General features: G+C 37.0%; 6 protein-coding genes across 6 annotated transcripts; 4 read left to right on the top strand and 2 right to left on the bottom strand.

Annotated features, from left to right (window-relative positions):
- The first annotated feature begins 28,020 nt into the window (after positions 1-28,020).
- Positions 28,021-30,063, top strand: LOC752537 (tyrosine-protein kinase receptor Tie-1-like). Its single transcript, XM_030988333.1, has 3 exons — positions 28,021-28,295; positions 28,924-29,058; positions 29,879-30,063. Exons 1-3 carry the CDS (start codon positions 28,082-28,084, stop codon positions 30,061-30,063), a joined length of 534 nt encoding a protein of 177 aa, XP_030844193.1. The 5' UTR covers positions 28,021-28,081.
- A 1,174-nt stretch (positions 30,064-31,237) lies between these two features.
- On the top strand, positions 31,238-55,892 carry LOC105440361 (angiopoietin-1 receptor-like). The gene is made up of 12 exons (XM_030988326.1): positions 31,238-31,244; positions 31,848-31,976; positions 38,097-38,390; positions 39,846-39,964; positions 40,368-40,746; positions 42,184-42,489; positions 42,994-43,064; positions 43,665-43,896; positions 44,627-44,865; positions 52,155-52,224; positions 53,780-53,885; positions 54,342-55,892. Exons 1-12 carry the CDS (start codon positions 31,238-31,240, stop codon positions 54,631-54,633), a joined length of 2,244 nt encoding a protein of 747 aa, XP_030844186.1. The 3' UTR covers positions 54,634-55,892.
- A 6,061-nt stretch (positions 55,893-61,953) lies between these two features.
- Positions 61,954-67,602, bottom strand: LOC586825 (thioredoxin domain-containing protein 12). The gene is made up of 5 exons (XM_030988890.1): positions 67,535-67,602; positions 67,059-67,111; positions 65,815-65,888; positions 64,631-64,784; positions 61,954-63,925 (listed from the first exon to the last, which is right to left on the bottom strand). Exons 2-5 carry the CDS (start codon positions 67,099-67,101, stop codon positions 63,864-63,866), a joined length of 333 nt encoding a protein of 110 aa, XP_030844750.1. The 5' UTR covers positions 67,102-67,111; positions 67,535-67,602; the 3' UTR covers positions 61,954-63,863.
- LOC115925250 lies at positions 65,898-74,982 on the top strand. Its single transcript, XM_030988883.1, has 2 exons — positions 65,898-66,100; positions 74,611-74,982. The coding sequence occupies exons 1-2, from the start codon at positions 66,073-66,075 to the stop codon at positions 74,967-74,969; spliced, it is 387 nt and encodes a 128-aa protein (XP_030844743.1). The 5' UTR covers positions 65,898-66,072; the 3' UTR covers positions 74,970-74,982.
- A 3,000-nt stretch (positions 74,983-77,982) lies between these two features.
- On the top strand, positions 77,983-97,990 carry LOC115925112 (angiopoietin-1 receptor-like). The gene is made up of 14 exons (XM_030988319.1): positions 77,983-78,254; positions 78,883-79,017; positions 79,824-79,988; positions 80,316-80,447; positions 81,061-81,219; positions 83,613-83,744; positions 89,524-89,811; positions 90,526-90,831; positions 91,330-91,400; positions 91,994-92,225; positions 92,768-93,009; positions 93,446-93,515; positions 95,089-95,194; positions 95,623-97,990. Exons 1-14 carry the CDS (start codon positions 78,041-78,043, stop codon positions 95,912-95,914), a joined length of 2,544 nt encoding a protein of 847 aa, XP_030844179.1. The 5' UTR covers positions 77,983-78,040; the 3' UTR covers positions 95,915-97,990.
- Positions 97,991-104,972: 6,982 nt separating this feature from the next.
- Positions 104,973-112,997, bottom strand: LOC581130 (thioredoxin domain-containing protein 12). The gene is made up of 6 exons (XM_030988873.1): positions 112,657-112,997; positions 111,492-111,552; positions 109,916-109,968; positions 108,684-108,757; positions 107,582-107,735; positions 104,973-107,031 (listed from the first exon to the last, which is right to left on the bottom strand). Exons 1-6 carry the CDS (start codon positions 112,736-112,738, stop codon positions 106,970-106,972), a joined length of 486 nt encoding a protein of 161 aa, XP_030844733.1. The 5' UTR covers positions 112,739-112,997; the 3' UTR covers positions 104,973-106,969.
- Positions 112,998-116,706: the final 3,709 nt, after the last annotated feature.

The raw sequence follows: 116,706 nt of genomic DNA, 5'->3' as shown, positions 1-116,706 counted from the left end.
CAAAAGATTAGAAATAAATAAATAAATAAATAAATAAATAAATAAATTGAACCTTTCAAAAATGTCTGAGTATTATAGCATAGAATAAGCAAAATAATGTATAATGAAATTGTGAAATATTACGAATGAAGAGCAAAAAAACTGAATACGCTTAGCGCTTCCTAAATACACTCCTCAAACAGATACCTGCCATTCTAATACACTAAAAGCCTATAGATTAAAGCTAGTTAACAATGATGAATATGACTTGGCTTGAACTTGCTTCAACCAGACTCTAATTTAAGTAGAACAGAAGAACATCTTCCATGGGTAGCCCTGTGGCTTTGAAGTCTGTCTCCCAAGTCCTTACCCTGCCAATTCAATCGAGTAAATTAACCCTCATAAGAATTTGGAACCTGAATTTGTATCAAACATTAGTTATGTACTTAATAATATAGTTCACCAATGGTAATTACATACATATCTCATTTGAATGTTTATCTGGTTTTATTTTATGAGCCCAGTAAACATATGGAAATTGTATATAAATATCGTGACAACTTCTATACGCACATGACATAATGCAACATATCAAAAATTAACAAACATGATCTTTCATCTCATACTAACTTGTGGACAGACAAAATATAGAATTACAAGGTTATAAAATGCGTTTTGACTTTACACTTTCGTTGGTGTTGGATTACCCAGCTACTTGTCTTCTATGGACCTGCGCCCGCAACACCTCCGAGTTATAAACTTCTGAGTTTTAATGTGCAAAGTACAAGTTCTGTAGTGTTGCCCCAGTGCACTCTACCACTGGTCAAATTAGTAGGCACTATGAACATGACGTACAATGAAAGCGGACGAAATATACAGTTCCTCAGGTAGACAAAGGAACATCCCTTCACTGCTTTTATGTAAAAATGTGTGGAACAGGTGTCACATGCATATTCACCTGTTCTACACATTTTTACATAATAGCAGTGAAGGATGTTCCTTTGTCTACCTGAGGAACTGTATATTCCGCTTTCTTTGTCCGCCATATTCATAGTGAGGGTGGACCAACGACCCTTTGTCGAGCCCTTTGAATCCTATGGTCTTGAATCGGGAAAATGGCTCGTCTGAATCTATTTTCCCCAAGTTTCCCATTTTTGTTCATCCTTATAACATGTTAGTCTATTAAGGACCAACGTGTTTTTAGTCTTAATGTAACACCTCTCCTGCAAAAAAAGTTGTTCTAATATTAAAGATTATCACCAACCGACGATATATCCAAATCGGAAGAAAAATGTCAAAATGCATAAAGGATCAGATTTTGACGCTTTAATAAATTGCTCTGTTCATTTTGCTGAAACTATGAACTTCGGCCTCGAAATGCATGTAATACCGTACACAAAATATTTTTAAACAAAATTTTTTTGTTAAAAATTATTTTAGTTAAGATAAAAAATCTCAGGTCCCGCTCCCCGAAGTCACGATTTTGGAAAAATTTCTTCTCGTTGCTCTATATCGAAATTTCTAAAAGGATTTCGCTCAAAATGAACCATTGCGAAAAGATATATGCAGGGTTGATAAAACTTAGTTCCGTATTATCTCATTTAAATTTGCGTGCGACTATTATCTATTGTTCACATTCTCAAACTCAAGTACTCGGGATACAATATGAGCTGAGAAGAAATCCTTCTGTTCAGAAATCGAAACGTACTATAGTGACTATATCATGTATATCATACTACATGTTAGTCTGGGAATAATTGTATTGATGATGATTGATAAGAACGCCGATATGTGCATATAATAAACCCGTTCTACCAATATGTACTGTGTACATATTCATGCACAATGACCATGGTTTCGTTGAATAGAATTGGAACCATAAATGCATTGAAAATACTTCTATTATGATATGAAAAATGTCGTCGTACTTTGCCCTCAGCGAGCGTGCTTCAAGGTTGTGATATACGTCAAGTGTGTTTAGGGGGGCGCTACAGTATGCTTATTATTGTCCTAGACAGACAGAAATGTGCAATGCTTGAAGGGACAAAATTTCAGTCCTTTTCAGTTTATGCGCATTTAAGTTCCTTTTCAAAAATATCTTGATGACGAGAGAAATGCTTGTTAAATAAATGTGAGGTGTCTTGTTTGCTTGCTTTCAGCGTAGTTGATTCGGGGTTGTCCCCATTCTTATATTTGTTATCAGGGTGTTCATTGAAATGTTTAGACCTCCCCTAGGTGATCGCATTCGATCTACCAACCAGACGCATGATAAAACTTTGCAAATCATGATATCCGCGGCTATTACAGACTTGGTTTTGACCGTTGTATTACAATGCAGTAGAGATGTCTTTTTAGTCTTACTACTGATGTAGGATGGGCGATCAGAAAGGGTAGGGGAAGCAAAACTTAAACAAAATATTGATAGACCGGTAGCCTCTACAAAATTGTCAGGAAATCGGCAAATATATAAGTCCAAATAACAATTCAACTTTCGTGTTGATACCGCATAAATGTGCTTTTTAAGGCAGTGCTATGGGAGTGGTTAACCCCAAAGTGCCCCATTTTACATAGGAACGATGCCCTTTGACTTCAAAAGAAGTGCCCGTTTTCAGATACGAAAAGTGCCCCTTTATAATATGAAAAGTGCCCCCTTCACCTCTGATAATTGCTCTATTCAAATCTGAGTGGTGTCTCTTTGACTCTGACAATTGCCCATTTTCCTTCTAAAGAAGTGTCCCTCCCATTTTAATAACTACCCCTTTTTAACTCAAATGAGCGCTTCTTTTATTTTCACAAGTGCCCCTTTTCTTAATGATAATAGCCCCCGTTTAAAAATAAGAGCTCCTTCCCCTTCTCATAACATGCCCCTTTTCATTTCCGGTAAAATGACCATTTTCAGATAGGTGCCCCTTCACCTCCGATAATTGCCCCTATTCAAATCTGAGAGATGCTAGTTTAACTTTGACAAGTGCCCCTTTTCCCCTCCTGATAAGTGCTCTCTTCATCTCTGATGAGCGCCCCTCTTCCTTTCTAATAAATGCTCTTTTTCTTTTTGATAAGAGCCACTTCCCTTTCACTTCCTATAAATGCCCCTTTTCTTTCAACAAATGAACAGTTTCGTTTATTACAAGTGCCTCTTTTGCATTGTCATAAGTGCCCCTTTTCATATTTGGTCGGTGCCCCTTTTCATGTGTGATAAGTGACCCCTTTCACCTCTGATAATTCCCCTGTTCCCCCTTGTTCCCTCTGATGTTTCCCGTGATATATGCCCATTTTCCTTTCTACTAAAGGACCTATCCCTATTTCATAAATGACTCTTGTTACCTCTTATAAATGCCCTGTTCAAAATTTGATGGGTGCCCTTTTACCATCGACAAGTGCCCATTTCCATTATCATAATTGCCTTTGTTCATCCTTGGTGAGTGTCTCTTTTCAGATGTGATAATTGCCAAATGTTTAGCTCTGATAATTACCCTTTGTACTTTGACACTTGCTACTTTTCTTTCCTAATAAGTGTTTTATCAATTTCGATAAGTGTCCCTTTTTCCTCTCATCATTAAACGTGCCCCTAATTACAAAATATTGAGAGCAATTTCCCCCAAAGCTCGCTTGCTACGCTCGCTCGCATTTATAGAAGATATAATCATGTTACGTATCAGGTCTTTTCAGTCTTCCGTTATGAGAATGTGCTTATAACCCCATCATGATTGCGTTTTTTCCCTCTTTATAAGATGTAATTTTTGCACTGCGACTTCACAATTCTTACAAAATTTCCTCGCTCGCTTCGCTCGCTTGCAAATGAATATTCAGATCACCACCCAATTGCAAAGTCTGTCGCCTAAAGGTAATGCAAAGTTTTGGGAAATTTTGAAATTAGATGGATAGTAATTTTTTTCAATTGTTGATGTATTTGGATGCCTCTGTGGATGTATTATTAGCACTAGGAAATCTGGCCCCCAAAACACTTCTGCTTTGGAAAAATTGAATAATCAACAATTTACCGATGCTCCCTTTCAAACATTTCAAATAGCGCCTAAGGCCATTCCATGGTAGCTGCGACCATGCAAATCTCAGAATATGCAGTTCTGATATTTAATTTCCAACTGGGAATAGCTAATCGGTAGATAGTAGTCAAGAAACATTGTTTTAAAGCTAAATTAAAATCAGCCTTGAGAGGGAGCTATACAATATAAAGAGTTTATTATTTACAATTTCATCACTTTAGACTCGATTTCCACCGCGGCAACAATCATTGAATATTGTAAAATCGAAATTGCTTCCAATATGTTCATTTAAACGAAATTCATCACACTATGCCAAAACGTTGTATTACCTTTAATGTATAAAGAGAAAAAAAATATTGAAATCATTCCTGATAATGTAAATCAAAATGTCGGTGTGTATGCAATGTCCTTTTTTGCCCCCCCCCCCCTCCCTCCCCAACTTTGGAAGTCGCTCCGCCACCCCTGTACAGGCATATGAACATATGCGTATAGGGCATTTTTTTCGCGGAGGGCTCAATGATGCTTGTACGAATGTTAAACTTGCATTGACAATAAATATAAAAGAAAAACTGAAAGCAGGCGCGTACGCAGGGGGTGTTTTGGGGGTTTACCCCCCCCCCCCCACTCAATTTGTTTAATGTGTGTGTTCTCGAGGGAACCCCCCCCCCCCCCCTCAAATAAATTTGTTTATTAAAAAAACTCAAACAATTAAAACATTGTTGGCGTGTGTGCTAAAGGGTGACCAAAAATAATCTGGATTTATATAGCGATCAATACTGAATACCGTCTCTCAGCGCTCTACATATATTATTAGAATATAGTATACCTGTGAATCATCAGCGAGCCATTTTTTAAGTTTTTACGTCTAACATCTCGTGATGTTTGTACAGATAACCAAAAAACAGAGGGAAATACATAAGGAACATAATCTAAACACGCTTGATAATTGTTCACGATTTGCAGTTGGAAAAAAGGATGAAATTACACAAGTTTGTTTGCGCTTGCTTTACTCATTAAACATTTAAAAAATGGATGAGATATCATTGATAGGGACAACGATCATTTACTGGGATACCATTTACTGATGGAGGAATTCTAAATCCTGATATTTCATGCGCTCTTTTATCTCACCACCTGGTCAACAGTTGCAGATTGGCGCATAACTTTTCGGCGGCTTGGAGCAAGGGGTCAAAGGAGAGCAGCTTAATTCCACTCCTTCTCTTTCACTAAACTATATTTTAGAAATTAAATTCATTTCATTGTTTCGCATGATTTATTAGTAATATAACCACACATCCCATTGTTACGCTTTAGAACTCAAGCATACGTTTGAATAAATTACAAGACTTTCCACTCCTTCTCTATCATCTCCCTGCTTTAAAAGTGGAAGCGCGATGGCTCAGTGGTAGAGTAGTGGTTTCGTGATCGGGAGGTCCCAGGTTCGAAACCGGGTCGAAGCGCTATAGTGCCCTTCGGTAAGATATTAATCCTCCTATACCAAGTCTCTCGGAGAGGACCTATACAACAGCCGATCCTTTGGTTGCTTATACTTACTAGCATTATTACAAATAATGTTTATTTAACAGGCAGTTTAAACATAGAAACAAAAAACACTTCCTGAAATATCATAGATTGAAACGATTTTTCTCGTTAGGTCTCTAACTCTCTCTCTCTCTCTCGTTCTCTCTCTCTCTCTCTCTCTCTCTCTCTCTCTTTCTTCGTCTTCACTTCCTTCTTTCGTCTGTCCTTTTCTTTTTCTCCTCAGGTTTTCTTTTCCTCTCTCTGTACACTCACATGTACACTCACATGTAGGACTTTTGCTTTCGATTTGCGAGGTGTATCATACCCCGAACTATTGAGGAAATCCGGTCCGAGTTTGGAGGTTTTACCTCTCTTCTTTCTATGTTGGTATACGTTGAATTCTCTCACCGCGACAATATTGTTGCATGAGATAATAAAAGCATTATACTTGACTCTCATAATTTGATTGATTGGAAGATAACATGTCTACAGCAGTCAGCAGACTTGATCATTATAGTCCGTTTTCGTGAAGCCACAATCGCGTCAACACTTTTTCGGGTTTTCTAAACTGTTGTGATATTATTTTGTTCTATATAAAGAGGTTTACACTTTGGGCAATGATGGTGCAAATTCTCTGTCACAGTCCACTGTGGTGAGCTGTGGCGCGGATATTAAATAACCCATACACACTGTACTTCATATTTTATTTTGGAATAGAAGTTTTTTTTTCTCCAAGTTTTCCACCAAAATTCAGCAAAAAGCATGCCTATATAGAACATTGTTCCTGCAAGTGTATGTCACTATATAGCGGAACGATACAGTTCCATTCAATACTTGTTGTCAGAACCAAAACTAACAGCATCGCTTTGCCTCGTTCCTCATGATCCGATATCATGTTGTTAGGCCTTTAGTTTGTTCAATAGTCATTCAATTAATGTTGTCATGTTCGGAAAACCCCCAATTTATGATCCAATACGAGAATATTATATAGGACCTGGTGTGCTTAACATTATAACGACTATTAGTGAATTACTCCATTGAGATAATAATCTCTGAATGTTTCATTGGGTCAGACTCGTCTCATATAGTAAGATTTATGTCCACGTAATACGTATATATGCCCTTATATTTATACCTAGATGACGAAATTAGCATTTCAACATGATTTTGTTTAAAGGGATCGTTAACAATGTCAAATCTGAGATACACGGTCCTACATGTTACCAGTGTCTGTGGTATGGTGTAATATTGAAGCCCTACAAAAATCGCGCTTCAAAATGATCAAGAAGTGCCTCAAAAAAGTAAAAATCTTTGAGTGACCGGTTTTACCATACTCGTTTTCCCCAATAGACTGTAGTGTTATGAAAACCGTTCGGCGAACGGTTTTCAAAATTTGTAATGCCAATCATTAATATCTTGATAATCAGACAGGCGATCGGCGCGTAAAAGTCATGGAGTTCCTGACTGACCTCAATGTTTATAGTTATCATTGCAGCATGAGCTAAATCAAGGATTATTTCTAAAGGATCTAAGACAAAGTTACCGGATCCCTTTAAAGTTATTTTTTGCTCGCTTTCAAATTTTGACTTTGGAAAGTTGGTACATGTAGCCTATTTAGGTTTAGGCTTTTCGGGCAATATTACAGGAAAGCGGGATATGAACTAACTGTGATGCCTTTCAGATCGATTTTCCTTTTCGATTGCGTCATTACTTGCGCTACTCAAGCTGGCAAAGGCAATCAGTTTATACGTCAATATGTCCAAAGAAAGGTTTGCATTGTCCGTTTTTCAATTACGTTTTGTGTATCACTCTCACATGGTGATGCATCACAAGCCACGCGTTTCCCTGACGGATGCAATACGTCAAGGTCCCTGACGCATTCCATGGTCAGTCAAATTGAGCTATCAAATCGTTTGTACAGCATGTTGTGATTAAAAGAACACACGATCGTCACTATTTTCAAAAAATCAAATCAAGGGAAAATTTAATAGACCTACCTATTGTACATCCCAAGGAAATCATGTTCGCACTATATACGTAGGCCTACACACTAAGGAGCAGATGTGCACCCTCATGTGGAGACTTCGAGTCAACCCGCTTGCGTCTTTTTAAAAAAACCTATTCAAGCTATTAATTCAAAGCATGGGTATGGGTTCGGAGGTCTCAGCCGCACACCCCCGTCCGACTATAATCTGAGTACCCCCCCCCCCCAAAGATTAGTCTTACTAGTCTTAGCTACAAGCGCATTGTCTGGAACGATCTTTAGATCTTCAGTAGATCAAGATGGATGCCAACGATACCTAATATACCCAGACCTACCATGTCTCACGCATATAGCTGGTACCTTATATTTTGTTTTGCATAGTAGAATAGCCTATAGGAACTGTTCATTGTAGGCCTATATTGCGTACTTTTTGTAAACACTACATGTACTTTATATAAACTAAATCAAATTTTAAAATGTAATTCATTTTGTCAAAGAAAGGACTTTTATGATGGATGTGCATTAAGCCTATTTGGTACTGTACAGGTTAATGTTATTGCTTGTCTATTGTTTACATTATGAATTAACATCAGAAGCGCAATTTGATTTATTTCACAGGTTTTAGTTATCTTTCTTTTATAACACACAATACAAATATGACATGAATATAACAAGTTAACATAATATGTCGTTACAATAGAAAGATGAGGTGACCTTGTTTGAAAGCAAGGCTTATGGATTTAAAAAGAAGGTTGAGTTCTGGGAAGAGATGAAAAAAAAATTGTGAGCGTTAATCATTCTTAATCTTATTATGCAGGTGTGGAAGAACATCAAATAAGACACGTTCCCTGGAAAACATGGCTCTTCAAATGCCTTCATATTCTAAATATGTCATGTAACATCTTAACAATCCAGGGTAGGATTTTTACGCCACGTGTTCATGTAGTCCCATATACATCTTTCTGTGTACAGTGTTTGTAACTTTACCAAGACTTGGCCAAATTTCTATCATTTCGATGATTTCAGAACCTTGCAATACACACAAATTCTTATATGCTAGATGATCAACCTTTTCTGGTCGATTCCACACCGTTTCTTTCACAATGGAATCGTATGACCAGAATTCAAATTCATCTTTAAGGTCCCGCATGAGTAGCTTATGAGTATGTTTTAAATGAACAAAATCGACAGATAAGAATAATGGATACAACATTTCGACAACTTAAAAAGGTACTCCTATCGCACTTCAAAATGCTCAAGGGGTTACAATATTTTACAATACTTGTTAAGTAATACACTTTTTTGAAATACCTGTTTAGGGTGTGACTTCTGGATATAAAAAAAACCGAAATCCTAATTTAGGGTGTAGTTTGGCTTCAGAAAAAATCTTCCTTTAGGGGGTTGTTTGGAAAACCTGTGGTGACGCATGTTTACAGTATTTCTACATGATTTAAACAAAGAATAACATAAGAGAAAGTGATAAAATTATAAAAACAAAGAATAGCATACAAGAAGGTGATAGAAAGAAGAAACAAAGAATAATATAAGGAAAGACAGAAAGAGAAAGAGATATAATGATTAAAACAAAGAATTACATACGAAAAGGTGATAGAAGAAAAAAACAAAAATAATATAAGAATAGAAGGAAGAAACAAAGAATAACATAAGAAAATGTGATAGAAGGAAAAAACAAAGAATAACATAAGAATAGAAGGAAGAAACAAAGAATAAAATAAGGAAAGACAGGAAGAGAAATAGGTAGAAGGAAAACAAGGAATAACATATTAAACGGAACAGGCCACGATAAAGAGCATGGTATAGTAAACGCAAATTGCACGAAAAGCAGGCGCGCGGTTTTTGCCCAAACCGGAACAGGCCACGAAAATGACGCCATAGAATCATGATTGAGAACTCCGTTCGTTCAATCGAATTTTAGCGACCGTGATTCTGCAGAATCATGATACAAAACGCATCTTTTTCAGCGTTTCATGTTTGTGTTTTTGAACACGTTTAATTTTACCACCGACAAAAAAAAAAAATCGCTTGAACGGAACGTGTTTTAAACTAAACGTCTTTAAGTATCGTGATTCTAGGGTGAAAAAGAGTCGATTAAACGCACCCTGAGACCCCCCCCCCCCCCGGGTGTTAAAAGTAGCCATGATTCTTTGTCTTATCAAATGCGCTGTATGGACACAATTTGAACCTGAACAAAGGTCTTAATGGCATGAGTCACTGTGATGATAACAAAGAAAGAATTGGAAGCAGATTTTATTTTGTTGACAAACCATAATAAATCGATTAGTTTTCAATGGCAAGCTTGAGTAATGCAATTGAATTGAACCCAACCTTCTACATGATGTAAATTGCATTTAAGAAAGAGGAACTACAATGAAAAAAAATCACATTCAGACTTAAATAATAATCACTTGAACTTAATATCAATAGGGAATCCATAAAAAGATTGTAATGATACCAAATAACGAAACCAAAGCAGCGAGTGAAAATCAGGGCCAGAGTTATCAGATTCCAATTGCAGAGCTTGAAAAGTCGCTATGTACAAGATGAGGAAATAAAAAATGAAGAGAATGGAGCAAGGCTCAAAACATATCTTCAAGTATCGTCCTCATACCCGCCTGGCAGCAATCTATCCAGGCAGCCCTAGGTTCAGCTGAACCGCCTATGATCAGGGGCAGGTCGCTTTCCAGCAAGCATGGATCTCTGGAGTCTCAAACACTCTGTCTGATTTGTGTCCATGTGGTCCAATTCAGAATACTTAGCATATTCTGAATGAGTGTCTTGGAGCAGGACCCTCATATTCCTTCACTGATATTGACATTCCACACGTAGTGTCATTTGAAAACAATCGTCAATTTGAAATAGCTGGTTGATGTACGAAATAATAATCATAATAATACCCCTAGGAACTTCCAGCTGCTGCTTTCCGGACGTGACACGATCTCAAAAATAAAATTCGAAGTCGTTAAATTTACTTTCCTCCCCCCCCCCTCTCTCTCTCTCTCTCTCTCTACCTTTCGCACACTCTCACTTTTTCCTGTTCATTTCCCCTCTATATCACCATCCTTCCCTCTCACTCATCCTTCTTTCCTCTCCAAACTGCGCCCCCCCCTCTCTCTCTCTCTCTCTCTCTCTCTCTCTCTCTCTCTCTCTCTCTCTCTCTCTCTCTCTCTCTCTCTCTCTCTTCTCTCTCTCTCTCTCTCTCTTTCTCTCTCTTTTCTCTCTTTCTCTTCTCTCTCTCTCTCTTTCTCTCTCGTTCTCTCTCTCTCTTTCTCTCTCTCTCTCTCTATCTCTCTCTTTCTCTCTCTCCCCCCATCTCACCCTCTTTATCTCTGTATCTCATGTCGGTCACTCCGTCTATGATCGATGTATAAGTATTTTAGGTGAACAAAGAGCTTGGAAAATTTCGTTTAAATATTGGATCCACAAAATTGGGGATTTGCCTCTTTGTTTGCATTTGAATTGCAAAAAAGAGCGATTTGTATCGTATTTGTTAAAAAACAGTTGCCGAACTTGTATGTTAACATGTTTTGTTCCTGGGCTGAATTAAAATATATTGATATGTTTAAAGTAACAGATATTGAAAATGAAATAATTTTGTATAATAGCAATAATAATGCAATTTTAAAATCGGGAATGAGTTATTGCATTTTCCAAACTGGATAAGAAATAATACTCTTAAAGTGAAACAAGTCTTAGTAAACAGTGATTGGAAAGAAGTTGATTCCATTTATATTATTTTCAAGAAAATAAAATTCCTTTCCGCCTTTTAATTGGCAAAGTTAAAAAGTGAAATTCCGATTTGTTGATCGCAGAAGTTACGTAATAGGATAAAATATGTAAATAGTTCACCGTCCTCATTGGAATCCAGTACAATAGATATGGTAACAGATGACTCCATTGATGTAGCGTTATGATTAGATGTTAGACAAAAATAAACAGGATCTGCTGTGCATTTTTTTTTTGGTACGCTTATTGTGATTTACCTAAAGAGTTACCTGGAAGACGTTGCTTTATTGTAAATTTTACTTTATAAATGACAACAGAATTAAGCAGTTCATTTTTAAATTCATTCATAGAATATTACCCATTGAAGACAAATTGTGTAAATGGAAGATTAAAAACAATAGTCTACGTGATATTTGTACGATAGATACAACAAACTACCTTTTTCTAATTTGTACGAAAGTTACACTTTTTTTGGAAGATTGTATCCAAATTATTCAATACTTTGTTTAATTTTAATATCTTTTTGAACAAAAAAAACCGTTTAATAGGTCATGTAATAGAGAGAATAGAAATGAATCTGGTAAATCTTGTTTTAAATTTGCTCAGTTTATTATTTATAGAAACTAAATTAGATAAATTTTTGGAAGTGAAAAGCGCAGGATACATGCTGTATTTGATAAAAGAATAGCCACTCCATAAACCTAAAGGTAGAAATTCGCACCTCTCTCAATATGAAATGTAATCAAAAGAAATTCGATTCAAACGAAGTAACTAAAACATTTCATTATTTCAGTTAGTGATTATGTCACATTAGTTTCATGTTTTTTACTATAAAATGTATAATATGTTAGGATTGCATGAATTATGTATATAAACACTGTTGCAAATAGATGTTACTTTATAATATGAACAAATAAAGTCCCTCGAAAGAGGATAGATAGAAAAAAATATCTCTATTTCTCTCTCTCTCTCTCTCTCTCTCCCTCTCCTTCTCTGTTTTTTTTTTCTCTCTCTCTCACTCTCTCTCTTCGTCTTCACTTCCATTTTTTGTCTGCCCTTTTCTTTTTCCCCTTAGGTTTTATTTTCCTCTCTCTGTTATGAATACTCAATTGCAGGATGTTTGCTTTCGATTTGCGAGATGTATTTACATAATGACTATTGAGGAAATCCGGTCCGAGTTTTGCGATTTTACCTCTCTTCTTTCCTATGTTAGTATACGTTGAATTCTCTTACCGCGACAATATTGTTGCATGAGATAATAAAAGCATTATACCTGAATCTCATAATTTGATTGATTGGAAGATAACGTGTTTACAGTAGTCAGCAGACTTAATCCTTATAGTCCGTTTTCGTGAAGCCACAATCACATCAACACTTCTTCGGGTTTTCTAAACTGTTGTGATATTATTTTGTTCTATATAAAGAGGTTTACACTTTGGGCAGTGGTGCAAATTCTGTGTCACAGTCCACTGTGGTGAGCTGTGGCGCAGATATTAAATAACCCATACACACTGTACTTCATATTTTATTTTGGAATAGAAGTGTTTTTTTCTCCAAGTTTTCCACCAAAATTCAGCAAAAAGCATGCCTATATATATAGAACATTGTTCCTGCAAGTGTATGTCACTATATAGCGGAACGATACAGTTCCATTCAATACTTGTTGTCAGAACCAAAACTAACAGCATCGCTTCGCCTCGTTCCTCATGATCCAATATCATGTTGTTAGGCCTTTAGTTTGTTCAATAGTCATTCAATGAATGTTGTCATGTTGGGAACCCCCCCCCCCCCCCCAATTTATGATCCAATACGAGAATATTATATAGGACCTGGTATGCTTAACATTATAACGTCTATTAGTGAATTACTCCATTGAGATGATAATCTCTGACCGTTTCATTGGGTCAGACTCGTCTCATATAGTAAGATTTATGTCCACGTAATACGTATATATGCCCTTATATTTATACCTAGATGATGAAATTAGCATTTCAACATAATTTTGTATAAAGTTATTTTTTTGCTCGCTTTCAAATTTTGACTTTGGAAAGTTGGTACATGTAGCCTATTTAGGTTTAGGCTTTTCGGGCAATATTACAGGAAAGCGGGATATGAACTAACTGTTATGCCTTTCAGATCGATTTTCCTTTTCGATTGCGTCATTACTTGCGCTACTCAAGCTGGCAAAGGCAATCACTGTATACGTCAATATGTCCAAAGAAAGGTTTGCATTGCCCATTTTTTATTAACGTTATGTGTATCACTCTCACATGGTGACGCATCCCAAGCCACGCGTTTCCCTGACGGAAGCAGTATGTCATGGCCCTTGACGCATTCGTACGTCAGTCAGTCAAATGAGCTATTAAATCGTATGTACATCATGATTTGATTAAAAGAACACGATCGCAAATATTTTCGAAAAATCTAACCAAGGAAAAATTTAATAGGCCTACCCTATTGTGCAACTTAAATAAATCATGCTCGCATTACGTAATAGCCTTATCTCATTGTCATGTTCGCATATTTCATGACACACAAGGTGACCGTCATAGGTTGAATGTTTTTAAGCAGTTTCATTATGTTAAAGGTAATCATGATTCTCTGTGTTATTAAATGCGCTGTAAAAGCACAATTACAAGTTGTAACCCAATCATATGCATAAGGGCATGATTGTAATGATAACAAAGAGAGATTTGGAAGCAATTTTTATTCTATTGACTATTCAAAGCATTATAAAGTGATTGATTTTCAACGGCATGCTTGGGTTATTTTCATTCAACGAAGAGAGAAAACATCACATGAATTGAATAACAGTAGGGAAGCAATGAAGCGATTGTATTAATACCACACTAAATACCACACTACAAAAACATGGCAGCGTGTGAAAATCAGGGCTAGAATAATCAGATTCTATTTGCATTGAAGGGGTTTGGAAAGTCGCTTGTTTACTATACGAGAAACTAAAAGATGAAGAGAATAAAGCAAGGCTAATAAAACCATATCTTCAAGCTTGGTCCTCCCACCCTTCCTCTTTCTCTGACCAAGCTTTAAAGATACTATGTCCCTTTTGCAACCAACATCAACTTCTGTAGAACTTTGCAAGAATTATGAATATGTCTTATATGTCCTATCTGTTAAATTTAAACGTTAGCAGTATCCTATAATATTCAAATTATGCAAGGAAACCCGTTTACTTGCTTGACTGCACTGTCAGACACTATTGAGTGACTGACTGGCTTTTTTTCTTCTTTGGTAACAACATACTTAACTTGAGCTTTAAAGGGTACATGATCATTTGTCTACATCAATAACCCACTTGTTGTTGGCCATAATTAAACTGATTGAATCTTTGTGCACCATAAAACGTACGACCATTCGGTACAATGGTCTGAAAAATCAGACTATTACTTACTGGCTTTATAGTTCCTAAGTCGCTACGACAATTAATAATAGTTATTTTCCCACATAAAGACATTTTCAAGCCCCCTTTTGTTTAGGGAAGTTCTAAATTAGTATTGTCTTTCAAATGCCGTTGGAATTTAACCTTTTTCATTATTTTTGGCCTGCAAATGGGACGTAGTACCTTTAAGAGGGATATCCAGCCTTGATAGCAAACTGTACTCTTAGACTAGAGACAAGCTAAACAAATCAGAAAAGTAAACTGGTAAAAATTTGAACGAAATAGGACAAAAATGAGAAAGTTATGAATTTTTGAAAGTTGTAATCACCTGTTATTAGGGGTAAGGGCTTTTCAAATTGGTTTAATCGGTCATGTTTCCGTGGTGTAGTAGCCGACAACATTTTTCATTTGTTCCAACACACAAGATGACTAAAATTCAAATTTACACAAAAAATTGTGACCCAGGAGGACCTCATTTCTTTAAAGGACATATTGATATCCATAATTTATTTTGAGTAGTGCCCGAAGGTAGAAGGCACTAACGAGAAAAGCAAACATTTATAATATCTTTTTGCACACGACTAACGAGAGAGTTATTTATACATAGACCTAGTGTACATTTATTTCAAACATTCATAACTTTCTTATTACTGGTCCGATTTACTTCAAACATTGGCACACATCTCAGGAGCGTTCGGAGCGCTCTTCAGGTACTATGCCGGGGCTGTATTTGTAATTGAAAATAGTCATTAATTCGAATGTTTCCAAGCATTGATTTTTGATAACCTTGTCTAATCAAAGTTTCACCTTTGCAATAATGACAATAAAGTTAGTTTTTTTTAAAGTAATGAACCTTCTCTTCAATGGTCAATGCAATTTCTTTGAAATTAATTATGATTTGATTACCCTGTCATCAGTTTTATCGTGAGTGACTTGATGACAGACTAACATAATCATGGATTTAGTTCCGGGTACAAGAGGTACAGACAGACGCCATCTGAATAGGAAGGTGTATGTGGATATTCACACTGAATGTCGGGTGAGAGTCTACCGTATACGGATTGCTAGCTGATTGAGAATACGTGTTGGAATTCGAGTGTGAGATGTGGATGTTGCGGAGAATACTGGAGAAAATGGCAACATTCAAAGTTCTGAAACTGTTTTTATCAACTCTGTTGCTTTTCGTCTGCTTTCCGATATTGATACAAGGTAGGTAGCTATCATCCATTCATATCCATATTGGTGTGTAATTGTTTGCGTATTGGGGTGATCACGACTGAGTCGATGGTTTATGAAATGTCATCATGGTCATGCGCGCATATATATATATATATATATGATTCCTTTTTAAGGGCGGTATTCCTGAGAATTTTCAAAAAAGTCAATCGTCCTTTTTTACGCCGGTCCTCGTGCCGTTTCTATATACAATCATGTGACTATAAAAGAATAGAAAAATAAGATTATGATTTTAGCTTATATGCATGCATGTACTTTGGGAATACGAACAGTGATTTACATATATACTTATTACACGCGACTTATTCTGGAAATAAGGGTTTTGACACTTGAAACCCTAGGCAGTTTATATAATATCGAACCTTAAAAAAACGTCAGGTATTATAGCATAGAATAAGCAAATGTACAATAAAATTGTGAAAATATTACGAATAAAGAGCAAACAAAACTGAATACGCTTAGCGCTTCCAAAATACACTCCTCAAACAGATACCTGCCATTATAATACAATAAAAGCCTATAGATTAAAGATAGTTAACAATGATGAGTATGACTTGGCTCTTAAGCTGCCACCCATACAATGCACCTAGTGCCACAGTGCTAATCTCTATTGTGCCAGCCAAAAATCTCCTGTTTGCCAAGTTAATTTTAGGGTTGGTTCAAGTGCGTGTTATTTAAATCTTTACAAAAAACAAATCGCTAAATTACTCGAGAAAATCCAATCTGACTGTTGTATACAAAGACGCGTAATTCAAAGCCGATAATCTGATGCACGCGATGGTACTTTCAATAGGGCTGTAAAAGCACTCAGCATGGTGCAATGGGCATGAACAATTACTGTTATTACATATGCTTGCTAGCGTGCACAAAGCAGAGTAGCGGTGGCTCGCTAGCATGAACGTAGCAATCAATCGATAGCGCGCTCGCGTGCACAGAGAACTATAACAATAGCGCGCTAGCAGTCTCATGGCAGGATATGAGTTGACTTGCTTGTTCATTTGATGAACTAGACTGCTCAACTAGACTCTCATGTACGTAGAACAGAAGAACATCTTCCATGGGTAGCCCTGTGGCTTTGAAGTCTGTCACCCCAGTTCTTACCCTGCTAATTCATTTGCGTAAACTAACCCTCATATTAAAGAATTTGGAACCTGAAATTGTATCAAACATTAGTTACATATATGTACTTAATATTAGGGACTTTTAGATTTGCGTGGACTGATACGTGTGACGTCCATTCAAGGCAGTGCATTCAAAGGACGTCGATCGTAGCAATCCTCGTTGTTGTTGTGCAAATCTAAAAGTCCCTAGTATGAGTTTTTCATCGATGGTAATAACATACATATCTCATTTGAATGTTTATCTGGCTTTATCTTATATACCCAGTAAACATATGGAAATTATATACAAAAGTATTTTTGTTCAATAGATATCGTGAAAACTTCAATTCACACATGACATAATGCAACATCTGAAACAGATAGTCTGTCATCCCATACTAACTTATGTATAGACCAAAAAAAGATTTACAAGGTTAGAAAATGCGTTTTGACTTCAAATTTCGTTGGTGCTGGATTACCCAGCTAGTTGTCTTCTATGGACCTGCGCCCATAACACCTCCGAGTTGTTAAAAATAAACTTCTGAGCTTTAATGTGCAAAGTAAGAATTCTGTAGTGCTACACATGCTGCACTATACCACTAGTTACATTATTAGGATTGACCAACGTATCGACCCTTCGCCATACCCCTTGAATCGTATGTGTCTTGAATCGGGAAAATGGCCTGTCTGAATTGATTTTCCACAAGACTCCCACTTTTGTTTATCCCTATAGCATGTAAATCTATTTTATATGCTTTTAGTCATAATAGTTCACCTCTCCTGCAAAAATAGTTATTCTAATATTACAGATTATCCCCAAGCGATGATATGTGCAAATGTAGTAACCCTTGTAACATCTCGATCAGATTTACAAGACTCACATTAGAACGGACCGAAACTATCTCTATCCCATCCATCTTATGTAGGGAATGTTTAAAATGCCCACATGCATAAAGGTTCAGATTTTGACGCTTTAAAAACTAGCGCTGTTCATTTTGCTGAAACTTTGAATTGTGGCCTCGAAATGTTGAATTAGAACTATCAAAAGCGCCCGATTTATATGCAATACCGTACCTTTTTTTTTTAAGCAGAATATTTTTTGTTTACAATTATTTTAGTTAAAGGTATAGACCAGTTTTGGATCCCCCCCCCCCCCCCACTCTCAAAAACTAAAATAGAAGCTCGTATCACCAATCATGTGAAAGAATATGTTTTGACTAATACGTGATGATACAAATGTTGCTGGGTACCGCCAACTAATTGATATATTTGGTAAATTATCATATCGATCCGGCCTGGATAGGTATCGCGAATGCACTTCAACATTGAACATTTGGGCATATTTTTCTATTTTTGCCAAATTAGGTTGAATTATCGCCATCTTAACCTCTGAAGGCAATATTTAAACATTATTGAATGGACATTTTGCACCAAAAACCCTTGAACCGCAATTGTACCACTACCGGTCTTTATCTTTAAGCTAAAGAATCTTAGGTCCCGCTCCCCGAAGTCATGGATTTGGAAACATTACTTCTCGTTGCTCTATATCGAAATTTCAAAGGATTTCGCTCAAAATGGCCATTGAGAAAAATATATGTAGGGTTGCTAAAACCTAGTTCCGTATTATCTCATTTAAATTTGCGTGCGACTATTATCTATCGTTCACATTCTCAAACTCAAGTACTTGGGATCAGGCGCGTACACAGTGGGGGGGGGGGTTAACCCCCCCCCCCTTTGGTATTTTCTTGTGTGTAACCCCCCCCCCCCCCCCATAACCCCCCTTAACCCCCCTTAGTTTTTTTGTGTTTAATTATTAAAAAAGAAATATATATATATATTCCCATGGCTGACCCAAAAAATGACCTTACCCCCCCCCCCCCACCGCTTATTCAGCGGTCGGCTGAGTCGTTGCGATTTTTTTTTTGGGACCAAAAAAAAAAGAAAAAAAGGGTCCTCTTACCCCCCCCCCCCCCCCCCCCCCCCCCCGCTTATTCAGCGGCTTGCTGAGTCGTTGCGAAATACCTGAAAAAGCTCTGTAGTATTCAAATATGCAAAATACAAAAGATCTTCATGATCAGTAGTTGCTAACCTCCTTAGAATTTTGATTGTTAGAATCATATTACTATATCGTTCTTTTCGGACAGTGAGAGAGAGATGATAGCCCTTGAATGCAAACCCCACTCATTTCTGGGTAATAAGTTAAACAATTAAAGGCTTGTACTATTGTGACCCTATACGATCAAAGTTTGCGTGGCCCACAAAACATTCAGACCTTTTTCTTTTTCTATTATTATAATAACAGTAGTTCGTCCTTATATAGCGCATTTCAGGACCGCAGGCCCTCTCAATGCGCTTTACAGATATGTATTATTACGCCGGTCATCGGATTTATACCTACCCGCACACAAGGTAAGCACATTCTCCACTCCCTGGGGAGCATTCCAGCCAGTCGCCATTTTACAAGCGCCATTGCTAATCGAACCACATTAGCTTTCGCATCCTACCGGGTACCCATTTAACACCGGGGTGGAGAGTGGTAAATATAAATCAATGTCTTGCCAAAGGACAGTAGTGCCGCGGTGGGACTTGAACCGCGGACCTTGTGATCCACAGTCCGTTGACATATCCACTCGACCACGACACCTCTATTTGATAAGAGCCACTTCCCTTTTCTCATAAAAGATCCCCTTAACCTCCTATAAATTCCGTTTTTTTTTTCAACAAATGCACATTTTCCTTTAATACAAGTGCCCCTTTTGCATTCTCATAAGTGCCCCTTTAAATATCTGGTCAGTGCCCCTTTTCACCTCTGATAATTTCTCTTTTAACAATGATATGTCCCTATTTTCCTTTCTAATAAGGGACCTATCCCCTTGTTAGAAATGCCCCCTTTTGCTTCTTATAAATGCACATATAAAAACCTGATGTGTGCACTTTTTTTCGTCGACAAATTCCCATTTCCCATTATCAGAGGTGCCTTTTTTTTTCATCCCTGGTGAGTGCCCCTTTCAGGTATTAGAAGTGCCTCATTGTCACCTCTGATAATTACCCTTTGTATTTTGACACATGCTCCTTTTCTTTTCTAAAAAGTGTATTATTCCTTTCGATAAGTGTCCCTCTTTCCTCTCATCATTAAACTTGCCCCTAATTTAAAGCGACTGAGAGCATTTTCCCCCAAAGCTCGCTCGCTAGCAATATACTGTTATAAATTAGATAATGATGTTACTTATCCAAGGTGTTTTGAGTCTTCGATTATGAAATGTGCTTATAACCCTATAATGATTTTTGTCCCCCTCTTTATAACATGAATTTTGTTTGCGCTGCGACCTCACAAATCTTACAAGAGTTCCCCACTCGCTTGTAAATGAATATGATCATCACACCAAATTGCAAAGTAAGATGCTTAAGTGATTTGTATGATGTGTAAAGAGAAACAAATATTGAATTCATTCCCGATAATGTAATGACAACATTGGGGTATTTTAGCTTTGAGATTTCCCTTTGTAGGTGCCCTTTTTGGTTGTACCCCCTCCCCTGTACAGGCCTATGAACATATGCGTATGAACAACTTTTTTCCGCGAGAGGGCTAAACGATGCCTGCACTAATATTTAATTTCCGTTGAAAATCAATAGATAGAATAACTGAAGAGTTGTAAAAAATAATCAAACTTTATATGATATAAATTTGTCACTCTTCTCCAAAGAGTTAAATGGGTACTAGTTAATAGGAATTTCTTGAATACTGTGAGCACCGAAATCGGTAGCCTAGCTGTGGTATTCACGAGCGCATGGAGCACTTACATTTGCGTGGTGGATATGTGCATGGGTTATAAAATTTGAAATATTGTTAATATAAAATTTCCAGTTCGTTATTGGAACATTAATTTTCCGAAAATGGGCTTAACCCCCCGGCCCATGCTATTCAATCGACCCATCGATTGATTTACATGTTGATCATTCTACAGTTGTGTTATAAATTGAGGGACATATTGTGGTGTAGTACATATATTAGTTATTATATGGTTTAAAGGTAATACAAAGTTTTGGTATGGGGTCATGAATTTGTTTAAAATTAACATACTGGAAGCATATGTGATCCTACAATATTCATTGCTCGTTATCGCGGTTGAAATCGAGTCTAAAGTTATTAAATTAATTAATTAAGTCTTTATGTTGTATAGCTCCCTCTCAAGGTCAAGATATTAATTGAGCTATAAAACAATGTTTCTTGACTATAATCGACCGATTAGCTATTCCCGTTTGGAAATTATATATCACAACTACATATTCTGAAATTTTCATGGTCGCAGCTACCATTGTACGGCCGTAGGCGCTGTTTGAAATTTATCAAAATTTACCGGGAGCACCGGTAAATTTTTATATTTAATTTGTCTCAAAAGCAAAAGTGTTTTAGGGACTAAATTTTCTTGTGCTTATTATACATCAACAGGGTCATCCAAATATATAAAAATTATAAAGAATCACTATCCACCCAATTTTCAAAATTTCCCAAAACTTTGTATTACATTTAAAGTCCAAAATGCATATGAGAAAAGAAAATTAGTATAGGCTTATACTGTTTATAAAAAAAAAAAATCACTCTTGGTATTCCAGGTGAGGTTGTTCATATCACAGTGCTGACCGTGGGATACACCAATGTAGGTTCATCGAGCGGTTTGCAGTACCAATGTTGGGGCAGTGACCCAGATACAGACGCTACACGATCATTTGGTCGATCAGCACCCATAACAACAGACAGATCACCACCAGAAGATGAGAGACACTCTAAACATTACTTCGTCAGAGTGGTCAAATTCCCTACAGGAGATGGATGGGATAGTGATGGTTACGGTCCTTTCTACTGTGAGGCTTCTAAACCTGATCGAGATGTTACAAGGGTTACTACATTTTTCCAACGAGTTGATGGTAAGTTTAATATTCCATTTATTATAATAAGCATAGGATTTCTTTATTTTTAAAGATTTTTTCTTCAATGTATACTATAGAAGCTTCCTGTACTGATGTAAAGTAGTCCAAGTGAAGTTCTGAGCATATTCCCGACAGATCAGTAAGAACATATATAACACTTTGTAAATAGGATGAAATAATCAAAATTAATCCCAATTAATTCCAATTTGTATACCAGATCTATACATATTGTCGAATAGAGAATCGAATATCATATTTTATTATGCGAGAAAAATTGAAATATTATTCGTTAATTATTAGTTTATTATTTCTAAGATCTTCGCAATGCGGCTTTGTTATAATGATGTTTGTTTATCAAATAACCATTATTTATCTTTAACAATATAGACTGAGCTTATATTGCATTTTGGAGATTCCTCAAATATTAGAGGAACCTCCTTAAAGGAATAGTTGAGTTCTGTTGCAAAGGGCGCTACACAAAATAATTTTTTTGTGAGATAATGAAAAACTGAGTGGCAGATTTGAAAGAACATAATATTTAAATGACAAAATCATCTTTGTTTGATCAAAATCGGTGTAGAGACGGCTGAAATATAACGATTTCTAATACTTGTGTACCACCACAAATATTAGGTATTTTGAAAAATTTGAAAAAAAACGTTGAAAAAACGAAATGACGCCTTTTACGTCGTATTTCAGCCAATGCCGATATTGGCTTTTGGTGGCATTTTCGTGTTGCTTATATTACGCACAACCAGCCGGTCCATGTATTGTTATTTTTTTATTTAAAAATTATTTAACGGTCACCATGTTTTTTTGAAAGTTGAGCTGAATTTGTATACTCGTATTGGCTAAATTTCACACATTTTGGGGTCTAAAATTACCTTCATAGCAATTTTAGGTTCTAAAAGGGCACTAGAAATGTCATAGATAAGAATAAGAGCAATAACAATGCACTTTGAAGGCATTTGCGGTCTGAAAACAGAACTCAACTATTCCTTTAATACAAAGATATATCAAGTTTTTTCAATCATGAACACCGTCATATTATTACTCATGGCAGTGGTCGGGGGGCACAAAATCGCATGGGGTGAAGTATATGAAAAACGATGGAGCGAGGCGTCAGCGGCGAGGGAGCGGAGCGACCAAGCGGGGGTGGGTCTGGGAGGGGGTCAGAACCCCTCCCTGAGTAGGAAGCATTTGCAATTTTATAACCACATTAGGTGCATTTTCAGGCACTTCCTGGAGTAATATGATGTAAAATTGCTTTTTCCTACCCCCTCAAAGAGTAGGGATCCAGGAGCGGATGATGGGATCTGGCTTTTTGCTAAGGGGGGGGGGGGGGGGGTTGACCCAATGACGCCACGGAGCATCGTCCACGAGCCGCGAAGCGACGACGCTATTTTGTTGTTGTTGCTATTTTGGAACCCCGTAAGTGATGTTTTCCTGACATCTTCTGACACAATGGCAATAAAAAGCAGTGCATGATAATTACGTCTTTTTAAATCAAGCAACAGTTTAAGAGGGGTCGACCCAAAGACGATGCAGAGCATTGTCCACGAGCCGTGTAGCGGCGAGGCGATTTTTGGGGGTGCTATTTTAAACCCCCGTCAGTGATGTTTTCCTGGCATCTATATACTGACACAATGGAGACCATAAAAAGCAGTGCATGATAACGCCTTTTTAAATCAAATAACAGTTTAACGGGGGTTCGACCCATGACGATGCGTCCACGAGCCGCCGATTTTTTTAATTTTTTTTTTTGGGGGGTGGGGCTATTTTGAAACCCCGTAAGTGATATTTTCCTGGCATCTACTAACACAATGGAGACCATAAATAGCAGTGCATGATAATGTATTTTTAATACGGAGCATCGTCCACGAGCCGCAAGGTCCGAGCCGCGTAGCGACGAGGTGATTTTTTTTTTTTTTTTTTTTTTTTTTTTTTTGGGGGGGGGGGGGGCTATTTTGAACCCCGTAAGTGATGTTTTCCTAGCATCTACAAACACAATGGAGACCATAAATAGCAGTGCATGATAATGTATTTTTAAATCAAGTTACAGTTAGAGGGGGTTCGACCCAATGACGATGCAGAGCATCGTCCACGCACCTCAAAGTCCGAGCCGCGTAGACCTTATGGATTTTTGGATTTTTGGGGGGCTATTTTGAACCCCCGTAAGTGATATTTTTCTGGCATCTACTAACACAATGGAGACCATAAAAAGCAGTGCACGATAACGTCTTTTTAAATCAAGTGACAGTTTAAGGGGGTTCGACCCGATGACGATACGGATACTGTGTGGGTCTGGACACATGCGTTTTTCTATTCACATCAAAAGCAGTGCACGATAACGTCTTTTTAAATCAAGTAACAGTTTAAGAGGGGTCGACCCAAAGACGATGCAGAGCATTGTCCACGAGCCGTGTAGCGGCGAGGCGATTTTGGGGGGTGCTATTTTAAACCCCCGTCAGTAATGTTTTCCTGGCATCTATATACTGACACAATGGAGACCATAAAAAGCAGTGCATGATAACGCCTTTTTAAATCAAATAACAGTTTAACGGGGGTTCGACCCATGACGATGCGTCCACGAGCCGCCGATTTTTGTTTTTGTTTTTGTTTTTTTTTTTTGGGGGGGGGGGCTATTTTGAAACCCCGTAAGTGATATTTTCCTGGCATCTACTAACACAATGGAGACCATAAACAGCAGTTCATGATAACGTCTTTTTCAATCAAGTAACAGTTTGAGAGACGATGCGGAGCATCGTCCACGAGCCGCAAGGTCCGAGCCGCGTAGCGGCGAGGCGATTTTTTTTTTTTTTTTTTTTTTTTTTTTTGGGGGGGGGGGGCTATTTTGAACCCCGTAAGTGATGTTTTCCTGGCATCTACAAACACAATGGAGACCATAAACAGCAGTGCATGATAATGTATTTTTAAATCAAGTTACAGTTAGAGGGGGTTCGACCCAATGACGATGCAGAGCATCGTCCACGCACCTCAAAGTCCGAGCCGCGTAGACCTTATGGATTTTTGGATTTTTGGGGGGCTATTTTGAACCCCCGTAAGTGATATTTTTCTGGCATCTACTAACACAATGGAGACCATAAAAAGCAGTGCACGATAACGTCTTTTTAAATCAAGTGACAGTTTAAGGGGGTTCGACCCGATGACGATACGGATACTGTGTGGGTCTGGACACATGCGTTTTTCTATTCACATCAAAAGCAGTGCACGATAACGTCTTTTTAAATCAAGTAACAGTTTAAGAGGGGTCGACCCAAAGACGATGCAGAACATTGTCCACGAGCCGTGTAGCGGCGAGGCGATTTTGGGGGTGCTATTTTAAACCCCCGTCAGTAATGTTTTCCTGGCATCTATATACTGACACAATGGAGACCATAAAAAGCAGTGCATGATAACGCCTTTTTAAATCAAATAACAGTTTAACGGGGGTTCGACCCATGACGATGCGTCCACGAGCCGCCGATTTTTGTTTTGTTTTGTTTTTGTTTTTTTTTGGGGGGGGGGCTATTTTGAAACCCCGTAAGTGATATTTTCCTGGCATCTACTAACACAATGGAGACCATAAACAGCAGTTCATGATAACGTCTTTTTCAATCAAGTAACAGTTTGAGAGACGATGCGGAGCATCGTCCACGAGCCGCAAGGTCCGAGCCGCGTAGCGGCGAGGCGATTTTTTTTTTTTTTTTTTTTTTTTTTTTTTTGGGGGGGGGGGGGCTATTTTGAACCCCGTAAGTGATGTTTTCCTGGCATCTACAAACACAATGGAGACCATAAACAGCAGTGCATGATAATGTATTTTTAAATCAAGTAACAGTTTGAGGGGGTTCGACCCAATGACGATGTAGAGCATTGTCCACGAGCCTCAAAGTCCGAGCCGCATAGCGGCGAGGCGATTTTTGGGGGGCTATTTTGAACCCCCGTAAGTGATATTTTCCTGGCATCTACTAACACAATAGAGACCATAAACAGCAGTTCATGATAACGTCTTTTTAAATCAAGTAACAGTTTAAGGGGGTTTCACCCGATGACGATACGGATACTGTGTGGGTCTGGACACATGCGTTTTTCTATTCACATCACATTTTCACTTGGCAGCCCAAGGGGGGGGGGGGGTTAAACCCCCAACCCCTCCCCCATCCCCTACAGATCCGCCACTGGGATCTTTTGCAAACTGGAAGCAATAAACATTACATGTAGGCGATGGAAAAAAAGTGCTTGCGAAACGGATAGAAATTTCGCGGCCACAGGGATGACAGAAAATAATATGACAATGAAACCAGCAACTGTGGCAGGATTAATGGCGGGGACAATCTGCATGCTGAAAGAACACTTAGAATAGGTATATCGGAAAATTAATTCAAGACTAAGTTATAAGCTATAAGTTATAAAGGAGATAAAATCTTTGGTATTAGTCATGTTCGACTTAAAATTGCATCCCCCCCCCCCCGCCCCTACCCCGGTAAAAAAAACCTTCTTATAATATCATCCCCCTTTCTTTCTTTTCCCTTCTCATTATTCTCCTTTTCCCCCTTTTCTCTCCTCCGTCTTTCCGCGTTTCTTCTTTTTCCGCCTTTTCTCTCCTCTCTGTCTTTCCCTTTCCCCTCCTTTTTTCCTCTCCCCTTTTCTTTCCCCCTCTTTTCTTCTTCTTTCTCTCTTCCCTTTTTTTTCTTTTTCCTCTCCCTTTTCTTTCCCCCTCCTTTTCTCCTTTTCTTTTTTTTTGGCCGGAGGGGGGGGGGGCACGTGCCCCCTGTGCCCCCCCTGGATCCGCCACTGCATGGAACATCACGTAGTGATCTTCATTTAAAAACAATGCACTACTATTGGCCCATTTAAACATGTTTCCCAAACACCAATTTGAAGAATCATCAATTTTTATGACTACTATTTACACTACTGGAAAAAAAAACCTAAAACAAAACCGTTGAATTTTGTCCATACCGATTTTGTTTGTGAGTAGTGCGCATGTGCCACTTGTCGGTGCTCTACTGCGTGTGTTACCATGGAAGCGAGGAGAGTCATGGGGGCGATAATGCGTATCTTACCGAAGATTGCATTTACACTGCAACAAATCTGTGGAATCTTGGCAGGCGTTTAAAAAAAACTACACTCTCGGGGAGTGTTTCACAAAGACTATGATCGATATAGATTGTACTTGAACTATGGCAGGCTGTTCATGTCACTATTTCCTCGAACCATTCCTGGCTTTGGTTTACCAGGGAACGTACAAATCATGGTCACACATCTACATAATTTACATTTTTGTTATTGTTAAGTATTGAAAGAAAAATCTAAAGATCATATCTAAGGTTTTTTCCCTCTACTTTTACATCTTGGTTCAGGACAGGTTAAGGACAGAAATCGCATTTGCAGTAGTAAAATTCCAAGTCTTGAATATAACTTAACAATACAATGTAAGAAACTCTTTTTCTACAACAATGAACGATCAAAAAATGTAAAAACAGGTACTGTGGATTTTTTTTGCAAAGAAGCGTCTATACCGCAAAACGTTTTACTGAGGATCAGGAGTGAGAGTGATTCAATAAAATAGTTCCGCTTATGATGCTTTTGAACATTGTTTGCTTGAGAATGGCTATAACAAAGGTTTGATGCTTTACATATATACTGAGAATGAATCTGAAAATACCAGAGTACGATTATTTTTAAGAGATTTTAGACTTTTGTGTAAATAGCACAAAAGTTTCAAAAATTTATCATAAGCAAAGCATGCACGGTATTGCGTTAAGCCTGAACATGCCCATTTGTGTTGATGTTGTTTACTAACATTAACATTGTCAAACAGAAGTCCAAAGATTTTGAAATACACCAGACTAGTTGCGGCAATGTTCGAATATTTAAAACGATCTAAACTTGTTATTGAAAAATATCAACAGGAACAAATTTATTCCAACATGCAAGTGAATATTTTGAAATATATATTTCAATATGCACGTATATGAATGCAAGCCTTATATAAATGTATGTTTCCTTTAGGGAGTAAATGGCTACAGTGCACATTACATGTACATGTAGGTGCTACATGTATTATTATTATTACATTTTTTATTTGGTTCATTTATTATTATCATCCCTTTTAACAGCTAAATTCATATCAAGGGATGGATTGTTTACAAAGACAGTCAATGTGAATGAAACTGGAGTGATGATCAGCATGACTAGTCGTAATAATCCTGATGCGAATGGCAACGTGATTACTTGGATGAAAGATGGAAGTGAGGTTCTTACATCATTTGGTGGGCAGACTCAGATCAGCTTCCCAAACCCAATCCAGACATCAGACCAAGGAATCTATGAGATCTACTATGATAACGAGAGGGATCAAAATAGAGGAGGATTATACAAACTCATCGTCAGAGGTATATTATGTACAAGTGTATTTCTGCTTAATTCAGACTGGGCATTTTGAGAGGGGTCATTTCTTATTTATATAATATTGTTTGTTATGATGCATGTAAAAGGCTCTGCTTCATATTTCGCCAATAAATCTTTATTTTAGAATCATTGGATTTTTATGCAAATTACATGTGGACAACTCATTATTAATTTTTTTTTTTAAATTTGAACACTTGACAAAACAATTAGTTTTAGAGCATTCTAGTAGATAATGTCCAAGCCTGATCTTTTCCGGATGTCGCGTTATCGTAACATGGACATCTCTTTCCCCATTGCAAATTTTGTTCCAAAATATTTATGAAAATTCAACGATAAAATTCAGGTGTCAGCATGTCATGATCTGTGTTGTGATTTTGACATATATGGGTAGTTTAAAATTACCCGTATGTAAATTCAGAATGTGACAGAGCCTATGGCATACGATATTCAATAGTTGTACGTTCGAGAACATTATTTTGTAACAAACTTTGCACTTGTCTACTTCCATTTTATATTACCCTGCTTATCTTCTATCTTTTGTCTTCCGTGTCATGATGTAATCTTTAGTGACATGTATACTTAATTATTTTTCTCCCTCCCTTTCTCAAATAGAATGCGCTGCTGGTAAGTGGGGTCCCCCTGAGTGTTATGGTATCTGTGATAAATGCTACAATGGTGGAGTCTGTGATGACAAGTCTGGTCTGTGTATCTGTCCTAACAACTTCAAGGGACCGAATTGTTTAGAAAGTAAGTAGGCCTGTAGAGCTTAATTTTAAATGATGTTTATCTCTTAATAAGCGCTAGTTACCTGGCAGCTCGGCTATAATCAGGGTAATATGTGTAAAGTACCACGAGCGTCAGAGCCTGGCGGATACCGGTATCGATTTATTTAATGAACTTAGGAAGATATTCTTTTCTTATTCCATAGAAAATGGTAATGTACATCTATTCTACATGTTCAATTTCAAATATGTCTTTCTTCTACCTGACGACATTCTTATATATGTACTTGTAAATCTTTATTTTACCAGAAATTATTTGCAAGAATAATGTTGATTTATCATTTATGATTCTGTTTATAACAAGTTGATTTCTGATTTGTTATAGTATATTATCTATGTTATGTCTTATTAGCAGTAAAATGAGTTTGTAAATACTTTGTAAAGTGTCCCTCTCTACCAGAGCTGAGGTTCTTTCTACATATACATGTAATGTTTATACACTGTACATCGAGTGAATCAATGCAAAAATGAATGAAAATAACAAACAGCAGGGGAAAAGATTTGCTTTAGTTGTTATTCCTTAATACCATATGAAATATATAAATAGTATCTAAATAAATGTCTCAATAACATTAATTTGTATGATCGACAAACTTTGCTATCCGTGATATGGGAGGGCTTTATTCAATGTAGTAAAAACTATTATTTTCAAAGAGAATAAGACACCATCGGCAATTTGCAAAGGAGAAGCAACCATATTTGAAATTTATCTCATGAAATCTTATTTCTTAGACAAGTCTACAAGGTTTTGATTCAACAATGCAACTATTTTTTTTCTTCTTCAGTTTGTAGAAATGATGGTGGAAATCGATTTGGATTGAACTGCGAGTTTCGATGTACTAGAAACAATGATCCTGCCACAAAATGTCATGGGTATCTTTTTTGCCTACCTGATCCTTATGGATGTTCATGTGACGTCGGTGCCCATGGTCTTGGATGTAACACACGTAAGTCCTCCGAAGTTATTTAATTGTGCTCAAATTCTAATAATTAAAATATATACATTTAGGCCTCATATAGCACATATCATAATGTGGCTAGATTCATGAGTGAGGTCAGGGGCAACTCATTGGACAAAAGAAGGAGAAGAAGAAGAAGAAGAAAATAAAAGTGGGGGGGGGGGGAAGAGAAGGAGAAGGAGGAGGAGGAGATGAAGATTAATTAAAAAGAAGCTATCGTAACATGCACAATATTTTCCTTTCTGCATCTGACGAATACATTGTAGCTGTCCATCTTTATTTTGCATTTTGAATTCTATTACAGGTTGTACTAGTGGTACATATGGTGCAGGATGTTCACAGACATGTCACTGTGCAGGCGGTGGTTCATCATGTAACATCTATAGTGGAATATGTACAGGGGGGTGTCAGACTGGCTGGTCTGGGGACAGTTGTCAAAGTAAGTCATGGTCAGCAATGATAACAAATGATATGACATAAATGCTCTCCCCAAATAAGAGAAATCAGAATGTTTACATGTACACTGCAGCTTTGTAATAAACTTCCTGTTATTTGTTGTTTACCTATGCCTATATGAACCGGATTGCTCCTGCAACCCTACTGCATAACTCAGTAGTTTTCATTTGAAGTTATTATATTTATTGTTGTAGACATATCCAGATCCTATGTTTTGCGGTCCAATATATTCCATTTTCCTTATGTTCATGGATGACATATTCAACAAATACATGAACTTATTTAGTGAAGGCACGGTTAAATTCAGTAATAATATGTGCCATAATTGAAGTTGGTATATAGTGCTCGGAAACAATTCAAACTAGTTACAAGGAAAAGAATTGTGTAAGGGAAACAACCATATCATTGTGGACTTCATCTAATATTATTTGCTGGTGCTTGCTAAATTATGATTTCTAAAATATTTTCTTGGCATCCTCAGTTCCAGATGAATGTGAAGCCGGTTACTATGGATCTCAATGCACTGATAAATGTCATTGCTTGAATGATGAATCATGTGAGAAACAGACTGGAGAGTGCCCTGAGCAGAAGTGTGCTCTAGGATACAAAGTACGCAGTAATGGCCAGGTCCAATGTCAAGGTAAAATACTATTTGACAATAAAGGGTGTTGAATTTTTCAAATCAATTTCTATTTATTTATCTTCAGTCTACATACAACATGTACATACATGAATGGTACAGTGTGCTAATTGACACACAGGTATTTTGTTTTTATGTACCATGTATGAACGCTCATAACTACATGTACATGTACAGTATGTACATTGGTCATATCAACCATATACTATGTACATAGTGCTGAGATAGTAAATACATTATTATAATGTATACTTTGGAGGGGCTTCTAGTAGACAAATATTGACTTCTTTGAAGGGCATGGTTACTATTGTGATTATTCGCCCAACGTGATGTTGTATTATATTATGCCCCAAGACAAGACGAGGGGCATAGTGCAATCTCAAGAACACCGAGGAGCTACATGTACATGTATTTTAATTTGAATAGTGAGGTAAAAAATAGCCGTAAATATTTGTTTAATATATCGTATTCATTGTTTGGATTCACCCAATCATGACAAAGTATTCCATTTAAAGTGTTTTCATTGATGGAGGGAAACTTTAACAATCTGAAAAAGGGTGTGTGCCAACTGCTTGTTCCATTGTTAACTTCATGCGTACAAGTAGACCCGAGCGAAAGTTATCTTCGCCTTTAGTATTCAATAATAATCATTGGTCAGATGTCTCCAATATAAACATGAATTGTGTTTTATTTTTTCAGAGTGTGAAGGGGGTACCTTTGGCATTGATTGTCTTCAGCAATGTCAATGTGCTGCAGAAGCTTGCGAGACGGAGAGGGGTCATTGTAATGGACAATGCCTTGATAGCTGGTTTGGACCGTATTGTCAAAGTAATTATACCCAGCATATATTGTATTCTGTTTTGTTCCCGTGTTCAGCCATTATTAATATGATTCTATTCTTGTTTGTTGCAGACATTTGAGCAAAGTTCAAAAATACGTTTTACTGTTTGTTATGTACACTGTTGGTCATAATGGTGGCCATGCCTTGAACCATAATGCATGGCCCTACAGAGAAGTTTTTTCCTGTTGGGGGCCGGGGGAAAATGCATTGAATTTTTGACAATTTATTGCATTTTCTTCGTTTTGGGGGATTTGTGGAAGGGGCCGCGTACCCTAGCAAACACTGCGTACAGTCATGATTCAGGGGCTAAGCAATGGCCTCGTTACTGTGAGGCCCCGGGATAAAAATCGAGTCGATCAGCTATATATAAGTGCCCTTTTGTGAGGCATTAATCCTCATTACTGTCAATTATGACTTAAGGACGTAGGTCCCTTAGCTGATTAGCATAGTAGCACAATTATGATTAAGCAGTCACGCAAAACAAACACTCTCAAATTAATATTCAATAAAATCTGAGAATGTATGCCATTATCTAGATCTATTAGAAATAAATAATTTTTTTAAATCCTTCCCTAAACTGGGGTAAAAATAAATATTCCACCATTATGACCAACAGTGTATAAAGTCCAATTTATATTTGAATGAAGTTTCTCCTTCACCTTACGCGCAGTAGGCGGAAGTTAAATGTAAAAAAACAACCCTTTTCCCCTCCAAATGATTATCAGTTATTGGTTAATCTTTGGACGGTCGACCCTGTCTATAGCGATTGCCCAAGCGAAACACAAAAAGTAGTTGTTCTAGACAAGCGGTCATTTTAGATAGGTCGGCGTAATTGATGGCCACCTTTTAAATGTAACAACCCAAGTTTCTTTTTTGGTGTTTAAAAATAGTCAAAATAAAAATACAAAACTGTTTACACTCTTTTTTTTCTTTTTTTCTTTTTTTTGGGGGGGCTTGGGATTGTCCAGGATCTTTTAATTTGAAGGCATATTAACAAAATATTTAAAAGAAATGAATGTACGCCTGCTCACCAGGCCTCTCGCAGGCCGGCCAGTGCGCGAACAAGCGAGTCATCGATCGCGAAGTTCATAACAATGACGCCGAATAGTCATGTTTTCAATAGGCCATTTCCAATAGACAAAATCCGAACTGCATACATTAGTTGTTGCCAGGTTGGGCAAACATTATGGCCCGAATTCACAAAGGAGGTTTGTCGACAAACCTTGGTTTTCGTACGTCATAGTATGACGCGTTTTTACGCGTTTTTTACAAACCAGGTTTGTAAAAACGCGTCAAAACGCGTCATATGACGCACGAAAACCAAGTTTTGTCGACAAACCTCCTTTGTGAATTCGGGCCTATGGCTTGACCTACCTAGCAACACTTAATATATGCAGTTGCATTTTGACTATTGAGATACTATTATTCCTAGCTAGCTATCAGGTGAATGAAATAATTTGTATTGAGGCACTTCACAATGACTTATGCATTAAATGTGGTTACATTACGAAAATGGCCTATATTGGCTCGTCCCTGTAATAAAATGTGCAAGAAACCATACCCTGTCGGTCATTAAATATTTTGATTGAAGTTTGAATACAAGCTTGGGGTTGAGTTGATTTTGGTGTGTAAACGACCGTTTATAAGCTGCCGCTGTGCGAGCCGTTTTCAGCAGAGCGAGTGAACGAAATTGCTCAAGCGCTGATGTTGCTGGTCGCTACATGAAATCTCACAAGTGGGATTTGAAGTGGACAGCTTTGACTGTAATACAAAAAATATTTTCTCAAGTGGAAAGACGTCATGATTGATAAAAGTCGTTTCACGAAGTATGTATGATTTGCATACCAGGAGTATTGCATTAATACATTTAGCAATTTTACTTCAAACAAAATAATCAGATTGATTTTTTTTTTTCTCTTATCCTCAAGCGAGGTTTTTATTTCCATAATAATAATACATTTGTACATTAATAACTCAATAATTGAGTGAAACATAACATAGGTTAAAGATTAAAGTACATTCAACAATTCTTCCAGCTTAGTATTATCTTCTTTGCTAACACATTCATATCTTAAAAATAATCTTAGCAACGACTTGAATTAAAAAAACAAAGTATGTGGGTAGTAAACAGAACCATTAACAATCTTCTTAACGTAACATTTATAAATTGCATATTGCGCATAATTTAAAATAATATTCAGAAGTGAATATTTCTTGTTTCCAATATCCTTTCCTACAACTATTATCTATTTGTATTTCTATTTGGAATATATTAAATATCAAATTACATATTATTTTCCAAAACATAGTCACATCCTTGCAATATAACATAAAATGAAACGTTGAGTCAACTTGTCCACAAGAGTTGCATAAATTATTATTAACAATTTACCATTTATATAAGTTTTCTTTTGAGGCAATAAACCTATGAATCATCTTGAAATTAAATTGTTTAACTTTATTATTACGAATTTGCTTTAATTTAAATAAAAATACATCCTTCCAAACAAAGTCATTATCCAAATCTAAAAAGAAATTCCAAAAATAAATGATATTTGGTTCTTTTGACTTATTACGTAATAACAAACGATAGTAATCTTTCACTTTCATAACAAAAACATTCACTTTATCCCCTGTTTCTATTTCTATCATATTCGAAATATCACATTCTTGTCAAGTTCATAGTAAGGATATATTGACTGCTTTGAGAGGCATAGTGGTTTCTATAGGGTCAAGGGAAACTCACAACCTGCTATGACCCCAAGGCGCTTGCGCCGCGGGGTCATAGCAGGTTGTGAGTTTCCCGAGACCCTATAGAAACAACTATGCCTCGAATATTAAAAGCAGTCAATATATATTTTATATACCGAAAAAAAGGAAAATGTTGACTCACCCAAAACCCCAGTATTTTGCGATCGAGACTAGTACACAAAATGGCGATCGGTCGTCTGCGCTGCGTGGATTGGTAGATTCGTCGCCTGAATGCAGCGACCAAAATCGAATTGCACTCAAACACCGTTAACGGTATTGCGCATCGGTCATCGCACAAAAGAAACTTATACGGTAACACGTAAACCAAAATGGGGATCGCAGCAAAATGACGTCACGTTTCACAGCCATGGAAAAAGTGCTATGAAAAATGGATATAAACCGGTAGAGCCGGGAAAAATGACTATGAATTTCAATTAGCGGGCATGGTTAAGAACATGACTGCATTTTCAACCAATCAGAAGACAGGATTAGTAAAGAATCTTAAAATGAGGTATATAACTAAATCTATCCAACCAACACTGTGGAAATGCTTTCTTTAATTTTGTATATTAAAAAAAAACAAGAGCTGTTGTGCTTTCACTTTTGTATTTAGTATTGTAGAATCATTCCAAATACCATTTGTAATCAAATTATGAATTTTCAATAAACCGGCCTCTTGCCATTCTCGATAAAACAGTATTTTGTTCTGAAAGGTAATGTTACTATTTTTCCAAATAATTTCATGTGGAATATTTCTTACTTTAAACATATCAATGAATTTTAGTTCTGACCAAGTACAAAAAAAATTTACATAAAATTCTGGCAAATTATGTTTAGAGCATAATAAATTCATATCCTTTATGTTACAATTGAAATGTAAACATAGTGGCAAACCCCCTATTTTGTCGGACCAGTATTTAAACATATTTTTTCCAATAAGAGCCATTATCATTAAAAAAAACGAGATATCCATGCCAAACGAAGTGGAGATATTTTACTAGCAATATCAATCATATTCAATCTACCATTTTCAATATCACTTATAATTACATTACGTTTAATTTTTTTTTTTTTGGCGTTCCATAAGAAACGAAATAATAGTCTGTTCAATATCTGTGAAACATGTTTTGGTACTGGTACAACAGTTGCATTATATACAATTTGTGACGCCGCTAACATTTTCAAAACAATTATTCTGCCATAAAAAGTAAGATCTCTCATTTTCCACATATTTAATACATTTCGAATTTTATCTATTTTTACATTCCAGTTTAAATCTTGTAACAATTTCTTACTTTCGCCTACATATACTCCTAGATATTATACAGGTTGATCAGTATATATAATGGCATTATCATGAACAAAATTATCTACAATATTCTGTGTGCCCATGCCTTGAGCCATAATGCATGGCCTTCCAGAGGATTTGTTTATGTTGGGGACCAGGGTAAAATGCAATAAATTATTGAAAATGTATTGCATTTTCTGTGTTTTTTTTTATTTATGGAAACTGCCCCCTACCCTAGCCCCCGCTGCGTACAGTCATGGTTCAGTGACAAAGCAATGGCCTCGTAACTGTGAGGCCCCAGGATCAAAACCGTGTCGATGTGCTATATTAGTGCCCTTTTGTGGGGCATTAATCCTCATTACTGTCATTTATGACTTAAGGGCATAGGTCCCTTAATTAATAAGCATAGTAGCATAAACATGCTTTAGCAGTCACGCAAAACACACATTGGCAAATTATTATTCAATAAAATCTGAGAATGTATACTATTATCTAGATCTATTATTTTTAAATTATTTTTAAAATAATTCCCTAAATTGGGCTAAAAAAAATATATTCCACCTTTATGAGCGAACGTGTACATTGTCGAATGCTTTTTTAAAATCCAAAAAGAATATAATTCCCGAACTATTGGATGTCTTTAAATAGTCGATTACATCTTGTACTAATCGTATGTTTTCTGCTGCGGATCTTTTCTTCATAAAACCTCTTTGATCAGTTGAAATGATACTTGATAAAACACGTTGAAGTCTTTTAGACAGTACTCTTGCCGCAATTTTATAATCATTGTTTAATAACGAAATTGGTCTCCAATTGTCTAAATAACCCCTACCCCCCTTCTTAAATAACAACGTAATAAGACCCTGCCTTTGAGAAGAAGATAATTTTTGTTTGTGATACCCCTCATTTAAGCTTGCAATAACCAAATCTTTAATTTCTAACCAAAAAACCTTGTAGAACTCAGCACTAAGACCATCACTTCCAGGGGCTTTGTTATTACCCATACATTGCAATGCGTCTTTACATTCCTTTTCACTTAGCAACCCTTCACACTTCGATGCCTCTTCATCGGTCAGAGTACTAATAATTAAATCTTTAAAATAATTATCAACATGAACATTCGTGCATTCCTTAACATACACTTTTTCAAAATATTTATGAATTTCCTGTAAAACCTTTTCATCATCCTTAATAGTTTTTCCATTCACATGTAAACTTTCTATTTTTTTTCTTCTGCCCATTGCGCTTTTCCAACTGTAAAAAATATTTGCTTGCCTTCTCACCCTTTTCAATCCATTTTGACCGCGATCTTACAAACGCCCCTTAACATTTATGTGTATAATATTTATCTATTTTCTTCTGTGCTTCCTTCATCTTACTAATAACATCTTCATTTGGATCCCTATCTAACTGTTTACTCAAGGTATCATATTCCTTTTTAAGTTTATTAAAAGCTTCTTTTTGAACATCATATTTTTGTTTACAGTATGACATCGTAAATTCTTTTATCTTAACTTTACATATTTCCCATTTGTCTCGTGGTGACAATTGTATGTATTCCAATTTAACTTGTTTAATCAAATTACGTACACCAGTCTGATACTTTGCATCAACTAAGATATTGTAATCAATAATCAGATTGATATCTTCTCTTGTTTAGGTAAATCTGCATGTACATGAACATGTGTATTTGTGGTAGTTTTTTTTAAGATCTTGCCTATATAGTTCTGGATCTAAATACTGATACAATGAAGTGACTGGTCGAGTTGCAATCTTCTATTGCTGCAGACATGTACATTTGTATTTAATGTTTTGTATTTTTGCTTTGTTTTGACAGGAATATCAATATTATAAGTAATTGTTCATTCTTTCTAATACAAACGAATCCATTCTTTATTGATGAATATCAGGATTGGTCAATGTCCTATAAAGTGCATGTAGGATTTGTTCCCCATACACTGTATGTATTGTTAGTTATTATTACATAAAGCAAACAGATTCTGTGTTTCAAATTGTGTGTATTATTTAAGTTTCTTCTTTCTTATTTTCTCATCTTGGTTCTTGACAGGAATATCCAGATTGGTTCCAGTGAGAGTGAACCCATACCAACCATCTAGCTTCACATGTTATGTTGAGGGTATCCCACTTCCCGATGCATCCTCAGTTGATCTGTACAGACGTACTGGAGACACCAATAACAGGACAGGAATCACCATGAGATCAAGCACTGTCTCAGGGTCAGAACGAGCTGTTGTCTTTGATGTTGATAGTGTGTATCCACTGGCAGATGGGGGATACCAGTGCATTCTTACTGTTGAAAATACAGGCTATCCCAGTACGCTCATTACCAACGCAACCTATGGTGAGCAAACTGCGCGACATTGCTTTACTCTAATGTACATCTGTGAGATACCTGTATGCATTCACTTTCTTTAGATGCAGAATTATTCTCAGTCGTTCTGTCTTCATCCAGTGTTACAGGGCCAAAACAGGGGATTGCATCAGTTATGTTGTTGGAGGCTCTGGTTTTGTAAAACTTTCATGGCAAAGGAATAGGCAGGCACGTGTGCCTTCCCTCGCCATGTAATAAAAAATAACAACAACAACAACAACTGTTACAACATGAATGACAACACGACTACACCACCAACTACCACAACAATAACAGCTGCAACAAAAGCAACCTCAAAAACAGCAACAACATCAACAGACATATATTGCAAAATGTGTGTGAAGCATTCAGTAATACAAACAAATGGCAGTGCCTAGGGGGCATACTGAATAAACTGCTATCTATTAATATTAAAAGTTACTAAATTAATTCATGTTGACTTTTGTTGATCATCACATATCTTTTTACTTTTTGATGTACATTTATGTCATATATATATCAATATATATATTTATATACCTCACTTAAGAAATCCAGCCATCTGATTGGTCGAAATTGCATTCATAAACTTTAACTGTTCCTGTAAAATTCCCGGTAACCATGCTTAAAACAGTTCTAAAATCCCAATAACCATGGTTACCGGGAAAATAGTTTAGTCTCCATGGTTACCCCATAGGTTTACATGTTAAAAAATGGTTTGAGCGATCCAGGATACCGTACGTGTGCGAAGAATTGGTCGCTATATTTTACCAATTTTGTAACTCACCCCACGGGACATCTCGCCCCAGCATCAAAGACTGGGTCGAAATGTCCCGACACGATTCATCGATCGAGAGATACCAATGTGTATATGTTTGTGCTCATTGTACATTTTAGACGATATGGCTGATATTTGTTCACATTCTTTCGTCCTGGCCGTTAATTAGCAGACTACTGGTATCTCTCGATCGATAAATCATGTCGGGATATCTCGCTGGGGCGAGATGTCCCGTGGGGCGAGTTAGCCCGACTCCCTAGTAGCTGCCAACGCAGACGACCGACTGTACTAGGCCAAAATGGCGGAATTAGAAACGCTCCCAAGATTTCAGCTTCTTGATGATGATCAAATGAGAGACTTGATTGATTCTGCTGACAGCAAGAACACGAAAAATTCCGTTAAATGCTCCATGAAAATATTCGAAGACTTCCTGCAAGTTATCAGCACAGACCTCGATAGCGTAAACAAGCTTTCAAATTCGGAGCTGGACAATGTACTGCAAAAGTTTTACGCTGGTGCCAGACGGAAGAACGGAAGTTATTACATGAAGAAGTCAATGTTAGCTATTAGATTCGGACTTCAGCGTTATTTCCTCAACTGTAATAAGATAGATATCATCAAGCATGAAGATTTTTCCAACTCGACGAGAGTTTTTAAGTGTTTTTCAGCAATGCTTAAACAGGAAGGAAAGGGAGTTGTAACTCACAAACCAGCTATCTCAGCAGAAGACATGGACAAAATCCAAGGTTCGCTTGATTTGGATGATCCTGTGGGTCTTCAGGACAAGGTATTTATGGACGTAATGTTGTACTTTTGCAATCGGGGTAGAGAGAATTTGCGTGAAATGACACTTGACAGCTTTGACATTTGTGATGAAGGGGGAAAATGCTCCATAACTCTGAAAGATACACTCACAAAAAACAACCGTGCAGATAAACTAGAGAAGAGCCAAGGTGGTGTCATGATTCCAACTAATGGTCCACGATGTCCTGTTGCCTCATTCTTACGCTACAAAGATAAATTGGATCCACGATGTAAGAGTTTTTGGCAGAGACCGGCAAATGCACAGGCCAAGCGTGAGTTCAAATCCAATCCATCTTCTTCTGATCAATGGTACTGTAATGCATCCCTTGGGAAACAACAGCATCGGAGACAAAATGAAAACAATATCATCTCGTGCAGGTACCAAGGCTTACACCCACCATTGCCTAAGGGCAACCAGCATCAGTACCCTACAAAATGCTGGGTTCAGAGAAAGAGAAATCATGAGTGTCTCCGGACACAAGGCGGAGACCAGTCTCAAACACTATGCTATGACCAGCAGTACAGCCAAAGAAAACATGAGTCATGCTATCGCGGCAGCCGTTGATCCGAAATCAGTACCATCGTCATCAAACATAGGTCATGGTATCGCGGCAGCTGTTGATCCGAAATCAGTACCATCGTCATCAACAACATCTACTGGTGGTCAGCGTAGTGAAAGCCAGGAACTGCGGGAACTAAATGACATTTTCAATGAGATCACAAATAACCCAGAGAACTTCCCACGCACATGCAACATCACTACAAGTAGCCATGCCCATGTTTCTCCTAGTCAGCAGGTGCAAGCCCCCACATATCATTTTCACAATTGTACTGTAAAAATTTTTAACAAATAGAGTTATTTTATACCAGTTGAGTTATTTTCTACAGAGTTCTACAAATAGAGTTATTTTCTACGGATTTCTACCAGTTGAGTTATTTTCTACAGAGTTCTACCAGTTGATTGGTTAGTTGACTCTTCGGTATATAAAAGTATTAATGACTGCTTTGATATTCGAGAAATAGTTGTTTTTATACGCTCTCGGGAAGGTTACAATTGTGCTATTGCCCTCGGCACGCCTCGGGCAATAGCACAATTGTAACCTTCCCTTGAGCGTATAACAAACAACTATTTCTCTCAAAGCAGTCATTAATACTATAATATATTTATATTACTTTTGTTCTACCTCAGTGCTAAGCTCCACCCCTAAAAAAACCTCCAAAAGTAGATGACTTTTGTGAGATCATTATGCCAGGCATTCATCAGTCAGCTAGATGAACAAAAGACATTGGTATGTCCCTTCCCATCAACTGACCACCTGTTCACAATAGACGGTGGTATTTCCTCACCCACTGTGAAACTTGTTACATTAGCATTGCATGTTTTCATATAATAGCCCATTTAAACCTTTCTTTTCATGGTGTTGCTTGGGTATTTCTGACATAGCAGCTGCCTAAAATGTAATTGAATTGTGTGAGTAAGCATTGTATAAAAAACATGCAATGCTTTTGTGAACAGGTGTTCAGTTGATGGGAAGGGACATACCAATGTCTTTTGTCCCTCTAGCTCACTGATGAATGACTGACATGATGATGTCACAAATGATTGTTTTTGGAGGGTTTCTTTTAGGGGTGGAGCTTAGCAGGTAGAACAAAAGTAATAGAAAAAATAATATAAAATATATGACATATAAACTTACATTAAAAAGACAAAATATATGTGATGTATACATTATATAATTACAGATCAACAAAAGTCAACATGAATTTGTAATTTAGTAACCTTTTAACATGGAATGTATGTTCCTATATTGATAAAGTTGTTTCTACATGCAAGTCGCCATCTGTACATTGACCCATACATAAGCCCTACATGTGAATTAATCAATGAACTTTATATTTTTAAAATTTGATATTCTGGGCTTATGTAGCACTTGATACACCTACGATGTCTGTAAGTGCTTTACAATGTTTTGTGAACCTTGTCATTCGATTCAGGCTCGCTCAAACAACGTATGCACATTCTCTGCATCATATGGTAGCAGCTCTGTAAGATGTCAGTATAGTACTCCTGTGTACTTTGGTGAAATTTATATACATATTGACTTGGTGGAAGAACTTCTATTATAGGCGTGTCATTGATTTTGATGGTATTTTAATAAATTATTATATTAAGTATTACTGTCTCTGTTTGTTTTTGTTCAGTTCTGCCAGTCATTGAGAAAGCACCAGTGATATTGAGCACCACGTCAACTACAGTTGGTCTTCGATGGAATGAATGGTCTGAAGAAGATGACGTAGGTGATCCTCCTCTGGTAGGATATGATGTCTTTGTAAAGAAGGATGGTGACTGGGTAACAGATCAGAGAGTAGATCAACTAACAACATCAGCCATCGTTAGTAACCTGACACCCGACACAGATTACAGGTTTTGTGTAGCAGCAGTGAGGGAAGGAACAGGTGGAACAGGACCCGAGTCTCCTAGGAGCGACACAATAACTCTCTGTAGAAGTAAGTTATGCTCAGAAGAAAATAATTGAGTGTATTGGAGTTATACATTTGGTTACAGGTACATTGTTTTTGCGTTTTAGTAATTGATTTGTACATTTTGATGTACATTAGGGATATTAATGCACTTTTCATTGATTGAATGCACTTTCCATTGAAATGTTTGATTTATTTAGTTTTTTTTTTAGTAAAGTCTGTACAAAGAAATGTTTGTATTTTAAAGGTTCCATACATTCTATCTTTAATTCTTTTTATCTTTCTAAATTGTGACACCAAAAATTTCTTCTACAAAGGCAAAACATACGTTTCCCTATAAAATTTGTTTATTATACCCTTCATTGTGTTTGGCGCAACGGTAGTTTCATGTTCGACTTTTAATCTAAAACTACATGAAGTGTACCTGTAGAAGCAGTGCATGATTTTACTATGACTTGCATGACCATGTGATGTATTCATCTACTATAGGTCCAAGCCATTTAGTATCTTGTGTATACTTTAAACCTTCAGAACCCAGTGCTTCTCCAACTGGACTACAAGTTTCAGCCATCAACCCTAAAGAGCTAGAGGTGACATGGGAGGTATGAACTGTTTTAAGAATAGCGGTTTGGTCGCTTCGTGAAATGTAGTTGGATGAAAAGACTCGTCCAGAGCACAAAATTTATAACTGTTACTAGTCATACTTTTATTACATTCAGGTAGAACCGCATCGTTATATGTGATATGAAGCTGGCAAAGACACTTACAACCTTATTAAGATTTAATTGTACCTATTTTTTCGTCAAGATATGTCAAATAAGAACTCCTCGCCGCCACTAACTATTTGTGAATGTTTCTTTACGTACCTCAACAGTTGACTAAATTAAATAGATCTTGTGTAAAAAAAAATATAAAACATCTAAATAGCACCAATTTGTTTTGTTTGCTAGTTGCAAGTAAGAGCTGTTGGGCTTATGAAATTGAGTTTTTATTTTATTTTACAGAAGGAAGCAAATATAAAAAAATGTTTTGTAATCAAGAGAATCTTGTTTAGCAGGACCATATAGCAGCTCCCTTTAATGCGAAAACTGTAGATTAAAAAAAAAAAGATAACGACTCATAGTTTTGTTTATTAGTGTGAAAGTAAATTCTTGTATGTGGTTGTGCTGCATGTAACATGAATTTGCTTTTTAATGTTTCAGCACCTCCCGTCGGAATCAGCAGAATGCAGGAGTGGAGTGACCCATTATATTATCTACTACGCTCCCCCTGGTTCAACTTCTTCAAACTCTATCCTAGTTTTTCGTGACACTAGCTCCTACACGATAAGAGGGTTAGACACCTATCTGGACTATACCATTCAATTGACTGCATTAAATAAAGACGAGGAGGGTGACAAAAGCAGTGAGACTATGAGCAAAACACTTGAAGAAGGTTGGTGTTAATCTTAGGATGTATTTTTTCGTGAGGGTAAGGGAGTTATTGCTTTGCTTTTTAAGTGAAACAGTTAATATTCTTGTAGATATTTTTGTTACAACCTTCGTCCAACATGGTTTTTTTTTTCGGTTAATACTCCTTTTGGTTCGTTACTACCAGTTTCATCTACAAATTTAATTGATCTTGATAGAGAGAGAATCATTCATTCTGCTAAATTGCAAACTGTATGGTTCGTATACTGCTAATTCATTAAACTTAACTCGAGGACTACAGTTTGTTAGAATCAGACCTCGGTATAACTTCTTTGTTAAACTCAATTTCTGAGTATGTTTAATTCCAGCGTCGGGTTAAATGTTAGTGGAGTACGGGCCAGCACGTGAGATATCAGAGGATATCGGGAGTAATGAAATCTGTAAATATATCTTTAGCAGTGTTTGTATACTAAATTACTTTGCCTGCACAATATAAATCATATACATGACTCTTTGATGCATTAGATTACTATTTCCTTTATGTCATTACATTTTCATTGTGATTCAAACCCCAATGTAATTTTATACACAGTCGCTTTAATTGCAATTGAAATATTTTTTTTTCTTCTGGAATTAGACATTGTACTTATCTATTAAAACGAGAGTAACAAAAGTAATTGATATTCCGGAATATCAATACATAAGTCTACCATATTTCAGCATGACATTGTTATAAACCATTTTCTTCTAATCAGTCGCGCCTGCTCCTATCAATGTGACTATACTGCAGAGTACTACAAGTTCCTTCACTCTATCCTGGTCTACCCCTCTACCATCTAACATCAATGGTAACATCCAGAAATATATCATCCGCTACAAGCGAACTGATCTAGCTGGTGATGGCAATTATAAGATGGAGGAAGTAATGACTGGTGCATTTGATGTGGAACATACTGTGATGGACCTGGCCAGTGAAATCAATTATACAGTTCAGGTATAGATGTCTCGACATCAATCCTTAGGACCCAACGTTTAAGGGAATATTCATTCTCTTCATATTTTAGTACAAGCTTTCCCTATTTAAGCTAAAGACCAGTTGTGGTCATGCAATTGCATAGTGAAAGAAACGTTGTGAAATCGATCAGAAAAGGTTGATCATCTAGCATAGATGTTCTGCAAGGTTCTGGAATCATCAAAATTATAAGAAATTTGGCCAAGTCTTCATAAAGTTAGAAGCACTGTACACAGAAAGATGTATATGGGACTACACACACGTGCGCGACACGTGCATTTGTATCTCTCAACAGGCAAGAGATATACTAATTTACCAAATATATCAATTAGTAGGCGTTTTCCCGTCAAAATTTGTATCGTCATGTAATATTCAAAACATATTCTTTCACATGATTGGTAATAAGAGCTTCCATTTCATTTTTTGAAATTGGGGCGTTTCCAATACTGGTCTTTACCTTTAAGAACATTTTAGTTTGAGCTGTTATCATAAGCGCTTTTAGAGAAACTATATACTTTGGGATGAAATTACAAAGTGATTCTCTTTTTTTAATTGTGCCATTTATGTAGCAAGCAATCACCGATTACATGCATGATACTGCATTAAAATGAATTACATTTGAATGCTTTAAAGGCATCTAAAAATTAACTTTCGTATGAGAACGCTTATGATGATTGTAGATTGTATTTTCTCGCGGACTAGAATATCTCATGATTAAGTGCAGCCATGACTTAGGGGAGCCTTCCAAAGTTGCGACTGTGCCGCGACGCGTCGGGGCGCAGAGCAGGATATGAGAACAAAGGAGGCGCCTTTATGCGCCCATTAGCGCCTTTTTGCGTCGGATAGGAGAGGACTTCAGTTGGTTGCCAGCTCATTAAAATCTGGCTATTGTTTGGAGTCTCATTGTTACGAAATTACCCCGCCGGGGCGCGCCCCGGTGAAGCACTTGACATTTGTGAATGGGAGCTTAAACTTTGAATAGCTTTCGCGCCCTTTCGCGCCCGGTCCGGCGCATTAGTTATTCATGTAGTGCCCGCTTGTTTGTCGCTCTCGTCTTGCGAGATTTGACTCTGAAAAGCATTACTTTGGCTACTGATTTGTTTTAATATTATTTTACATACATGACATTGGTTACAATGTTTGTTCTGATTGTTTATTTTCCTCTCAAAATCGGAGTTCTGTAGGCGTTAACGTTGGCATGATTGTTCATTGTTTTCATCTCCTCCTTTTCTGTTCATGATTGTGTTCAATATACTGTATCAATTTTAATACAAATTGATTTGTTCACGAAAAAAACAAATTTATTTTATACTTACCCCACTCTCTCTGACATTGTTTTCCTCGTGCATGTTTTGACACTTTAATTGTAATTTTATATTTCCTTATAGCGATGTTATCGCATGTTTCGATTTTCTTGTTTTTTTTAAAACAATTTTTGTTGCATCTTGTAAACAGTTCTGTCGTATGATCATTATAAATCATATAATTATATCATCAGTCTGTTATTTCATAGATCCTTTGAATCTTCTTAAAATTAGAGAACGTATTTTTAAATCCGTGATGTTGAAAATGATACTTAATCCAGAATGTCGTAGTTTCTCCATGAATTGGATTTAAAAAGCGTTTTATCTGTATTACGATGTTTTTTTAATGCAAATGATATCCGTATTGTCGGGAACATCATCAATATGTTTCGTTAGAAGGAAGACGCTCATTTTCAGAATGTTCTTTCTTTGCAAAACACTAATGTTACGAACAAATTTAAATACACTGTGCCCGTATCAAAGAATTTTATCGAATATTTCTTTGCGACGAAGGGGGGGGGGGGGGGTTACATCCGCGGCCAGTTTTAGATCTAGGTCATTGTTAAGAATAACTAAAATACATATATATTGTGCTGAATAGGGGCCACGTGTTATCGAAAGAGCGTAGTGCGTTCTAGAACAAATACAAGCCATGGCAATTCGTTGAATTGCTTCTCGTAACAGAACTGTCTCACCGTCTAAATAAGGATCCATCCGGGGGATCCATCATGCACGTGTTGGTATCAAGTAGTAAACGGAATTAATAATGATTGCGTTGTTTTGGGACATTTTTTTTCGGGGGGGGGGGGGGGGGGCAGGGAGCCCTTATTCTTCTTCTACTGGGTCATCAAGAAACACAAATAGTGTTGAAATTTTCCGCAATCCCTTTAGCGCCGAGGGTAGAAAAGCCTTTAGAAAAGTCAGCTGGACAATAGCAATTTAATGTTGGTCAAACAATCAGCGAGAAATACTGGGCAAACAGATATTAGCCCACGTCTTCAATATAACAAGGGAATCCCGATATAACTAAGCACATGCTCACAATATGAATATCAAATCTGGCTATTGTTTGGAGACTCATTGTTACTGTCTGGTAAAGGGGTACTTTTCACGCACCAAAAGTCCGGCTCGTCTAGTACACACAAATCCGGCCCGTATTGACTTTACACACCGGACTTAGGGGACTGTTTTCAAAAGGAGGGAAAATGCATATGCGTACCCTACATAACACTCATTCGGGGGTGGGGGGGGGGGGGGTGCGCTTAAAGGCGAAGCGCTTTTTGTGAATTGTGAATTTGTGAATTTGAAAAGCTTTCGCGCCCATTCCTACGCATTAGTTATTCATGTAATCCTCGCGTGTGTGTCCGCTCTCGTCTTGAAAGATTTGACTCTAAAATTTTCACGTTGGCTACTGATATGTTTTATTATTATTTTACGTACAAGACATTGATTTAGATTGTTGTTCTGATTGTTATATTCCTCCCAAACATCGAAGTTGTGTAGGCGTTGACGTTGTTATGATTGTTCATTTCTGTTCATTAATGTGTTCAATACTTGTATTACATTAATTTCTTCACGAACAAAACAAAAACGATATGTATAATTGTATTCCTTCTGTATGTTTTGACACATTATTTGGTTCATATTACATTTATTTTGTTCTGTCATCCGATCAAAATAGGTCATATATCTATATCATCACTCTGTTCTTTCTCATGCAAGATCGATTTAAAGAATAGAAACGGAGGTTCTCTAAATCTTCGCAAAATCAGCTATTGTATTTAAATACCCGTGATTTAAAAAATGATACTTATAATCAAAGAGATTGAAAGATTCTGCTTGAAATAAGATTATAGGGCGTTTATAAATATGTCATACAAAACAAACAAACATCTGCAAATTAAAGATATTACAAAAATGATAGTCGTATTGTCGGGAGCCTGCATCATCAAAACGTTTCGGTAGATGGAACAATTCGAAATCGCCTATCTGTTCCAAACATGAAATTCGATCGAATATTTCTTCGCGAAGAAACTTTATTGGTGGTGTCATTTGTCTTAAAGTAGATATTCATTGATTTTAAATCTAGCTTTATTTTCTTTATTGCAAAGTTGAAACTTTGATTCGACAAGGTTATCAAAATTCAATGCTTGGAAACATTCGAAGTAATGATTATTATAAATTACAAAACGCTTAAATACAGCCCCGGCATAGCACCTGAATAGCTCTCCGAAGGCTGCTGAGATGTGTGAGATCACAGCAGGGACATGTTTTTGCACAAGCAGACGATGTCCCATGACATCTCACACATTTTCAGTGCCTGTGTTTTCATCTTCTCTTGAGTTCTTTCTCTTACTTCACTACCGTCAGGCTAAATGTGTAATCTATTGCCTCACTCTAAACCCCGCGCATGGTTTTATTTTGATGACAAATGCAGCGATACAAAAATAAAGGAATCTGTCGCTTGTAAACAAAATAAGACGCCATTGTATATTCAGCTGCAGACACCGCGGTATGTTCGGCGTTTTAAGAGGGAACAAATGCCGCCCTTAATATCAATCCGGGGGCTTTTCAATTTGAAAGTCTGGTTTCTTTGATTGTTAATTAACCCCTATCCTGTGTATTTACAAGCAAAAGATTTTAGTTATCAGAATCGGGTCATGTCCCCTTTTGATCCGTTTGACGTGCCAGTACATTTATATACACTAAACTCATTATAATTTGACAAATAATAGCTTTGCAATTATGTTCATTCCCTATGGGATGTCGTCTGCTTGGGCAGTATTGGTCCCTGTTGTGACGTCATTAAAACATCGTTATTTTTCTGGCGAATCTCTCGTATATCCCAGCTGCTATGGAGGTGGTTGTATTTTTATTTTTATAAATCACCCGATATGTAGCTGACCTCAAACTTGTACGATGGCCATCTGTTAGCTTACCAGTTTCTAGTGATACATTAGTTGACATATTTGTGATTTTCTTTGAATTTCACCTTTAACAATTTGTTATCTTCAATGTTCGTGAACGTTTTGACGTTGCATATTTGTTAGCTAGCGCTAGTAAAGTCTTTTGTTTTAACGTGCACTGTATATAGTTATAAGGCCTGAACACGTCATGTTCACATTGGGTGTTATATAACATACGGATATTATAGTACATGTAACTTTTAAAAGCACTTTATTTTTGCAACGCAATGACAAAAGACAGCTCTTTGAGCAGCTAATAGTTGTTGCGCTCATAGGCGGCTATTCCCAATTACCATTAGTTAAGTTTATTAATCTATTCATGTTTTCTATTTATTTATTTAGTTTTGGGGAGGGGGATGTCGTATTACGAATTCATGACCCTTATACATAATGACCATGTTCTCAAATTACGAATAGCGGTCTTCATGAATAGTTGTCCAATGAATAGCGGTCCTTATAACTAGCGAGCAACCTTACTGTGTAGCTAAACAAGAATCTATAGCAAGTCGGACAATTATAGCGATCAAACAATAGTCTTGCTCGGCCGCGTGAAATCCTGCCACGGCATTCTATGTTTTTACCTTTAGAGCGAACTTTTCTTTTGTATTCGCTCCATAGAACTCTACTTTATCTTACAGCGAGGTGAAATGAAAAGAGCGTCATCATGAGTAGATCTATTGTTTGATGTTATCCTTCTTCTCCCTAGTTAAGCCAAACCTTCAATTTAGGCCTATCCATAAAAGGTAGCTTCCTGTACCGTTCGCTTTTTTTTCCTGACTGCTATATGAAGCATGTGTATGCTCTGAATTAGGCAAACAGGGGACCGGCGGGTTTAAGATCCTCTCCGAACGTAATGTAATGTTGAGATATGCCTTACAATAGCATATCGATTTGGTTTCTAACCAGGGAGCTCCCGGTTACGAGCTGCTCTGCTCTACCACTGGGCTATAGCGCCTCCCTCCTTTTAAAAAGATCTTTTAAAATTTGCCGTTTTTTTTTTTTTAGAATAAGAATCAAAACATATTTGGTATGTTTTTTGTATCTGTGCATTAAGATTTCAAAATTTCACTTTCGCCACTTAATTATACAAATCTACGAATAAATGATTCGAATGTTAGAGCAGAAATCAATGTTTGCATTTGTGTCGAATGATTAATTATCATCATGAACTGATTAATGTTTTGTATTGCATTTCCAATTGCTGCTCAACTTTATCACCACCAGGCTACGCTTTTTTGTTTACATCTTCATGACACACGTGTTTTATAATCTCGATATAGTTCCCGGACTCTTTTTTCTATTTATTGCACTTTTAAAAAGAGCTATGGAATTATTATGATTTAAAACGCCTTTTGGACGGGCAATTTTCGAAGGCAAATCTCGGGCGTGAAATCCTGCCATGGCATTTTATGTTTTTTTTTCCCTGAGGCCACTTAACAAAATATACATGTTTAGCGTCCCCGCCTGCTTCCTTTTTGGGGGCCGCCTCCTATTTTTTTTATTTTTGGGGAAATTTGTTTTAATTTTTTTTTTTTATTTAATTTAAAAAAAAATTAAAAAAATTGAAAAAAAAACACATGAAAAACAATACTAAAATGGATCTATTACTGATTTTTTTTAAAAGTTAAAAGATTTCGGCGGCCATCTTGAAAAATAGCCCGACTGTCAGGGAAAATGTACCGAGCGGCCATTTTGAGCGGCCATTTTGAAAGAAAAAAAAAAAGAAAAGAGAGGGCCTCCTCCTTCCTAGTTTTCGAAAAAACAGGACACTAATAAATCATTTTTTTATTTGGCCTTAGAGCGAACTTTTCTTTTGTATTCGCTCCGTAAAACTCTACTTTATCAAACAGCGAGGTGAAATGAAAAGAGCGTCATCTTGAGTAAATCGTTTGTTTGATGTTATCCTTCTTATCCCTAATAAGCAAACCTTTAATTTATTAGAACCAAGTCATGGGAGGAGAAAAAAAAAGGATTTGACTGACAAAATATAAATTCTTCCAAGCTCAGGCTGTGGCGATGTGCAACGCGTATTGACGGGAGAGAAAGATAATTCCTTTGTCCATTATACGACGCTAGAATCATATCGCGATGTGGGAATTATACAAATATGTTGATAATCATTCAAATTACAAACATACACAAGCGACCCAAACAGTAATCAATTTGCCGACTATAACCGCATACATGTGGTCATTCACATCATTCGTCTTTTATTTTTTGTTGTTGGGGACAATTAAGCTCGCAATTAAACAACCATTAATCGTACATAGTCATCTTTATTTCACATTTCATACAGTCGTCACAAAAATTAAAAGGAGGCGTATTAAACCCAACAAAAATAAATCATAAAGTATTCTGATCAAGATGAACGAGTGTGTTGATTGCCCCCCCCCCCCAAAATAAAAAAAAGACGATCCCACCAGAGAAGTTCATGCTGTGCTGTAGTAATGTACATCGCAAAGCTTCGCCACAATGATTGGAAAGGTAATACCCCGCCCGTTACGACGCAAAACGGCGCGAGAAGAATAGATCGCGACGCGAGAAGAATACATCATTTTTGTACAAACAATGGAAAGTTTATCAGAACGAAAACCGGAGGAGGGGAAGTCAGGCTTTGGCCGACAAATACTTTCTGTATATCAAGTTTAAGCTGTACCGCGCATCACGAGCGAGAACAATGACGGGAGAGATAATCTTCCATTGCCTGGTGGGGCGCAAAAGGGCGCAAGAAGAATAGAGCGGGTTTATACTAACAATAGACGGTTTCTTTTCATATGCAAGAATCAGGTGAGGGTGACTATTGCGCCCCTTCGCGCCCCTTTGCGCCTCAATGCGTCTCTTGGGACGCGACTGTTCTATTCATCGCGCCCCGACGCGTCCGGGCACAGTCGCAACTTTGGAAGGCTCCCCTTACTAGCTTTAAACAATTCTTTTGTGTGTGGACGATGTTTGTATTGTCAATATTACTACAACTCCATATTCTTATTTCCATGTTTGTCAGGTCCAAACTCTCAATGGAGCTGGTTTTAGTAATTGGTCCGTATCAGTGAATGCAAAGACCATCCTCTCAGGTAAGAGCATGCAACAAATGAAACTTTTACTACCCTGAATGTTATACTTGAAAACATCGTAGGTAATGTGAGATTTTAAAGGATGTAGAAGTAAAATGCTTTCAGCATTTAATTAATTGTTCCTTTATTTTCGTATTTTTTATATTACTCCTGTTCTTTTGTTCCAAATACGTTTGCTTTTTGCGCGATTTATTTTTCCTTTTTCATACAAGTGTGCCTTCAGCATTTGATTTCAAGAGAATAACGCGCCTTAAAAATCTCATGTATTATTTTTATTATCAAATATATACTAGCTACATGTCAAACTAAAGTCAGTTTGTGACCTTCATAAATATGTTTATAAGTTTGTAGCTTATCAGCGTTGTTTACATATTCATCCTAATATTACGCCTTATTTCTGTTTGATTGGCTGAGAAAGTTAAATAGTCTGCATTAATTTGGTATAGTTTAGTATAAGGAGAAATGGAATGTATACATTTTTCTAAAACATTTCTTTGTTTACAAGTTTTTGTGAAACTTTATGAAACGACAAGAAAAGTTGTCATTTATGGAAGTAAATATAATCTACACTGTTGCTCATAAAGTTGGAATATTTTTTTTTTACCCCATTTAATGGAATTATTTTGACAATGACTTTTTCCTAATAGATCTAGAAAATGCCCTTAAGTAAAAAAAATGACAGTAATGAGGATTAATGCCCACAAAAGGGCACTTATATAGTCGACACGGTTTTGATCATGGGGGCCTCACTGTTACGAGGCCATTGCTTTGCCACTGTACCATGAATGTACGCAGTGCGGGGAAGGGTAGGGGGCAGTTCCCACAAAAAAGTGCAATAAATTATCAATAATTCATTGAATTCCCCCCCGGTCCCCAACAGAAAAAATCTTTTGTGTGCCCATGCTTTGAGCCATAATGCATGGCCGTACAGAGGATTTTGTTATGTTGGGGACCGGGGTAAAATGCAATAAATTATTGTGTTGTCGTTAAAGGCTGCAATATCGAATATTTACATGTTCAAACTTGGGTACCGCATAAATCATTCCTCGCCCCTCTCATTGTTTGCTTATTTATTTAATGATGCGTGTAATTTGAATCTGCATTCACACTCAAAAAGATATGTTTATGCAGATGATACATTTATATTTAATAATGATGTTAATTTTACTCAAGTTAAGATTAATTTACAAGATGATTATGATCTTATTGTTAAATGGTTTGAAATTAATGGCATGCATATACACCCGGATAAACAGAGGTCAGTGCTTTTGGCTATAAAAGTTAGACTTCTTTTTTTTTTTTTTTTTTTTTTTTTGTTTGTTTTTGTTTTTTTTTTTTTTTGGGGGGGGGGGGGGGGGGGTTGTGTATTTGTATGTTGCAGCAGGGCGTCATTGTAAAGTATTTTTTTAACTGAATGGTCTATACTGCTCGCTAAAATAGACATGAATAAATAAATGAATAAATAAAATCAACAAAAACTTTGTAAAACGGACCAACAAAATGTATAGCTCATTACAGCATAATTACATGTATGTGATTTTTGTTTGTGCTAAAGGTGATGATAATGGTTCCAGGAAACCGCTAAGTGCTGTGATAGGGGGTGTGATAGTACCCATCGTTCTCATCGCAATACTACTAATTACTTTGGTGATGTATAGAAGGTAAGTTAACTCAACTACAGTAGAACAATTAAAAGTGAAGTCCATGCCACTATATGGTAACATTTTTACAAATATAGATATGAATTTATTTATCTAAAGGGAGCCAAAACGATAATTGATAAAGCGATTGCAGGATTATCCTATTCTAAAGGCCCTTAAAATACAGTATATTCATACAATGAATGGTTTATAATGATTTTGTTTCAAATGTTATAAGGGACATCCGCAATCATACGCAGTGAGCTGTTATGCTCATCAGGGACCATTCCCACCTCACTTCTATCTAAACTTTGTGTGCGTGTGGGTGTGTGTGTGTGTGCGCGCGCGTATGTCTGTGCGCGCGTGTGTGTGTGTGAGTGTGCGTGCGCGTGCGCGTGTGCGTGTGTACCTGAATCTCAATGGTATTACAAAGAAGGAGGAACTTAATGCGTTTTTATTATTGAATTTCACTTCCAGGATCAAGCAAAGACGTTTAGAGACTGAACCAGCCGCGTCCCCACCAAACAATGCACGTGAGACCTCATCAAAGTATAAGAACCCTGTATTTGATGACTCAAAGCAAGACCGCAATACCTACGAAGACCCGAATGCTGATACCCATGTCTACCAAGATCTTAATACAGATACCCCAAACTACCAGAATCTTACCGACCCCCATACGTATCAAGATCTAAAGAAACCCAACACCGACGATACCTATCTAGAACCCATAACATCAGATCCGAGAGACACTTACGAAGAAATATAGAGACAGCCCTAGCGAGGCAGAGGCTTGTGTATGGTGCCAGCATTGATACATGCTGGATCAACAATAATGAACATGTTATGCAATACACAGAGTTGGTAATATTTATCAAGGTGCTCATACTTCCTTACTATGTGCTCATACTACGGTAGTACACTATTTCAATTGTTGCAAGAATTATAACGAAACTTAAACAGCTACTTTCAAAATGTTATAGAAACAGTAAATATCTTATGTGGTTTTTAAATCCTGGTACTTGGTTAGGTAATCCCTTTGGCAGCTCACTCAGGAAGCTATACTGGGATGGTAGGTGATCATGAGGCGAGTAACTACAATATCACTTCTAGTTTGTAAATTAAGGGATGAAAGGGTAAATTTACGTCTAATTTCGTCAAAGTGAATGTCATTTACGATGCAAAAATGCCACTTTTCACTGATTCAATATTTGTGTACAATAATCTTTTTTATCTGTTTTTCACTTCAAGCTGTGTAACATTTCTTATCGTCAGGTTATAAATATGTTTTGTACAGATTGGTTAAACGTGTAGATTATATAGATTTATTCAAAATCTTGTGCCGAAGGCAGGACAAATATTTTGTTGTAAGCTTGTGTAAGAATATATATTATTCAGTGTTAAGGTCTATTACCCGCCAGCACCATTGTCGAAAAATTCAGTATGATTTCTTTAAAACACGTCGGTCACCCTTTTGCCCAAGTAACGCATGGAAAAATGCATGATAGATAGTTCAGCCTTTGCTTGCTTTCTTCACCTTTATGCCATTCACCCGTTTGTCACACGTGCAATTTTGCACAAACCAATTATTGACGGAAGCATTGCTTTGTGCAACACAATCCGGCGCTTTGTAAAATTACTAATTTCTGGTCTTGATTAGCTCCGTGACAACCATTTTAATACTGGTACAGATTAATGTTGCACTGGAACTGTTAAATATTCATGAAGCCTTTGATTTATCTATTTCATGATGAATAATACGTGAAGCAGGGGATTAATTGTGTGGCATTTAAAGAGTTAAGTCGTGTAATAAGCTGTGATGAATAAATAAATGCAAGGAGACGCCCAGACTTTTCAGGGTTTTTTTTTCCAAGATGGGGTGCCGAATCTGTTATTATCCCTCCCAACCTCGGAATATTCAGACCAGCCTGAAATAGTAATTTGATGCATGTAGTTCATTTGTTCTGAAGATCGAGATATCTCTCTCTCTCTCTCTCTCCCTCTCTCTCACTCTCTTTCCTTCTCTCACTCTCTCTCTCTCTCTTTCCCAAGGCTTCTCTCTCTCTTCTCTCTTTCCTTATCTTTCTCTCTCTCTCTCTCTTTCCTTCTCTCTCACTCTTCTCTCTTTCCTTCTCTCTCTCTCGCTCTCTCTCTCTCTCTTTATCTCTGTTTATCATGTCGTTTACTCCGTCTATCATGGATGTTTAAGTATTTAAGAGGTGAACAAAGTGCTTGGAAAATTTTGTTTAAATATTGGATCAAGAAAATTGAGTGTTTGCCTCTTTGTTCACATTTGAATTACAAAAAGAGCGTATTGTTTTGTTGTGACAGTGGCATTTGAAATTACTTTATCACCTAAGTCTTTTGTTTCTTGTACTATTGATGCATGACATGAATACATATGTATTTGTAATAGCACTTCCTCAGGCAAGGTGCCTAGTATAGCGCCATCTATTGATATTCACTTGATATTAAACACTCAGAAGGCTACATGCATGAACATGGTTTTGCTGAGGTTCAAGAATCCCCTTTTTGCCAGTGCATCAAGGAGATTTAAGTCATAATGTTGTCATTAAGTCGGGCAAAGAGGTTAGTTTTGTTATATATTTAATGTATTTCTATGAATTTTCAAAAAACATAAAGTGGAATTTAGTGTGTATGTTTTGAACTTCATACTGAGAGATGTTGATGTTTGCAGTATGTAATGTAATGTAAGAAATACAAGCCTATGCTGGTTTAATATGATGTATGTACATTTTACCTTGTATCAAGAACAAAGATAACAGTAAAGATACAGCTAAATACTTTGAAGATATATTATGAGAGTGCTGAAGCACTAAGTAGAGATTTGGAATTTATTATTGTCTAGTTAATTGTTCAACCAAGCTATTATAATGAAGTCTAGTTGAGACACTAGTAATGCGAGTTTGTATTTATGTAAAGCCATAATGCAGATGGACTAGAATAGTGACTGGGAAATTTGAATAGGTTATAAAGATCATGACACAATTTACATTATTTCATGAGTTTCTCAAAGAGACTGTGTTATTGCTGTATTGATGATGCTATGATGTACTTGTATTTACGATTCTTTATCTGTGATTTATCCACAGTTTTCACGGAATGAAACGGATGAAATGGTTACTCAAATCATTAAAGGCTACAAATTCCCGTAGAAGCCTTTGTTCAGACTTGTTTATTTGATATCGACCTCGCTGCAGCCACAGTATCGTATTTGTAGGAAAAAAAGTGGCCTAATTTTTATGTTGACATGTTTTGTTTCTGAGGTAAATTGAAATACATTTATATGTTTAAAGTAAAGATATCGAAATTGAAATGATTTGGTATAATAGCGATATTAAAAATATTGCATTTCCAAACTGGATAAGAAATAATATACTAAGAGTGTTACAAGTCTTAGTAAACAGTATTTGGAAAGAAGGTTATTCCATTTATATTATTTTCAAGAAAATGAATTACTTTCTGCCTTCGAATTGGCAAAGCTAAATAGTGTATTTCCGATTTTTGGTTGCAGAAGTTACGTAATAGGATACAATATGTAAATAGTTCACAGATACACAGATCCCACATAAAATTGACCACCTTTTCCTGGTTTGTCACAAGGTTTCGCTTTTTTGGAAGCTTGTATTCAAATTAATGGATACTTCGTTTAATTTTAAAATCTTTATAAACGAAAAAATTCATTTAATAGGTCATGAAATAGAGAAAAGTGAAATAAATCTTGTAAATCTTATATTAAACCTCGCTCAATTTGTTATCTATAGAAACTATATTAGAGAATTTTTGGAAGTGAAAAGCACAGGATACATGATGTATTTGATAATACAATTAAAGGTAGAAATTCGCACCTATCTCAATATGGAATGAAATCATAACAAATTCGATACAAAGGAAGTAACTAAAATATTTCATTATTTTAGTTATTGATTATGTCACATTAGTTTCATTTTTGTACTACAAAGTGAGTCAAATAAAAAAAAGTATACACCTAGCAAAATTCCTAATTATTTTAAAAATCATTTATAAACAGTATTATACATCTTATGAAAAAGAGTTTTATCCCAAATCTTTTGGTATTATTTTGTGTGGCATGTGCTCACGCTTGGATGAACAGGAGACATTGTTTAAGAGAGTGCAAAAATCGACTTGCGCCAAAGTGATGCCGATATGTTTTATCAAAACAATTGGGATTGGGTATTAATTCGCTCTTTACAGATCCTAAAAACATCCCTAAGAAAACTAATCGAGCCATACATATAAAAAAACCACACACAGAGTCAAACCCAGTCAGTCACGCACATACACACAAACACACAAACACACACAAACACACTTCCGCGCACTCGCACACTCAGATAAATGAAAAATACACGCAGCCAAGTCATTATTACGTAATGAACATTTCTGTAAAATCGCAAATTTTCCGTTTAATATCAAAACGGAATATAAATTCAATCATAATGCCATAATATCTGGTGCATCACAATGAATTGTTTCTCCCAAAAGGCTCTGTCAGTCTGCATCTAAATGTGCTTTGTGTGTGTGTTCCTTGTGTGTGTTTGTGTGTGTGTGTGACTTTGCTTCTGAAAAAAGCATATTGCAATGCATCTCATAATGATACATTCAATTCATTCTCTTCCTTTGATACTTTTGCGCAAGTCGATTCTTTCACTCTCGCAAACAATGTCTCCTGTTCATCCAAACGTGAACACACCACACAAAAATGATACCAAACGATTCGGGACATAACACTCGTTCAAAACATGTATGATAATCTTTCATTCATAGCTGACTTTTAAAATAAATTACAATTTTCTGAGTGTAAACTTTATTTTGACTCACCCGGTATATATGATATGAATTCTGTATATAAACACTGTTGTAAATAGTTGTTATTTTACAATATGAGTGAATAAATTCCCTCGAAAGAGGATAGATAGAAGAAAAAAATATCTGTATCTCACTCCCTTCCTCCTCTCTCCTTTATCCCCAATCACCTAGCTCTCTTCTCTCTCTCTCTTATCTCTCTCTCTCTCCCTCATCTCATTCTCTCCCACTCATTATCCCACTCTCTCTCTCTCTTCTCTCTCTCTTATCTCTTTCTCTCTCCCTCATCTCATTCTCTCCCACTCATTATCCCACTCTCTCTCTCTCTTCTCTCTCTCTTATCTCTTTCTCTCTCCCTCATCTCATTCTCTCCCACTCATTATCCCACTCTCTCTCTCTCTTCTCTCTCTCTTATCTCTTTCTCTCTCCCTCATCTCATTCTCTCTCACTCATTATCCCACTCTCTCTCTCTCTTCTCTCTCCCTCATCTCTTTCTCTCTCCCTCATCTCATGCTCTCTCACTCATTATCCCACTCTCTCTCTCTCTCTCTCTTCTCTCTCCCTCATCTCTTTCTCTCTCCCTCATCTCATTCTCTCCCACTCATTATCCCACTCTCTCTCTCTCTCTCTTCTCTCTCCCTCATCTCTTTCTCTCTCCCTCATCTCATTCTCTCCCACTCATTATCCCACTCTCTCTCTCTCTCTCTCTTCTCTCTCCCTCATCTCTCTCTCTCTCCCTCATCTTATTCTCTCCCACTCATTATCCCACTCTCTCTCTCTCTCTTCTCTCTCCCTCATCTCTTTCTCTCTCCCTCATCTCATTCTCTCTCACTCATTATCCCACTCTCTCTCTCTCTTCTCTCTCCCTCATCTCTTTCTCTCTCCCTCATCTCATTCTCTCCCACTCATTATCCCACTCTCTCTCTCTCTCTTCTCTCTCCCTCATCTCTTTCTCTCTCCCTCATCTCATTCTCTCCCACTCATTATCCCACTCTCTCTCTCTCTTCTCTCTCTCTTATCTCTCTCTCTCTCCCTCATCTCATTCTCTCCCACTCATTATCCCACTCTCTCTCTCTCTCTCTTCTCTCTCCCTCATCTCTTTCTCTCTCCCTCATCTCATTCTCTCCCACTCATTATCCCACTCTCTCTCTCTCTTCTCTCTCCCTCATCTCTTTCTCTCTCCCTCATCTTATTCTCTCCCACTCATTATCCCACTCTCTCTCTCTCTCTCTTCTCTCTCCCTCATCTCTTTCTCTCTCCCTCATCTCATTCTCTCTCACTCATTATCCCACTCTCTCTCTCTCTTCTCTCTCCCTCATCTCTTTCTCTCTCCCTCATCTCATTCTCTCCCACTCATTATCCCACTCTCTCTCTCTCTCTCTTCTCTCTCCCTCATCTCTTTCTCTCTCCCTCATCTCATTCTCTCCCACTCATTATCCCACTCTCTCTCTCTCTTCTCTCTCTCTTATCTCTTTCTCTCTCCCTCATCTCTTTCTCTCTCCCTCATCTCATTCTCTCCCACTCATTATCCCACTCTCTCTCTCTCTCTCTTCTCTCTCCCTCATCTCTTTCTCTCTCCCTCATCTCATTCTCTCCCACTCATTATCCCACTCTCTCTCTCTCTCTTCTCTCTCTCTCATCTCTTTCTCTCTCCCTCATCTCTTTCTCTCTCCCTCATCTCATTCTCTCCCACTCATTATCCCACTCTCTCTCTCTCTCTCTTCTCTCTCCCTCATCTCTTTCTCTCTCCCTCATCTCATTCTCTCCCACTCATTATCCCACTCTCTCTCTCTCTCTTCTCTCTCTCTCATCTCTTTCTCTCTCCCTCATCTCATTCTCTCCCACTCATTATCCCACTCTCTCTCTCTCTCTTCTCTCTCCCTCATCTCTTTCTCTCTCCCTCATCTCATTCTCTCCCACTCATTATCCCACTCTCTCTCTCTCTCTCTTCTCTCTCTCTTATCTCTTTCTCTCTCCCTCATCTCATTCTCTCCCACTCATTATCCCACTCTCTCTCTCTCTCTTCTCTCTCCCTCATCTCTTTCTCTCTCCCTCATCTCATTCTCTCCCACTCATTATCCCACTCTCTCTCTCTCTCTCTTCTCTCTCTCTTATCTCTCTCTCTCTCTCTCCCTCATCTCATTCTCTCCCACTCATTATCCCACTCTCTCTCTCTCTCTTCTCTCTCCCTCATCTCTTTCTCTCTCCCTCATCTCATTCTCTCCCACTCATTATCCCACTCTCTCTTCTCTCTCTCTTATCTCTCTCTCTCTCCCTCATCTCTTTCTCTCTCCCTCATCTCATGCTCTCTCACTCATTATCCCACTCTCTCTCTCTCTTCTCTCTCCCTCATCTCTTTCTCTCTCCCTCATCTCATTCTCTCCCACTCATTATCCCACTCTCTCTCTCTCTCTTCTCTCTCCCTCATCTCTTTCTCTCTCCCTCATCTCATGCTCTCTCACTCATTATCCCACTCTCTCTCTCTCTTCTCTCTCCCTCATCTCTTTCTCTCTCCCTCATCTCATTCTCTCCCACTCATTATCCCACTCTCTCTCTTCTCTCTCCCTCATCTCTTTCTCTCTCCCTCATCTCATGCTCTCTCACTCATTATCACACTCTCTCTCTCTCTCTCTCTTCTCTCTCCCTCATCTCATTCTCTCCCACTCATTATCCCACTCTCTCTCTCTCTCATCTCTCTCCCTCATCTCTTTCTCTCTCCCTCATCTCATTCTCTCCCACTCATTATCCCACTCTCTCTCTCTCTCTCTCTCTTTCTCTACTTGTCTCCCTCCTACTAGCTCTCACTCCTTATGTCCCCTTCACTCAATTCTCCTCTATATCCCTACTTCTTACTTCAATTACTTATATTTTACTGTAATTGTATAATGTACCGAGCGACACAACAGACAAGTGTGTTTATCTCTCCCACCCCCCCCCCCCCCCCCCCTCTTCTCTCTCTTTCTCTCTCTCTCTCTCTCTTTATCTCTCATATTATGAAGAAAGGGAGAGAGCAACTGTGTTATAGGACACAAAGATCAGATGACATGTGCTCCATGGTCTATCTTCTATCTCCTGCACGAGTCTATTCTACATTCATGTTTAACCCTAGTCCCAACTCTGTACATTAACCTAAACCTCTACCTAACGGTAACCCAATCACAATGCTAGCCCTAACCATAAATGTCACCTAAACAAATATCAGGTTACCACGAAAGAATATGAAATGTTATCATGGACAGAATTACTATTGATATTTATCTTTTTCCTTTTTTATTCATGCAGTGTAATAACATTCTATAAATGTCTAGATAACATACACAGCCTAATAAATTCAAACTAGGATCTTTTGTTACTCAATGTATATGTCACCTCTAGAATGTATTTTGCTTAGTCCATCTACCAATTAGGAAAGTAATCATCTGTGACAATTTGACAAGAACCAATTGCCTGTCCATGATTTTGTAGAAAAAAAAGAATGTTATTCCAACTATGAGCTTGGATAAATATGAATCACCTTAAATTAATATTAAAACATTTTATCCAGACACCAGGGCCCTGTTTCACAAAACTTGTCATCCGTAACAAGGTACCATAACTTTTATAAGCTACTCAAATCGTGGCATTGATTGGCTGAGAGCAAATTTGTAAATTTGTCATAGCAATTTAGCATTTGTTATTCATAAACAGTTTTATGAAACAGGGCCCAGAATCATGAGTCTAATATAGGTATTTTGTGTAATACTCAGTCCATGCATTTCATACAAAAATGTATAAAAATCATTTTCCACCTCTATAAGTATAATGAAGTTTTGCATGGTATGGGTCAAGGACTGTCAGATTAATCCACAAAGTACCTCAAAATACCTCAAAATATGAGTATTCCAAGGCACTTGTCTGTAAAAGTATACAACTATAAAGGCCCATACTAACAGAGTATACAACTATAAAGGCCTATAGACTAAGCAATCATTTTCATGCACCTAACAAATCTTATCACTCCTAAAATCCTTTCTTAAGTATCCTATTCTAACTAAGTATCCACTTTGTGATGTTGAATACTAAAGTGTGTATGTATATGATGTTGGTCTCAAAGAAACTATTATTTTTGACCAAGTATACCACGAACTATCTTCAAAGGCATGAATCACTGTTACAGATGAAGACCTGGCCCTTGTTAATGAAACGGCCATTGCAGCAATCGGGCGATGGAAGAACTTAATTTAATTTAATTTAATTAAGGAACTTTACATAACTATCCTGATCTAAGGAGACATGAACGAACGAACCATTACAATATAAATATATCTGTTTTGACCACAGTACAATATTAACTTCAAACAAAGTTTACACTCGAAAGCCAGTGGGGCATTAACATTTTGGGTGCTTTCTTCAACTCTCTGCAAGGTCACTTGTTTACCACACGTGCACAAAACGACAGGCACTACTAAATGACACGATTTATTGTACATCATAGTTTTGCAAAATTACCCATTACTAGGGTCTTGATTATTTCCATGACAACCCTTTTAATATCAGTATAGATTTATCTTGCGCTGGACATAGTTAAATAATCTTGAAAGCCTTTGGTAGGCCTATATCTATCCCATAAAAAAACAATATTGGCTAACATGTGGCAAAGGGACGATATCTGCATCACATATAAATAGTATACATTATATGAGGTAATGTTATTCTGACCATCAGAGAATGGTGAACTTGTGCTTTACTTGTATCGTATTGTGACAAAAGTGATGTTTAAATGTCTTATTATTTTCAAGATAAGTAGTATTAGTAAGGGACATCAAAAGGCCTGTCATACACTTTTAGAAAGAGTTAGCACCTTTCTGTCTCTGAATAGACAAATCATAAAGGCCCAAATTCACAAAGGAGGTTTAAATTCAACCCATGGTTTAAATCTTTATTTACATAACCCATCAGCGCGACACAGTCAGAGGTCCAATATTAGACGCGCGCAAGGCAAGCAACACCTATTTTGCACTAATTTTTAAACCATGGGTTATGTAAATGAGGGTTTAAAGTAACCATGGGTTAAGTTAAACCTCCTTTGTGAGTTTGGGCCCTAGTGTTTACATCACAAGAGTGGGCACCTGCCATTATTGCTTGATAAATAGTTTAAACTAGAGATCCATGTCACAACTCATCATTTCTGCTTCCTCCTAGTGCTTTGACTGCAGATTTCATTGCTTCAGTCACTGTAGGGGATGAATGAGAGACCACAAAAAAGATATCAAAATAGAGAAACCGTGATTTAAAAATGTCATTTAAAGCTAATTATATGACAAAGATTTGAAAAGTGGCAATAGGAGGAAAATAAGATTTGAAAAGAACTTGTTACACACTTTAATAATTGGAAGAGAAGTGGGAACCCAAAATATCACAATTGATCTATTTCATAAAAAGCTAATTATTATATGACAAAGATTTGAAACGTGGCAATAAGAGGTAAAATAAGATTTGGAAAGAAGTTGTTACACAATTTAATAATTGGTAAAGAAGTAAGGGAACCAAACAAAAACTAAGATCGTTTAGATCTTACATTATCACTAGCAGCCTTAGCAGGGGATCTTTATTATTTGTACCTTATTTTGTAGAATTCTCAACTTACTTTTTTGCAGATTTGAATTTGAAGTACATGTACATGTATGTATATTGTTCAGGAGATGCAAAACATGTTGAAAGGAACAATTGGCTGAGCATGCAACCAAGCATATTATTTGTTTTGCAATGTCACAGTATTGTTTGTACCTGTCTATTCGAAACGTTGGGTGGAGGTGGGGGAAGGGGCTACATATTACAACCCCCAGCCTCTAATCCGGCAGATCAATATCTATAGGAAGTGTTTATATAACCTACTAAACATATACATGACTGTATCACTCACAACAAGCTGTACATACCCATTAGAGCATTTGAATAGAAGAACTTGTATTGGGGATTTCCTAACGTGTTGATTAGGTCAGGTTGAACTACGCCATCTGAGTTTAGAAAGAGTATACGAGGAATGTATCCACCGTCGGGCTGAAATTGAGACCCTTCAGGTTCCTCGTCATCCTGGGGAAGATAAACATCACAAAACATCACAATGAAAGTTTGATATCTTAACCCTTTCAGTACCATCATATATACTTCTATCAACATCAGTTCCTACTTTCTCAACTCCCAAAGTAAATCTTTTGATTCACTGGCCCACAAGTTTAGAAACTAATTCCCTGCATGTTTTAATGATATTAATTCCCTTCACTTCTTCAAAAAAGAAAATAAACACATACCAATTCAACTTCATGTACTTAAAGTGAACCGATAACCAAAAAATATCTTACTCGTGATGTAACGGGTTCCAAGTCGCTCTATTGAATTCAAAATATAAGCTTCAAATATTATTTCTACAAAGACATATTATAGTTTAAATACTTTCTCAGTAAAAAGCCAACACATAATTATGCACTCGCATACTAGGGTGTGCACGAAACCCAAGTGTGACTTAAATTCTGTGTGAGCCTTTTATGCAGGATTTTATGTTATCCTTTATTTGTTTAATTTTTTTTTTTTTTTTTTTTTTTTTTTTTTTGGGGGGGGGGGTGGTATTATACATTTTAGGTACATGTATACACACATTTATATTTCCTTTGATTGGTGCACTTTAACCTGTTTATACACTTGAGGATAGTGCCTTGTATCATTTGAAATTACTATTGTCAATAATCCTGGCATAAAATGTTCAAAATAAGGGGCTGAAGGCAAATCTGGAATACACATTCACATTCTAGTTTTAGATTGGCCAAAAATATCATCCATGATACGTGAACATGTTTTGAAGAACCCGGGCTAACTGGGCTCAAAGACAAGTCGACCCAGCTGCAAAAAACGGTCAGTTTTTGTCATTTTACCCTAACCCTAACTCTAACCCTAACCATAACCCTAACCCTTAACCTAACCCTAAACCTGCAAAAACTGACCGTTTTTGCAGTTGGGCCAAGTTGTCTTTTAGCCAAAAGTAAACCCGACTCTGTTTTGAACTACTGAGATATAATATTATATTATATAATATATACATGTATAGCATTTTAAAATGACTACTCACCTCTACGTTGACCATCACAAAGTCACTGCTTAATTTAAGTATTTCTTCACTGGCAGCAAACTTGGGTTTTAATGCTACATGGTAAAAACAGGAAAGGAAAACAGAGAGGTATCAACGTGTGGAACACAATGGCAGGTGTCACAATGAGATAACATTCATCAGGAAAAGAAGCAATCGTCACTTTACAACAGGGCTCTGCACTATTTTTTTTTTCTATGCAGGGTCTGAATTGAAACTTGTTGGGCCTGTATAACATGTATGAGGCTAAGACTTCATGACTTAGATTGTGAGTAGCCAAATATATTAGTCTAGCCACTGTCAGTATTTAGCTATATTTGACAAATATGATGATTATCAAGGTAAGGGTATGAATAATTTAGTTGTTAAATGCAGGTCTTAGATAATTTTTAACTAAGAAAATGTAGAGCTGAGACATACTTCCTTGTTACAACCTGATTTTGCACTAAAACTAAAACTAAGACCAGCACGGGGATCAAAGTTTTGCAGAATACAGACCAAAATGTTTATTGCAGAAATTATGGATACTTTTTTATAAAATAATGAGGGCCTATTAGGGTAGTCTCGGGGGGCAATGGTCCCAGAATTCACAGGTTAGAAATCTTAATTTAACAAATACTTCCACCAGGCCAGGGTGCTCCAAAACAAAAGTCCAAGCATGTAACAATGCAACTTGGAGGGAGAATGGCCTCAAAGCGTAAAGTCCTTTGAAGCAGGGTTCAGGGCTCTCTTAGAGGCTGTTGTCTATTTGGTTAAGATACTCTTGATCTGGTTCACTCTAAGCCATATTTTGAAACATTTTCAAACAAATTCCATGACTAATATTTCATGAGTAATGTTGATTGAGAAGGAAAAGGAACCTGTCATTGGGTATGTGTGTGTGTGGGTGAGAATTGGTTCTTACAGACATGATATGATTATCTACTATAAGTCTGGGGACCGACCTGTTGCCAAGGTACGCTTGAGCCAGTTAGTAGGAAAGACAGAAAGCTTGCCAAGTGAATGTACCACTAGATCAACTCACATCTCATAAAACATGTCCATTTAAAATTCAAACCTGTTGCTGTTCCACATTAGAACCCCACCTGTTTCCACTGTTCCAGCATGCATTATTCACTTCAGAATTGTCAAAAAGTTTTCTCATACAGTATACATCTAGAACTTTCCTGCTTCCTTCACTATATGTCTGTCATTCGATCTCAAATGAAGAATGTGAGATTATTCACCTTTACATGCTCCACACCAAGTCTTGTGATTGACCAGCATCATAGGTTTGTCGCTGAAAGAAAAATATTATTAGAGATCACATGGTAATAGGCCTGTACATAATAGTATGATGACTCTGTATGAAAACTATATGCCTGCCAAGAAGGCCCTCTAGAATAATTAGTCTGCTAGGGAGGCTTATCCATCACATGTAGATCACAACAGCTAGGCTCTAGATATGTTTTAAGTTGGCAACATACTGTATATACATGTTTAAGTTTAAAATCTTTACTCCACACAAATTGGCATAATTTTAACTATAAGATATATATTATGTCTATGAGTTTTTATTTCAGAAAATCATTTATTTCCTATTGGAAAAATACACCGATCAGCATCACCCATTTGAAAAAGAACAACAAATAATGTATTTTTTTAATAAGTGAAGTATGGGTTTAAACCAAATTGAGTAAGCTACTTATCATCATAAACTTACTTCTCTTTGTCTAGCTTCAATCCATCTTCAAAGGTAGCCCAATCATATTGTTCTCCTAAACCTGTTAAAGGAAAAGGGTTTTTTTTCAGATATAAAACTTGATTTCGAAATTGGACAACAATAACGATTACTGTATAGGCGTGCGCGGGAGTCAAGCTAAATTCAGCACACTCCCTGCACACGCTTAAATACCCGACACTAATTGCTATGGTCGTAAAGTGAGCATCAAATTAGAGCTGCAAAATCAGCCATAGTCACATACACTGCATGTATTTGTGTTTCCGGCAAAACCAACGTTGCAAACTCTTGTGAGAACTTAGGGAGTAGTTTTTCGAAACCAACTCCATGACAGTCATATCTTGTTTCACAACACCATGATAACCGACAAATTCATACTTTTGATACTATCGGCTAAATATTTAATCTTTGTCACTATCCATCAGATTTTATCCTAAATTAACAAAAGAGATTAGAAAAATGAGAATTAATTCGATACTACAAAAAGGTGTATTCTTTGCAATTTTTATGACAAGTATTATGTTCAGTTGGCCCATAATTTGCCCCTAGAATACCTATCCCTATGCCAGAAATTGACCCATATAATTATTCTGCTCACTTTGTTTTACCAAATTAAAAGGAAAACTGAAATGCCAAATACCTCCCGAAATGCAAATGTTACTCAAGCAGTGAAGCGTAAAAATAAAAGACGAACAATACACAATACATCCCATAGAATGAACATAATTGCAATGCTATTATTTCTCAAATTATAATGAGGTTAGTGTATATAAATGTTATGGCATTTTACACCATTAGGGAAATGAAACCGATTCTGATGATTAAATATCGTTTGTTTGTAAATACACAGGATATGATAGAGGTTATTGAACAGTGAACGAAACCACACAATCAAATTGCCAACCCCCGGAATGACAGCATGGGCGGCATTTGTTCCCTCTTTAACAAATCGCGGTGTATGCAGTTGAAAATACAATGGCGTCTAAGTTTGTTTGCATGCGACGGATTCCTTTATTTTTTATCGCCGCATTTTTCATCAAATAATACCATGCGCGGGGTTTAGAATGAGGCAAGTGAATAAACATTTATCCTGACGGTAAGTGAAGTAAAAGAAATAACTGAAGAGAAGATGACAAAACAGGCATTGTAAATGTGTGAGATGTTATGGGACATCGTCTGCTTGTGCAAATCATGTAACATGATTGTGACGTCACACATCTCAGTAGCGTTCGGAGAGCTCTTCAGGTGATAAGCCAGTGCTGTATGTAAGCGTGTTGTAATTGATAATAATCATTATTTCGAATGTTTCTAAGCATTGAATTTTGATAACCCTGTCTAATCAAAGTTTCACCTTTGCAATTATGACAATAAAGTTAGTTTTTTTTTGTAAATCAATGAACCTTCTCTTCAATGGTCAATGCAATTTCTTTGAAATTAATTTCAATTGATTACCCTGCCATCAGTTTTATCATGAGAGACTTGATGACAGACTAATATCATGGATTTAGTTCCTGGTACAAGAGTGTACAGACGCCATCTGACTAGGAAGGTGTATGTGGATATTCACACTGAATGTCGGGTGAGAGTTCACCGTAAACAGATTGCTAGCTGATTGAGAATACGTGTTGGAATTCGAGTGTGAGATGTGGATGTTGCGGAGACTACTGGAGAAAATGGCAACATTCAAAGTTCTGAAACTGTTTTTATCAACTCTGTCGCTTTTCGTCTGTTTTCCGATATTGATACAAGGTAGGTTGCTATCATCCATTCAATCCATATTGGTGTGTGATCGTTTGCGTATTGGGGTGATCACGACTGAGTCGATGGTTTATGAAATGTCATTATGGTCATACGAGCATTTATTTATATCATTCCCTTTTTAAGGGCGGTATTCCTGAGAGTTGTCAACAAAGTCAATGTTTACGTTTTACGCCGATCCTCGTGCCGTTTCTATATACAATCATGTGACTATAAAAGAATAGAAAAATAATATTATGATTTTAAGCTCTTGGAAATAGGAACAATGTTTGAGATATATACATGTTGCCCCCGACTTATTCTGGAAATAAGGGTTTTGACACTTTAAAACGTATGCAGCTTATATATATTTATTAAACCTTTCAAAAACGTCTGAGTATTATAGCATAGAATACGCAAATGTACAATGAAATTTTGAAAATAGTACGAATGAAGAGCAAAAAAACTGAAAACGCTTAGCGCTTCCTAAATACACTCCTCAAACAGGTCCCTGCCATTCTAATACAATAAAAGCCTATAGATTAAAGATATTTAACAATGATGAATATGACTTGGCTTGAACTTGCTTGTCCATTTGATTAACTAGACTGCTCAACCAGACTCTAATATAAGTAGAACAGAAGAACATCTTCCATGGGTAGCCCTGTGACTTTGAAGTCTGTCTCCCCAGTCCTTACCCTGCCAATTCAATCGAGTAAATTAACCCTCATAAGAATTTGGAACCTGAATTTGTATCAAACATTAGTTATGTACTTAATAATAAAGTTCACCAATGGTAATTACATACATATCTCATTTGAATGTTTATCTGGTTTTATTTTATGAGCCCAGTAAACATATGGAAATTGTATATAAATATCGTGACAACTTCTATACGCACATGACATAATGCAACATATCAAAAATTAACAAACATGATCTTTCATCTCATACTAACTTGTGGATAGACAAAATATAGAATTACAAGGTTATAAAATGCGTTTTGACTTTACACTTTCGTTGGTGTTGGATTACCCAGCTAGTTGTCTTCTATGGACCTGCGCCCGCAACACCTCCGAGTTGTAAACTTCTGAGTTTTAATGTGCAAAGTACAAGTTATGTAGTGTTGCCCCAGTGCACTCTACCACTGGTCAAATTAGTAGGGTGGACTAACGACCCTTTGTCGAGCCCTTTGAATCCTATGGTCTTGAATCGGGAAAATGGCTGGTCTGAATCTATTTTCCCCAAGTTTCCCATTTTTGTTCATCCTTATAACATGTTAGTCTATCAAGGACCAACGTGTTTTTAGTCATAATGTAACACCTCTCCTGCAAAAAAAGTTGTTCTAATATTAAAGATTATCACCAACCGATGATATATCCAAATCGGAAGAAAAATGTCAAAATGCATAAAGGATCAGATTTTGACGCTTTAATAAATTGCTCTGTTCATTTTGCTGAAACTATGAACTTCGGCCTCGAAATGCTATAAGTAAAAGCGCCTGGTTTAAATGTTATACCGTACACAAAATATTTTTAAACATAATTTTTTTGTTAAAAATTATTTTAGTTAAGATAAAGAATCTCAGGTCCCGCTCCCCGAAGTCACGATTTTGGAAAAATTACTTCTCGTTGCTCTATATCGAAATTTCTAAAAGGATTTCGCTCAAAATGAACCATTGCGAAAAGATATATGCAGGGTTGATAAAACTTAGTTCCGTATTATCACATTTAAATTCGCGTGCAAATATTATCTATCGTTAATATTCTCAAACTCAAGTACTCGGGATACATATTATGAGCTGAGAAGAAATCCTTCTGTTCAGAAATCGAAACGTACTATAGTGACTATATCATGTATATTATACTACATGTTAGTCTGGGAATAATTGTATTGATGATGATTGATAAGAACGCCGATATGTGCATATAATAAACCCGTTCTACCAATATGTACTGTGTACATATTCATGCATAATGACCATGGTTTCATTGAATAGAATTGGAACCATGGTCATTGAAAATACTTCTATTATGATATGAAAAATTTCGTTGTACTTTGCCCTCAGCGAGCGTGGTTCAAGGTTGTGATATACGTCAATTGTGTTTAGGGGGGCTTACAGTATGTTTACTTTTTTCATTGAAAGAAAAAAAAATGTGTAATGCTTGAAGGGACAAAATTTCAGTCCTTTTCAGTTTATGCGCAGTTAATTTCCTTTTCAGAAATATCTTGATGACGAGAGAAATGCTTGTTGAATGTGAGGTGTCTGTTTGCTTGCTTCCAGCGTAGTTGATTCGGGCTGTCCCCATTCTTATAATATCAGGGTGCTCATAGAAATGTTTAGACCTCCCCTAGCTGCTCGCATTTGATCTACCAACCAGACGCATGATAACACTTTGCAAATCCTCGACTTTCCCAGACTTGGTTTGACCGCTGTAGAGTAGAGATTTTTTTAAATATCCCATAAGACTTATTACTGATGTAGGATGGGCGACCAGTAAGGGTAGGGGAAGCAAAACTTAAACAAAAAAATTATAGACCGGTAGCCTCTACAAAAATGTCAGGAAATCGGCAAATATATAAGTCCAAATAACAATTCAACTTTCGTTGTTGATACCTGAAAAATCACTGTCGTAATAAAAAATGCAAAATACAAATGTATGTGGGGTTTTGAAAGATTTTCATGATGAGTAGTCGCCAACCTCTTTCGCACGTTCTCTGTCTGATAAGATATAGTTAGAATCATATAAATATATCGTCTTTGCCGGACAGTAAGAATGATGACAGTGTTTGAATGCAAACCCCACTCCTCTCTTAGTAATAATGATAAACAGTTAAGGCTTATACTGTCGTGACCATATAAGCCCAAAGTTTGCGTGGATCACAAACCATACAGGCCCAGAGGCGGCGCTCCGGGAGGAAGAAATACCAAAGGAGTAGATTGGTAAAACTTGGAACAAACTTGGACAAATGGGAAAGTTATGAATATTTGAAAATTGTATTTACTATCCATATGGGAATTTCAGAATTGCCAAATTGATTATGATACCTGTGTGAAATAGTGCCTAAAAACTCTCCCATTTGCTTCAACAAACATGATGATTGAAATAGATTATTCCTTAAAAAGTTCAAGTTTTTGAAAATACTGAAAAACAGCACATAATCTTTTTTTTCTTTAACTTTTTTTCAACTCTGAATATATTTTTCATTTATCTTCTGTTCCAAATCCTTATAGGTTAAGACCAGTTATGGTCATGCGATTGCATCGTGGAATCGATCAGAAAAGGTTGATCATCTAGCATATAAGTATTGGTGTGTACTGCAAGGTTCTGGAATCATCAAAATGATAAGAAATTTGGCCCAGTCTTCGTAATTTTACAAGCACTGTACACAGAAAGATGTATATGGGACTATACGCACACGTGCGCGACACGTGCGTTTATCTCTCACAAACCATGTAGATAAACTATTTACCAAATATATCAATTAGTAGGCGGTTTCCCGGCAAAATTTTGATTATCATGTATTAGTCAAAACATATTCTTTCATATGACTGGTAATAAGAGCTTCCATTTCATTTTTTGAAATTGGGGTGTTTTAAATACTGGTCTTTACCTCTAACCTGAATTGTATTTCGTAATTATAAAATATATTCATATGAAGCGTATTTTCCCTTTTTTTCTCATGAAAAAAAAAGAAAAATACTCTTCTGGTAAATACAATCAGAATGTAATGAAAATAGCAACAAGAATAAAATTCTTTATGTTTGCATGTGGGAAACGACCAGGGACTTCTCTTTCATCCCAGTTCATCTTGTTCTTCCCTTCCGTTTGCTCACAGGATAGGGAGAAAGGGTTAAACAAAGAAAGATAATTCCACGGAAGAAGAGAAAAAGAGAAGAAATGAATGCAATGAAGGAGACTATAAGAGGGGGAGGGGGAGGCGTGAACCAATAGAAAGAGGGAATGAGAGAAAGCGGGACAAACGGGTTGAGAGGAACTTAGCAGGAATTTTACTCTACACATGTCATGCAAATAATGTCCCTGTGTCACTTTGAATTCAGCAATTTTCAACACTGAGTTCCAGAGCAAGATTAATTTTATACCGGTGTTAAAAGGGTTTTCATGGAGCTAATCAACACCAGAAATATGTATTTTGCATAGACTTTGTGTTGCTCAAAGCAATCTTTCCGTCAATTGGTGCCTATTGTTTTGTGCAAAACTGCACATGTGGCAAACGATTGGACATGCAGAGAGGTGAAGAGGGCAACCAAAGAGTTAAAGATTAGAGAGGCATGTATTCACAGAAATAAAGGGGGTGGGGAGAATGAGAAAATACTGTAACAATTGTAAAACAAGAAGGCCTGGAATTCATTAAAACTGATTTGCTCATTCATCTTGCTGTCTTGTCAGAGATGGTAACAATCATATTTTATCACAGTGATAAATCCTCATAGATGTGGGTAAAGTCTTGAATATATGATCTTTGTCCTTTTTCCCGTTTAGTAAAATCTCTGTGATGTATTATACATTGTAAAGGCTACTCACTCTAAGCAAACAATTTTGTGTATTTGATCTGTGACTGATCTGTATTTGTGGAAGAAAAGAATATGAAGTTTGAAATTCAAGGGAAACACCAATTTCATGCACGAATTTACACGTCTTTGAAGGGATTTACTGATATTTATCTGTCAAAAGTTTTGCCATATTATATCAAGTCTTGCTAATTTTGCAGGTGAAGGTCGCTTTTTTTTTGCTTGATAGTTGTCTAACTGAAGGTATAACGTGAAGTACTGCTTTAGAATGAAGATTTCTTTTCATTGGACTATTTCTGTAATAAATTTATCTTTACCTTCTTCACCAATGTATTTATGAACTACATGTCTGGGGGTTATAGTTCTGATTTTAATATTTTGCTTCTCAAAACATACTACACTGACATTTAAATGCATTAAGTTGCTGATCAACACATGTTTAGGTATTGAATAAACGTGTATTTTCCCAGTGTACATACCCATACATTTATGAGACGAAACTTGGTGTATTAACAAGTGTAATATCTTGATGGCTGTTATGTTATTTTCCAGCTCCAAGTACTAATGACATGGTTCTACAAATCTGCAATAATATTACGATTTTAAATAATTAATTATATTTGAATTCTGGATGCATCTTAATCCAGTACACTTATTTTATTATAACTGAGTCCTCCAAAAGCAGTGTCTGAATGCGTGAAGGGGGAAGACGAACACGTACTGTACTCTAAAGTTGAATGTATCCAGTAAAGCAACAATGAATTTCTGTTCATCTTTTATGTTGTAGGTGAGTTTGTTCATATCACAGTGCTGACCTTAGGATACACTAATGTAGGTTCATCCAACAGATGGGAGTATCAATGTTACCGCAGTGAACCAGATACAGACGCTACACTATCATTTGGTCGATCGGCACCCATCACAACAAACAGATCACCACCAGTAGATACGCTACACAGCAGATATTCATTGGTCAGACAGGTCACATTCCCTACAGGAGATGGATGGGATAGAGATGGTTTCGGTCCTTTCTACTGTGAGGCTTCTAAATCCGCTCGAGATGTTACAAGAGTTACTACATTATTCCAACGAAGTGATGGTAAGTTTAATATTCCATTCTTTATATCAAGTACAGGATTTCCTTAGTTTTAAAGATTTATTCTTTAATGTATACTATAGAAACTTCCTGTAGTGAAGTAGTCAAAGTGAAGTTCTGACGTTATGAGCATATTCCATGTGAGGTCATTATGAAGTCAATTTAAGTAAAACATTTTAGTATTGCTATTGACGATTTTGAAATTCATGAATTGTCTCTTAGATATCCTGTTTACTTTAAACCTGGACATAAAAATCTGACAAATTTATAAATATTTATAACTGAAATATCGAAATTAATTGCATTTCCTTTGCTTCATAGCCTGTATAGTGTTATCTTTTATAGATTTAAGATTTGTACACGTATAATCCATATACATGTACGTCATATATGAATAATCGAAATTAATCTCAGTTCAAATCCTGAATTGCCAATGAATGTAATCAATTAATATCCCAAGCACCTGAAATCAAAAGAAATGTGTTTTTTTCCTGACAGATCAGTAAGAACATATACATGTAGTATCACACTTTGTAAATAGGACGAAATAATCAAAATTAATCCCAATTCCAATTTGTATAACAGATCTATACATATTGTCGAATAGAGAATCGAATATCATATTTTCGTTCGTTCGTTCGTTCGTGCAAAGAATATCAGGGAGTACATCATCTAGATAGGAAGATCCTTATTGAGCCAACAGATCGTCTCATCATCGAGCTCACGAAGTCCGGAAGCGCCGTGGGGGGATTTGTAGATCGGACAATCATCAATGACATGATCCATAGTTTGGATCTCTCCACAGGCGCAGTTTGGTGATGATTCAGCTCCAATTTTATGTAGGAAATATTGTGTGCGGCCAACTCCAGTTCTGACACGGTTTAGGTTGACCCAGGCTTTTCTTGGGAGGTCGCTGCCACTTGGTTTTGCACAGGGCTTTGGGATGAACTCCTTCAGGTTGGTAGTGGACGAATTCCACTGGTCTGACCAGCGTTTTGTTATCCAAGTGGCTAAGGTGGAGGGGGGTTCTCAGGCCGCAGCTCAGCAGCCTGTGTTGCAAAGTGTCTTCTAGGGAGACGCTGTCCTTCAAAGGCAGAGGGGGCAGGAACAAGGCATTTATCTCTGTCATGCTTTTGGGCAAGCTTAGCATACTGCGCATCTCGTCTGAGCTGAGCTGGTGGTATGCCAGATAATATTGGCAGGTTGCTGACTGGTGTTGCAGTGAGTGTTCCGCTGATTAGTCTCATGGCGTCATTGAGGACAGCATCAACCTTGTGTACATGGGTGCTGTGGCTCCATGCAGGTGCAGCATACTCGGCAGTGGAGAAGGCAAGAGCTAGAGTGGAGGTGCGAAGGGTGGTGAAATTAGCTCCCCATCCGGTCCCTGCAAGCTTCTTTAGGAGAGACACTCTGGCTTGGGTCTTTTGGGCTGTGGCTTTGGCATGCTCGTGGAAGGTGAGGCTTCGGTCAAGAGTGACACCTAGGTACTTTGGTGTTGAGACGAAGTTATGCGAGAAAAATTGAAATATTATTCGTTAATTATTAGTTTATTATTTCTAAGATCTTCGCAATGCGGCTTTTTTGTAATGATGTTTGTTTATCAAATAACCATTATTTATCTTTAACAATATAGACTGAGCTTATATTGCATTTTGGAGATTCCTCGAATATTAGAGGAACCTCCTTAATACAAAGATATATCAAGGTTTTTCAATCATGAACACCGTCATATTATTACTCATGGAACATCACGTAATGATCCTCATTAAAAAAACAACTATTGGCCCATTTAAACATGTTTCCAAACACCAATTTGAAGAATCATCAATGTTTGTGACTACTATTTACACTACTGGAAAAAAAAAAACCTGTAACAAAAACCCGTTGAAGTTTAACCATACCGATTTTGTTTGTGAGTAGTGCGCATGTGTGACTTGTCGGTGCTCTACTGCATGCGTTACCATGGAAGCGAGGAGAGTCTGTGAGCGATAATGGGTATCTTATCGAAGATTGCATTTACACTGCAATAAATTTGTGAAATCTTGGCAGGCGTTTAAAAAAAACTACACTCTCGGGGAGTGTTTCACAAAGACTATGATCGATATAAATTGGACTTGAACTATGGCAGGCTGTTCATGCCACTATTTCCTCGAACCATTCCTGGCTTTGGTTTACCAGGGAACGTACAAATCATGGTCACACATCTACAGAATTTACATTTTTGTTATTGTTATTAGTATTGAAAGAAAAATCTAAATATCATATTTAAGGTTTTTTCCCTCTACTTTTACATCTTGGTTCAGGACTTGTTAAGGGCAGAAATCGCATTTGCAATAGTATAAATCCAAGTCTTGAATATAACTTAAAAATACAATGTAAGAAACTCTTTTTCTTCAATGAACTATCAAACAATGTAAAAACAGGTACTGTGGATTTTTTTGGCAAAGAAGCGTTTATACCGCAAAATGGTTTACTGAGGATCAGGAGTGAGAGTGATTCAATAAAATAGTTCCGCTTATGATGCTTTTGAACATTGTTTGCTTGAGAATGGCTATAACAAAGGTTTGATGCTTTACATATATACTGAGAATGAATCTGAAAATACCAGAGTACGATTATTTTTAAGAGATTTTAGACTTTTGTGTAAATAGCACAAAAGTTTCAAAAATTTATCATAAGCAAAGCATGCACGGTATTGCGTTAAGCCTGAACATGCCCATTTGTGTTGATGTTGTTTACTAACATTAACATTGTCAAACAGAAGTCCAAAGATTTTGAAATACACCAGACTAGTTGCGGCAATGTTCGAATATTTAAAACGATCTAAACTTGTTATTGAAAAATATCAACAGGAACAAATTTATTCCAACATGCAAGTGAATATTTTGAAATATATATTTCAATATGCACGTATATGAATGCAAGCCTTATATAAATGTATGTTTCCTTTAGGGAGTAAATGGCTACAGTGCACATTACATGTACATGTAGGTGCTACATGTATTATTATTATTACATTTTTTATTTGGTTCATTTATTTTTATCATCCCTTTTAACAGCTAAATTCATATCAAGGGATGGATTGTTTACAAAGACAGTCAATGTGAATGAAACTGGAGTGATGATCAGCATGACTAGTCGTAATAATCCTGATGCGAATGGCAACGTGATTACTTGGATGAAAGATGGAAGTGAGGTTCTTACATCATTTGGTGGGCAGACTCAGATCAGCTTCCCAAACCCAATCCAGACATCAGACCAAGGAATCTATGAGATCTACTATGATAACGAGAGGGATCAAAATAGAGGAGGATTATACAAACTCATCGTCAGAGGTATATTATGTACAAGTGTATTTCTGCTTAATTCAGACTGGGCATTTTGAGAGGGGTCATTTCTTATTTATATAATATTGTTTGTTATGATGCATGTAAAAGGCTCTGCTTCATATTTCGCCAATAAATCTTTATTTTAGAATCATTGGATTTTTATGCAAATTACATGTGGACAACTCATTATTAATTTTTTTTTTTTAATTTGAACACTTGACAAAACAATTAGTTTTAGAGCATTCTAGTAGATAATGTCCAAGCCTGATCTTTTCCGGATGTCGCGTTATCGTAACATGGACATCTCTTTCCCCATTGCAAATTTTGTTCCAAAATATTTATGAAAATTCAACGATAAAATTCAGGTGTCAGCATGTCATGATCTGTGCTGTGATTTTGACATATATGGGTAGTTTAAAATTACCCGTATGTAAATTCAGAATGTGACAGAGCCTATGGCATACGATATTCAATAGTTGTACGTTCGAGAACATTATTTTGTAACAAACTTTGCACTTGTCTACTTCCATTTTATATTACCCTGCTTATCTTCTATCTTTTGTCTTCCGTGTCATGATGTAATCTTTAGTGACATGTATACTTAATTATTTTTCTCCCTCCCTTTCTCCGATAGAATGCGCTGCTGGTAAGTGGGGTCCCCCTGAGTGTTATGGTATCTGTGATAAATGCTACAATGGTGGAGTCTGTGATGACAAGTCTGGTCTATGTATCTGTCCTAACAACTTCAAGGGACCGAATTGTTTAGAAAGTAAGTAGGCCTGTAGAGCTTAATTTTAAATGATGTTTATCTCTTAATAAGCGCTAGTTACCTGGCAGCTCGGCTATAATCAGGGTAATATGTGTAAAGTACCACGAGCGTCAGAGCCTGGCGGATACCGGTATCGATTTATTTAATGAACTTAGGAAGATATTCTTTTCTTATTCCATAGAAAATGGTAATGTACATCTATTCTACATGTTCAATTTCAAATATGTCTTTCTTCTACCTGACGACATTCTTATTTGTAAATCTTTATTTTACCAGAAATTATTTGCAAGAATAATGTTGATTTATCATTTATGATTCTGTTTATAACAAGTTGATTTCTGATTTGTTATAGTATATTATCTATGTTATGTCTTATTAGCAGTAAAATGAGTTTGTAAATACTTTGTAAAGTGTCCCTCTCTACCAGAGCTGAGGTTCTTTCTACATATACATGTAATGTTTATACACTGTACATCGAGTGAATCATTGCAAAAATGAATGAACAATAATAAACAGCAGGGGAAAAGATTTGCTTTGGTTGTTATTCCTTAATACCATATAAAATATCTAAATAGTATCTAAATAAAGGCAATAACATTAATGTTTATGATCGACACATTTGCTATCCATGATATGGGATGGCTTTATTCAATGTAGTAAAAAATATTATTTTTAAAGAGCATTAGACACCATCTGTAATTCGCAAAAGAGAAGCAACCATATTGGAAATTTATCTCATGAAATCTTATTTCTTATGCAAGTCTCTAAGGTTTCGTTACAACATTGCAACTATTTGTGTTCTTTAGTTTGTAGAAATGATGGTGGAAATCGATATGGATTGAACTGCGAGTTTCGATGTTCATTAAGATACAGTGATCCTGCCACACACTGTCATAGGCTTCTTTTTTGCCTACCTGATCCTTATGGATGTTCATGTGACGTCGGTGCCCATGGTCTTGCATGTAACACACGTGAGTCCTCGATATTCTATTAATTTTGCTCAAATTATAATAGTGAAAATACGTGTATCTAGAAGGTTAAAAGTTATCATACATGTAAATCTACAATTCTCAGAAAATATATTTTTTCTTGGAATATCAAAAGCACATACTGTGGCTGGATTTATGAGTGAGGTCAGATGCAAATCAGTGCAGAAGAAGAAGAAGAAGAAGAAGATGATAATGAAGGAGAAGAAGAAGGAGAAGGAGAAATTTATAAATGTGACATGCACAATATTTCTTTCCGACGAATGTATTGTATCTGTCCATCTTGATTTTGTATTTTGAATTCTATTACAGTATGTACTACTGGTACATATGGTCCAGGGTGTTCACAGACATGCCACTGTGCAGGTGGTTCATCATGTGACATTTATAGTGGAATATGTACAGGTGGATGTCTGACTGGCTGGTCTGGGGACAACTGTCAAAGTAAGTCATAGTCAGCAATGATAAAAGATAATATTACGTAAATGCTTTCTTACTAAAAGGTAAGATAAATCAGAATTGTACTTGTACACTGCATGTAGCTTTGTAATTGTTGTTGTTTTGTTAAGTGTTAACCCCATTGCCTACAGGACCTGGGGCGCCTGTATTGTACCCATTTGGAAAAAGATAATTCACAATTATATTATCACTTGAGGTTATTATATTTTCTATTTTCTCATGTATTATTGTTATTATTATTATATTCGTAGACATACCCGCATCAAGTAGTGGTTTGTGGACAACTCCTTTTGTATACTATTTTCATGTTTATTGATAGAGGAGGTGAATGTTTTCCATAAATACATGAATTCATCTAGTGAAGGCACTGTTAAATTCAAGAATATGTGTAATAATTGAAAACAATATTGCAAAGAATTAAAAAAAACATGCAATCACTGGTTAAGATGAAGATAAATTTGAAATTAATAGTTAGCAAAGAATAAAATTTTTGTAATGGAAGCAATCTGATTTTTGTGAAGTACATATAATATTATTTACTAGTACATGCAGTACTTGCTAAATTGAGATTTGTAAAATATTTTCTTATAATCCGCAGTTCCAGATGAATGTGAAGACGGTTACTATGGATCTCAATGCACTGATAAATGTCATTGCTTGAATGATAAACCGTGTGGTGAAGATACTGGAGAGTGCCCTGAGCAGAAGTGCGCTCTAGGATACAAAGTACGCAGTACTGGCCAGGTCAAATGTCAAGGTAAGATTCTATTTTTCAATAAAGGGTTTTGAATTTTTCATGTCAATTTCTATTCCTTTATCTCCAGACTACATGCAACATGTACATCAAGTATGGTGCACTGTGCACGATACACCACGATTGTTTTATGTATACATATATGAACACTCATAAATCCATGTTCATGTATGTTCATTGGTCATATCAACCAGATATATGTAAATAGTGCTGCGATATAGTAATACATCATTATAATGTACGTATACTCTGGAGGGGGATTCTAGTATAGACATATTTACTGCTTTGAGGGGATTGAAACTGTTGCCCAATATAATCTTGAAACTGTACTCTGCCTCAAGAGTTTATTAAACTATGACCTCCAAAATCAACAGTCATTTTTTGGTGTACGATACTTGTTTCCTGTCATTCTACACAAACCAAGTTCTTAGTTTCGACTCTTGAACAAACAGTGACCTAATCCTAAACCCTAAACCTTAAAGGGGTAGTTGAGTTCTGTTGCAGAGGGCGCTACACAAAATAATTTTTGTGAGATAATGAAAAACCGAGTGTCAAATTTGAAAGAACATAATATTTAAATGACAAAATCATCTTTGTTTGATCAAAATCAGTTCAGAGACGGCTGAAATACAGTGCGTCCCCCCCCCCCCAAACGAAACCGAGAACTATCGATGTTTTATCATAACTTAATCACAGTTATGATTAATAAATGACACATGTTTGGAAAGCTTAGATCCTCCTCTTTCATTTGATGCAACTCATATGATGCATATTTCACATTTCTAGAAAGTTCAATTTCTGCCCTTTCATATGACACCTCAATCAGGAAAAATAAGTCAGGAATAACAAAGTTCTGTCTGTTTAAAGTAATGCTTGCATTTTCATAATTTGAGCAAACAAGTTAGTTTTCACTGGCTGCCTGTCGTAGCAATGAACAGAGTTGACAAAAGACTTAACTCCGTTTCGTTGAAGATCAGCCATGCATCAGGTCTTTTGTCTTCTTTGTGAATGAAACGGAGTTAAGTCTTTTGTCAACTCTGTTCATTGCTACGGCAGGCAGCCAGTGAAAACTAACTTGTTTGATCAAATTATGGAAATGCAAGTATTACTTTAAAAAACAGAACTTTTTTATTCCTGGCTCATTTTTCCTAATTGAGGTCTCTATGTATCTCATTCTAATTCTATCCCTCTGCGCCTCAGAATAGTTTACTAGATCGATGGCGCATAATAAATGCTGCATTATATATATATATATTATGAAAGGGCAGAAATTGAACTTTCTAGAAATGTGATTTTCTCTTTAAAATTCAGATACCGCCCGCCAAATGACTTTTTGGTGTCCTCTCTTCAAATTGCTTTTAATCACTCATGCGGGAAATATGCATCATATAAGTTGCATCAAATGAAAGAGAAGAATCTAAGCTTTCCAAATATGTGTCATTTATTAAACATAATTGTGATTAAGTTATGATAAAACATCGACAATTCTCGGTTTCGTTTTTTCTGGGACGCACTGTATAACGATTTCTTATACTTGTGTACCACCACAAATATTAACGAAAAAAACACACACGAAATAACGCCTTTTACGTCGTATTTCAGCCAATGCCGATGTTGGCTTTTTTGTTGGTATTTTCGTGTTGCTTATTTTACCAATAATAAGCCGGCTCATGTATATTGTTATTTTTAATTAAATAATTAATTAACGGTCATCGAGTTTTGTTTTTTTAAGTGGAGCTGAATTGGTATGATCGTATTGGCTAAATTTCACACATGTTAGGGTCTAAAATTACCTTCATAGCAATTTTAAGTTATAAAAGGGCACTATAAATGTCATAGATAAGAATAAGAGCAATAACCATGCACTTTGAATGCATTTGCGGTCTGAAAACAGAACTCAACTATCCCTTTAACTAAAACCCAATTGCAACCCGAACCCTAACCAATACCTTTGATGAAATACAGCTCGGAACAACTGTCCCAGGAGCAAACGTCTAATCTCCATAGAAAACTTCTAATGTATCATATCACAATCCTCAGTGGTATTTTGTAGCAATGAGAGAGAGAGAGCTCTATCTTAGTTGTGACTAGAAGTTATTGACTTAAAATGAAGAGTTGCAGCCAGCATGGTGGGCTTTCCACCTGAAAGTGATAATTCAGAGAACAGCAGATCTAGAGGTGGTCCCTGAACTGCTAGCTGCAACAGATTTTTAGTAGTAATGGACTAACTCACAGTGACATGGGTCAGAAGAAAATCTACTCGTTTCACCTGATCGAAATAATTTGATTTTTGTGTTTACAACCCTGTTTCCAGTAGACCCCGGCCAAAGTTATCTTTGCCTTTATTAATCAATGATAATCATTGACCAGATGTTTCCTTTGTTTTATTTGTTCAGAGTGTGAAGGGGGTACCTTTGGTTTGGATTGTATTCAGCTATGTCATTGTGCTCCAGAGGCTTGCGAGACGGAGAGGGGTCTTTGCCAGGGACAATGCCTAGATAGCTGGATTGAACCTTACTGCAGTCAAAGTAATTATACCCAGAGTTTTTCGGAACTAGAGATAGATGCCATGTGTTGCGTCTGGCCAGATGAAAGGGGCTACCTGTAGATTTATACATGTTGTGGTGCATCCGGGGGGGGTGGAAGCATGATGGGTATAGACATGTGCAAATCCTATTATGCATGGATATCCCAACAATAATGAAAATTCTAAATAACTTCGTAGGGCGCTTCGGTGTTTTTTTTACGTGTTGGAATTGTGCTTATTTGATGTGCGATAATGTGGTGGAGAAACGTTTACAGTGCACTCTCGTTATAAAGAACACCGATATAACAAAATTTCATTATAAAGAAGTAAAATCTCTGGTCCCATATGTGGGATTCCCTTTGTATTCTATTGTTTTTGCAACCCTGATACATGTATAAAGAAATTTGATTATAAAGAAATTTCATGGGTCCCGAGGACTTCTTTATAATGAGAGTGCACTGTACATGGTGTTCTAGAGGTGAAGGATATGCAGGATGTTAAGAATGTGGATAAGATATCCCTCCCCGCACGTGGCAGTGACCAATAAAAGACAATGACACCATGGACCGTGTGTTGAGTGGTCTGACATAAGTGTAACGTTTATATTTAGGAAAAGTCTGTTGACCTCCAAAGTATATACAGTATTTAAGATAATTACTATTTTTTTTTATCAATGATGGTCCAAACGTGAAGCATTGGTGGAGGAGTACATGTATGGGCCAGGAGGAAGTACACTCCCTTCACAATGGCGATTCCCTCATTCACATATGATGTATGTCATCACTCTCAAGTGAAGCAAGTATTGGAACAAGGGACCAACCTCTCGAGAGGAGTATAGGGGGAAGTGTCGTGGCAGTATTGGAATGCCCTTACAGGTACACTCCCCTCAAGAAGTTGTTCCCTCATTCACTTACAGTGCACTCTCGTTATAAAGAACACTGATATAACAACATTTCATTTTAAAGAAGTAAAATCTCTGGTCCCATATCTTGGATTTCCTTTGTATTCTATTGTTTTGGCAGCCCTGATTATAAAGAAATTTCGTTATAAAGAAACAATTTCATGGGTCCCAAGGACTTCTTTATAACGAGACGACCAAGATGTGACTTTTGCTTTGGACTACCATCCCCCTGTTCATGAGGAAAATGATGAACAACCGAAGATTTGGGGGTATGAGTTACAGGTTAATGCTAGTGTTGGACAATAATTAAAAGATTAAGGTGTTAGCAAAATCAACAGGTACAATTACTTTGGCTACATGCAGTGTTTGTTGAAGGCATGCTGAAGGGATTTTAATGTAGGCCTACTGGTACATGTCTTGAACTGTTTTGATGTTGCACATAATTTTGTGTAATGTTCCTGTGCTTGGAGAATGACTGTTGTTGATGAAGGATTCTGGTGGTGAGAGGATGCATTACCCATACGGGGAATACATCCTCTCACCTACTGATTTTGATGTTGGAAGTGAATGTTGGGATAGTGTCTGTACTCACATTGGCTGGAGTTGTGCATGGGTGAAATTGTCCGAAGTCCTCCCAAATTAGATTTGGGTAGCGTTGACGCATGCGGTTGAAGACGCATGCGGTTGAATACTATCACATGAACATAACAAATGATCTTCCATGGAAAACATTTACCAAAAGTTTATATTTAATTGTAAAGTGTCAGTACAAGGTGGCAGATTTACAATGTATTCCACACACAAAAAAGACAATCGGCATGGTCCTTGTCACATACTCTGAGAAACTATAGCGACATATTGCTGAAAGTGGAAAGGATAGGGAAGATGACTATGAGTGTACCAGTGGTAGTCATGATGAGAGCAATTTATACTAAGAATCACTGATTTCTATGTGCACTCAAGTAGCCAGCAGTAACTTTTGAGATGTTGGTATTACACAATGTGTGTTATGGGTAGTTGGATTTTTTTCTTTTAAAGTCTATATACAAAATTATGAGAACCTTAAATAATTTTTAATTGGTAAAATGACCTTTTAAAGGAAAATGCAAGATTTTGCAACCAATGACAACAAAGCATGCCAAGTGAGTGTGTTGTTTGTAACATATTTTTTCATATGCTCTGGCCTACAACAAATTTGTCAGAGGTGCAGATGTAAATTTATGGTGAAATACATAGTCTTACATGTATAATAGCCCCAAAGGTGAAAGTGATTTCACACGCCCTAATATTTGTTAATACACATCCATTTTTCACAAAATTATACCTATTAGGTGACAAAAAAAAAATGGCGGTCAAACCTTCCAGAGAGGGTCGGTCAGTCAGCATTTTTTATTGTGTTTTTGACATTAAATTTTTCGATTAAAAAACATGGAAATTATTTGTTCTCAGCTTCTCGCTCACTCACTGCACTCGCAACTTTTCATCCAATTTTTTTGTCAAAATGGCTGATTTTCCTTGTTTCCAACAAAATTTATAATGATAAAATATAGACCTAAACACCTCAAAATAACAGTAAAATACAAAGACTGACAAATGGAGGAATGAGCCGGAGAGCCAGTAAGGCCCGAAAGTAGCCCACACCTTTACAAAAATATGTATACAATGCATGATATACACAGAAAAAAGAAACAATTAACAAAAGTTGAACGCGTAAAAAAGACTCTGACAAAAACCATTACGACAAGACAAATGTGGACATGCTCTAAAGAAATTACTCATAATTACTAATCAGCTAACGTTTAAGAAGGTTTCGAAAGTGTTTTGTATTTTTTGATTCTTTGATTAGTTTAGGGAGTGAATTCGAAAGGATTAGGCCGGCTGCTTGTATACCATGATCAGAGAAAGCTTTCTTATTGAGTGTATGAGAAAGATCATTAATTTGTGTTGTTTAGTAATGGTAAGTATCAGAGCGCCTTTTGAAGTAGTCTTTGAAAGACACTGGTAAATTATTAATTTAGAATGTATGCATAAATACGCCAAGTTCAAGAGTATACATGTCTATTACAGTATCGTGCATGCGCATTCAGTTTCAGCAGTTCCCTACGAAGAAGAAGTGTTCAAGCGATGCCCGTTATGCACAGAAATTGCTTGAAAACACTGACATCGTAAGTAAAAAAATGGTTGTATATGTGATGTAAATGTTCATTAATATCGTGTTAAGATCTCGGTGAGCACAAACATGGAGAGCTCCTAGTCAGGAATCCGCCTGACAAGCAATAGTTCATATCCTGCCCGGTTGACGTGAATTCACGCGCATGAAAATATGCTGGTAATGATGTCTGTCCTTTGTATGAGGGGACAACACCTCAAGGAAATTTTGGACGGTAATAGGTAGGGTGGGGACTTGAGTAACCGGACACTTAATTTTGTGCGTTTTTTCAGAATATGTTGCCAAAAAACATAATTGAGTAACCGGACACTTAATTTTGTGCGTTTTTTCAGAATATGTTGCCAAAAAACGTAATTTCCAAATAATCAGCATTAGAATTTCCATGCAAAATCAGGATTATGCGAAGAAAAATAACAGCTGCGTCACCGGGTGTCTGTTTGCAACTGCGCGCGATGTTTCCCCGACGCGTATTGCGCCGTTCTAATGCGCGGTGTCCGGGTACTCAACCCGTCCGGAAATACAACCTCTCATGATACCGATTTTGTGAGCACGAAAAAGAAGACTACGACAAGGTTAGGGTCATTGTGAACAGCGATATAAACAAACTGGTAGGTTGATACGGAGTGCCATTCCAGGGAATAAAAATACAGAAGTTTCTTTTTTATCATAAACCTACTCGTAGATTTCATGTTTTGATCGACAAATTGAGGACCTGAAATAATTGTGGACGGTAATGGTAATAGGGCCCCCGTCATACGAGATGAACACGTATGCCCACGCATGGTATTACCGGACACTATTGAATTACCGGACGCGCGTTCTACGCGCGGGACTATACGTATCGAATGCGCAAGTCGAGTGGGGTGATCAAGAAATGTATGACGCATCGTAAGAACACAACAAAAAAATTAGAAAATCTAACTTAGCCTAACGTATGAGTGACAAATACATGCCTTTTTCATGAAATAATCCAATTTTCCTTATGCCCGTGCAAAGTGAATGGCTGTCAAGTTTGTTTTGAGAATGTCATTTTGCTATTTGTTTTCCGTGCATTTTCTACTCGCGCGACTCGCGACTTTGCGTTTCGCCATAGACATAACACGGTGTCCGGCAATACAGGTCGATTTTCAGCGCCGCGAAATAAGAATCATAACATGTGCAGGGACTAGATCTACGTGGGTACACTTTCCCATGACCATGTGCGTGGCATTTTAATTTTAAGCGCCAACATGCTAAATAATCTGGTCAAGTTCACGCGATTTCTACATTTACACTTTTGCGTAGCGAATAATGATTCGAGTAGTGTAAAATCTAAACAGTTAAAAAGTTACTCGCTCAAAATCGCTCAAATTTTGTATCAATTTGAAGAAAAAAAAATCACATTTTCACTTACCCATCATTGATGCCATTTGCCTCATGATCATCTTGAACTTTCAACTTTGTTTGGGTGACATTTCCGAGCATCCGAATGCTTCCGAAGACGTTGCTTCCAAGACCTATGATGCCGAAGATGACGTTCTGTGTGACGTCACAGGTCTACTAAATAAAATAATAAAATTCACTTTTTGGCTCAGATATATACTGTTTCGTATGTTTTTCAGCGTTTTAACCCTCTTGAAACCATTCTAAGGCGTTCCATGCGATACAATGTCAAAATGTTGGCTACAACATACATATCTGGGGCATTTTAGGTCATTACCTGGTATTTTACTACGAAAGTAATTGAGAGTGTTCCGTTAAAGCCCTAGTCGTGTGGTGCGCCACCTACCGGTGGTTCCGGGAACATTGCGTCCAGCATATTGTGATCAGGTTTGTCTTCTTCTTCTGCTGAAAAACGTTCAGTTTAAGAAAACACCGCGGAGTGCATACGAAACTATGTGTGCATGTATTTCATTACGTTTAGCTGTAATTCACAATTTTGTTCAATAGGCTTGTGGAGCAAGTACTTTTACCTTACTTTAATTTAAGCAAATTTACCTGAGAGCTCAATGAGTGTCAGTACTTGGCAGATAACAGCGCATTATAAATGACCATTATTATTATTATTATTATTATTTTGTAGACACTTAAACATGTACACATAATTGTACAAACTGTTTTATGTTGTTTCTCTTTATAAAGTCCATTTCATATTTCAAGGAAGTTTCTCCTACCCTATACAAGCAGCGAATCGGTCCAAAAAATTTCTTAAAATTATTATCGGTTTTTGGGAGGTGTTTATAGAACAAACAGTAGTTTCATAAAGCATGTAGGATTTGCATACCGGGACTACTGCATTGATAAATATTACGCAATTGAATTTGAAACACAATAATCAGATCAATATCTCCCCTTGTTTAGGTAATACATGTACAAGTTTATTTGTGTTAGTTTGTTATGATCTTGATTAATTCGTGATAGAAATACTAATCCAATGAAGTGACTGGGTTGCATTCTTCTAATGCTGTAGACTTGCACATTTGTATTTAATGTTTTGTAATTTTGCTTGGTTTGTGACAAAATTATAAATAATTGGTCATTCTTTATAAGAGAAATAAATACATTATTTTATTTTTGAATATCATGATTGGCCAATGTTCTAAAAATTGCATGTAGGATTTGTTTGCCATATGTAAGTTAAATTCATAAGGCTAACAGATTTTATGTTTCAAATTGTGTGTTTTATTTAATGTTCTTCTTTCTTCTTTTTTTCGTCTTGGTTCTTGACAGGAATATCCAGATTGGTTCCAGTGAGAGTAAACCCATACCAACCATCTAGCTTCATATGTTATGTTGAGGGCATCCCACTTCCCGATGAATCCTCAGTTGATCTGTACAGACGTACTGAAGACACCAATAACAGGACAGGAATCACCATGAGATCTAGCTATGTCTCAGGGTCAGAACGAGCTGTTGTCTTTGATGTTGATAGTGTGTACCCACATGGGGAATACGAATGCATTCTATATGTTGGAAACACAGGCTATCCCAGTACGCCAATAATCAACGTAACTTTTGGTGAGCAAATTGCGTGGTATCAGTTTACTCTTGTGTATTACTGTATTAAAGATACCAGTTTAATAGAAAGTATAAATTCACTTTATTTAAATCAGTTGATGGGAAGGGACTTACCAATGTATTTTGTTCATCTAGCTTACTGATGAATTACTGGCATCATAATGTCACAAATAATTTGCTTTTGGAGGGTTTCTTTTAGGTGGAGCTTAGCAGGTAGAACAAAAGTAATAGAACAAAATATGTATGACATAAATTTACATAAAAAGTCAAAAGATATGTGATATATACATTATATAATTACAGATCAACAAAAGTCAACATGAATTTGTAATTTAGAATTACCCTTTAACATGGGAGTCTGTTCTTATATTGATACACTGTTTTTTGTACATACAAGTCGCATCATGTACATTGACCTGTACATAAGCCATACATGTGAATTAATTAATATACTTTATATTTCAATATGTAATATTTTAGTTTATATAACACCTGATACATCTATAATGTCTCCAAGTGCTTTAAAATGTATTATTATCCCTGTCACCGGATTCGGGCTAGCTCACACACAACGTATGCACATTCTCCGCATCATACATTTGCAGTTCTGTAAGATGTCAGAATAGTATTCCTGTGTAATTTTAACTTTATGGAAGAGTATAGGTGTGTCATTGATTTTGATTGGTATTTCCATAAATTATCTTAATTCTTCAGTTCTGCCAGTCATTGAGAAAGCACCAGTGATAGTGAGCACCACGTCAACTACAGTAGGTCTTCAATGGAACGCATGGTCTGAAGAAGATGGCATAGGTAATCCTCCTCTGGTAGGATATGATGTCTTTGTAATGAAAGATGGTGACTGGGTAGCGGATCAGAGAGTAGAGCAACCCACAACATCAGCCTTTGTTATCAACCTGACACCCGACACAGATTACATGTTTCGTGTAGCAGCAGTGAGGGAAGGAACAGGTGGAACAGGACCTGTGTCTCCTAGCAACAGCATAATAACCCGCTGTAGAAGTAAGGTTTAAGTCTTGAGAAAAAACAAGACGTTAAGTGCTATTATTTGTTCACATTTGTTCAGCTTGATTCCGAATATTTATCTATACAGATAGGTACGTGTATTACGTTATTAGTAAATGATTTGTACATATATTCGGTATATTTACGACTTTCCAATGATTGAAGGCTCTTTAACAAATCAAATTTTACGAGTCAAATATGTCACATGGAAATGTTCGTATTTGCCATTCCGTACTTTCTCCTTTTGAACTATTCTGTCTTTCTAAAATTTGAAACAGAAAATTTCTTCTACAAAACATGAATTTCCCCAAAATGTTTATAGTGCCCTCAACTGTGTTTTGCCCTTTGGTAGTTACATGTTTGACTTGTAAACGTTTAATTTAAAACCACATAAAGAGTACTTGTTTTTACCATAACCTTTGCGTTTACATACAATGAATTTTTCTACTATAGGTTCAAGCAATTTAGTTTCTTCTATATAATTTTAAACTTTAGAACCCAGTGCTTCTCCAACTGGACTACAAGTTTCAGCCATCAACCTTAAAGAGCTAGAGGTGATATGGGAGGTATGAACTGTTTTAAGAATAGCTGTTTGGTCACTTTAATAGTGAAATGCAGTTGGATGAAAAGCCTCGTCCAGAGCACAAAATGCATAGCTGTTACTATTCATTTTTGTATTACATACAGGTAGAACCGCACCGTTTATGTGATATGAAGCTGATAAAACACTTACAACCTTGATAAGATTTAATTTTACCTATTTTTTCGTCGAGATATGTCAAATAAAAACTCCTCCACACCACCAACTATTTGTGAATAATTCTTTACATACCTTAACAATTGACTAAATAAAATAGATCTAAGTAAAAAAAAAAATATATAAAAAGTGTACCAATTTGTTTTCTTTGCTTAGTTGAAAGTAAGAGCTGTTGGGTTTATGAAATGGAGTTTTTATTTTATTTTACAGAAGGAAGCAAATATAGAAATTGTTGTTAATCAAGAGATTCTTGTTTAGCAGGATGATACAGGAGCATCCTTCAATGCGAAAAACTGTAGGCAAGATATAATAACATATTATAGTTTGTTTTACTAGTGTGAAAGTAACTTCTTTCATGTGGTTGTGCTGTATGCAACATATATTTGTATCTTTATGTTTCAGCACCTCCCCTCGGAATCAGCAGAATGCAGGAGTGGAGTGACCAATTATATGATCTACTATGCTCCCTCTGGATCAACTTCTTCAAGCTCTATCCTGGTTTTTCGTGACACTAGCTCCTACACGATAAGAGGGTTAGATACCTATCTGGACTATACCATTCAATTGACTGCATCAAATAAAGACGAGGAAAGTGATAGGAGCCATGAGACTATCGGCAAAACACTTGAAGAAGGTTAGTGTTAATCTTGGGATGTATTTTTCCATGAGGGTGAGGGTGTTGCTTTTTGCTTGTTAAGTGACACTGTTAATATTCTTGTTAGAATCAGACCTCGGTATGACTTCTTTGTTAAACTCAATTTCTGACTATGCTTAATTCCAGCGTCGGGTTAAATGTTAGTGGAGTACGGGCCAGCACGTTAGAAATCGGAGGAGATCGAGAGCAATGAAATCTGTAAATATATTTTTTAATAGCAGTGTTTGTATACTAAATTACTTTGTCTGCACAATATAAATCATATACATGACTCTTTGAGGCATTAGATTACTATTTTGTTATGTCATTACATTTTCAAACCCCAATTTGTTTTATTTTTATTTTTTATACAATAGTCGCTTTTATTGCAATCTAAATAGATTTGTTTTCTGGAATTAGACATTGTACTATTGAACCTGTTAAGACGAGAGTAACAAAAGTAATTGATATTCCGAAATATCAATACATCAGTCTACCACATTTCAGCGTGACATTGTTATAAACCATTTTCTTCTCATCAGTCGCGCCTGCTCCTATCAATGTGGCTATACCACAGAGTACTACAAGCTCCTTCACTGTATCCTGGTCTACCCCTCTACCATCTAACATCAATGGTAACATCCAGAAGTATATCATCCGCTACCAGCAGACTGATCCCGTACTTGTTGATGGTGACTATAAGTCAGAGGAAGTATTGAACGGTGCGTTTAAAGAAGAGCATACTGTGGTAGACCTACCCCGTGAAATCAACTATACAGTTCAGGTAAGATATCTTGATATCAATCCTTAGGACCCAACGTTTAAGGGAATATTCAATCTCTTCATATTTTAGTACAAGCTTTTCCTATTTAGAACATTTTAGTTTGAGCTGTTATCCTAAGCGTTTTTGGAGAAACTATATACTTTGGGATGAAATTACTAAGTTATTATTTTTTTTAATTGTGCCATTTATGTAGCAAGCATTCCCAAATTACATGCATGATACTGCATTAAACGAAATTACATTTGAATGCTTTAATAGCATCTAAATACATGTATTTAACTGTTGTTATGCGGTCGCTTATGATAGTTGTATTTTCTCCAGGACATGAATATATATAATTAAGATTGAAACAATTCGTTTGTGTGTCTTGTGTGTGGACGATGTTTGTATCGCCATTATTGCTACAACACCATATTCTTATTTCCATGTTTGTCAGGTCCAAACTGTCAATGGAGCTGGTTCTAGCAATTGGTCCGAGCCCGTGAATGCAAAGACCATCCTCTCAGGTAAGAGCATGAAACAAATTAAACTTGTTCTACCCTGAATGTCATACTTAAAAACATTGTGTAGGTAATGTGGTTTTCCAAAGGATGTAAAAGTAAAGTGCATTCGGCATTTTAATTAAGTGTTCCTTTATATTCGTGTGTTCTATATTAGTCCTGTTCTTGAGTGTGCCTTGAGCATTTGATTTCAAGAGAATAACCCGCCTTACAAATCTCATGTATTATTATTATTATTATTATTAAATACTAGCTACATGTCAAACTAAAGTCAGTTTGTAACCTTAATAAGTATGTATATAAGTTCGTAGCTTATCAGCGTTGTTTACATATTCATCCTGATATTACTCCTTATTCTCTGTTTGATTGGGTGAGAAAGTTGATTAGTCTGCATTAATCATGTATAGTTTAATATAAGGAGAAATGGAATGTATACATTTTTCTAAAACATTTCTTTGTTACAAGTTTTTGTGAAACTTTATGAAACGATAAGAAAAGTTGTCATTTATCGAAGTAAACATAATCTACACTGTTGCTGATAAAGATGGAATATTATTTTTTTTACCCCATTTTATGGAATTATTTTGACACTGATTTATTCCTAATAGATCTAGAAAATAGTATACATTCTCAGGTTTTATTGAATAATAATTTGCCAGTGTTTGTTTTGCGTGACTGCTAAAGCATGTGTATGCTACTATGCTTATCAACTAGGGGACCTATGCCCTTAAGTAAAAAATGACAGTAATGAGGATTAATGCCCCAAAAAAGGGCACTTATATAGTCGACACGGTTTCGATCCTGGGGCCTCACAGTTACGAGGCTATTGCTTTGCCACTGAACCATGAATGTACGCAGTTGGGGGGGGGGTAGGGTAGGGGGCAGTTTTCACAAAAAAGTGCAATAAATTATCAATAATTCATTGAATTTCCCCCCGGTCCCCAACAGAAAAAAATCTTTTGTGTGCCCATGCTTTGAGCCATAAAGCATGGCTGTACAGAAGATTTGTTTATGTTGGGGACCGGGGTAAAACGCAATAAATTGTTGTGTTGTCGTTAAAGGCTGCAATAGCGAATATTTACATGTTCAAACTTGGGTACCGCATAAATCATTCCTCGACCCTCTCATTGTTTGCTTATTTTTTTAATGATGCGTGTAATTTGAATCTGCATTCACACTCAAAAAGATATGTTTATGCAGATGATACATTTATATTTAATAATGATGTTAATTTTACTCAAGTTAAGATTAACTTACAAGATGATTATGATCTTATTGTTAAATGGTTTGAAATTAATGGAATGCATAATTATACACCCGGATAAAACAGAGGTCAGAGCTTTTGGCTCTAAAAGTTAGACTTCTTTTTTTTGGGGGGGGGGGTTCGTGTATTTGTATGTTGCAGCAGGGCGTCATTGTAAAGTATTTTTTTAACTGAATGACCTACACTGCTCTATAAAATGGACACGAATAAATAAATGAATAAACAAAATCAAGAAAAACTTTGTAAAACGGACCAACAAAATGTATACCTCATTACAGCATAATTACATGTATGTGATTTTTGTTTGTGCTAAAGGTGATGATAGTGGTACCAGGAAACCACTAAGTGCTGTGATAGGGGGTGTGATAGTACCCATCGCTCTCATCGCAATACTACTAATTACTTTGGTGATGTATAGAAGGTAAGTTAACTCAACTACAGTAGAACAATTAAAAGTGAAGTCCATGCCACTATATGGTAACATTTTTACAAATATAGATATGAATTTATTTATCTAAAGGGAGCCAAAACGATAATTGATAAAGCGATTGCAGGATTATCCTATTCTAAAGGCCCTTAAAATACAGTATATTCATACAATGAATGGTTTATAATGATTTTGTTTTAAATGTTATAAGGGACATCCACAATCATACGCAGTGATCTGTTATGCTCATCAGGGACCATTCCCACCTCACTTTTATCTGAACTTTGTGTGCGTGTGGGTGTGTGTGTGCGTGTGTGTGTGTGTGTGAGTGTGCGTGCGCGTGTGCTTGTGTACCTGAATCTCAATGGTATTATAAAGAAGGAGGAACTTAATGCGTTTTTATTATTGAATTTCACTTCCAGGATCAAACAAAGACGTTTAGAGACTGAACCAGCCGCGTCCCCACCAAACAATGCACGTGAGACCTCATCAAAGTATGAGAACCCTGGATTTGATGACTCAAAGCAAGACCCCAATACCTACGAAGACCCGAATGCTGATACCCATGTCTACCAAGATCTTAATACAGATACCCCAAACTACCAGAATCTTACCGACCCCCATACGTATCAAGATCTAAAGAAACCCAACACCGACGTTACCTATCTAGAACCCATAACATCAGATCCGGGAGACACTTACGAAGAAATATAGAGGCAGCCCTAGCGAGGCAGAGGCTTGGGTATGGTGCCAGCATTGATACATGCTAGATCAACAATAATGAACATGTTATGCAATACACAGAGTTGGTTATATTTATCATGGTGCTCATACTTCCTTACTATGTGCTCATACTACTGTAGTACACTATTTCAATTGTTGCAAGAATTATAACGAAACTTAAACAGCTACTTTCAAAATGTTATAGAAACAGTAAATATCTTATGTGGTTTTTAAATCCTGGTACTTGGTTAGGTAATCCCTTTAGCAACTCACTCAGGAAGCTATACTGGGATGGTAGGTGATCATGAGGCGAGTAACTACAATATCACTTCTAGTTTGTAAATTAAGGGATGAAAAGGTAAATTTATGTCTGATTTCGTCAAAGTGATTGTCATTTACAATGCAAAAATGCCACTTTTCACTGATTCAATATTTGTGTACAATAATCTTTTTTATCTGTTTTTCACTTCAAGCTGTGTAACATTTCTTATCGTCAGGTTATAGATATGTTTTGTACAGATTGGTTAAACGTGTACATTATATAGATTTATTCAGAATCTTGAGCCGAAGGCAGGATAAATATCCTGTTGTAAACTTGTGTAAGAATATATATTATTCAGTGTTAAGGTCTATTACCCGCCAGCACCAAAAAATAAGTATGATTTCTTTAAAACACGTCGGTCAACATTTTGCCCAGGTAACGCATTGATAAATGCATGATAGACAGTTCAGCCTTCGCTTGCTTTCTTCACCTTTCTGCCAGTCACCCGTTTGCCACACGTGCAATTTTGCACAAATCAATAGGCACTAATTTGCGGAATCATTACTTTGTGCAACACAATCCGGCGTTTTGTAAAATAAACTAATTTCTGGTAATGATTAGCTCCGTGACAACCATTTTAATACTGGTACAGAATGATGTTGCACTCCCACCTTCAGAATATTCAGACCAGCCTGAAATAGTAATTGAAAGCAGGTAGTTCATTTGTTCTGAAGATCAAAATATCTTTCTCTCTCTCTCTCTCTCTTTCCTTCTGTCTCTCTCTCTCTCTCTCTCTCTCTCTTTATCTCTGTTTATCATGTCAGTCACTCCGTCTTTCATGGATGTTTAAGTATTTAAGAGGTTTTCATAGTGCTTAGAATTTTTTGTTTAAATATTGGATCCAGAAAATTGAGGATTTGCCTCTTTGTTCGCATTTTATTTGCGAAAAGAGCGATATGTATTGTTGTGACAGTGGCACTTGAAATTACTTTATCACCTAAGTCATTTGTTTCTTGTACTATAATTAATGCATGACATGAATACATATATATTTGTAATAGCACTTCCTCAGGCAAGGTTCCTAGTAAAGCGCCATCTGTTGATATTCACTTGATATTAAACACTCAGAAGGCTACATGAACATGGTTTTGCTGAGGTTCAAAAATCCCCTTTTTGCCAGCGCATCAAGGAGATTTAAGTCATAATGTTGTCATTAAGTCAGGCAAAGAGGTTATATATTTAATGTATTTCTATGAATTTTCGAAACATAAAGTGGAATTTAGTGTGTATGTTTTGAACTTCATACTGAGAGAAGTGTATGTTTGCAGTATGTAATGTAATGTAAGAAATACAAGCCCATGTTGGTTTAATATGATGAATGTACATTTTACCTTGTATCAAGAACAAAGATAACAGTAAAGATACAGCTAAATACTTTGAAGATATATTATGAGAGTGCTGAAGCACTAAGTAGAGATTTGGAATTTATTATTGTCTAGTTAATTGTTCAACCAAGCTATTATAATGAAGTCTAGTTGAGACACTAGTAATGCGAGTTTGTATTTATGTAAAGCCATAATGCAGATGGACTAGAATAGTGACTGGGAAATTTGAATAGGTTATAAAGATCATGACACAATTTACATTATTTCATGAGTTTCTCAAAGAGACTGTGTTATTGCTGTATTGATGATGCTATGATGTACTTGTATTTACGATTCTTTATCTGTGATTTATCCACAGTTTTCACGGAATGAAACGGATGAAATGGTTACTCAAATCATTAAAGGCTACAAATTCCCGTAGAAGCCTTTGTTCAGACTTGTTTATTTGATATCGACCTCGCTGCAGCCACAGTATCGTATTTGTAGAAAAAAAAGTGGCCTAATTTTTATGTTGACATGTTTTGTTTCTGAGGTAAATTGAAATACATTTATATGTTTAAAGTAAAGATATCGAAATTGAAATGATTTGGTATAATAGCGATATTAAAAATATTGCATTTCCAAACTGGATAAGAAATAATATACTAAGAGTGTTACAAGTCTTAGTAAACAGTATTTGGAAAGAAGGTTATTCCATTTATATTATTTTCAAGAAAATGAATTACTTTCTGCCTTCGAATTGGCAAAGCTAAATAGTGTATTTCCGATTTTTGGTTGCAGAAGTTACGTAATAGGATACAATATGTAAATAGTTCACAGATACACAGATCCCAGATACAACTGACCACCTTTTCCTGGTTTGTCACAAGGTTTCGCTTTTTTGGAAGCTTGTATTCAAATTAATGGATACTTCGTTTAATTTTAAAATCTTTATAAACGAAAAAATTCATTTAATAGGTCATGAAATAGAGAAAAGTGAAATAAATCTTGTAAATCTTATATTAAACCTCGCTCAATTTGTTATCTATAGAAACTATATTAGAGAATTTTTGGAAGTGAAAAGCACAGGATACATGATGTATTTGATAATACAATTAAAGGTAGAAATTCGCACCTATCTCAATATGGAATGAAATCATAACAAATTCGATACAAAGGAAGTAACTAAAATATTTCATTATTTTAGTTATTGATTATGTTACATTAGTTTCATTTTTGTACTACAGAGTGAGTCAAATAAAAAAAAGTATACACCTAGCAAAATTCCTAATTATTTTAAAAATCATTTATAAACAGTAAACTATTATACATCTTATGAAAAAGAGTTTTATCCCAAATCTTTTGGTATCATTTTGTGTGGCATGTGGTCACGCTTGGATGAACAGGAGACATTGTTTAAGAGAGTGCAAAAATCGACTTGCGCCAAAGTGATGCCGATATGTTTTATCAAAACAATTGGGATTGGGTATTAATTCGCTCTTTACAGATCCTAAAAACATCCCTAAGAAAACTAATCGAGCCATACATATAAAAAAAACCACACACAGAGTCAAACCCAGTCAGTCACGCACACACACACACACAAACACACACACACACACAAACACACTTCCGCGCACTCGCACACTCAGATAAATGAAAAATACACGCAGCCAAGTCATTATTACGTAATGAACATTTCTGTAAAATCGCAAATTTTCCGTTTAATATCAAAACGGAATATAAATTCAATTTTATTGAAATATATTTAATCAGGATATCAAGAATCAGATATACATTGTAGATACAAAATCTGTTTTACATCATGGTCCTGAACAGGATAAAAACACGGAAATATAAATAACGAATATCACCAAAGCTCACAGGCAAAGGTAAGAACAGTATAAAACTAACATATAAGCATAATACGTATTAAAAATAGTAAAAAGCACCAAAAAAAAAAAAAAAAAAAAAAAAAAATTCCCGTGTGTGTGTGACTTTGCTTCTGAAAAAAGCATATTGCAATGCATCTCATAATGATACATTCAATTCATTCTCTTCCTTTGATACTTTTGCGCAAGTCGATTCTTTCACTCTCGCAAACAATGTCTCCTGTTCATCCAAACGTGAACACACCACACAAAAATGATACCAAACGATTCGGGACATAACACTCGTTCAAAACATGTATGATAATCTTTCATTCATAGCTGACTTTTAAAATAAATTACAATTTTCTGAGTGTAAACTTTATTTTGACTCACCCGGTATATATGATATGAATTCTGTATATAAACACTGTTGTAAATAGTTGTTATTTTACAATATGAGTGAATAAATTCCCTCGAAAGAGGATAGATAGAAGAAAAAAATATCTGTATCTCACTCCCTTCCTCCTCTCTCCTTTATCCCCAATCACCTAGCTCTCTTCTCTCTCTCTCTTATCTCTCTCTCTCTCCCTCATCTCATTCTCTCCCACTCATTATCCCACTCTCTCTCTCTCTCTTCTCTCTCCCTCATCTCTTTCTCTCTCACTCATCTCATTCTCTCTCACTCATTATCCCACTCTCTCTCTCTCTTCTCTCTCCCTCATCTCTTTCTCTCTCCCTCATCTCATTCTCTCCCACTCATTATCCCACTCTCTCTCTCTCTTCTCTCTCTCTTATCTCTTTCTCTCTCCCTCATCTCATTCTCTCCCACTCATTATCCCACTCTCTCTCTCTCTCTTCTCTCTCCCTCATCTCTTTCTCTCTCCCTCATCTCATTCTCTCCCACTCATTATCCCACTCTCTCTCTCTCTTCTCTCTCCCTCATCTCTTTCTCTCTCACTCATCTCATTCTCTCTCACTCATTATCCCACTCTCTCTCTCTCTTCTCTCTCTCTTATCTCTTTCTCTCTCCCTCATCTCATTCTCTCCCACTCATTATCCCACTCTCTCTCTCTCTCTCTTCTCTCTCCCTCATCTCTTTCTCTCTCCCTCATCTCATTCTCTCCCACTCATTATCCCACTCTCTCTCTCTCTTCTCTCTCCCTCATCTCTTTCTCTCTCACTCATCTCATTCTCTCTCACTCATTATCCCACTCTCTCTCTCTCTTCTCTCTCTCTTATCTCTTTCTCTCTCCCTCATCTCATTCTCTCCCACTCATTATCCCACTCTCTCTCTCTCTCTTCTCTCTCCCTCATCTCTTTCTCTCTCCCTCATCTCATTCTCTCCCACTCATTATCCCACTCTCTCTCTCTCTCTCTCTTCTCTCTCCCTCATCTCTTTCTCTCTCTCTCCCTCATCTCATTCTCTCTCACTCATTATCCCACTCTCTCTCTCTCTTCTCTCTCCCTCATCTCTTTCTCTCTCCCTCATCTCATTCTCTCCCACTCATTATCCCACTCTCTCTCTCTCTCTCTTCTCTCTCCCTCATCTCTTTCTCTCTCTCTCCCTCATCTCATTCTCTCTCACTCATTATCCCAGTCTCTCTCACTCTCTTCTCTCTCTCTTATCTCTCTCTCTCTCCCTCATCTCATTCTCTCCCACTCATTATCCCACTCTCTCTCTCTCTTCTCTCTCCCTCATCTCTTTCTCTCTCCCTCATCTCATTCTCTCCCACTCATTATCCCACTCTCTCTCTCTCTCTCTTCTCTCTCCCTCATCTCTTTCTCTCTCTCTCCCTCATCTCATTCTCTCTCACTCATTATCCCACTCTCTCTCTCTCTCTTCTCTCTCTCTTATCTCTCTCTCTCTCCCTCATCTCATTCTCTCCCACTCATTATCCCACTCTCTCTCTCTCTTCTCTCTCCCTCATCTCTTTCTCTCTCCCTCATCTCATTCTCTCCCACTCATTATCCCACTCTCTCTCTCTCTCTTCTCTCTCCCTCATCTCTTTCTCTCTCCCTCATCTCTTTCTCTCTCCCTCATTATCCCACTCTCTCTCTCTCTCTTCTCTCTCTCTTATCTCTCTCTCTCTCCCTCATCTCATTCTCTCCCACTCATTATCCCACTCTCTCTCTCTCTTCTCTCTCCCTCATCTCTTTCTCTCTCACTCATCTCATTCTCTCTCACTCATTATCCCACTCTCTCTCTCTCTCTCTTCTCTCTCTCTTATCTCTTTCTCTCTCCCTCATCTCATTCTCTCCCACTCATTATCCCACTCTCTCTCTCTCTCTTCTCTCTCCCTCATCTCTTTCTCTCTCCCTCATCTCATTCTCTCCCACTCATTATCCCACTCTCTCTCTCTCTCTCTTCTCTCTCCCTCATCTCTTTCTCTCTCTCTCCCTCATCTCATTCTCTCTCACTCATTATCCCACTCTCTCTCTCTCTTCTCTCTCCCTCATCTCTTTCTCTCTCCCTCATCTCATTCTCTCCCACTCATTATCCCACTCTCTCTCTCTCTCTCTCTCTTCTCTCTCCCTCATCTCTTTCTCTCTCCCTCATCTCATTCTCTCTCACTCATTATCCCACTCTCTCTCTCTCTTCTCTCTCATCTCTTTCTCTCTCTCTCCCTCATCTCATTCTCTCCCACTCATTATCCCACTCTCTCTCTCTCTCTCTTCTCTCTCCCTCATCTCATTCTCTCCCACTCATTATCCCACTCTCTCTCTCTCTTCTCTCTCTCTCTTATCTCTTTCTCTCTCCCTCATCTCATTCTCTCCCACTCATTATCCCACTCTCTCTCTCTCTTCTCTCTCCCTCATCTCTTTCTCTCTCTCTCCCTCATCTCATTCTCTCCCACTCATTATCCCACTCTCTCTCTCTCTCTTCTCTCTCCCTCATCTCATTCTCTCCCACTCATTATCCCACTCTCTCTCTCTCTCTTCTCTCTCTCTTATCTCTTTCTCTCTCCCTCATATCATTCTCTCCCACTCATTATCCCACTCTCTCTCTCTCTCTTCTCTCTCCCTCATCTCTTTCTCTCTCCCTCATCTCATTCTCTCCCACTCATTATCCCACTCTCTCTCTCTCTTCTCTCTCCCTCATCTCTTTCTCTCTCACTCATCTCATTCTCTCTCACTCATTATCCCACTCTCTCTCTCTCTTCTCTCTCTCTTATCTCTTTCTCTCTCCCTCATCTCATTCTCTCCCACTCATTATCCCACTCTCTCTCTCTCTCTTCTCTCTCCCTCATCTCTTTCTCTCTCCCTCATCTCATTCTCTCCCACTCATTATCCCACTCTCTCTCTCTCTTCTCTCTCCCTCATCTCTTTCTCTCTCTCTCCCCAATCTCATTCTCTCTCACTCATTATCCCACTCTCTCTCTCTCTTCTCTCTCCCTCATCTCTTTCTCTCTCCCTCATCTCATTCTCTCTCACTCATTATCCCACTCTCTCTCTCTCTTCTCTCTCCCTCATCTCTTTCTCTCTCCCTCATCTCATTCTCTCCCACTCATTATCCCACTCTCTCTCTCTCTTCTCTCTCTCTTATCTCTTTCTCTCTCCCTCATCTCATTCTCTCCCACTCATTATCCCACTCTCTCTCTCTCTCTTCTCTCTCCCTCATCTCTTTCTCTCTCCCTCATCTCATTCTCTCCCACTCATTATCCCACTCTCTCTCTCTCTCTCTTCTCTCTCCCTCATCTCTTTCTCTCTCTCTCCCTCATCTCATTCTCTCTCACTCATTATCCCACTCTCTCTCTCTCTTCTCTCTCCCTCATCTCTTTCTCTCTCCCTCATCTCATTCTCTCCCACTCATTATCCCACTCTCTCTCTCTCTCTTCTCTCTCCCTCATCTCTTCTCTCTCCCTCATCTTATTCTCTCCCACTCATTATCCCACTCTCTCTCTCTCTCTTCTCTCTCCCTCATCTCTTTCTCTCTCCCTCATCTCATTCTCTCCCACTCATTATCCCACTCTCTCTCTCTCTCTTCTCTCTCCCTCATCTCTTTCTCTCTCCCTCATCTCATTCTCTCCCACTCATTATCCCACTCTCTCTCTCTCTCTCTTCTCTCTCCCTCATCTCTTTCTCTCTCCCTCATCTCATTCTCTCTCCCTCATCTCATTCTCTCTCCCTCATCTCATTCTCTCCCACTCATTATCCCACTCTCTCTCTCTCTCTTCTCTCTCCCTCATCTCTTTCTCTCTCCCATCTCATTCTCTCCCACTTATTATCCCTCTCTCTCTCTCTCTTCTCTCTCCCGCATCTCTTTCTCTCTCCCTCATCTCATTCTCTCTCCCTCATCTCATTCTCTCCCACTCATTATCCCACTCTCTCTCTCTCTCTTCTCTCTCCCTCATCTCTTTCTCTCTCCCTCATCTCATTCTCTCTCCCTCATCTCATTCTCTCCCACTCATTATCCCACTCTCTCTCTCTCTCTTCTCTCTCCCTCATCTCTTTCTCTCTCCCTCATCTCATTCTCTCCCACTCATTATCCCACTCTCTCTCTCTCTCTCTTCTCTCTCCCTCATCTCTTTCTCTCTCCCTCATCTCATTCTCTCTCCCTCATCTCATTCTCTCTCCCTCATCTCATTCTCTTCCACTCATTATCCCACTCTCTCTCTCTCTCTCTTCTCTCTCCCTCATCTCTTTCTCTCTCCCTCATCTCATTCTCTCCCACTCATTATCCCACTCTCTCTCTCTCTTCTCTCTCCCGCATCTCTTTCTCTCTCCCTCATCTCATTCTCTCTCCCTCATCTCATTCTCTCCCACTCATTATCCCACTCTCTCTCTCTCTCTCTTCTCTCTCCCTCATCTCTTCTCTCTCCCTCATCTTATTCTCTCCCACTCATTATCCCACTCTCTCTCTCTTCTCTCTCTCTTATCTCTTTCTCTCTCCCTCATCTCATTCTCTCCCACTCATTATCCCACTCTCTCTCTCTCTCTCTTCTCTCTCCCTCATCTCTTTCTCTCTCCCTCATCTCATTCTCTCCCACTCATTATCCCACTCTCTCTCTCTCTTCTCTCTCCCGCATCTCTTTCTCTCTCCCTCATCTCATTCTCTCTCACTCATTACCCCACTCTCTCTCTCTCTCTCTTTCTCTACTTGTCTCCCTCCTACTAGCTATCACTCCTTATGTCCCCTTCACTCAATTCTCCTCTATATCCCTACTTCTTACTTCAATTACTTATATTTTACTGTAATTGTATAATGTACCGAGCGACACAACAGACAAGTGTGTTTATCTCTCCCACCCCCCCCCCCCTCTTCTCTCTCTTTCTCTCTCTCTCTCTCTCTCTATCTCTCATATTATGAAGAAAGGGAGAGAGCAACTGTGTTATAGGACACAAAGATCAGATGACATGTGCTCCATGGTCTATCTTCTATCTCCTGCACGAGTCTATTCTACATTCATATTTAACCCTAGTCCGAACTCTGTACATTAACCTAAACCTCTACCTAACGGTAACCCAATCACAATGCTAGCCCTAACCATAAATGTCACCTAAACAAATATCAGGTTACCACGAAAGAATATGAAATGTTATCATGGACAGAATTACTATTGATATTTATCTTTTTCCTTTTTTATTCATGCAGTGTAATAACATTCTATAAATGTCTAGATAACATACACAGCCTAATAAATTCAAACTAAGATCTTTTGTTACTCAATGAATATGTCACCTATAGAATGTAGACAAAAGCATGAAATTAGTCAAGCTTGTTTGGCTTGTGAGAATGTATTTTGCTTAGTCCATCTACCAATTAGAAAAGTAATCATCTGTAACAATTTGACAAGAACCAATTGCATGTCCATGGTTTTGTAGCAAAAAAGAATGCGATTTCAACCATGAGCTTGGATAAATGTGAATCTCTTTAAATTGATATTAAAACATTTTATCCAGACACCAGGGCCCTGTTTCACAAAACTTTTCATCCGTAACAAGGTACCATAACTTTTATAAGCTACTGAACTCCTGGCATTGATTGGCTGAGAGCAAATTTGTAAATTTGTCATAGCAATTTAGCATTTGTTATGGAGGAAAAGTTTTATAACACAGGGCCCAGAATCATGAGTCTAATATAGGTATTTTGTGTAATTACTCAGTCCATGCATTTCTTACAAAAATGTATAACAATCATGATACCACCTCTATGTATAATGAAGTGAAGAGACTAGTTTTGTATGGTATGGGTCAATAGTGTCATGTACGAATGCCGATCTGTGAGACATTGAATAACGACTGACAGATTAATCCACAAAGTACCTCAAAATATGAGTATTCCAAGGCACTTGTCTGTAAAAGTATACAATTATAAAGGCCTATAGACAGTCTAAAGTAATCATTATTTTTTTTATAAAGTCATGAAAAACTAATAAAAATTCAGCTACAGAATATTTCTAACATTTACATGCAAATCCTATCACTCCTAAAAGCCTTTTCTAAGTATCCTATTCTAACTAAGTATCCACTTTGCGATGTTGAATACTAGAGTGTGTATGTATATGATGTTGGTCTCAAAGAAACGATTTTTGACCAAGCATACCATGAACCATCTTCAAAGGCATGAATCACTATTACAGATGAAGACCTGACCCTTGTTAATGAAACGGCCATTGCAGCAATCGGGCCATGGAAGAACTTAATTTAAAATTTAATTTAATTTAATAAGGAACTTTACATAACTATCCTGATCTAAGGAGACATGAACGAACGAACCATTACAATATATATCTGTTTTGACCACAATACAATATAAACTTTAAACAAAGTTTACACTCGAAAGCCAGTGGGACATTAACATTTTGGGTGCTTTCTTCAACTCTCTGCAAGGTCACTTGTTTACCACACGTGCACAAAACGATAGACACTACTAAACAAAACGATTCATTGTGCATCATGGTTTTGCAAAATTACCCATTACTAGGGTCTTGATTATTTCCATGACAACCCTTTTAATATCAGTATAGATTAATCTTGCACTGGGCATAGTTAAATAATCTTGAAAGCCTTTGGTAGGCCTATATCTATCCCATAAAAAAATAACATTGGCTAACATGTGGCAAAGGGACGATATCTGCATCACATATAAATAGTATACATTATATGAGGTAATGTTATTCTGACCATCAGATAATGGTGAACTTGTCCTTTACTTGTATCATATTGTGAAAAAGAATTATGTTTAAATGTCTTATTATTGTCAAGATAAGTAGCATTAGTAAGGGACATCAAAAGCCCTGTCATACACTTTTAGAAAGAGTTAGCACCTTTCTGTCTCTGAATAGACAAATCATAAAGGCCCAAATTCACAAAGAGGTTTAAATTCAACCCATGGTTTAAATCTTTATTTACATAATCCATAAGCGCGACACAGACAGAGGTCCAATATTTTGCACTAATTTTTAAACCATGGGTTATGTTAATGAGGGTTTAAAGTAACCATGGGTTAAGTTAAACCTCCTTTGTGAGTTCGGGCCATAGTGTTTACATCACAAGAGTGGGCACCTGCCATTATTGCTTGATAAATAGTTTAAACTAGAGATCCATGTCACAACTCATCATTTCTGCTTCCTCCCAGTGCTTTGACTGCAGATTTCATTGCTTCAGTCACTGTAAGGGATGAATAAGAGACAAAAAAATATATAAAAAAAGAGAAACCATAATTGAAAAATTTCATTCAAAGCTGAATATATGACAAAGATTTGACAAGTGGCGATAAGAGGGAAATAAGATTTAGAAAGAAGTTGTTACACAATTTAATAATTGGTTAAGAAGTGAGGGAACCAAACAAAAACAAAGAGTGTTTAGATCCTACATGATCACTAGCAGGGGATCTTAATTATTTGTACCTTACTTGTAGAATTCTCAACTGCATATTTGGCAGATTTGAATTTGAAGTACATGTATATTGTTCAGGAGATGTAAATCATTTTGAAAGGAAGATTTGACTGAGCATGCAACCAAGCATATTTTTTTTTTTGTTGCAATGCCACGGTATTGTTTGTACCTGTCTATTCGAAACGTTGGGTGGGGCTGGAGGAAGGGGCTACATATTACACCCCCCCCCCCCCCTCTAATCCAGCAGATCAATATCTATAGGAAGTGTGTTATATAACCTACTAAACATATACATGCATCACTCACGACTAGCTGTACATACCCATTAGAGCATTTGAATAGAAGTACTTGTATTGGGGATTTCCTAACGTGTTGATTAGGTCACTTTGAACTACGCCGTCTGAGTTTAGAAAGAGTATACGAGGAATGTATCCACCGTCGGGTTGAAATTGAGACCCTTCAGGTTCCTCGTCATCCTGGGGAAGATAAACATCACAAAACATCACAATGAAAGTTTGATCTCTTAACTCTTTCAGTACCATCATATATACTTCTATCAACATCAGTTCCTACTTTTTCAACTCCCAAAGTAAATCTTTTGATCCACTGGCCCACAATTTTAGAAACAAATTCCCTGCATTTTTTAACAATATTAATTCCCTTCACTTCTTCAAAAAAGAAAATAAACACATACCAATTCAACTACATGTACTTAAAGTGTACCGTTAACCAAAACATATCTTACTCGTGATGTAACGGGTTCCAAGTCGCTATACTTTATTTAAAATATAAGCTTCAAATATTACTTCGACATAGAGATATTATATTTTAAATACTTTCTCAGTAAAAAAAAAGCCAACACACAATTATGCACTTGCATAGAATAGAGTGCGCACGAAAAGTGTGACTTCTTTTTTTTTTGGGGGGGGGGGGGTGGTATTATACATTTTAGGTACATGTATACACAAATATATATTTCCATTGACTGATGCACTTTAACCTGTTTATACACTAGAGGATAGTGCCTTGTATCATTTGAAATCACTATTGTCATTATTCCTGCCATAAAATGTTCAAAATAAGGGGCTGAAGGCAAATCTGGAATACACATTCACATTCTAGTTTCAGATTGGCCAAAAATTTCATCCATGATACGTGAACATGTTTTGAAGAACCCGGGCTGATTCAGCTCAAAGACAAGTCGGCCCAGCTGCAAAAAACGGTCAGTTTTTGTCATTTTACCCTAACCCTAACTCTAACTCTAACCCTAACCCTTAACCTAACCCTAAACCTGCAAAAACTGACCGTTTTTGCAGCTGGGCCGAGTTGTCTTTGAGCCAAGTAAGCCCGACTCCGTTTTGAACTACTGAGATATCATATTATATATATATATATATATATAGCATTTTAAAATGACAACTCACCTCTACGTTGACCATCACAAAGTCACTGCTTAATTTAAGTATTTCTTCACTGGCAGCAAACTTGGGTTTTAATGCTACATGGTGAAGACAGGAAAGGAAAACAGAGAGATATCAACGTGTGGAACACAATGCCATGTCTCACGATAGGATAACATTCATCAGGATAAGAAGCAATCGTCACCTCACAACAGGGCTCTGCACCATTATGCATGGTCTGAAATTGAAACCTGTATATATGTACGAGGCTAGGATCCCATGACTTAGATTGTAAGTAGCCAAATATATCAGTCTAGCCACTGTCAGTATTTAGCTATATTTGGCAAGTTTGATGATTATCACGCACCAACACCAAGGCAGCTCATTCTCTTATGCTGGACCATCCACCTGGAACACTCTACCACAACACCTCCGCCTATGTAGTACAGAAGACACTTTCAAAAAGAAACTTAAAACCCAACTCTTTCCATATTGAATCAATAATGTACATGTTGAGTAGCTAAATTTTCTTTTCGTTCATAATATCTTAATTACTGTTCCTTGTTTAATTGTTATGATTTGTATGTTTCTTTTCTGTTGTATAGCGCTCTGATCAGTTTGTCTGTAGTAGCGCTCAATAAGAATCAATTATTATTATTATTATTATTATTAAGGGTATGAATAATTTAGTTGTTAAATTAAGGTCTCAGAGTAACAATAAAACTTGGAAGGAGAATGGCCTCAAAGCATAAAGTCCTTTGGTCCAGGTCCAGAGGCTTCTGTTTATTTTGTTAAGATAATCTTGATCTGGTTCAATCTGAGCCATATTTGGAAACATTTCCAAACAAATTCCATGACTAATATTTCATGAGTAATGTTTGTTGAGAAGGATTTGGACCTCTGTGTGTGTGTGTGTGTGTGTGTGTGTGTGTGTGTGTGTGGGTGTAAATTGATTCTTACCGACGTGATATGATTATGGGACCAAACTTTAACGTCACCATCTGAAAGACATTGCTTATTTTCATACCAAGGTATGCTTGACCCAGTTTGTAGGCAAAGAAAGCATAAATCATAAAACATGTCCATTTAAAATTCAAACCTGTTGCTGTTACAAATTAAAAGCCAACCTGTTTCCACAGTTCCATTTTGCATTAGTCACTTCAGATTTGTCAAAAAGTTTTCTAATACACATCTAAAGCTTTTCTGCTTCCTCTGTCATTTGATCTCAAATGAAGAATACAAGATTATAAATTCACCTTTACATGCTCCACACCAAGTCTTGTGAATGACCAACATCATAGGTTTGTTGCTGAAAGAACAATATTATTAGAGATCACATGGTAATATACACACATACATACCTACAGATCCGGGCTAACTCAGACCCGGGGACAACACCGCCCCGCTGCAAAAACTGTCATTTTTTTGTCATTTTACCCAAACCCTAACTCTAACCCTAACCCAAACCCTAAACCCAACCCTAAACCTGCAAATACTACTGTAATCGTTTTTGCAACGGGCCCAAGTTGTCCCGTGTCCGAGTTAGCCCGTCCCCATACATACATGTACATACATAGTTTTGTGCTTTGGCTCAAAAACTTTAATATTCCTGGGTCCATATTAAATTCAGTAAACGTCAGTATTATACTTAGTATTTTACTTCGCTAAGAAATTCTGATTGCATCTGAGCATTTACTTTTAAAGCAAGCCAACTGCAAGGTAAAATAATTACTGACAAGCATTGTGATGTCACACGGTCACTCCAAATTTATGAGCAACAAACCAATCGCATCATATGCACCCTTATAATAATTGTGCACAGCATTTGATGACCTTGTATGAAAACTACATGTATATGCCTGCCAATCAGGCCCTCTTGTCGATGCCCTCGCGCTGTTGGAGTCTCTAAATTCTGACGAGCGAAGCGAGTCAGAGAAACCGAGGCGCTTGCGCGGAGGGCCTCTTGACAAGTGATCTGAATTATATATTCATGAGACCCGATTTCCTACTGAATTATGCATGTCTAGACCGCAGCGATTGTGTGTGTGTACGTGTGTGTTTGGGATTGCCCAACTAGGCTAGTCTGCAAGCACAGACCCTAATTTGATACTTTATCAAAAAATCATTTTGCCTTGAGAGAAACCTAGCCCAGCTATCTACTGGTACCTACTGGTTGTACCAATATAGGTCAGGAGCAGCTATAGTACGTGGCATATGGTAGTCTTATAGTGCACACTCTCTTTTACGACTGACCAGGGTTTGTGCTTGCAGACTACAACTAGGCGGCCAGTCTCGCTCTCACGGAGGGAATTCGCACAGAGCGGTAGATATTACGTCATAGTAGCTCTCTCTGATTGGATGACTTTCACCGAACTCTGCTGGGTCGGAATATTCGCCAAACAAAGTAAAACATAAGAAATTCAGATCACTTGTCAAGAGGCCCTCAGCCCAAGCGCCTCGGTTTCTCTGACTCGCTTCGCTCGTCAGAATTTAGAGACTCCAACAGCGCGAGGGCATCGACAAGAGGCTACTGCTAGGGAGGCTTATAAATCCAACACATGTAGATCACAACACCTAGGCTCTAGAAAAGTTTTAAGTTGGCAAAACATGTATGTTTGAGTTTAAAATCAATACTCCACACAAATTGGCATAATTTTAACTATAGAATATTATGTCCATGAGTTTTCATTTCAGAAAATCATTTATTTCCTACAGGAAAAGTACACCGATCAGCATCACCCATGAAAAAGAACAAAAAATAATGTATTTTTTAAAAAAGTGAAGTATGGGTTTTAACCAAATTGATTAAGCAACTTATCATCATAAACTTACTTCTCTTTGGCTAGCTTCAATCCATCTTCAAAGGTAACCCAATCATATTGCTCTCCTAAACCTGTTAAAGGAAAAGAAAACATTTATTTCAAAAGTGCAGGTTTTCTTTCTTCTTTTTTTTCAGATATAAAACGTGATTTTGAAATTGAACAACAATAACGATTACTGTATCGGCAAGCGCGGGAATGAAGCTAAATTCAGCACACTCCCTGCACAAGCCTTAGTACACTAAACTAATCAATGTCAATTGGTGACGTCATCATCCTTTATGCGCATAACAGTTAAAACTACGGCTGCAAGAATTTCAACACAGGGTGCAACTTCGACCAACAAAATGCTGAAAAAAGACATCTAAATGTATCATACATTCAAGCCTAGGCTTAGTTTTCAAGTATACATGTGTAGTGATTCGGCCCGAGCCCCTATGGCTTTTTGAACAAGTGGGCGAGTCGTTGTGGCCTGGTTTAGAATAGAATAACGTTAGATTTGAACCAATAGGCAATACTGAAAGTCGTAGGACGCAATTTGACAAGTCGAGCTGCTACTTGCTTCGAGCTTTCGTCCCCAACTGGTATACCTTCAAACCTTGTAACGTTAGAGCACTTTCTTCTTCTTTTTTTTTAATACGGTATGGTTTGGCGGGAGGTTTTTTCAGAAACCGGGAGATTTTACATCGTTGGCGGGAGAGCGGGAGAAAGGCGTGGTGGCGGGAGTCTCGTGCTACGAGCTTTTGGGGCGCCAGGAGAATGAGCGTGGCCGTGGTGGCGTGAGACTCCCTCCAAGTGCGGGAGGGTTGACAGCCCTGAGTAAATCGTCGCTCGTCTAGCGTCTTGCCCATGTCAAAGACAGATTTGTGAAACACATTTACAAGTCGTCTTGAGACTTGACAATCATGACAATTAATTGCAAGTGTAAAGTCAAGGAACAGCATTGAGAATTGTTGTTAATCTTGTATTAACTATTATTATCAACGTTTCGTGAAATGCACTTGTGATGTATATCTAGATGCAGATGAACAGCTAAGCCCATGTTTAAAACAAATATTAGTCAGCTCTGATCTGGATGTCTTTGGAAAAGTGCAGGTTTTTAAATTGCAGTCCCATGCCTTCATAATTGTGTGGGCATTCATTCCGATATTTCATCAAAATAGACAAAAATTACTTACCACGTCCCTTAGTATCCTCTGCTAGCACACCACCAAGCACAACAAGAAATGTACCGATCAAAAGAGTTGAATACAGCTCCATTTCGATATGATCCTGATATAGACGGATAGAAATCACTTTAACTCGAGAACTACCGGAGTTAAACAGAATGATTGTGAAGACGTGGCCAAATTTACGATACCGACCCGTTAGACCCCCGTATGTATGTAGTAGCAAAAATAACGAGCGCCATCCGGCGGTGCTATAGAGGTCAGTGGGTGCTACGGGGGCCGTTTCTCGAAACCGTCATAACTACAAGATTAACGACATCTCGACACATCGCGCAACTTGTCAGCTAAGTGTCACAAGTCAGTTTGTTGCTATTCCATCCATGGGCCGCGAAATGTACGATTAGTTTCAATATCATTTTGAGAAAAATATACACGAGTTCGGTACGTAATTCTCTGGGATGCTCATTCTGTATAAAGCATGAATCCCTTAATTAGCATTGATCTACCACGAGGCTTATGCCCTTCACGTGTCTGTCATTTTAGTTCCAATAATATTCGATAGGTGACCTCATTATCGCCTTATAATGGTCACTATTCAGGGAGGTGGAGGGGGGGGTGGTTAATTGAAACAGAATTTAGCCATAAACATGTACGTGTGGGCTTATGGATAGGCTTAAAAGATATAGTGTGGACGTTTCTTAGAAATTTTGAAATTTAGGTCACATTTTCTTCTTCCATTCAAACCATAATTATTTTAAGCAAATAAATTAAAGTATACCCTTTTTGATTGAAAACAGCAATGTATTATTTTTATCCATATCATTTCTTAACAAAGCTTACAATTGATCAATTCAAATTCCAAGTTTATTCAATGCAAAGTCTTCATAAACGCATTTAAAACATACAAATACAGAATGGAATGATTAAAAAACAGATCATAACAGGAAATGCTAAATGAGAATGAACTGAATTATTAAAATTGCCCATATATGAACGGCTGGCCGATAAGAAAAGGGGAAGTGGTTTCTTGAAGAAAAGCGATTATCTATCACTAAAGAAACTCGGAATTGAAAAAACAACAGAAAAAATAGATTGAAAGTACAACATCATTTGTATGCCTATGTCAGTATGTTGCGATAATTTGGATGTGACAGATGGTTAGCGAGAAGAGCTCCTGAAAATGACATATGATTGGGGAGGAGAGAGAGAGGGGGACGATCCCCAGGGGTAGGAGGTATAGAAGTGAGAGAGTGAATGGTATTGGGAAGGAAAAAGAGAGAATATAGTGAAGGGGAAAGGGAGAGAAAAGACAGAGAGAGAGCACGCGATAAGATAGAGATAGTGTTATGTCAGATCAGAGAAACAGGGAGATGAAATGAAAATGTAAAGAAGTGATAATACACATTATACAGAAATTTTAAAAAGCTAAATATATAAACATTAAATCATAAATCATTAAACTATAACATAATAATAAAAGAGATAAGAATGTTACACACCGTTGTCCATAGTGTTGATCCATAGTCTTGTATTAGGATACCACCATCCATGAAGACCTCACCGTGAACAGACAAGCCATCGTCAACAAACTCCGCTTCCATGAGAATGTCAAGAAAGTCTGGACGCTTGACGGCAGGATCACGGCTGTCAATGCGAACGGCAAGAAAATCTCCATCACAAGCCTCGCTGATATTGACTCCAAACTGTAAGCTTATTTCGTTGGTTTGAAAACTCAATGAAACTGATTTTTTATGCCTTTAAGATATCCTTGTCTTTCTTGTGCAAAAACAGTCAGAAATAATCAGAATGCTGTTAAATGTGTAGTTTGTAATAGTTGGATTAATCTATCATGTTCTTGTTTAGGTCTGGATTTTTTCAATTCTAGTCAAGACTGGATTTGTAGTAAGTGTATTTTTTCTGAATTGCCTTTTAATTTTCTATCTCAAGATAGCTGTGGAGAAAAAGATAGTAATATTCATTCCGTATTGTCTGATGTTCAGTCAAACCCAGTAGTTAGTGATTGCCTTCATAATAATCATGATAATCTAGTTCCAGCTAAGCTCAAAGAGTTATTTACAAAGGGTACGAAAATGGTACAATTAAATGTTAGAAGTTTATTGCGAAATGTTGATGAATTAAGAATCTTATTCAACAAATATCCAATTGATATTGCAGCTTTCAATGAAACTTGGCTGGACGATTCCATTATGAACAGTGAAATAGATATTGATAATTACAAAATCGTTCGTAAAGACAGAAATCGGCACGGTGGGGGTGTCGCTGTTTATATACACGATAGCATTGATTTTGAAGTTTTAAATCATGAATCTTTACATAATTTGGAAGCTATAGCAATCCTCGTTCGAAATAAATTTTCTCACCCCTATGTCTTTATTACTTGGTATCGTCCTCCCAATAGTTACTCTGAGCTTTTTTGTCATTATGAATCGTTGTTGTCTTTTATTGACAGTTTTAATCATAGTACGGTCATTATGGGCGATTTTAATTGTGATATTCTAAAGACCCCTTTACATAGTGAAACTAAGAGATTGATCCAAATACATGAAATTTATTCTCTTGAGAACATAAATGTCACAACTAGCACCCGTGTTACTGATACGTCATCTAGCCTAATAGATCTGATGGTTACTAACAGGATTGATCAAATTAAGTTATCTGGTGTCATCAATATTGGATTAAGTGACCATTCACTGAATTATGTTGTTTGGGGACTACCTTGTACTCACCATGTTCCTCGTACTATAACGTATAGAAAAATGAAAGGTATTGATATTGTAAATTTTTGTGAGCAGCTTGATAATCAACCCTGGGAGAATGTTTACTTAGCTCAAGATATTGATGAAGCAGTTCAGTTGTGGGAGAATTACTTGATGGAAGTTGTCAATACTATTATGCCCTCTAAATCCAGAAGAATCAAAAATAAAATTTCTCCATGGATGACTTCTGAAATCATGAATTTGATAAAGGAACGTGATAAAGCCAAAAGAAAAGTACGAAAAAGCAAAAATAACGATGCTATGAATTGTTATCGTAAGTTAAGAAATAAAGTAACTTTTGAAATAAGAAAAACTAAAAGACAATATTATGTTAATAAACTGTCCTCTGCTATGGGGAGATCTACTGAGGTCTGGAAGGTTTTGAAGACTGTTTTGCCAACATCTCGTACTAATAGTACTGTTACGGCCCTCCATCCTAGAACGGGTCCTGGATGCTGGAGGACTGGCCTGTCCCTTGCCTCTATTACCGTCATCTGACGAAGAATTTGCCATCCTGAATAATGCGAGCGGTTTCTATTTGGCTTGTAGTTTAGAGGCCCTGACGTGGCTCCGTTTTCCCAAAATATATGAGTGTGGAGATGAGAGGTGTTTTGGATAGCTGGACGTGTATTCTCTATGAGAGGATTATATTACATCAGTCTATGGAGACTCAACTAATTACACGTTATGAAACGATGGATTGTTTAACTGTATACTTTATTAATACAAACATAAGTCAACTTCTCCAACACGTTATCATAGTTAACACCGACACCAATTATCTGTATTAATCTCAACAAGTAGTAAAGGCAGGGATTGCCTTTTGTAGGAACTCTATTTCTCGCTTCCAATCCTTTTCCTTACTTTAGCTCAGCTGGAGCAAAGCGGAGAGTTCGCTATCTGACTAAGACGAGAGCCAGCGTCGAAGTGACGAAACCTGTGCTCGATACCGCAATTTATAGCATCTGAGACCCTCTGAGAGCTGCTTTACGCATGGTGCGTCCGTAATCGCGCTCTGAGCCCTTACGCCCCAAAAGCTTACTGCCCTCTACGTTTTCTGCAAGATAACTACCTGTAACGGGCTGGTCCGTTACACAGCACCCCTCTTCAAGGAATGTGTCCTCACATTGTCACCCTCACATTAATACGAGGGGTTTCAAAAAAATATCTATAATCACTAAAACATATTGAATTAAGCATCGCTGTATTAACCATACTGAGAGTTAGGTCCTCTACTCTTTAAGACTACTGACATGCATATAACAATGAATGCCCTCTATAT

Source organism: Strongylocentrotus purpuratus, unplaced genomic scaffold (assembly GCF_000002235.5).
Source record: "Strongylocentrotus purpuratus isolate Spur 01 unplaced genomic scaffold, Spur_5.0 spur5_contig_840, whole genome shotgun sequence".
NCBI lineage: Eukaryota > Metazoa > Echinodermata > Echinoidea > Camarodonta > Strongylocentrotidae > Strongylocentrotus > Strongylocentrotus purpuratus.
The sequence above is the reverse complement of the archived record's forward strand: the minus strand, read 5'-3'. Positions and strand labels throughout refer to the sequence as shown.

Excerpts from the sequence above, each read along its gene's own strand:
- LOC752537 (XM_030988333.1), top strand. The coding sequence starts at position 28,082 with ATGATCAGCATGACTAGTCGTAATAATCCTGATGCGAATGGCAACGTG. Across the intron at positions 28,296-28,923 it reads ATACAAACTCATCGTCAGAG|AATGCGCTGCTGGTAAGTGG; the intron begins GTATATTATGTA and ends TTTCTCAAATAG. Across the intron at positions 29,059-29,878 it reads GGGACCGAATTGTTTAGAAA|TTTGTAGAAATGATGGTGGA; the intron begins GTAAGTAGGCCT and ends TTTCTTCTTCAG.
- LOC105440361 (XM_030988326.1), top strand. Across the intron at positions 40,747-42,183 it reads CACATGCAACATCACTACAA|TTCTGCCAGTCATTGAGAAA; the intron begins GTAGCCATGCCC and ends GTTTTTGTTCAG. Across the intron at positions 43,897-44,626 it reads GAGCAAAACACTTGAAGAAG|TCGCGCCTGCTCCTATCAAT; the intron begins GTTGGTGTTAAT and ends TCTTCTAATCAG.
- LOC115925250 (XM_030988883.1), top strand. The coding sequence starts at position 66,073 with ATGAGGCTAAGACTTCATGACTTAGATT. Across the intron at positions 66,101-74,610 it reads AAGACTTCATGACTTAGATT|GTGAGTTTGTTCATATCACA; the intron begins GTGAGTAGCCAA and ends TTTATGTTGTAG.
- LOC586825 (XM_030988890.1), bottom strand. The coding sequence starts at position 67,101 with ATGATGCTGGTCAATCACAAGACTTGGTGTGGAGCATGTAAAG. Across the intron at positions 65,889-67,058 it reads TTGGTGTGGAGCATGTAAAG|CATTAAAACCCAAGTTTGCT; the intron begins GTGAATAATCTC and ends TTTACCATGTAG. Across the intron at positions 63,926-64,630 it reads CTATTCAAATGCTCTAATGG|TGACTGAAGCAATGAAATCT; the intron begins GTATGTACAGCT and ends CATCCCCTACAG.
- LOC115925112 (XM_030988319.1), top strand. The coding sequence starts at position 78,041 with ATGATCAGCATGACTAGTCGTAATAATCCTGATGCGAATGGCAACGTG. Across the intron at positions 78,255-78,882 it reads ATACAAACTCATCGTCAGAG|AATGCGCTGCTGGTAAGTGG; the intron begins GTATATTATGTA and ends TTTCTCCGATAG. Across the intron at positions 81,220-83,612 it reads TGGCCAGGTCAAATGTCAAG|AGTGTGAAGGGGGTACCTTT; the intron begins GTAAGATTCTAT and ends TTATTTGTTCAG.
- LOC581130 (XM_030988873.1), bottom strand. The coding sequence starts at position 112,738 with ATGGAGCTGTATTCAACTCTTTTGATCGGTACATTTCTTGTTGTGCTT. Across the intron at positions 109,969-111,491 it reads TTGAAGCTAGCCAAAGAGAA|CAACAAACCTATGATGTTGG; the intron begins GTAAGTTTATGA and ends TTGTTCTTTCAG. Across the intron at positions 108,758-109,915 it reads TTGGTGTGGAGCATGTAAAG|CATTAAAACCCAAGTTTGCT; the intron begins GTGAATTTATAA and ends TTCACCATGTAG.